This window comes from Trachurus trachurus, assembly GCF_905171665.1.
Source record: "Trachurus trachurus genome assembly, chromosome: 23".
NCBI lineage: Eukaryota > Metazoa > Chordata > Actinopteri > Carangiformes > Carangidae > Trachurus > Trachurus trachurus.
The window spans coordinates 20,197,109-20,323,624 of NC_139912.1; the positions used below are offsets into that span (position 1 = coordinate 20,197,109).

Sequence of the window (126,516 nt, forward strand, 5' to 3'; positions counted from 1 at the left end):
AAACGTTACGAGACAGAGTTTTTGAGCTAAATTCATGCAAAACCGGTGATGCGTGTTTCCGTTGGGGGCAGTTTTTCGGCAAGCAGTCTCTGCATTTGCCTCGAAAACAAATCTGTCTCGTAACGTTGTTTTATTATCTCATAGCGTGGTGAATGTGCAGGTCACAACTTGTCCACCAGAGCGTTTTGGAGTGATTGGATTGTGTATTTGATGAGTTTGATGCGGGAAACCAAGAAATCCCATTAGCCTCCGTAGTGTAGCTCTGAGCAGCTCGTGGCTCTGCTCCGCTGTTCTAAAAACAACTTGCACCGACAATTAAAGATAACAAACCTACTCCTAAAACTATAGGGATTATGGCAATTTGCCAAAATGTTGAACTATCCCTTTAAGACACCTGTGAACTATTTTAATTTGTGGAAAAGGGGCAGAATACGTCTCCTTTAAGAGATGATACACTCTGACTGTATGAACATCCATCAGCCACTGGTAGAGCTGACACTTCTACTGATGATGGTTTATAAAGAGTCTAATCAGCTCCTCTGAAGGTGCCAAGAACAGACAGACTGATGATTGATTGATTGGTAGCAGCATCTCCCATCTGCTGACTCAGCACAGATCCAGATCCAGATCCATCGGACCAGGTCTTCAACACTCCTCTGCAGCCTCAGAAAATGGAACCTGACTTGGTCCATCCACCTCAAGGTCAGACGACGGACGTGTTGTTCACTCAAAAGCTTTCTTGCTCACTCCAGCAGAGAGTGGTTCCCCATCTGTCAGCTCCAACCAGTCTGTCCAGTTCTGCTGTTGTGTGGGAAAATCAGGAGATCAGCAGTTTGAGAAAGACGATCAACACTCACGTCACCGATGATCAGCTCTAATGTGGATTAACACTGTGTGATGCACAGACGCCGGTATGATCCTTGTAAACCTGCTGAGTCATGTGTGAATCTAGTCTCTACATCCAAAGGAAACGATTCCAATCTCTCTCCTCTTTGCTTTAGGAGGAAAATCACAACATAGAAACATCCAGAGAACTGATAACTACCATGTTATGTTAGAGGCGAGCTGAGTCGACAATAAACAGACGTCACAGATGAACATTTAAACCCACGGTTTTTATTTGGATTCTAAAAACTATATTGACATGATTGACAACATAACCCGGCTCAGAATGTCATTTCTAATTAAAAAAACAAAAAAAACAAAAACAAAAAAACCCAAAATAAATAAAAAAGGATTATGTCATATTGCTGTGGTTAATTTAGCCGTCGACTGTTGTAGAGTTACCATGGAGATGAGTAAACTAGAGTGAGAAGAGGAGCTGGGTCTGACTGGATGTGGAACACAGTCTGAACGCCACACAGGGAGCTCCTGCTCTGAGGGGGGGGGGGGTTTGACCTTCAGTTTGACAGAAGGTCAAACTGATGTGGGATCAGACTGTGGAGACGGATGATGTCATGTTTTAATTTAGTTATAAAACTGCAGCTTTAAATGTTCATCATTTTTAAATTTAAATAATCAATTCTCATCAATTTAAATCGTTTCTTCAATTTGAAGAATTGATGAAACTAGTTGATTGACAGGTGAGTGATGTTAGCGACATTAGAAGTATGACATCACGGGTGGGCGGGGCTTTAGGATTTTGAACGATTTATTTCTAAATATCTCTACATTTCAACATCTGGATCCGAGCAGCCGTTCCACATGTGAGCGTTCAGATTTGTGTGATCCACAGCCACACACACACCCATCGCCGTGGGTGACCAACACAGTCAAAAAATCCAACCAGCCTTTAAAAAAAAAAAAAAAAACCACCCCAGAGGCTTTTTTTTTTCTTCTTCTTTTTGTTTTACTCTTCCACTAACACACCACTTCCACTCGTGCATTAACGGTTGGTGTTGAGTAAGGACAACTGTGTTCAGAGAGAAAAAAAAAAAAAGAATACACTGAGGGTTTACTTGTACATTTTCTTCCAAAAAAAAACAAAAAAGAAAACATAACAAAACCCATTAGTCACATTAATACAGAAATAAACAAATGGCACATTGAATTCCTAATTTTTTAAAAATAAAGTGGTGGAACTTTCTTACGGAGGAGACAAGTTAAATAAATTACTACCATAAACGTTACATACAAATCTGGAGTAGTATATACAAAGGAGTTATTAGACAAAAAAAATCTACAATTTCAAATTTTTATGTTCAAGGAGACAGCAGTAGAACCATATTTTACATAGCAGGGTTTGTGTTAACACGTGTGGGTCTCGAGTGGTTTCTCTTTTTCTGGAGGAAGAGGAGGAGGAGGGTGAGTACAGGTGGAGGTGGAGGTGGTGGGGGGGCGGTAGGGGTGGGGGTGCAGTCTGACAAACCATTTAAAAAAATAAAAGAGAGAAAGAGGATGTTAGAAAGCTTCCAGCTACACGTCCAGTTTCTCTACCACTCTACAGAGAGGACCAGTCTGAGTCCACGCCGACCGACGCCCCCCCTCGGCCCTCGCTGCTCCGCGTCTCTCTGGGACAACGATATGTGACGTCTCCAGCTGTGATGGAGACATTTATGGAAACTTTTCGCCAAGAATCGTCTCACATTCGTCTCCAGGTCCAGACTTTGCTGCTGAATCAGCTGCTGTAGCTCAAGTCGATCAAAATCTAGTGCATGTTAGGTTTGTTAATGTGTGTGTGTGTGTTTTTTAACTGGAATCTTGTTAGAGATGAACTGAAAAGTGACGGATGTTTCTTCCTACAGATGAATAATAATAATAAAGTGTGTGTTGGTGATGAAGCAGCAGGAGCTGGAGACGAGTGTTTGAAACGGCTTCATGTCCAATTAACCGTGCGACAGTGAACGCAGCATCACCCAGAGACACGCGGACGCAGCTACGGGAGCGAGACCGAGGTGGAAACACGCCGGCAAGCCTGTCTGAAACATCCCATAATATATCACCTGCTCCTCTTTAAATTCCCTTCCACATCATCACTACAAAACAAACCCGTCCTCCTTCAGCTTCCCTTCAACATGTGAGTATGAGCACTGGTTGGTTAGGAGAGGGGAGGGGGGCGGGGTCACAGGTGGGGAGGGGGGCGGGGTCACAGGTCACAGGTGTGTGTAGCTTAGTGAGGGAGGTTTAGTCTTTGTAAACACTCTCAGTGAAAGTTCACCGACACTCAATACCTGACAGATTCTAATCTCCCACTGGCTCCTCCTGCTTTGATCTCTACGACTGATTCATGGCTTTCACAGTATGTCATCACCATCATCATCACCATCATCATCACCATCATCATCACCGACATCCTCTTCGTCCTCGTCCTCGGCTGAGGAGGTGATGAGCGTTGATCGCTGTCTGGTACAAATTAAGAGATTTTTAGAAAAGAAAAGAAAAGAAAAGAAAAAGGAAATCCTTCATGAGCCGCTGAGGAGCCCCTCCCCCCTCCTCCTCCCCCTCCTCTCCTCCTACACAGTCCACCTGTCTGAGTCTTCTTCTAGTCACAGGGGCCCCCGGGGGCCCGACCGGGGCTCCACCGAGCTCCACCGGGGCAGTGAGAGGCAAAGAGAGCGCGGCGCTCCGTCCTCGGGGTCGTTTTTTTGGTCCGTCAACCCGTCAGTCAGTCACTTAGATCCGTCTCAGCCTCGGTGTGTGTGTGTGTGTGTGTGGCGGCTGCTCCTCTCTGGAGTGTTTTACAGGGCGAGCGAGGTGAGTTAGTAGGAAGGAGAGCGAGTGTTGCTGGGTTACAACAGGCGGAGGAGGGTTCTTCATGCCGAGCCGGCGAGATGCAGCGAGGGGCTGGAGCGGGCATCGATCCTGTGCACACGGAGCGCTCAGCTCACGCTGCCAAGTGGTTCTTCAGGGACACAGTTGTTGTTGTTCTGTTTTTTGTTTTGTTTGTTTGTTTGGTTTTTTTTGTCTTTTACGGGATTTTTTTTATAACAAAAACACTGAAACGTGACGCGGGGGGTTATTAGTTCAACACTAGCCGACAGAACAGAGCTGTAAGTGGTGAAAGGCCCCTTCCCCTCCCCGTTCCCCCTCCCCTCCCCTCCCCTGGCTTCGCTGGGATTGGCTGGCAGAGGTGTCCGTCGGGGGGGAGGGGGTGGGGAGGGCAGTCGCCCGCGGCACCGCTCGGTCCTTTCCTGTTTTTTTATTTTGTGTTTTCCCGCGCGGCTCCGTACAGAGTCCCGCCTCCTCTAGGCGTCTGACAGGCAGCTCTGGACGCTGTCCATCCACAGCTGAGCGTTCAGGCTGTCCTGGGCACAGAAGTTATACACTCGTTTGGTCGTCTTGAGCTGAGGAGACAGAGAGGGACACGTCAGACATGTACACACACACACACACACACACACACACACACACACACTGGGAACAGGTAACATCACATGAATCACCTCACTCTGAATGGAACTTGTGGACTTTGGGCACGATGTGTTCAAGGACCTCATGGAGACATTAACTTACTGTGTCTGTGTACTTTACTGCCGTGTGTGTTGTTTTATTTCAAACTAAAGGTGCTGCAGCTCAGAGCCTGAAGAACAACATGTGGAACTGTTCTCTCTCTGGGTGATGCTGCATTCACATGGAATCTGGCGGACGGCAAACCGGATGTCACTTTACAGTAGTGGACAAGAGAAGGACGGTCAACCTGGACGAGGCCGGCAGAGACGGCAAGGATAAACGGCAATGACGTCCAAAGTTAAAATATTTTAACTTTTTACCGTCCACCGCCACGGAATTCACCACATGTGAGGTATACACACAGGGAATTTAAAGAAGAACTATTCAAGTCCGGTCACTTTTCCTCTGTTTTGCTAACCCTCCACCTGGACATGTGCATTTGTTTTTAACAAAGTTGGCGGAAAATCAATCCATGGAGCGGTAGATAACGTTATATAACATAAACAATGTTACGACGTGTATATCTGTGTAGTCTTAACTGTCATAAACAGAAGATTACGGGTTACGGAGCGTGTTTGTGTCGCGGCGCAGAGAGACGAGAGCTCGCAGCAGCCAGGTACTACACTGATGTTGCAAGGTTGGTTTTCAGCCATGAGACGCCAGGTGAAGGCAGAGAGCCTCCGTTCTCACTAACAAGTCACAAGTCAAGTAGTTAACATCACAATTACTCCGGAGCTGTTTAATGAAGGTAAAAATGTAGCATAGCCACGGGAGAAATCTTGCTTAGTTCCTCTTTAACATAAGTTTGCGATAAGCCTGTGCATATTCTCATTTGTCCAGGTCATAGTATCTCAAAGGAATTTTTAAGTTTGCGATGCAGTATCATCAGTATACATTAGAATTTTATAGCCATATAGCTATGATAATAACATAAAATAATACATGAGAATTTGTTGTAAACAATACGGCATCGACATAGCAACATATTGTCAGGTGTGTATTGTTTTGCCATCATGCCGTTCTGTCGGACCGCTTGTCTTTGTAGTCCATCTGCCAGATTCCATGTGAATGCAGCATCAGCCCGGACTGGAAGTTAAAAAACATTTACAACTAAGAATCCTTTTTGTCCAGAGGAAACTCTCCACATCTGTCAGCGTCCTCCTGCACCACTGTGTTAGGGAGTTGTGTTCTAGTTTGTTAAAACCAGAGCAGAACTTGTTCTAACAGCAGAGACGTCACTGGTCGGTGCTGAGCTGATGCTTTGGGTCGTGACTGAAGCAACAGACCGACCGGTCGGTGGATCAGGTGACATGTGATCAGGCTGCTTCCTGTTACCTGGGTTACCTGGCTCCACTTGTTACCCAGCTGCTACAAACACAATGAAGGAGTTCGTTTGAATTCTCCTCTTCTCATGTGTTGTGACGTCACCGTGCTGGAGTTGTGCGTGGTGTTGTTCTCTCTGTGCTGACAGGACGTGAACACGGTGACACACACACACAGACACACACACACCGCGGCTCAGTGACTCACATCAAAGAAGGCTTTCTCCTCGATGTTTTTGGGCGCTCCCATGGTCGGTGTTCCCGGGGTGACCGACTCCACGTCAGCCAGCTCGATGACGCCTTTACAGTCCTTATCCTGCCTGCTCTCGTAGTATCTCAGCTGCGCACACACACACACACACGGTGTTAGACACACACAGTCTCATCAGTCTGTAACTTCACGGTCACTTAAGTTCATCTGGACTCCCTCTCACCTGATGTTTGGTCTTGTCCAGCACAAACCACCGAGGTTTCCATGGTTTCAACAATGCCCCTTTCTTGAACAAGATGCCTTCAAAACTCCTGTTGGAAAAAGGTGAAACACTTTATTACACACTTGACCCCAGTGATGGAGGGTCAACACTCGGCTTTGGGCTGCAGCAAAGTTTCCATGGGGACTTGAGAGCGAGCTGTTGCGTGTTAATCAGAGATGTTATATGTAGGGGTGGTGAATAAAAGTGTATCATTAAATTCCCCAAAATCGATTATTTTTTGCTTTTTTTTCATTGTTTTTTTTTTTTTACTTTTTTGTTCTCTTGTAGAACAGATGAGTTACTATTATATTTTCTCCATCCATAACGTCCTGTCAGCTTTAGCTTTAGGACCGATGACTTGTGACTAATGTTGATGAATGATGATTTTATTGTGTACAATTTTTAAAGTTCCAAAGCTGCATATTCTGTAGGAAAACACTCAAACTTATGGACTTTTATTTGCAAGTGTGGACACTGGCTGTTGTTGTTTTTTTGACTGTGAAAAAAAATCTACACTAGACAAATTGAAGGCACAGTGAAGTCTAACTCAATAAAAGAGAAGTTAAGTAATTCAGCAGCTGACTGTATTTTAATGGTGTATTTTGGTTTACTGTTGCTGTCCAATGGAAAATCAATAATCGGCAATAATCGAAAATCGGTTGGTAAAAGAGACCTCAATAATCGTAATCGAAACCCCTAGTTATATATATTATCAACTTAACTTTAAAGGGATATTTTGGCAAATTGGCCCATTGCCATAATCCCTATAGTTTTAGGAGTAGGTCGTTACCTTTAATTGTCGGTGCAAAATGTTTTTAGAACGGCGGAGCAGAGCCGCAAGCTGCTCAGAGCTACGCTACGGAGGCTAATGGGATTTCTTGGTTTCCCTCATCAAATACATCAAATCCAACAAAAAGCAGCTAAAAACATATTTAAAAAGTAGGAAGTAAATCAGGCTGTGGCTCATAAATACAGTTAGAGAACGTGTGTGTGGGGTCGGGCTGGATCTCTGAGTCCCAGTCTCAGCTCCGGTACGGACCTGTTCTCGCTCTCGGTGCTCTGGAACTGGCTGTAGAGGGTGCTGGTGCTGGGCCGGCCGGCGACGGGCGTGGAGGTGGCGCTGGCCTCGCAGTCCAGGGCTAGGTTGATGGAGGAGCCCGCGCCGCTCTCCTGCAGGTACACGCCCTGAGAACGCCGCTGGTGGCTCAGGTTGGACGACATGAGTAGAGAGCTGGAGAACGACGGCTGTGGAGGAGGACAGGAGACGGAGAGGAGCATCGGTGAGAACACACATCAACTTCAACAACTCAGATTTCAGTCATTTTAATAATAAAATGTAAAAAACTAACACTGATGAAGGTTCATTTGAGCTGAAACGCATTGATCCTTGTTTTTTAACCTTTTACATTTGTACCTGGTGATGATTATAAAGGCATTTTAATTTTTATCTCAAAACGGAGCTGCCTTGGAATCTTTCAAATCACTTTGCTTTTGGAAAGAGAGTTTATATCTTTAAAACCAGTGTCTGGTCTTTTAAGCTGCATTCTACTGTGCCACCTGAAGAGGTCAGCACAACCCACCAGCCTCCACTTGCCTCCATCACTCCCTGTGTTTGTATCAGTGTAGGCTGACAGGGCTGAGGTCACTGTGGAGGTTCGTTAGTCGTCACTCAGCTCATTTAGTAACAACTTCTAGTTTCTGCTGTGTGATAGTTGGAGTTCAGAGGACGTGTGCTGACAGCTGACAGCAGGAGATCACAGAGCTCAGTGTAGCACCGTGTTGTACATAATGACCAGGGAGGTTTTACACCAGGAACACACTGCACTGGTGTGTGTGTGTGTGTGTGTGTGTGGCAGCCGACGTCACTGAAACGTCACCAGTGTTGCAGACTCCAGCTGCTGGAACACAGGAGTTCTTTTCAATATGAATTGAATTCTTTTTTTTTTTAAAACACAAATATAATATTGTTGCATGTTGTCGTGACGTCAATATGACATCAACAGGTGTTTTTGTCTGGATGTTTTTTTTTTTCAAATGATATTTTTGGGGCATTATTTTGATAGAGAGTTGTTACATCCCTTCTTCATTCATCATTGTTCTTTTATTATCCCACCTTCTGTCTGTCTTTAGTTAGTTTTGTTTCTTTTTTACAAACATGCAAATATATACTTTGCAGGTTTTGTTTTCAGCACTTTTTTTTAACATTACATATTATAGTACTGTTTTTTTTTTCTTGACAATAACTGTGAACCAAGTAATCAATCTTTATGTCTCCTGTGTCCCTGTTTTTATGTATTCTGATCCTTGTGTCCCTGTTGGCTTTTTAACATCTTACCAGAGGACTGCAGTTGAAAACTAGCCTCTGGTTAACACTGGCACTTTCACAGAAATGTTAATTAATGTGCACTGTCCTCTCCAAAAAAAAAAAAAAAAAAAAAGTTTATTATTCTGTGAGAATAATAATAAAGAAAAAATTGCAAAAAAGAAAGAAAAAAGGCGAGAGAATGTTTAGATCACCGCAGCATGAGACACGTGTCGTGTAGACAGTGTGTTCTACTGTGTTGCTGAATAGAATAGAGGAACTTTCCCAGCCGACTGCACCTGAATGCAGCACCTGACTGTTTCCTGTGTAGCTGTGAGTTAAATCGAACCTCCCCCTCCGCCTCACCTTGCTCTCCAGTTTGGTCTCAGTCCTCTGCGTGGTCTTGATCTTGTCCCACGTGTCCTTCCACTTCTCCGACGTCTGTCCCAGCTCCGCCTCCAGACTCTGCAGGTCCTGCAGCAGCTTGGTGATGGCGTCGGGCACCGCCTTGCTCAGGCTGTCGTAGCACGGCCACACGATCTTCCGATGGGACTTGGGCCCGGTGTCGGGCTTCTCCGCCGTCTCCTCGGCAACGCGCTCCTGCCGGCCCCTCGTCTCCCAGTCGTAGGACGGCCCCTCGGACAGCGTCTCCTCCATGTAGAAGTCCCACACCTTCAGGTTGGAGATGAAGGTGTACGGCCGCAGAACCTGAATGACACAGTTACTCACTTTTTAATTCTTTCCTTTGAGACGTTATTTCCACATTTGAATGTTTCTGGGCTCAGCGTCACGTATCCCATCATGCCGTTGGGCAGCGTGTGCAGCAGCGGCGGCTTACCTCGTCATCCTCAGGAGCAAACATGTAGTTGTAGAAGACGGGCGTCTTCTTGTTGAGTCTGTCGATGTAGTCCCACACAGACTTACACACCTGAGGGCTCTTCCTCTCGCCTTTCTCCTCGTACAGCACTCCTACACACACACACACACGGGTCATCAGAACAACATAATCTAATCTATCTAAATAAATAATATTTTGGAAAATGGAAAGAATTACATATAGAATCAGAAATCAAGAACCAAAATGTCTGAAAAGGTGGAATAAGTGGATTGACTATATAAATAAATAAAACTGAAGAGTCCAGCTCTGAAGACATGTTTAGTAGATCTCTGAAGAGAATGTACTGGACATACAGCTCTGGAAAAAATTAAGAGACCACTTCAAAATGATCAGTTCCTCTGGTTTTACTATTCATAGCTACTGTATGTGTTTAAGTAAAATGAACACTTTTGTTTCATTCTATAACCTACTGACAAAATGTATCCCAAATTGGAAATAAAAATATTGTCATTTAGAGCATTTATTTGCAGAAAATGGCAACAGGTCAAAATAACAAAAAAATTGTGTTGTTTTCAGACCTTGTATAATGCAAAGAAAACTGGTTCATATTCATTTTAAAACAACACAACACTACTTTTTAAACTTAGGAAGGGTTTAGAAATCAACATTGGTGGATTAATCCCAATCTTTAATCACAGCAGTGTGTTTTTAATTTATTTAGAATCGTTCTTCTTCATTAAATATGATTTGGTTCAGGTGATCAGCTCAGTAGAATGAGGTGCTTGTGTTGTTGTTCAATAGACACTGGAATTGATGGCTGCCAAACATGTAGAGAAGCTGATTTATTAAGAACATTTTGGAGTGTTGTATATTTTTGTTTATCTTATGCTTATTTCTTTATTTTATTGTCTTTGTCCCACCTTTCTTTTTCTTTTCCTTTATTATTATTACAGGTGTTCCTTTTTTTGATTTTTTTTTCTCTGTTACCATGAACTTTTTCATTTTCTTTGATTTTTTTCACTACAAAATACATTTTGTGGGATCGCTCCAATGGCTAAAAGATGTGTAATGGAACAATGAATCAACAACTTGATCAATCCTGCAATAAAGTAAAAAAAAACCCAACAACAACAGAATGTGTATCTGACGTGTCCTCACCCAGCTCGATGCGCTCGTAGTCCGAGTCCAGCAGGAAGGTGCGGAAGCGGTTAGACACGTAGTGGTACGCCAAGAACTTCAGGTAGTACTGACTGAACTCAAACTCCATGGGGAACTGGAGGTGGATCTGAGGGACAGAGACGCGGGGGGGGAGGGGGGACGGGGGGTTACATCATCTCACTGTGGTTTGTTTTAGAAACGTCGCTCACAGTTTATTCAACCTGAGATCTGATAAAGACGTTTACACGGCGTCTGATTTCACTCTGTGACTTCAGCTGCACCTGAGTCACTTTTATCTTCAGCTCCTCTGTTGTTACACAGTCACAGTGGAGCAACAGCAGCATCAACATCTCTAATTAAAGCCCCGAGCTGCCAGACAGAATATTAACAAGTGTGTCAGACAGCGAGGTCGACAACGTGTAAAGAAACCACACATCCTGTGTGTGAGGAGGACGACGATGATGAGCCCACGTCACTCAGCAACACAGGAAATAGAGACATAGAGACACACACACACACAGCGTTATCAACATATATGGTAAGAGGAAGAAGAAGTTAATTCCTCTTCTGGTCACTCTGCAGAAAACCTGCTGCTCTTTGTTTCTTCTTCTTTATTAACATTTATCGGTAACACTTTATAATAAGTACACACTATTAAGCGTTAGTTAAGCATTAATAAATACTGAATTCTTCATTTATAACACATGAATATTCATTAGTATGTAGTGTGTACTTATTATAAAGTGTTACCCATTTATCTTATTGTTGCCCTTTTTCTATTGACACCAACCTGCTAGTTGGACTGGAGCCTCAGCTACAATCTCATGTATATTTACATGGAAATGTTCATCAGTGCGTCCCATGTATGTAACTTATTTAGCTTTTTATTAGCAAAAATCAAATATGTCTTTCATAAATCCGTATTTCACTGAAGTGGAATCACACCCACATACAAATGAAAGCTTTCTGGTACCTTAGAATGAGTTGTTACAAGTTGTTGCAAATACATAAGTGGGTGACGCACCGAACCGAGGCGGCCATGTTGCATCGCCATTTTTTACGTTCAGTGGCAGCGTGACCGTAGGTAACCACGGAAACTCAGCGGAGCTCTGCCTGTTAAAACTGTCACCACTGTGTAGTGTGAGGAAGGACGGAGGCACCGATGTTGCATTCAGGTGCAGTCAGGCAGACGGCCGTCGGCAAACCAACCGGAGACGGTAAAACGTGGGTCAGGTAAACAATACGACATCACCATGACAACATATTGTCACGACTGTATTGTTTTGCCTCATGGCGGACCACTTGTTTACATAGAGGCTTGTTTATCCTGTCACATGCAGCGTCTGTTGTCTGTCTGACGTCTGCCCGATTTCACGTGAATGCAACATCAAGAATACGTTCCGGTATGCAACCGCACCGCTAGATGGGGGGGATTCCTACACATTATACCTTTAAAAAAAACAAACTTAAATCTGAAATCCCAGGACACAGTAAGAGGACGTGTTCACCTGGTGCACACAGTCGAGGAACTGCAGGAAGACGGGCGTGAAGCCGCTGCTCTGGCTGTTGAGCGTCTGAGCTCCTCGGTGGCTGAACCTGTGGCCGAACGACAGCCACTCCTTCTCCACCAGCAGCCGGAAGCCGTCGAAGGTCCTGTAGTAGGGATCAGACAGCAGCTGCACCAGAGACACCACCTGCACACACACACACACACACAGAGAGGAGAGGAGTGTGTGTTAACGCTGAGCCTCACTCAGACAGTCCACAGCAGCTCGTTGTCTGGGCACCGGGTCCAACCTGCGTGGTGACGTCCCAGCCGTCCTCCAGGCTGACCATGACCGACGAGCCGGCTTCCAGGAGCTCCACCACCAGGACCGACACCTGCAGCACCCTGTGCAGCTGGACACACACACACACACACAAGCAGGGTCAGAATGAACGGCGCAACAAGAACGCTGTGTTGAGCGGAGACGGGGAAGCGGCGCCACTGACCAGAGCCATCCACTCAGAGTCCTCCAGGCAGCGCAGGAAGCTCATGTTGGGGTCGGAGAGCTGGGAGCTGGGCACGCAGGCCTTCATCAGCTTCTTGAAGCTGTTCTTCACCTGCCGCACGTCACACACCTCGATGGGAACCACCTCCCACTGCTGGAACGAGTCCTGCTTCCCTCCCTGAACACAACACAACACAACACAAGACTGAGTCAACGACCTGAACCTCTACAGCTCTTTACCTTTATAGTGTCGGCCATTTAAAGAGGAACTATGTCTGGTCTCTTCTCCTCTGTGTTGCTAACCCTCCTCCAGGCCATGTGCATTCGTTTTTAACGAAGCCTGCGAGAAATCAATCCATGGAGCGGTGGGTAACGTTATATATCACATATACGTTACAGCATGTATATTTGTGTAGTCTTATCTGCAGTGTTGGGCACGTTACTTTAAAAAAAAGTAATTAGTTATAGTTACTTTCCCAAAAAAGTTACTATATTATAAGCAGGGTTTCTACACATTTGAAATTTCAAAATTCCACACTTTTTCCAGACCCTAATTTCCAGACTTTTTGGTAAAAAATTCAAATAATTTATGACATTTGAGTAATTAGATGTGTATCATGTAAATAAATAGTGCAATTAATTTTTATTTATTAATTTTAATTATTCTGAATTTGTATGCCAATATGTCATCAAATTGTAGCTAGGTACAATAGCGCATACAAAATAATTAACCCAAATAACCAAACCCAGATAAGTATTAAGATAAATATATTTCCATACAATAGTTTCATTGTACAATAGGTTCATTTTCAGGTCTGGAAATGTATAAAATTAAAATTCCATAATACTCCATACTTTCCATAATTGCGTTGGAACCCTTTATAAAAGTAACTATTGCGTTTCTTTTTTTTCAAATGTGTAACATGCACTTAAGCAGGTAACTTTTAAGTGAGCAACAGCAGATTTTATTGTCATTAACAGCAACGGCAAAACAGTAACTTTTTTGATTACTTGTTACTTAAAAATGTAGCGCCGTTTATTTATAACTGTATTGTTCCCATCACTGCTCATCTGTCATAAACAAGAGATTATGGGTTTCGGGGTGCAGTGCTGCAGAGACGAGAGCTGGGACACCGGGTCGGAGGCTCTGATTTTACAAGGTTGGATTTCCATCAAGAGACGGTAGGTGGAGCCTCCATCCTCCCTGGAACAAGTTACAAGTCATTTATTTAACCATCACAATTACTTGGAGGCTATTTAATTAAGGTAAAAATCCTGCATAGTTCCTCTTTAAAGCCCAGAGACACACTCCTAAATCCACTCTGTGTTTGACCACCTTGAGCTGGGCCTTGTCTCCTATGATGTAGAGGTAGGCCTTCTGCGGGCGGAGGAACAGAGCCTCACTCGGTCCTCCGTTGGGCTGTGGAGACTCTTTTCCAGCCAGACGTGTCCCCACATCTGGATTGTAGGCACTTAGACGCCCGCTGCCTCGGATACTGCCCCATTTACCTGCAACGTGCACACACACACACACACAGACAGACACACACACAGACAGAGAAGGAGTTTACTTTCCAGAGGAATCGTAACACGCTGACTGAATCATCTCCAGACTTAATCAGCCATTAAAGCATCATTCCACCTTAAGGAGCTGGAATGATGCTTTAAAACACACGGTGTGTTGTGTTGTGTTGTGTCGTGTTGTGTTGTGTTGAACGTCCACAGCTTAGTAACGGCCATGCTGCTAAACACAGGCAGAGATGGTTGAGAACTACTGAGTCCAGTCTGCTACATGGAGCCCAGCCACAGCTACAGGACGCCGACACTCTGATCGTTGTCCACATTCAACAGAGAAAAGAATCAAACGGCAAACAGACAGTCAGAGCTGCGGCGGCAGCGTCATGCACACACACACACACAAACCCCCCCCCACACACACACACAAACCCACATACAGCAGCTCTCTGATGAACACAAGCAGGAACAACAGACCATTAGTCTGCAGAGACAGCACACTACCAGGGACGACGCCAGACACACTCAGTCGGTGCTACTGTTAAAGAGATCTGATTGGTTAGACAGGAGGGAAGGGGGAGAGGTGTGGGAGGGAGGGAGGGAGGGAGGGAGGGAGGGAGGGAGGGAGGAGGAGGAGGGGGCGTGGCCTACTGTACCTCTAGGAGGGTTCCTGGCCTTGCCAGACACTTTGGGCTGAGAGAGGGAGATGACTTTGGCCCTTTGACCCAGAGCTGAGGTCAAATGACAGAGATGACCCGTTAACCAACAACGCCACACAATGGAGGATGGTTACAGGCACACACACACACACACACTCTCAGATCCTACAGTGGGTGGATCGCCTCATTCACCATCCTCCTGGTCCAGTCCCAGTTTTAGTAACAACTTTCAGACTTAAAGGGATATTTCAATATTTTGGGCAAATTCGCCTATTGCACAAACCCCTATAGTCTTATGGGTAGGTCCATAACCTTTAATTATCGGCGCATGTTGTTTTGAGATCGGCGGGGCAGAGACGTGGGCTCTACACGTGGTGCGGTATTTCCGGCTTTCCCTCATCAAACTCATCAAATACACAATCCAACAACTCCAAAACGCTCTGGTGGACAAATTGTGACCTGCACATTCACCACGCTTTGATAATGTAACATTGGAGTTGTTTTCGAGGCAACATTCCAGACACGGCTGCTTGGCAGAGTGACTTCAAAAGTGCAAGAAGTTCCAAGTATTTGCTTCATGTGTCGTAATGTTACATAATTATACGTTATTATCTCATAGTGTGGTGAATGTGCAGGTCACAACTTGTCCACCAGAGCGTTTTGGAGTTGTTGGATTATGTATTGCCGTTTGATGAGGCAAACGTGGAAATCCCATTAGCCTCCATAGCGTAGCTCTGAGCAGCTTGCGTCTCTGCTCCGCCGTTCTAAAAACAGCTTGCACCGACAATTAAAGGTAACAAACCTACTCCTAAAACTATAGGGATTACGGCAATAGGCGAATTTGCCAAAATGTTGAAATATCCCTTTAAAACACAATTCTTCAGGACTTTGATGGAGCACATGATGCGAACAGAACCAACAGCAGCCACACTCACGTCTCTCACCTCTGCTGAAGGTTCCAGGAACGTCCTCCTTGGTTCCCATCACCTGCTTCATCAGAGCGCCGATCTTGGGCTGCCGCAGTTTATCTGACGAGTCTGTGAACACAAGACACCAACAACTTTGTCACCCACGCGCGTTAAAGACGGGGAGTCCCCGTGTCGCCGAGTGAACGGCGTGTGCGTCCAACCCACCAGAGGTGCTCATGTGAGTGGAGGTGAAGCCGCTGAGTGTGTTCCTGCCGCTGCTTTCACTGTAGGAAGGCATGGAGCTGATGATGGCCTGCAGGTACTTCTCCTGCTCCAGACTGGTGGAGTCTGCCTGGGAGGGCACTGCAGCCAGAGGAGACACGTGTTTAGTTTAAGGCGAACCGATTAATCATATTTTCATCGTCATCGCAATATGAACATGCATGATAAACACCATCTGTTTAACTGATTGATTATTCATGTGCAATTTGTTCAATAAAAGTATGCTCAAATATTTTTTTCTATTATTCTATTCAGTGTTTCAGTACCTATTAAAGACAAAGACACAGGAACTGTATAGTTAATATGCACACAAGTCATGTGTCATCGCAATATTGAACAGTGTCATCGCACATCGAACATTTTGCTGATATCAGACATGCAGGCCTAATTGGATAAATTCTAAATTGTGGCAAAAGTGGCATATGGCAGTAACACAGGAAAATGCACATTATTTAATTCATACAGGTGCATATCAATAAATTAGAATATCATGGAAAAGTTTATTTATGTTAGTAATTCAATTTAAAAAGTGACACTAACACATTATATAGATCCATCCATGAAACATTTTGTCTTTTTAATTTCTCTTAATTGTAATGATTATGGCTTACATTTAATGAAGACCTTAAAATTCAGTATCACAAAAAATAAATAAAAAAAAGAAAAAGAAAAAGAATATTACAAAAGACAAAATAAAAAAAAACATTTTTAATATGGAAATAATGGCCCTTTGAACAGTATGTCCATCTATATGCACTCAAAACTTGGTTGGGGCTATTTGACTTGAACTACTGGAAATGAACCTCTCCATGATATTCTAATTTATTGAGATGCATCATTTCCACCAGGGGGAGGGGCTGTGAGTGTCTTTAAGGACCGGTGAAGACATGAGCAGACACCAATCAGGACTCATCCAAAAAATATCTAAGCAGCAGCAGCATCGTCAGCTGGATGCAGAGAGTAGAGTAGAGTGTTTTACCTGAAGAGGGGGCGTTGGGGGACTTGAAGAAGCCCACCACCCCCTTAGCGTGGAGGCCTGCGGAGCGCAGCAGGACGGCCTTGGTTCTTGAATTCCTCCAGCAAACCACAGGGAAGCGGTTCTGCCGGTAGCAGCGGCAGATTCTATGGATGGTGGAGTCCGGGATGCTCTGAGGCACTATCAGCAGGCCGGGGTAGCTGTGACACACACAAACACACACACAGTGAATGAAGCGCTGTGGAGATACACACCGCGTACGCAGCCAGCCCACCTCCTGCCCCTCGTGGCCCCGCGGCCCCCTGCGGTGTCTTACCTCCGGCAGACGGTGTACATGCGGTTGGCGGTGGAAATCCTGAAGGGCTCGTTCTTGGAGCGTGTCAGGCTGTTACTGAGCGTGCCCAGACCCAGGCGCTGGTAGTCGCGACAACAGGCCCGCTCCACCACGTTGCCCATGGTCTGTCTGTCCGATGAGCGGATGGTGGAGGAGAGGGTGAGGGAGCTCTGGTCCACCTCCTCTGAGACTGGGAGGACACACAACACGTTTCACTGCACAGTCCTCTTTTTATTTCACACTCAGGAGGACATATTTGTAGTTGTAAAACCCAAGAATCATCTCAGTGTAGTTTTACATTTCCTCTCTCAGGCTTCTCTGAGTGATTTAATTATAAATAAGCTACTATATAATAATATAATACATATTTTAGAAACACACAAGAGAAACCAAATCCTGCCAAGTGTGCAAGGTCTGAGTCACAGTGGAGAGTGGTGACTGTTTTGTTGTGACATCACAAAGTCACAGGAAGTCCTGACAGCTGGTTTTTAAGGCTCAGTTTCTGAATACAGGCTGTGTGTATTACTCTGTGGACTGAGACTTTGATACTTTCACAGTGTTAATATAGAAACAAGAGCTGATTTATAACCCAAAAACAACAAGGAGAACTTCCTTTATACTAAGCAGGACCTTTAAAAAATAAGGTAAATTTCCCACTTAGTATAAGGGTAGTTTTCACTATCAATAAAAAACATGGCTGCTGCAAAGATTCTGTTACATTTCTGAGTAAAATGTATTTGACCTCGACCCCTCACAGAAGACCGAGATTCTTAATGTTTGGTATGAAGGCAAGACTTCCTATTTATGTATGTGCGCTAAGACTGAAGCAGATGAAATGTAAGTTTAATGGCTGTCAAAGTCAAATACTGACAGAAGCTGACAGGCATGATAATTAAATGGAAGTGATGAGAGAAGCTGAGGTGTCAATTAAGTGTCTAAAGTGTGTGTGTCCTGGATGAAGTGTCAGTTACAATGTTCTCCCTGACAGCTGATGAACTCTCTATTGAGTTGGTTCAAACTAAAAAGGAAAGCAGTGGAAGTTTGAATTCTGAAAACAATTAAACTGTCATTTGAATAATATTGTATCATATGAATTGGCTTTATGTATAAGTGGTTAAACCAGAGTTTTTCAACCTTGGGGTTGGGACCCCACGTGGGGTCGCCTGGAATTCAAATGGGGTCGCCAGAAATTGATTTAAAAAAATGACTGATAAAAATATATTTTATGATTTAAAACATCACAGACAATCTCAAACAACTGTATTCTATACTTTCACTTTCTCAAATATAAATCGAGTTCAAATAAAATGCAGCATATAAAAATATCTGAGCTGGCGCATCTTGATTGACGGGTCGCCAGAAATTTGTGATGTCATAATGGGGTCACGAGCCAAAAAAGGTTGGGAACCACTGGGTTAAACTGAAATTTCAGCAGTTTAAGCTTTGAGGTGGACTGAGGGGTATAATCTGAACCATGTCAGTGAAAGCGACATATAAACAATGTGAAAAACGCTCCACTGTCATCACCTGAGATCTCATCCTCGTCCATCTCTGACTGGAAGCTGCTCCTGTTCTCCCAGGTGGGCGGAGAATACTTCTTCTTGGTCACGTACTGCCGACCTATGGTCCGTTTGGCACTCTTCACCAGGTTCTTGGAAAGAGTCCTGAAAAAAAAAAGATGAGACGGGACAGAGATGAGCTGGACGTTTCAAACACATGGCGGAGCTGATTCAGCTGCACGTCCCGTCCACTTTGACGTGCGCTTCCTGTCCAGTGTTTCTGCACACAAACGTGCATTTAGATCTGCAGCAGTCTGCAGCTCCGGCTCACAATGAGCCGATTCGACTCAGTGTTCGTCTCTGCGCATAATCGAATTCAATGGGCTGTTGCTGGTTTGGCGTGCCACAGGGCCAGAGTCACAACTAATGTCTGAATGGAGGTTTTTAGCAATCACACACACATACACACATACACACAGAGACACACACACACTTTCCCCTGTTTCTGTTCTGGAGAATGAAAGGAGCATGAGAGAAGCCTTTGAATAATTCATCAGTGGAAAAATGTGGCAGCTGGTTTATCAGCCCTGTTGTTTCCATCTCTGCATGGTGTGTGTGTGTGTGTGAGAGTGTGTGTGTGTGTGTGTGGCCCAGGAGCAGGAGGGGACTTAGAGTTGGGTGTTAGGACTTTATAATTTGTTTCATCTTTTTACAAAGAGCACCAATAGGAAACTGACCTGTATAAGTTAAGATGTAAATTAGTTACAGATGCGACAGGAAGTGAAAACTCAATATCTCATTCTGGATCTAACAAGACATAGATCTACAAATGAATATCCACATCAAAAAACTAGATCCTAAATGAGATGACCAAAGGATTTCTCAGGGTTACAGTGGTGTTGTTTTGATGCATCATGCTGATGAACTCTCAGAGTGAGGTCACAGGTGATGGGATGCAGCCAGCTGAACTAAAAGCTGTTTCCACTCAGACTCCGCAGACCTGAGCTCACGTTTTCACACTAAAGGCCTGGAGCCCTGAGCTGTGACTGAGGTGAAAACAGCCATGCATATGCATAATATAAAGTACAATGTTTTAGAACAAAAGCTGCTCCTGATTCAGACCTGCCTCCTGACCTGCATGAAGTTAAAAACCTAAGACAAAGGAGCAGAGGACGGGTCTAAGTGGTTGTTGTAGATGTTCTGGCTCCTCTCTTAGGATTGTATTATAAATGGCTGAATGTTTTCTTCTTATGATCTTTAATTGGCCTCAACTAGACAATAGAAACTGAGAAAAAGGTGATTGGACTGTTAACATGACAACAAATCTGTAGATTCAATATGATGCCAGATGGATTATTTTAGCACAGTGGTTGGAAACAGCTCACTGCTCTGTCCATGTTATAAGTCATTTGTTTTATCTATTCACGCACCAGAATGGAAAAGGTTACAAATGTTAATGTTTTCTTTTTTTTCTCTGATATTTAATAATTTCTTTACTACTATATATTTAAATACTGTATATTTGTTTTTTATATTGTAAGAATGCTGGGTAGCTTAATTTGGTATGTAGGACAGACATTAATATGCATTATGCTTCTGCCTCTGCCTTTTCAGTCACTACCTTGTTGATAATGTTTGTAGCCTTTATGTGATGCGACTGAATAAAGAATTTTATCATCTAACAGGTGGTTCCTGGAGGTCAGCTGTTCTTTTACAGGAATAAAAACACACATTTTTCACATGTTTTCTGTGTGTTTCAGGAGGCTGTCACACACATACAGGTCAGGCTCTGAATCAACAGTTGTGTAAGTCGTGTAGAAGCAGAAGCCTGGTAGTCAGCAACAAGGATGTAAACACTCAAATGAATAACATTTAAATTTCAACTCTGAGGATGTTTTACGAGGAGGAAAAATACACTCAACATGTTTGTTAGACCTCAAGGATATGTACACTGAGCACCACTGAATGCTAATAAAGTTTTGTTTGTTTACAAGAGAAATCCTCCTGCTTCTCTTCGTATGTGTCTGTAAATGTAGAGGATGTTTGAGCTGTCACTCTGCCCACAACAACATCAACTTCATTTTTTCAAAAAGTCAACTTCAAGCTGTGAGACCCCACCAGTCCCTCTCTATATCGTGTTACGACTGACTTTACAGAAACAACATTTGGCTCCTTAAACAGAAAGATTTGCATTTTGACGTTGTTTTCTTGGAGCTTTTTCTCTGTATTTCTATTTAACTGCACAGATCAGATGAACAGAACTGGACTTGACTTTTCCAGTCCCACTTTGTTGGTGTCTTGTTGGAGCTTACACAACGCGCTGTAACTTCATACGACCTTTCCCCCGGCTCAAACACCAGGTGAAAATTCTTCAGCCTGAGGTGCAAATTAGTGACTCGGGTAAGTAGGGCAAACATGAGCCCAACATCTGGAGCCTGCTGTAAATATAGCAGATATTACAGATGTGAAGTATCATCTAGGGAATGAGCGCTCCGTGCCCACAGGATGTGATGGGGACTAAGGTCGGGAGTGATTTAACAGCCTGTCAGCTCCCTCTCTGTGTCACACTGATGGATGGACTCTCAGAGGTGAACGAGAACCTTTTTCACTTTTTTTTTTTTTGTTTTCTTACTTGAGCGACTGGTTCTTGTCCTTGGTCTTGTGCTCCACCACCATCTTCCCGCACTGACCCACGGTGAAGGCGAAGGTGCCCTGGACGTGCTGAGGATAACGCAGCTTGTGCATGTGTTTCCTGAAAACCTCGGCCAGGTCTGACGCAACCTCCTCGTCGAACGCGATCTTCATGAGCTGCAGTCGGACAGAGAGATGGTGAAAGTCAGAGAAAGGAGCGGAGGAATTAACATTCTTATTTGTGATGAAGAGGAACAATGGGCCTCATTCACAAATATCTTTGTATTTTCTTAAATTCATTCTTCACATTTTGGCAAATTAGCCCATTGTCATAATCCCTTTAGTTTTAGCAGTAGGTTCGTTACCTTTAATTTTCAGTGCAAGCTGTTTTTGTAACGGCGGAGCAGAGCCGCGAGCTGCTCAAAGCTACGCTACGGAGGCTAATGGGATTTCTTGGTTTCCCACATCAAACTCATCAAATACACAATCCAACAACTCCAAAACGCTCTGGTGGACAAGTTGTGACCTGCACATTCACCACGCTATGAGATAATAACGGAACGTTACCAGACAGAGTTGTTTTAGAGGTAAATTCATGCAAAACCGCTGATGCGCGTTACCGTTGGGGGCAGTTTCTCGGCAAGCAGTCTCTGCATTTACCTCGAAAACAACTCTGTCTCATAACGTTCTGTTATTATCTCTAGCGTGGTGAATGTGCAGGTCACAACTTGTCCGCAAGAGCGTTGTGGAGTTGTTGGATTGTGTATTTGATGAGTTTGATGAGGGAAACCAAGAAATCCCATTAGCCTCTGTAGCGTAGCTCTGAGCAGCTCGTGGCTCTGCTCCGCCGTTCTAAAAACATCTTGCACTGACAATTAAAGGTAACAAACCTAATCCTAAAACTATAGGGATTATGGCAATGGGGAATTTAGCCAAAATGTTGAACCATCCCTTTAAGAATGGTTCGTGAATGAGGGCCGATGTGGGAGTACGGTACCTGGAAGGTGCAGGATCGTAGCTGCAGCCCCTCCTGGACAAACTGGTCCATGGGTAAAGTGACTGAGATCCTCTTCTCCTTGGTCAGAGAGGCTATCGGGAACGAGCGGGTGACCACCTGCTCCCCCACTGCAGACAAAGACACGGGTTCAGAGGACTGACAGATCAGATTCATACTGACAAATGTAATATGTGTGTGTGTGTCATGTCTCACCTAGAGGGTCCGTGGGCGTGCCCTTGAAGATGAGTCTGTAGGTGGTGAGGAAGATGGCTCCCTCAGCGGGGAGCAGGGGCGGGCCTCCCATCGCCCCCGTGGCCTCCTCGCGGCCGTCGGGGATCAGGTGGACCCGCATGCCGTCCATCACCAGCTCCTCACCTGGCAACAATGTCGGCGTCAGCAGCTTCGGCTGCGAGGAGACAAAGACAACAAGCGGGGGTGTTAATGGTGCAGCGGTGGAAGGAAAAGGAATGAAAACAGAGTGAAAATGGAAGAATCCCACTGATGGAGAATTTCACTATAGAACTTCAGTTTCTGCATCTTAAGATATGAGACCATCGGCCATGTTTCAACTCTTTGTGAAGCACCAGTTTTGTGGAAGACCAAAGATTTACAGTATATCAACCCAATCTCCACTCATCATGCAGAGTTACTGGTTAAATCACCGGCACTGATCAAATCACTGTAGTTGTTGCACAACAAGCAGGTCGGTCACATCAGCACAGGTCATGTTGCAGACAAGACAATAAATACACAGCAAAAACATAACTGATGCCGTCTCTATATGAATATTCATGAGGCTGCTTCTTCATTTCATGTATCTTTAAAGGGATAGTTAACTATTTTGGCAAATTGGCCCATAGTAGGTTTGTTACCTTTAATTGTTGGTGCAAGCTACTTTTAGAACGGCAAAGCAGAGCCGCGAGCTGCTCAGAGCTATGCTATGGAGGTTAAAGCCTGCCACACACATAAAGACAATCTGTCTGATTTTGCCCCGATTTTCCCGCTTCCGACTAAGGACAAAAATCGCCCGATTATCTTAGGCTCTTTAGATTATCTCATAGCGTGGTGAATGTGCAGGACACAACTTGTCCACCAGAGCGTTTTGGAGTTGTTGGATTGTGTATTTGATGAGGGAAACCAAGAAATCCCATTAGCCTCCATAGCGTAGCTCTGAGCAGCTTGCGGCTCTGCTCCGCCGTTCTAAAAACAGCTTGCACCGACAATTAAAGGTAACGAACCTACTGCTATGACTATAGGGATTATGGCAATGGGCCAATTTGCCAAAATGTTGAACTATCCCTTTAAAAATGAAAAGCACTGTTGTGTTATGAGGAGTCTTCCTCCCTCACTCCTCACTGTGCTGTGAGCTTTTCTAAATATGAGCGGATTGAAATATGAAGCCGGCTTTGTCCTCTGCTCCCTTACATCACTTCCTGCCTCCCCCGCCTCCCCCACCCCCCCCCTCCACCCCCAGTCAGGCCCCCGGCAGCTTCCTAAGGAACTCGGCCTGTGATAGGAAATGAATTACAACCTTGGTAACCTGTTTCATAATGTGTTGCACAACACCTCATGCCACACAGACACAGGGGGGAGTTTCCTCTGGACCATCGCTGAGCTTCAACTCGGGGCCTGATCCTTAATGCTCAGGATGTTTATTATGTGTGTGTTACAAACGCTGACAGCCGCACACACACCCCCCCACCCCCCCCTCTCTTGGACACACTGCACCCTTCACACAGAAGGCAAACTCAGGGTCTGCGTCTCCACCGAGCCACACAGACCGGGACAGCACGACAAGGGACAGGAATCACCCAGCATGCACTGCTCAGGCGTGCTTGCGAGTTACACGGTTTACCTGTCGGGATTCTGTGTGCCTGAGCTGTTGGGATTGGTGGAGAGGGGAGTGGGCGGGGCAGGCTGGGGCTCAGCGCGGCTCTATCCAGTGGGACGTAAAATAAGGAATTGGTTACCTTTTGGATCGGAGGCAGTCTCTTACTCTCCCTGTGGACTGCGTCTAACGTCTCGATGTGCATCTGAACGATATCTGCGGGGACAAAGGAGGGCGGAGGTGAGGTGTCGTGGGTGACGGATCACAGGATTTCACGGTGACGTCTTGGCCGTGATGCGTCGGCGCTGCCTTACCTGGTATCATGGTGTGGAGCGCCTTCAGGTGCTCGTTGGTCACGCCGCTCTCGTTACACACTTTGTCTACGAAGCGGTTGATGAAGCGCACCACGGAGTTGGCCACGTCCGAGCTCTCGGCGTCTTCGAAGCCGCTCTCCGTGTCGTAGCTCTCCGCCATGCTGCCTGCAATACTGGGAAACAAACACAACCTGGTTTCAAATTCTGACCATCCACCATTGGCTGTTTTTGAAAACTTGCCTTTATATACCACATAAAAAAATCTTGACCATACCCATGTTTTGGTATGACCAACACATCTTTTCCCTGTGTTGTATCATTTTTCCACAGCTGTATCGCTTTACTCTAATTACAGGGAAGGATATTTAATGGCGCCTCCATTAATAACCATTGTAAAGTCTGAGGAAGAGCCTCTAGGCTTGAAATGTTACACACTGATTAATACATGTCTAAAATGAGAGCTCAATGGTGTTCAGATCCCTTTGTTGTTGATTTGCTGGTATCTTTTTTCCATCATAACTTCACCTATATGATCTGACAATTATTTTTTCACTTAATTATTATATAATATTTTTATTAACATATTCGGCCCCAAAATACACAAAAATCATCAAATCCAAAATCCAGTAATTCGATAACTTTTTGTAAAATGAGAAAAAATGAAGAACATATCGAAATCAATGCAACATCTGCCCATCCCATCCCACTTTTACGCCTCTTTACACCTCTAAAGAAAGACCGCAAATACAGAAGACACACAATGTAACACTTTGGCCACAACCTGTGTGCAACAATGGTTCAAATGATTACAATAACACTTTCACAAATGTTTCATTCAACAGAATCTGTTGTTTGTTTCTTAGGATTTGACTTTGAAAAAATGTAATCTACAAAAACAAATGGATATTATACATACTGATATTTCCTACAATGACTACAGACAGTAATTGTCCGATCGCAATTATTTGAGCTGACTACATAATTTTGCATAATTGTCAGTATATCGCGAGGCGCTTCATTTTTAATACTCGACGACCACATTTCAATGAGAATCCATCATGGATTTAGTTGCAAAATTTAAAGTCAAACAGAAATGCAGTTTTTATTCACACGTTTGCATCATTAATGCCAATAAAAGGCTCTTTTTCAACATAAGGTGTATGTGTATTATTAAACCATGTTTAGGCTTATGCCATAATAGTGGCATAAAATGATCAGAAAAAGACAATTAAATCTTTATCGCAGTTATTTGTACAGCAATTAATTGCAACTAAAAAAGATTGTGGCAGCCCTACTTGATCATTATGACAACATTCTAGTTACAGACTGATAATTGGACTTTTAAATGCATGGATGAGCACTGCAGACAGTGTGACTCCATGAAGGTCTCTGTACCTGTTTGTGACGTAGCTGTTGCTCACGCTCTCCACGTCTCCGAGGCCCGAGCTCCTGAGCAGCCGGTTCTTGCTGGTGTCGAGCGGCAGCAGCAGGTAGCTCATCCTGTTGGCGTAGTGGATGGCCTGACTGAACACCGTGCTCTCCTCCTTCTGCACGCGCTCCGTCTGCATCTCCTTGCTGAGCGTGGGCCACAGCCTGTTCTGCTCCGACGCCAGCTCCAAGGCGCTGATTTCCCTCGCGCCGCCCGAGCCGTCCTGCTGCTCCTGGAGGACACGGCAGAGGAAGGTCAGGGATGATATGAGACAAAGAAAACACCGGACTTGTGATCAACTTTCAACAAAATAATAGAGGTGCGCCAAAAAATCGATTCACATAAGAATCGCAATTCTCATTTAATACGATTCAGAATCGATATGAAATGTCCCAAAATCGATTTTAAAGAATAAAAAAATGAAACAAATTTTTTTTTAAATAAAGAGGCACTTTTAATTTTGTTACTTAAAGCAGAAGTAAGTGATATATTTGTGTTAATATAAGTCTTAAATAGTTATATCTTCCGACAGCAATCACTTACATAGAGTGTTTGGACTGAAACACGGGTCTGTCAGTCCCTCTGCTCTGCTCTGAGTCGAGGAGAAAACATTTATCGTATCCTACAGTTTTTATCCAATGAGGAGAGAGAACGGCATGCAGGGCTGTGTGTGCAGCCAAGGAACGCCGTGAATGTGGTGACGTAGCGACGAGGACTGTTATGGTGCGTTCAAGGAAACTCGTATTTTTCCGACCGTGAAGTCGTACCAGTTCGATCTGGTAAGAGTTCACCGGTCGGAAGTTACGAGTGGCCGTTATAGTGACTTTCACAGGTAAAACAGGTCGCAAAAACACGAGTGGGTTGCCTGGAACGCTACAAAGTCGTAAGTTGTGACTTGAAGCTGTAATTTACGATTTCAAAAGCCTGCCTGGAACGCAGCATTAGCGAAAACGACCGGACCACTTACTTCTGCTTTAAAGGGATAGTTCACCCAAAATTCAAATTTCACTCATTATCTACTCACCCTCATGTCGACTAAGGGCTGGGAGAATTTTCAGAGTCCTTTGTGCCTTCTCTGAGTTACAGGGGGGGGTCCGCACAGCAGTATTTGTCCATATAATGATTGTCAATGGTGCTCAGTTTTCTTCGTCCAAAAAGACACACCAAAAAACATCCAAATACCTCCATACTGCTCGTCTGTAATGTCCCTCTGGTATTGAAGCCCCGACATGAGAAATTGTTTTCCGAAAAAAATTAAATAAGTCTATATTTTAAGCTTGTTTGTAGCAGAAGCTCCCATTGTCTCAGTTCACTGCTCTTCCTGCAAATCACACGAGATTTGCACTGACCGGCGGAACAATTTCTCATGTCGGGGCTTCAATACAAGAGGGACATTACAGACGAGCAGTATGGAGGTATTAGATGTTTTTTGTTGTGTCTTTTTGGACGAAGAAAAGTGGTATCCATTCACAACCATTATATGGACAAATACTGCTGTGTGGAACTATCCCTTTAAGCAATGTGATATTGCTTTTATGCAACAGTTTCAACAATTCCATCTAAGCATGGATAAATGTTTAAAACTCAATAAATGTGAAAAAGACACTTTAGTCATTCTGTCTTGCAAAGCAGACTGGAGTAGATCATGAGGATCCTTTACACACCGATAGACTGAAGCAGAAATCATTAGGAATCAAATCGTTTTGAATCGAAAATCGATTTTGAATCAAATCGTAGCCCCAAAAATCAGAATTGAATTGAATCGTGAGATAGTAGAAGATTCCCACCCCTACAAAGTAAGGTGCAGGATTATATCTGACCGAGTTCTTCTGCTGCTCTCCGTCGTCCGTCTCCAGGTACAGAGCCCTGATGTGGCTCTGGACGTCGCTGTAGAACATGGCCTCCCAGAACTGCATGTTGGTCCACACCGTGTGCTCCTGTACGCAGCTGTAGGCGAACTGAGTGATGCCGGCGCCCAGTTTCTGCCAGAGACAGGGAGAGGGAGATTTTTAGAGCTGAATGCTGAATGACACATGAAATGACTGACGCTGATGCTTGGTCATGAACTCACTCTGCAGAAGGCTGTGACCAGCGGGAGCAGAGCCGCTGCAATGCCGTGTTCATCCATATGAGAACAGTCCTGAACAGAAAACAGAAAGAAACACATGATCACACCAGAGCCGGGACGCTTCCCATGATACGGCATCAACGACAAAAAAACAGAAATGCATACAAGATAGAAGAAGAAATGGAATAAGGGTAGGCAAAATAAGCTGATGCTTCAGCCTACACCTTTCGGTCAAAGTGCATTGTATTGCTTTGTTGTGTTTTGTTTTGTGTCTATACTTTTAAACTTTGTCTATTGTACTTGTTTTTACAAGACCGAAACAAACCCACTAAATAAAAATGTTTTTAAAAAGAGAATCTATGAATAATATGACAGACCTCCTTCACTGCCCACACAGTCATTCTCAAAAAGTTGTTTTTAATGTGAAAAGAACAAGTTGTTGCAGATGACTCTGCATGTTTGACTGAGACATAATAACACTGCAAATAAATGTTATCATTATCGATTGCTAACCATCACCACCAAATGTAAATATTGCTCACAGTCAAAAGATTTAATCAGTTGTCTTTATAGAGAAGTAAAATGACAAAACAGAAACTCTTTCTCAAGTTTGTCCCTTTATGATACTGATTTAAGACATGGAGTTTACAGAACACATCTGTTTGATGAAGCAGAAAAAAATTGTTAATAAAATAGTTGATCATTTAATTTGTATTTGAACTATTTAATTTGAGTAGTTGGCACCAGCATTTTAAAGCTGCAGTGAAAATGATTAAGTTCATTTCTTGGTTATTAAATAAAGTGATATAGTTTTGTGGGTCAAGCAGGATGTTGGGGTCGGCCATGTTTCCTCCAGATTTTTACTTTGGTTGATACAGAAAATAAACTATGAAAACAACAGATTATGATACTGATACATTTGTTGTGCTGTTGTTTTTTGGTCAGTATAATTTTAGCTTGTGTTAAACACAAACCTGATTTGAGTGATCTAACAAAAAACCCTCTGAACAAACCATCAGCACCAGAGGAGCTGAAATGTTAAATTATTCCTGGGCTGTGTGACTCACTCCCACGGCAGCTCCATCAGTGTGCAGTTTACATGCAGTGTGGAAGTGGGACGCAGCATATGCTTCACTGCCATGATTCAATCTCCCATGAAAATTTAATGAAGTGCAGGTCATGGTACGTGCTACCAGCTCTCTGAGCTGAGCTGAGCTCCTGTTGTTCAGGAGTATTTTACCTGTAAGGTGCAGTTCATCATGCGGACGATGTAGTCGAACTGCTGGTCGTCCAGCACCGCTCGGTTCTGCAGCACGTGCTGGTTGAGCTCCTGGGTCAAACAAACTCGAGCTGCACGACCCTTCAGAGCCCGCAGGACGGCCGGCATCAGCTGGGGACAGGAGATACAACAACACAAAACATCACATACACAGCAAAGAATCTAAGAATTAAACACCAAAACATACAACTCTGGAAAAAAATCAAAATGATAAGTTTCTCCGGTCTTACTTATTATAGGTATATGTTTGAGTAAAATTAACATTTAGTTGTATTCTCATAACTACTGACAACATTTCTCCCAAATTTGAAATAATAATATTGTCATGTGGAGCATTTATTTGCAGAAAATGACTGGTTAAAATAACAAAGAAGTTCCAGTGTCTTCAGACCTCGAAAGACGCAAAAGAAAACAAGTTCATCATCATTTTTAAACAAAACAACATTAAGTTTTTCACTTAGGAAGAGATCAGAATCAACATTGATGGAATAACCCCAATTTTTTTTTTATCGCAGCAGTGGTTTTTGTAATCTTAATTAAATATAATTTGATATCAGTGCCTCATTAAGTAGAGTGAGATGAGCTTGTATTGGAATTCAATAGAAATAGAATAGAGAGAAACAATAATAGAATCAAATGGCTGCCAATCATGTAGAGAAGCTGATTTATTTAGAACATTTTGGAGTGGTCTCTTATTTTTTTTTTCCAGAGTTGTAGATTAAATATTTTAGGGAAAATATATTTAAAGGTCAGAGCGAGCTACTGGAGAGTGGGTCATCTCTTTGGCAACAATCCTCACATCTTAGCAGCATCACAATAACTAGGGAATGGATAAAAATACTGAAAACAATAAAAAGAAATACCAAAACACACTAAATCCAACGAGAAGAGAAGCTAAAAACCATAAAGTGTCTTTAAGCAGCATTTTGTGACAGGATTCACTCAACAGAGTGAAGCTCCTCTCTCCCTGCAGAGCGGCACCACGCTCACCTTCTTTGCCTCCAGCATCTTGTTCTCAAAGATGTACGTGATGCAGTTCCTGACCACCTCCAGCCTGCGGGCGCTGTTGGCCATCACGTTACCGTTCCTGTCCACGAAGTCTCCTGCGGGGACGAGCAGAGGGAGGAAATCAGACGCTCATTCATCACTGTAGCACCCAACTCAACCCCATTAGACTCACCCTGTGAGACAGATTGTTGAAGTCAAAAGTTCACACAGGAAGTTTGAGGTGGAAGAGAGTGAGATGAACTTGGTGTAACAGTTTTTTAAGTTTTACCCACGCAGCCATGGAACCCAGCACCCGCAGGAAATACGATTTTAGAAAGTGTTTGCCACTCTGTTTCACCAACACCGACATCAGAGTAAATCTTTATGATTTTACTGAATCTAATACCTAGGATTTTACTGACTGTCTCCTTTAAAGGGGTAGTTCAACATTTTGGCAAATTGCCCCATTGCCATAATCCCTATAGTTTTACGAGTAGGTTCGTTACCTTTAATTCTGTCAGGACCAATAATATTTATTTACTTGCACAGTTTAATTTGGCAGTATGGTACTGTTCTGGGACCCCCTGCTCTTCCACGCGCTTGCATGGAAAGCCTGAGGCAGGAAGAGCACCTCCCTGCCCTTCACGAGCCATCATGAACGGCATAAGCAGGGAGCGCAGCAGCAAAGAAAACCCAGACAGAGCAGAGCAACCAACAAGATACAATGACAGGAGGAGCTGGGCTGGAGGTGGGTTGCAAAAAAGCCGGCAGAGGAAGCAGCAGCAAGGGAGGTGACGTCGGACTAGAGCAGTTTAAATAGCGCGCTCTGAATGCAGTTCCCCAATAGGAAGCAGCCACGGGGAGTCAGCTGAGCCATCAGCTGATCTGCACAGGTGAAGACAGTTACGCTGTGCTGATTAAGAGCTTGACGTCATGGCCTGCCAGAACTAACGCTACGCTTAATTTGTCGGTGCAAGAAATCTTTAGAACAGCGGAGCAGAGTGGCGAGCTGCTCAGAGCTACGCTATGGAGGCTAATGCAATTTCTTAGTTTCTCTCATCGAACTCATCAAATACACAATCCAACAACTCCAAAACGCTTTGGTGGACAAGTTGTGACCTGCACATTCACCACGCTATGAGATATTAACAGAACGTTACCACACAGAGTTGTTTTAGAGTCAAATGCAGAGACTGCTTGCCGATAAATTGTCCCCGACGGGAACGCGCATCAGTGGTTTTGCATGAATTTACCTCTAAAACAACTCTGTCTGGTAACGTTCTGTTATTATCTCATATCGTGGTGAATGTGCAGGTCACAACTTGTCCACCAAAGCGTTTTGGAGTTGTTGGATTGTGTATTTGATGAGTTTGATGAGGGAAACCGAGAAATCCCATTAGCCTCCGTAGCGTAGCTCTGAGCATCTCGCGGCTCTGCTCCGCCGTTCTAAAAATAGCTTGCACCGACAAATAAAGGTAACAGACCTACTCCTAAAACTATAGGGATTATGGCAATTTGCCAAAATGTTGAACTATCCCTTTAACTGCTTCACAACAGTGCTAGAAACAGTTTCAGCCCCCCAGCTCACCCAGAGGGGGCCCAGATGGCACCATGCCCTTGGCCTCCGCCTTGACCACAGGAGGCGCCGTCTTGAGCTTGGAGGTGGCGTGGTCGATGAAGAGCTGCACCCCCACGTCGTCCAGCGCGGGGAAGGGCGTTTGAATCTGCGCAGCGCTCTGGCTGTTTTCTGACGGCCGCTGGACCTTGTGCATCGCCACGGCGGGGTAGGGGTTCTCCTGGACGACGGGGAAACAAACAACAGTCATTAACTGATATGAGGAGGAACAAAGAAACCGGACAAAGTAGTGAGAGAGGAAGAGAAACTGTTCTAGCGTACGTTTTTGAAGAGCTGCTCAGCCAGCTCCTTCACGTGGCTCATCACTTTCTGCGGACACGTTTCCTCTGATCGTATCCGCTCCACCTCATTGGCCACCAGCTGTGACAACAGGACAGAGAAGCTCAAATGTCGGCATCGATTTCTGTTTCATTCAGCTGCAGCCAGATCAACAGTCACACAGACAAACACATTAAGGCACCTGCTGTAGATAAGGCTGAAGAAGAGTGTATGAGAACAAACTTTCTGTGGTGGTTAAGTGGTAGAAACCAGCAACGCAATGCTAAAATAATGTGATTGTTAGGAAACATGGATGCAAACAAAGCAAATTTTAGGATACTCAAAATTTTACAAATGTTTAATAACTGGTTTATCATATTATTAGGATTTTTAAATAAATGATCACAAGTCTTTGTAAAGCCTACATGTTTCTTAATAATTGATGTGGTAAAGCAGCCAAACGCTAGTGAATGCTAGAGTAAATGATACTCATGGTTTACATACTAATCGGATCATGAAGCGTACAATTACTCAATGGCTCCTATTTAGCCATCAGCTTTTAAATTCAGCCTGAGTTGTTTAGACAGCTGAGGGTTTTACTGTCCGGTAATCAAATATGAAAAGGAGGCTGAAAATCACAGGACATGTCTGTTCTGTTGATACAAGTCAGTCGTCTTGAAATGTGTGTTTCTCTTCTAGAATACACATTCTACATCTCGGATGAGATGTCTTTCCACATCCAGGGTTTCCTTCACCTTTCAGCAGAGCTCCATGGGGATCAGTAGGGGAGACACAGCCCGAGGGGGAACCCGGATATGACACAACACCGAAGGGAGAAGCAGGTCCAAGGAGCAACTAATTGTCGACTATTGAATTCATTGGCGACTCATTTTGCGACTCAGTTGTTATTGTTATTATTTGTTATATTTTTGTCGACTACGTCAATTAATCGTCACACCCCTTGTTTCAACTATGAGACACTGGTTGGTGCGAGAAAAAGCCAGTCTCACTCACAATGACATTTATCAAGTGTAAATAGGCTTTACTTTGAAAGTCATGACAGAATAAGAGTGGTGCAGTGACAAACTCACCTCATCGAACAGGTCGGTGGCTCTGTACGGAGGCCCCCGCTCCGACACGAAGCCTGCAAACGCCATGCCGTCCAACACCTTCATGAGGAAGTCGTCCTCCGACAGCGCCCTCTGACCCAGGAAGGCGGCCTGTGGAAACACACAGTCGCTGAGCCGAGCTGATCTGATCTGACCACACACACACACACAGCTCCTACAGTACAGTACGACTGAGAGCCGGGTTTTCTCCCCGTACCTTATGGAAGCGGATCACTGGTTCGGGGTGGATGCGAATGATGTGTAAACACCAGCGATAGCCCTGGAAGAGGCGAGCGAACAGCCACAGGAAGACGCCCCGGATCTCCTTATCCTGAAACAACAACACACACACAGCAGCTGAGTTAAAGGTCCCGTATTTTAGAGAGCCTCCTCTCCTCTGATTGGCTTATAGACTCCAGAGAGAGATATAAAACCATACTGAGATGGCCATTTGTCTTCAGTTGGCATAAAATTGGACATGCATTTTTAAGTTAAGGTCAAAAATGTGTTTTGTAAGGTCACAGTGACATTTGACCTTTAAATAACCAAATCAAAACCAGTTCATTCACAACTCCAAAGTGATTTTTTTGCACAAAATTTGAAGATCTTTGTTAATGTGTTTCTCTTACCTGGATCTTTAGTGCAGAGGGCTGTGTGGACACTGGGGGGAAGGCGTGATCAGCAATTTCCAGCTCTGGATCCAAAACCTACAACAACAGGAAGCCAAACACCGTCAAACACCACGGACTACATCTCCCTGCTCCTCTGCTGCTGTTGTCTCTGCTTTGGTCAATGGAGTCGGCACCTGAGAAAATCAACAGGAAACTCTGTCGTTGCCTTGGCAACTTGATGATACCACTGCAGCAAGTTGGATTGCTGTATTATTTCTGCGCTGCACCTTCTATGGTAATGATAATTATCATGTTCTCTTACAATAATACAGGGACCAACCAAATTTATTAGGAACATCTGCTGATTCATACAATTATAATCACTTTAAAATATGTGAAATGTCTTTTTAAGTTGCCGTTGCTGCTTATTCCTTTTGTAAAGAGGAGGAAACAGCCGGAATAATCGCAGTTATTTCTAGCTTTAAAGGTCCAATGTGTAATATTTGTCAAGGTTTATTGGCAAAATCTGAATATGTATAGTGCGCACTAAACATGTGTGAAAACACCCTTATTTAATAGATAAATAATAGAATCGGAATGCTAGATGTCACTGTTTTCCCTTCATTTTACACACTGAACCTTTAACCCTTTATAGAGCCTCATTTAAATACTTGAAAATTCAAAATTTTACTTTGATAAATTCTTCTTTTTTCACTGCAAATCAAGGTCAGTGAAGTTTCCATATATGGGTCTTCACCTTTGATGAAGTAAAAAGAAATTGTATATAAAAACATAAAGATATAGTTAAAGGAACATTTATTAAACCATAAAAAGATGTTAAAAATACAATAAGAAATATTTATTCTAAACTTAAGCACTTAGCATAAACTTAAATAACTTTATTTATTTGTTACTGAATGTGGTTACTTGTCTGATAAAGGGTTAAGTAAAATAAAATAATTCCGATCCTCTGTTATGAGACAGAAACAGAAACAGAGGCAGTAGTAACATATCCAGGCCTAAATAAATACTATCTGTGGTAAACAGCCTCTGGACACTGGCTAATTACATGAACATCCATTCAGCTGAGTGTAAGAGGAGCGGAGCAGCTAAGCCCCGGCCGGTCCCTGGTTGCTGCCCAACAATCTACAGCATCTTCGTTCCCACAGCCCTCACTCACACCAGCTCCTGCCTCTGTCCCTACCATCTCTTGTCTACATCCACAGTTATCTGCTGCTGTGTCTGGTTTCAGTGACGGAGGTCAGTCAGTCTGATCACACTGCCTGATACTTTTGAGTGAGTCCAGCAGGTCATTAGTCCTCCACCCAGGTCTGACGGTGGAACCAGGTACAGATCAGTGCTGTTGACAGACGCTGCTGTGCTGGCTCTGGACTCAGACCCTTCACCCAGTGAACTTCTCTCTGACTCATTTCCAGTTTGACTTCCATCATCAACACGGAGCAATGACCACAACACAGAAGAGTCTCTAGGTTAGAAGTCACAATACAAAACTCTAAACCACCAGAGAGGGTGGTCGTTCGCTTTCACAATTACCTCTTTTATTAGACCTGAGGTTTGTTTTGGATGGTGTTTTTTTTTTCGTTTGTTTGTTTTTAGCTTTGTGCTCTTGGCTGATGCAGTAAGTAAGTCACAGTTCAGTCACAGTTCATTTCAGGAAACGGTAGCCTAACTCGTGTCTGTTCAAACACAGCAGCTGTTGTCAGGACTGTAGAAAGTAACACATTTTGTTACAGTTTTAGTGGGACAGCAGCTCTAAACCTTCAGAAGATCATGTAGAGAACAGGCAGGAATGTGTATCCAGCTATAATATCATTACAACCGGATGGACATGGGAAAATGATGAATGAAAAGAGAGTAGCATTTGTTTTAACTTGAATATGTGAGTCTGATGCACATTAGAACTAATGAACAAGTTTATGATATGAAATAGGGACCTTTCAATTAATGAAGTAGTTGTTCATACTTTTTCAAAACTCCTCTGTTATTAGTTATTACTGATAACAGCTGTCACTTTCCTTGAAATGCTAAATGTGCTATCTAATAACTATATTGTTATTTTGTATTAATTAAAACATTTGACAAGTTAATTCATTCTACATGTTCCTTTTTATATAATTTTACACAATACCATCTTATATCACAATTATTATTATTACTATGTGTATTCTCCACAGACTACAGACCAAGATGTGTATATATATTTAGATTTCTTATTATTTATTATTTTGTCTTAATCATAATCTTAATCATACTCTATTGCTATCTGCTATTTATTATCTGCCCTGTAGTGTCTTTGCTGTTGTCTGCTGCTCCAACCTTGTAAATTTCCTCACTGTGGGACAAATAAAGGATTATCTCATCTTATTTTATCTAATCTTATTTTATGATGTTGATGTTAAGTAACATTACAGTCAGTGATGCTCTGTCCTCCTCTCCATCATCTCTGGTTTCCGGGCCAGTCTGTCAGGGCGTCCCAGAGCTCTTGAATAATGTATTTTTACAACATGAACAGTCAGTTTAAATTAACACTGTACTTTTTCATTTTATGTTAACCACCCTCCCACGCCCTAAGATAATTAACCATGAGAGAAACTAACCGTGCAGCCCTGCTGAGCATATTAAAATGTAATATTAGGATTTATTGTGGTTCTGCTGCTGAAGACATGACTCTATCTACTGTTCAAGAAGCAAAATCAGGACAATGCAAAGCAGGATTAGAGAAGATCTCAGTATCAAATATTATAAATACTGCAAGAGTTCGTGGGAAGAGCGCGTCCAGTTTCGAAATCCCGGGCAGGATCCAAACACGCTGGGCATCCCAGAGCCGAGACGGAGAAGGGAACGCCAACCCCGGCCTCTCCCAAATAAACACATGCTGACCTCTGCCTCAGTGACATCACAGCTGCAGAGGAAAACCCAGCCAAGCTCTCAGCAGACACTCAGTCATTTATACACAACAATAACCTAATAAAATGAATCATGTTTTACACGTGACTGCAATCACAACAACGGCAAACGGAACAGACTCCGGAGGGCATGACTGACTGGCTGAGGCATCGGAGAAGAAGAATTTTCCCACAAGTGACCTTGAGTAATCAAAGAAAGGATTGATGATGTTTTTCCTGAGTTAATTTTTATCTTAATTTGCCATCGGAAGCTTTAATTTGGTTTGTGATCTGTGCAGCTCTGGATTTCTGCTACGGCTTTTAATCCTGCTGGGAAATAACTGTTCAGTTGCAGCTAAACAGTGTCATAACATCTTTATTATCCAGTAAAGGAGTAAAATTAAAGATGGTGAATTATTTTTATCTGTATATAGCTGTAATAAAGACTTGAAGTCTCTTATAAACAGTGTCATCACTGCCAGTTGTTTGTCTTAGAGTGAGTATACAGAGTCAGCTCCCACCATTCAGCAGATGTCATTCAATAAACTCCCACCAGACTCCTGACAAGCCCAGTATTGTAATTATTCCCTTGAAGGTGACTGTAATCATAATATTTTATTGTGCCTCCAGTGAATTATGAGAATTATGGGACAATTTCCTCCAACAGTTCTGTTTTAATCTTCATAAACACCATATTCAATGAAGTGACTAACAAGAAAGTCCCGCTGTTTAAATGTATCCCATCCCATAATTGTAATAAAACACATGTGCAGTAAACAGTGCCCACGGGAAGGGAGGCGTGTCAGAAAATCAGTGCGTAGATCAATGGGATAATAAGGAAGTTGGAAAAATCATTTGTTTACACAGTCAAACAGATAAAAGTGTTTCTGAGAACGGGCTGAAGCTGCAGGAACAGCCCCGTGTTTGATGAGAGGCGGCGCTGGTTCAAGTGCGTGATAGGAGCAGAACAAGGACGTTCTCTACTGTTCAGGGTGATGTGGTTGGTGCGACAAGAGAATCAACGATAAAACTTGTTTTAGCCCAGAAAGAGTTAATTTTATCTACTGGATTATTTCACTACATTATGTGATGTCAACTATATTCTTATTCCTGCGCACAAGTAGGAACAGAAGGATTTAGGCACCTCTGGTCAACATTTGATGAAATGATCTCCAAAAGGCATAAAGTTAAACATGAAACACTCTTTTGCAATATTTTAAGCAATATCAGTGTATTATTTTTGTTTTCTACAGTTTTAGACTGAAAAAGGGAAACAAAGCAGCAGCCTGTAAAAGAATGGGAAACCCAGGAGACTGCAGCTCTCAGATAACTTTGACCAAGGAATCAGACAAGATATTTACTATTTACACACTGTGACAGTTTCCAAAGGCGGGGCTACTAGCTACTAAATATGCAGGATGGTCAAACCCTTGCTGCAGGCCCTTTTCCTTTTCTGTCATTTTGAAAATGTAAAAGATGAAAATAAAAAATATATATATATTGTTTAAAATGTAAAGTGTGTCATCTGTAACTTTCTGCCTTTTGGAGATAATTTCATCTTCCACTTGCTGAACTGTTCACATTAACAGAACTGTTGACCAGTGGTGCCCAAACTTGTGCATACCACTGTACATGGCACACAGGTCAGACAGAGGAGCTGAAGGACTAAATACAGTCGTGCAACAGATGCAAATTCAAAAGAAATGAAAAGTCCAGTTTGAGGACAACATAGAGTATAAATACTCAAAATGAACCACTTTAACCGAGACTAACCTTTCTCTGCCAGTGTGTTACCTCACACGACCTCACATCCCATAACCCAGACTGTCACTTTAAAGTGGATAATGAATCAAATGTTTACAGGAATGATTAAAAAATAAAAAAGAGAGTGGTTTTCCACCTCAAAGTTTTGTCTCTAGTGCCTCCTGGAATCTCAACCCATTATCCACCACTGAGGATTTTATTGGTTGGTAGAAGAAATAAAACCCACAGTGGAAGTTAATGAGATTTCCCAGCACTCAGTGGCAGTGTGTGTACTGTGTGTGTACTGTGGGTGTGTTTTGGTGCGTTCAGATTCCAGCTCTTACCATGGAGAGCGCCGTCTGGATCTGCTGGAGCAGCGGTTCAGGCAGCAGGGAGATGTGCACGCACTCGGGGATGGTCACCGTGCCCCCGTCCAGGTCGGCGATGATCACGTCCAACTGCACAAAACACACACACACACACACAGAGAAACACACTTTTTTTTTTAGACGGTTGATAAAAGCGCATGACATGAGCAAGACAAACACGGAGACGGACGGAGGACAGACGGAGGGGACAGTGGTCTCTGTCAACAGCTGCTCATCACATTACGCTCCAACAACAGAACACACATTCATGTCTGACTGCAGACGGCAGGAAAAGGCTGCCCACACCGTAACCTCCCAACTCTAACCCCGACCGCTGCTCGTACACTGATGAGGGGTGTGTGTGTGCGTGTGTGTGTGTGTGTGTGACTACTGTACAAAACACAGCATCTCCTTGTTGTATCAAACAATGGCTCCGTCAGAAGTGTGCAGCAGCAGAATACGCCCAGAGTCTTCATTACACAACTCATCGGACTCTAATCAGATAGCAGCAAATTATTTTCTTTGATCAGAGGATCTGGACACTAATTATTGTGGTTTATGTTGGTTTAATTTATCTTGACGGAGCTGAATCAGAACATACAGGGGCAAACGGGTATCAGATGATACCAGACGGCAGCAGGGGCAGCTTTAATAAAAGACGGATGAACCGTTGCTTAATGGGTCACTAAGAGTTTACATGAAACATAGTCCAGACTGTAATCACCACTCTGATCCACTGCACAACGCTATGTACTGTATGTATGTAAGTTTATGATAGAACAGAGCGTCTTCATAGAAATACTATGGAACAATGTTTTCAACATTTAAAACTAAAATAAAAAATAAAAAGCACCACATTTCTTTCCTGCAGATGGAAACTCACAGTAGGTGTTTAATTGAGTCCATCCTCCACACAGTGCATGCTGGGAGTTTTAAATTGTATTGCTAGTTTGTGGTTGACATGATCCAATGTGTTGTTAGTCATCTATGGAGATACATTTGTGTCTTTATTATTCAATCAAAAAAAAAGGGTTTGAATGCAACAAAATATTTGAGATCCAAAAAATTGCATTTGAGCACTTGATTGAAAAGGTTTCTTTTTGATTGAGACAAGTTATAATTTGATTTAAAATATTTTTTTGGATTCAAGTAATCTTTTTTCTTTTTTGTATTTGGGCCTATTATGGGTAGGATATTTGTGTCTTTATTATTCAATCAAAAAAAAAGTTGATTTAAACAAAACAGATATTTTCAATCAAATAACAACTCACCTTTCAATCAAAGAAAAAAAGGGTTCAAATGCAATTTTTTGGCTCTAAAATACTTTTTTTGCATTCAAACTCTTTTTTTTTTGATTGAAAAGGTTTTTTTGATTGAAGTAAGTTTATTTTGATTGAAAATATCTTTTCAATATCAAACGGGTCAGGACCAAAAAAGAAAGGAGGGGGGGTGCTCACCATTAACAAATGATTACATTACAATATCATGGAAGCATGTCGCGTCTACATTGGAGGTGAACAGGTAGGCTGTTATCAGTATAGGCTAATCAGAGACAACCATGAATGAGTTCGCCTCAGTTTCACGTGATTGTCATGGTCAGCCTGTTAGAAAAACATTTTACTGACCCGAGCTGAGACGCTGAGACGCTGAGACCCCCCCCCCCCCCCCCCCCAAAAAAAAAAAAAAAAACTCTTCGGATCTGAACGATTCACACAAGTCACCTAATTGGTCATGAAAAAAGCGAGTTTCGCTTTTCGGCGCGCTGTTTGCATCCCTGAATAAAGACACAAATGTATCTCCATAGTCGTCTACCTGGCGACCCATTTCCTTGAATACTAATTATTTGGTACTGGCCCTGAAAAAAACTCTATCAGTCGACCCCTCGTCGCAGCGTCCTGGTCATTTTCTGCTCAAAGCTTTTTCATTGTGTCTTTGCCTGATGTTCCTAATAAAGTGCTCAATGAGCGTAACTGTTCAATAATTGACCAATTACAGATGAGCATGCGTAATACCGGGTACATGTTTGATGCTAATTCAGAGAGAGACAAAGACTCTCTGTCTCCACAATAATAATTCATAGCTGATGGTTCTTTGTTGCTACGGTGATGTACTTGTCACTCTGGTCTATCTACAGCTTAGCGATGAGGACCCACCAGTTCTTGTGTCTCAGAGCGGAAGAAGGAGTTGACACCGATGATGAAGGGAGTGGGAGTGCTCAGGACCTCTAGTAGTTTTCCCGGCAGAATGGGAACGTAGGTGAAGCTGAAAGAGACACACACACATCAACACAACTAGTTATCAAGTATCTTGTGAAAATACACAATAAGAGAAGAATGGAGTGGGGCGGAGAGGAGAGGAGACCGACCTGTATTTGAGGGGGAACATGATGGCCAGCAGTCCTCGGCAGGCGTCCGTCAGCCTCTGGTAGCTGCTGGACAGGAACAGGATCTTATGTTCCGTCAGCGCCGCGCAGAACAGATACAAGACGTTGATGATACCTGAGGGAGGAGAGAGAACAGACAGGAACATCACAGACGGTCCAGGAGGTAGAACCCTATACATCCTTCACATCCTCATGGGTGAAAGGTTCACTGTCTATTTTAATACAGACCTCCTCTGCCATCTGTGTTCACTTTTATATTATTATTATTATTTTATATTTCTTTAACCTTTTTCTTTTTATTCCTACACTATTCCAGAGCCATTGCAACATAATTTCGTTCTGATGCTCATTGTGTTGTGTACAATCTGAATGACAATAAAGACTGAGTCCTACCTACAGTACTATATTTATAAGTTTAGAGGGATAGTTCAACATTTTGGCAAATTGGCCCATTGCCATAATCGCTATAGTCATAGCAGTAGGTTTGTTACCTTTGGTGCAAGCTATTTTTAGAATGGCGGAGCAGAGCTGCGAGCTGCTCAGAGCTACGCTACGGAGGCTAATGGGATTTCTTGGTTTCCCTCATCACACTCATCAAATACACAATCCAACAACTCCAAAACGAGATAAACATAACGAGACAGAGTTGTTTTAGAGGGAAATTCATGCAAAACCGCTGATGTGTGTTCCCGTCGGAAGCAGTTTTTCAGCAAGCAGTCTCTGCATTTACCTCTAAAACAACTCGTCTCGTAACGTTGTGTTATTATCTCATAGCGTGGTGAATGTGCAGGTCACAACTTGTCCACCAGAGTGTTTTGGAGTTGTTGGATTGTGTATTTGATGGGTTTGATAAGGGAAACCAAGAAATCCCATTAGCCTCCGTAGCGTAGCTCTGAGCTGCTCACCGCTCGGCTCGGCCGTTCTAAAAATAGTTTGCACCAACAAATAAAGGTAACGAACTTACTCCTAAAACTCTAGGGATTATGGCAATGGACCAATTTACCAAAATGTTGAACTATCCCTTTAAGTAATAAACAACATGTTTATTTTGGAGATTTTAGTTAGGGAAGGAAGTACTGATAATATCATATTATTAGTAATATTCTGTCTCCTATATGTTTATAAATGAGGTGGTCAAAGCTGTTGTTGTGGATTGAATCAGACTGCACAGAAGCAACAGGAGCTTGTAAAGTACACACTAAATTTAATGACCTCACAAATTTACATAGAATCCATTGAGGAAATATTGAGCTATCTGCATGACTGGACACATTTCAACACAGATCTGAAACTCTGGAAACATGAAACCTAACCCTAACTGAGAAAATATAATACTTATTATTGTTGGAAATGTTGAATAACTCTGACTGTCATCATATTCACCACTAATAACTTTTAAATTGGACTCTGGAAAACACCATTTAGAAAGGGGACAGGTGTTGAAATCCCATATAACGGTTGTCCGTACCAAGCTGTCTGAAGAGCTGGGCCACGCTGCTGCCGCTGACAGGAAGCGAGTCATTGATGGGAGTCTGGATAACTTGCCGGTCGCCAGCGCCTAATGTTATAGTCCTCTATAGATGGAGAGAGAGAGAGAAAGAGGGGGGAGAGGAAAGACAAGATTAAAAACAGGCAGGTGAGAAAATCAGAGGAGGAGTGTCGTTTCTCAGAAAAAAACCGGGGTTTGATAATCACAGCTGTGCGTCAGAGCAGCGTTACTCGGCGACAGAGAGAGATGGAGAATCCCAGAAGCTTAGCAGGTACATGACAATTAAGGCACAAGCCATTCTCAACTCCATGCCAACAACCTTACTGCAAAACAACAACAGCAGCAGCAGCAACAGCAGCAGTGCCAGATCAATGAGCCTTTGTGGGGAAACTGGAACCCCGGTGACATGGCAGGTGTCATGCGCAGGTGATTTTCCACTGCAGGGCGGTAGTCAGGGCGACTGTACGGACGAGTCACACTGTGTACGGTCTGAACTGAGCTGATGTGTCTTCCTTAAAGGTACATTGTGTAGGAATTACTCCTATCTAGCGTTGCGGTTGTATATCGCAAGCAACTCAGTCGTATTTTTCATGCTGCATTCACCTGAAATTGGGCAGTGGTCCGTCAGCACGAGGCGAAACAATACACGTGACAATATGTTGTCATGGCGATGTGGTATCGTTTTACCGTCTTTCTCTGGACTTCTGTGACTAAAATGACATCTGGTTTGTTACCGACGGACGTCTGCCCGACTGCAGGTGAATGCAGCATCAGTGTAACGCTCCATTCCTCCTCACTGCGTTACCGCGGTGACTTTTCACAGACGCCACCTCCACCTGAGCCGACAGCTCCGGTGTCTCCGCTGAGTTTCCGTGGTTTCCTACCATCACGCTGCCACTGAACGTAAAAACATGGCGACACCACATGGCAGCCAGCACCGAGCTTACCCGCTCCATGTAGATATGAATGATATGAACGGCTAATTCAGAGCTGAAAGGAACACTTCACTTTGTTGATGGGGGGGATTACTGATTAATGAAAAACATACGAAAAAAACGAAATAATCGATTTTCGTGATAAGATAACAGGAGAAGTTACACAATGTCCCTTTAAAAAACATACAACACCTCACCCTGAACACTGTGTGTGTGATCTGAACTTATTTCTAACTGGATATGTACTGTGCTGCAGAGAGAAGCCGATAAATATCGACCTGTGTGTGGTGTAGATAATAGAGATGATTTAAACCGATCTATACAGTACAGCTACAATCATGGAGTTAACACAGTGTACCACAGCTACTGAACACCGCAGAGCTCGGGGACACGATCTCTGCTCCTGTGGTGATCACTGATAATGTGACGTCCTGCTAATTAGAGAAGACTTCATCAAACAAAAATCAGTGTAGGTTCATTTTCATCTCGCCGCAGGGGTCACAGACAGTGTGACTGGATGAGCGATTTGTTTCTGTGGTTCACAGTTACCCGGTCTGTTTGGCTGTGGGAGGACTAGGTTAGCTGGGGAGGGAAGGAGGGGGGGGGGGGGGGGGGGCAGCATTGTTTCATGCTCTCTGCAGCAGCTATAGCGTCAGCAACAGGAGGCGAGCTGTTAGCAATTCAATACTGTGACTCAACATCTGATCATCCCATGTGTTTGAGGCTGTTTGAGATTTGATATTAGGACGCAGTTGCATGGACCAGGTGTTTTGGTGTCAATAACATGGCTGGAGAGAATAACCAGCTCTGATAGGAAGGGAGTCTCTGTTATTTAAATGAAAGGGATAGTTCAACATTTTGACAAATTCGCCTATTGCCATAATCCCTATAGTCTTAGAGGTAGGTTCATTACCTTTAATTATCGGTGCAAGCTGTTTTTAGATCGGCGGGGCAGAGCCGCCAGCTGCTCAGCTAACGCAACAAAGGCGAATGGTACTTTCGCCTCTCTCTCATCAAACTCATCAAATACACAATCCAACATAAACAAAACTTGGGGTTTTGAAATCACTCTGCCCAGCAGCCGTGTCTGGAGTGTAGTTCCGGCTGTGCATTCGCCTCAAAGGCTACAGGTTCTGTTTTGATGGACCAATGTGACATGGTGGCTAATTTATGCTAAGATAGAGAACTAACAGAGGGCTGGATATAGTTGAGTTTTAATATATTAGTCTTAAAAACTGTTCTATACACAGATATGAGTCAAATAACAACATAAAACATCTTTATAGTTAGAGTTAGGGATAGGCTGACTTGTCCGACATACAGCTCAATTATATTGTCATAAGCTCTTTATTAAAGATTCATCATATAAACTCTAGAAAGTGTGATTTAAGAAAGTATTTTATAAGCATAATAGGATAAATTAGGTATCCAGTACGCTTGGCTTTCTCCTTCAGGTTTTATCACTGACTCACAGTTTTAAATCACAGTTTAAAAATGTCTTAATCCCTACAATCCCTCTGTAAAACTTCTTTTGCACCTGAAGAGGAGCCAATTCACCTCAAGGCAGTTACTCTTTTTCACAGGGAGGTGACACAAATCAGACCACAGAGGTTGTTTTATGAATGTGAAAGTGAAAATCAAGTATTCTCTTTTTTGTTTGGAAGCCCCCAAGGACCCACTCGAGGACCCCTGAGGGTTTGAGAACCACTGCTTTGTTGAGAGACAGATGTTTCCCTAATGACTGACTTTAATGTTGGCAACACCATAACCAACTTTTAAGCTACTTTAACTTTTTGAGGCGGCTGCATTAGAGCCGTGTGGTTATTAGAATAACAGACTCTGTGGGTCAGGGAACAAAGGCAGGTGTTACACTGTTGTTCTTGGCAGAGGTTAGTCATGGATCTCATTGTGCAGCACAGGTTGATGGGATTACCCTTTACCTCAACATCTATTTAAAACTAGCTGAATGACTCCCCCCCCCCCCCCCCCCCTTCTCCTCACTACACCTCAGTCAGGAAATGCATCTTGAATCCTGCCATTCACAGAGCATTCATCTGAAAGTGAAGGGTGGAATCTTAACTTTATCACTTTATGTAGTAGGGGTGGGAGAAAAAATTGATTCACATAAGTATCGCAATATTTTTTTTGACTATTTTTAAATCGATTTTCTTTTTCAAAAATTGACTTTTTTTTTTAGAATTCTTATTTTTTTTTTTTTTTTTTTAAATATTGTGCAATGTGCATTTGTTCGCCTTTTTTACATACAGAGAGTCCAGGTTTTGAAAAGGGTTTAAGTTCACTTTATAATGGAGTTTGTTAATTTATAGGCTCCTACAGTATTTTTGTGCAGATAAATGTTAAAATGTAGCAGTTTACCTAAGTCTATATCTCATTTTGTCAGAAAGGTTTCAGAAACCTGTTTTTTCTATACTCTTTTATTTTTGCCTCTTTTATACAGTCCGGGCTTTTGAAAATTGAGTAAACATATTGATGCTGCTGAATAAATCTTTATCTAAACCGTATTTTTTTGGGAAATATGGTTCCTGGAATAGTCTGTAGACAATCACAATCATTCAACTGTTTCACTGGTGTTAAAAATGCAAACTAAAAATCGAGAAAATCGGAAATATTGTAGAATCGCAATTTAAATCGAATCGGCATCCAAAAAATCGTAGAAGAATCGAATCGGGAGAAAAGCATATCGTCCCAGCCCTGTTATGTAGTTTCAGTTTCTGTTTCATAAAATAGCTCCAAATTTCATTTTCTAACTCTCAAGCAGCTGAGAGGCTCAGGCTTGTATCAGGGATGCTGTTTTTGTCTTGTATGCAAGAAGAAATGATCAGTTGTTGGTCACACATTGAGTCTGTATCAAAGCGTTATGACTGGTTCTCCTGCCACGAGCAGCGTGTGCAGGTAGAGGTGGATTGGCTGCGGGGGAATGGGTGGAAGAAAAAAGGAAGCAAGGAAAAGCTCAGAGCTGAGGGGAGAATGAAGTCCGGATGGCGTACCAATCTCTCCTCTCTCTCCTCTTGGCCCGGCTACACAAGCATCCAGCAGAAAGAGAGAGACACACAAACACACACACACCGCAGAACAAGAGCCAGGTTAGAAACAACAGGAGGGAGGGCACTCAACGCCCCGATTTGACAACAATGTGACAGTTACGTGTCGGCACGGCAGAACAACAAAGCTGCACAGATACTGGCGTTGTAAGAAAAAAAAAAAAACTGCAGGATGAGGAGCCAGGTCAAAACATAAGGATGAGTGGGACACTGACTGGACGCGTGCAAAACAAAGTGAAGCCATCGTTTGGCATTCAGGAGCAGCAGCAACAGATGATTCCTTGCGTCGTTTTATTCCTCAAGAAACACACAGAGCCACAGCAGCACAAGCAATGGTACATTCATTTTGTCGTATAGAAATAATATAACAACAGACAGTAGTAGGGATAGACCGATTATCGGCATGGACAATAATATCAGCTGATATTCGGTATTAGCCATTTTTTCATTGATAACTGAGAACATTTATTTATTTTAAAGGGACAGTTCAACATTTTGGCAAATTGGCCCATTGACATAATCCCTATAGTCTTAGCAGTAGGTTCGTTACCTTTAATTGTCGGTGCAAGCTATGTCTAGAACGGCGGAGCAGAGCCGCGAGCTGCTCAGAGCTGCGCTTTGAGGATAATGGGATTTCTTGGTTTCCCTCATCAAAATCATCAAATACACAATCCAACAACTTCAAAACGCTCTGGTGAACAAGTTGTGACCTGCACATTCACCACGCTATGAGATAATAACAGAACGTTACAAGTCAGAGTCGTTTTCAAGGTAAATTCATGTAAAAACACTGATGCACGTTCCTGTCGGGGGCAGTTTTTCGGCAAGCAGTCTCTGCATTTGCCTTGAAAACAACTCTGTCTCGTAACGTTCTGTTATTATTTCATAGCGTGGTGAATGTGCAGGTCACAGCTTGTCCACCAGAGCGTTTTGGAGTTGTTGGATTGTGTATCTGATGAGGGAAATCAAGAAATCCCATTAGCCTCCGTAGCGTAGGTCTGAGAAGCTTGCGGCTCTGCTCCGCCATTCTAAAAACAGCTTGCACCGACAATTAAAGGTAACGAACCTACTGCTAAGACTTTAGGGATTATGGCAATGGGCCAATTTGCCAAAATGTTGAACTATCCCTTTAACAGTCAGTCCTTTGGCTCTGATGCAGTCGCCACTGAACCAAGGTTTGTGTTGGAGTTTCTGTTATTCTACAAAAATGGAAGGTCTTTTTTATCACAGTATGCTGTAATCTGTCTATTCCCAGGTGTGTTAGTCAAAATTTTGACACCAAAGTTTTTCATTTTTACTGCAAATAAATATCGGTTATCAGTTTCCTTGAAAAAACCATATCGGTCGATCCCTTAACAGTAGTGTGGTTCAAAGGAGTTCACATTCACCCTACAGAGGAACAGAGGAGGAGCTGCAGTGACAACAGTGATTAGTTTTGTCTAATGGGAATTAAATAAAATTAAATGGGGATCTATTAAATGACCTCCTATGCTGACAAGCTTCTGAAAACACACTGTGACAGTGAGGGAGTTTCATTTTCAAAACTGTAAAAACACCTGACCACAGTTTATAGCCTCACCGGCACCATGTGACTGCTGTTAAACCGTAACAGGTACTAAAACTGATACTGGTTACAGCCGAGTTCCTGCACTGAAGTCACGATAAGAGCTAAGAGGAATTAGTCGAGTCCACGCCACGGGCTACGTGCCGCGTCCAGGACGAGCGTGTGTCCTCCTGACAGAAAGAGCCAATGACCTCCGGCGGTACAATCCGCACGGCGTTTTCTCTTTCTTTCAGTCATAGCCTCTTCCTCCCTCTGAAACACACTTGGCAGCGTGACAGGCAGTGTCCAGAAACTGGGATTGAAATTTCCTGTCATATTAATTAATCATAGACCCAACAAGCCATTGGGGGGGAAAAAAAGCACTTGGCTGTCTTCCATATTAAATAAAAAAGTCGTCCCACACACTACAGGGAAATCCGACGTTGCCACATGCACATGTACTCAAACAAACACAGGTCGGAGGTCAGTGTTTGTCGGGATTCACCACGTTGCACCATGATGCCTTTAAAACCCAGTGGTCTGTGTCCTCTCTGCTGATCACAGAGCAGTCACACCGCTCCGCTTTCTCACACCGGGCCGACAGCCTCCAGTTCACTTTTCATCAAGACTTGTGTAAACTACTCAGATACATATCTGCTGTTGTAACGTCCTGTGGTCAACCTGTCAAACACTTGTAGGCAATTGGTTATTTCACAAGCTGTACAGCCGCTCCGCCTGGAACTGGAACTGTTACAGGACCTCAGACACCTTTTAGCCTTGCAGAAGTATTCATACCTCTTGGACTTTTCCACATTTTGTCACATTACAACCGAAAACTTAAATGTGTTTTATTGGGATTTTATGTGATAGACCAACACAAAGTAGCACATCATTGTGAAGTGGAAAGAAAATGATACAAGATTTTTTTACAAATAAAAATCTGAAAAGTGTAGCGTGCACTGCATTCAGCCCCCCTAAGTCAATACTGTGTTGAACCTTTCACTGCAGTTACAGCTGCAAGTCTTTTGGGGTATGTCTCTACCAGCTTTGCACATCTACACTGCAATTTTTGCCCATTCTTCTTTGCAAAATAACTCCTGTTGAGTCAGATTGGATGGAGAGCGTCTGTGAACAGCAGTTATCAAGAGCTGACACAGATGCTCAACAGGATTTAGGTCTGGACTTTGACTGGGCCGTTCTAACACATGGATATTCTTTGATGTAAACCAGTCCATTGTAGCTCTGGCTGTGTGTTTAGGATGGTTGTCCTGCTGGAAGTTGAACTTCCATCCCAGTCTCATGTCTTTTCCTCCAGCATTGTCCTGTATTTATCTCCATCCATCTTCCCATCAACTCTGAGCAGCTTCCCTGTCCCTGCTGAGGAAGAGCCTCCCCACCATGTTTCACAGTGGAGATGGTGTGTTCAGGTCCATGTGCAGGTTTCTGCCACAAATTGCAGTGCTTTGCATGTCGGCCAAAAAGTTACATTTTGGTGTTTGACATGAACACCATGTACAATGTATCATTTTCCTTCTACTTAACAATTATGTGCTACTTTATATTGGTCTATCACATAAAATCCCAATAAAATACATTTAAGTTTGTGGTTCTAATGTGACAAAATGTGTGAATACTTTTGTAAGGCAAAATATGCATACATATATATATCAAGCTCTCCAATCTCTCTGAGTAAATATGCTTTTACATTTACAGTGATAACAGGGAATGACTAAGCAAAGTGTATAACCAAGGTAGCCACATCTTAAACTTCCCTAAAGTCCAACACAGCAGCACAGGGCTGCTAACATTAGCCTACATTCAGCATTTTGATGTAGCAACATCCTGGATTAGGTTACTACACAGTGAATGCAGAATAAAATATGAGTTGGCCTCGGAGGTAAAGCTACGTCATGTGTTTGAATTATGTTAACAAACACAGAGATAATTGTTCGAAGTGTTCCAACTGTAACTCTAGCTATTCTTTGGAGGATATATTTACATAGAGTCCTCTGTGAGCCGTTGGAAGGCCCGACCATCACCGGTGCCAGAAGCTGTTTTGATGTGCGACAGCGTTGCCAAGACGATACGTCTAATGGCCGAGACAATTTGTTGTGTGTTTTCGAGGGCAGAGGTTGGCATGAACAGACAGCCTCGGAGGTAATGACAGACATTTAGTGAAGCTGAGAGTCCCGTGTGATTAAAGAGTGACTGGAATGTGTGTAAGTGTGTGTTGCTCTTTATAAAGTGGCCTGTCCTCCTCTGGAGTCACAGGAACAGGACTGTTTGTACTTGGGGGCTCTCGAGGAGCTGTGTGCATTTACTGCTACACGGCTGCTCAGAGACACACAAACTGGAAGACTGTGTTTGTCTTCTATTTTGCATATCGTTAAGTCAGAAAGAATCTGGTGTATGTTGGAGAATGATTGAGGGAATAAGCTTTACTGTACATTTGACCTGCGCACTGATGAGTGTTTGCGTTTTCAGATTTGTGTTAGTGTGCTGTTTCGGTCTGTGTGTGTGTGTGTGTGTGTGTTAATACTGATTAGATCTGAGTCTCTCATTCAGACGTTGTTGTCCAGGAGGAGGCCATCTGCTGTCCCATATGGCCTCCCAGCAACTCATCTGCAACCTGCACAGCTTCTGAAGGGTGTGCATGCATGTGTGTGTGTGTGTGTGTGTGTGTGTGTGTGTGTGTGTGTGTGTGTGTGTGTGTGTGTGTGTTTGTTTGTACTGTAAATCATTAAATCTTAACGATGAAGACATGTTTCAAGGTTAGTAGTGCATGGGTAAGGGCTAGATTAAAGGTCCCATAGTGTAAAGATTTTCATGTGTGTTTTTTTTTTTTATTAAAATGGTAAATTCCGCTATATTAACACCAAGAACGTCTCAAAGCCTCAGTCCACAGAGAAATGCACACAGCTCATTTTCAGACACTGAGACTTAAAACCAACTATAAGGATTTCTGTAACTTTGTGATGTCACAACAAAGTAGTCACCACTCTAAGCCACGGCCCAAGCTCCTCCCACTTGGTCCTGCCATCCAACTAGCTAAACAAGGCTGTTAGCCTCTAATCTGATTGGTTCACTGAACTCACTGAACTATAGCTAGAGGAGATGTAACACTACAATAAAATGGGGTATTGTCCATTAAAAACCACACATATATCTTCTTATGAATCAACAGTTAAAATAAAACTATAGAAATGGGACCTTTACATTTTAAGGTAATGACATGTTTTGAACTCAGGGTTAGGATTAGGGTTAGTATGTGTAGTACTTATGATTATGGTTAGAGGAAGTCAGGAATTTAATTGAAGACAACATGATATCATATACATGTCCATCTGTGTGTGTGAGTGAGGAAACAATTTGACAGCAATCTGTGTTTTAAAATGCTCATTAATAGATGCAACAAATCAAGTTTGTGACAAATGCAAGAGAGGGAGAAAAAAAAAAAGAAACAGGATGTTTCAAATGATTAACATGATTCGGTGAAAACTGTTTGATCACAAAACACCACAATGCAGGTCAAAAATAGCTGAAGCACCATCAATCACGCATGATTTGAAATGGCTGCAGGAAGGAACACATTCCTTAAAAGAAAAGAACACAACATGGGAAACAACTCTTTTCTGCTCGATCAACAGAATCAAGAACATCAAGCCGGTTGTTGATTGGTGAAGCTTGCAGAACGGTAAAAGTTACCTGGAGACAGGCCAGCAGCCAGTCACAGGCCAGGGCCTGAGGAACCTTGTCTAAACTACAAACTGGGGACTCATCTATCTGTAACACAGAGGAACCAGTGTACAGTAGGGTGCACAGGAGTGACACACATGGGTTACAACATCTGGAAACCAAAGTGGAAGAGTCAGCTGAGTGGATTCAGACAGAACAGACACTTCCTACTGTTCGTGCACCATGAGCACGGGTCAGGAAAACAGGAAGACGTCAATATATTTTAGAGGCGAAATAACAATTTCACAATTATTTAAAGATATATTAAAAAAAAGAAAAGTTAATGATGGAGAGAAAATGGCAAATAAAGACAGAGAGAGATGAGAAATAAATGTTACATGACATAAATCAAGTTGATTTTAACTGAAATGTTCTCCCACAATGTTGGACCTGCTGCTGCCTGTTACACATCTATGCATTTGAGAAATAAAACGCCAAAAACAAGAACATTCATTCATCTGATGGAGTTGTTGACTCATATTAGAGCAGAGTTTCAGTGCGATGAGTTATCTACAGAGTCTACACTTGTGTCAAAACAAGCAGAGGCCTGGGTGCAAGTAATGTGTCTCGTTCATGGTGCGTTTTCCTGCTCATAAATGGTAGGGCGCGCTGCATGCTTTCCCCCCATGGCCGACACTGCATGTAAAAAAATCTGATGATCTGCTCTCTATCTGTTTAAGTGGCACAGATGAAAATATCTACACTTGTGTTTACAGGACGGCTGGCTGAGCCCGACATGACACTGCCCCTCAGGGCCGGAGCTGTGCAGCACAACCAGCTGTATGACAGAGATTAGTGACATTTTAAACCTCATTACTCAGTAAACAGTAATCCATCAATTATTGAATTACGCATGCACAAAGAAAAGTGCGGGCACATTACAAGCACTTATGCATAATCGAAAGTGTCAGGAACCAAACCTCTTTTTTTTTTAAATCTTTTATCTTATCTCGTGGCAACAACATAACAAAACTGAAAGTAAAGCGATGGCAGCAGTGAGTGCTCGGTGTCCCAGGCGTCCAACCGGCTGGCTGCGCCAAGCTCTGCTATCTGACTAAGCATGGGGTCACATGAGGAGCACGTAGCACCCTGCAAAGCTCAACAGCATCAAATAAAAAATAAAAAATGAGACAGAGAAATGTTGGCACAGTTTCTTAGCCCAGGTGTTTGTCTTTTGCCTTTATGGGATGGTGTTTGTGTGAGAGAGACATGAGCAGCCTGTGAGTTCTACCTGGGAGCCTCCAGCGATGGGGATGACACAAGTGAGGAGATTTCCGACCACCGTTTCCAAGGGGACAGTCAGGCTGTCTACGTGGATGGTGTAGATCAGACCCAGGCAGTTCTGTTCAAAGAGGGAGGAGGAAAATGCAGTTGACTGGATGTGTACCACACCGGCTATTATAATAACACACTGGAGGGAGAAACATAATTTACATAATGTATGGCTATTGTATCTGCTATTGCACAAAAAGTTCAGTTCAGCTTTACTCCAATATGTGATAATAACAAACAAAATAAAAAATAAGTAGTCATGAACAAATGAAACATACTGTAGGCCAGAAAGAAAGCTATATACATGTATACACACGCACACACACACACGTTTATGTACATAAAATGGACCAGAAAGAAAGCTCTCTCTATATACAGTATATATATATATAGCTTTTTATATATACAGTATAAATATAAATATATAAATATAAAGGTCTCTCTCTCTATATGTATATATATATATATATATATATATATATATATATATATATAGTTTCCTATATATACATTTGTGGTTTATATATTAAATAAATTCACACTTCTTCCCACTATTCAAAAGGAGTGGGAAGAAGTGTGAATTTATTTAATCCCACCCCCTGATTACAATACCGCTTTAAATGTATTGCTTCAGATTCTATAACTTATTATATCAAGTACATTTATAACTTAGGTACATACATACATGTACACATAGACATACCAACAAATAGCCACACATTTCATATGATAAATGACTAAAGTAAAAAGCTGAACAGTTAAAAAGTAACAAGTTTTGGTCCAATGTTGTGTCATTCAGAAAAAAGAAAATTGGGTGTGTAGATAATAAGATATTCCAAAGGCCACAACAGAACTAGATACAGGTTATAGAGAATAACAGCTCCTGTGTGTCGTACCCTGAACACCTCGGTGTAGTCCAGGCGGGACACCAGCACCAGGCTCTTGGGGCCGTAGACCTTCGCCGGTTGGACCAGGGCCAGGTCCTCGTCCACTTCATCCACCTCGCTGGCCGGGGGCTTCTGCAGCTGAACACAGAGCAGAGCAGAGCAGAGCAGAGCGCACGCAGCTGCAGTCACACCGGGGGGGATTACAGTACCAGTGGAGATCACAAGAAGAAAACGGGCGCACGGCAACCACAACACAGGCACAGGTTCTGTCCCCGACTCCCCGGCCTGAGTGCTCATGTGACACGTGTTTCAACAAAGGCGACTGGGAACGCTCACAGGTGGGAAGCATTAAATGGAAGTAGTAAACTGCTCTCCCAGCAGATACGACACCAAGTCTCCCCCACTTCCTACAGCGGTTGTTCATGATGTGTGACTGCCCACACACAGGATTCAGATCGGCTTTAGATGTGAAAATGTGTCAAGTTGCCATTAAAAACATAATTAAAAATGTTTCTACGTATGTGGCCCCAGGGTGTCACATGACTAATCAACATCCCTTGTTCTTTTTTTAGTTTTTCAGTATGTTTTTATTTGAACTTGTATTAGAAGTATTTTAAACCATTTATTGCACTTTCTTTTTTTCTCTTTTCTTTTTTGGATATGTGTGCCATTGTTACTACTGTAGTGTATGTATTGTGTATGTATGTATTGCAAGCACAAAGCAGCTGTTTCGACGCCACTTGCCCAAGACAAATTTCCCTTCCGGGACAAATAAAGTTTATATGATTTGATTGATGACTACTATGCCATAGCAGCATGGCAAAGCATGATGCTGTTGTGGCGTCCGTCTCACCTGCGGGTTGTCCAGGCCCTCCCAGAAGGTGAAGCAGGCACAGTAGTGACGCTCTGAGTTGATGTCAGTCAAAACCGCTACGAAGAAGGAGGCAGGCTGCCGCTCAGGAACCAGCTGCCAACCGCTGGGCTGACAGAACTGGAGGAGGAGGAGGAGGAGGAGGAGGAGGAGGAGGAGGAGGAGGAGGAGGAGGAAGAGGGTGATAGGAAGAAAACAGGACAGACAAAAATAAAGATTAGGCAACTTGGCTGACATATCAGACAGCGCTGGGTCTTTCAGCACCTGGGTGATTCATCTGGGGCTGGGCTATCATTAACGCAGCTCAACAGGTTCTGAAAACTTTCCATCTATCAGCTTCAGAAATACGACAAAGCCTCCGATGTACTGAATGACGGGAAGACGGAAGTAAACTTCTCTCGTTTCTGATCGGATTGAATTGGCTTGAAAATGGGGACAGTTTGGAATTTTCAAATATTTACTCAAAAAACAAGAAATGTTAATGGACGAATCAAAACAGAGTCAATATTAGCTGTGTTTTTAGTTAAGACGTGTTAAGACTTTATTATATTATGGTCATTATTCAGAGGGCTGCCTCAATGACTTGACCTGACGTTGGCCTGTAACTGGTATGTGTAAACATGTCACACACGCTGTTGGCTGGTTCCTTTTATCTTCAATCAATCCACATTGAGACCAATTCTGAAGGATTTTTTTTTCTCAAGTTTGATTCAGTGAGCTCAGCAGACCTCACAACTGACCCAAACTCAGGCCCAGAACTGATCTGATACCAGTGCTCATACTTTCTGATAACCCTTCATTTTACAGATTGCAGATTTTACAGATTTTACAGAAGCTGAATTGCACTTTTTATTGATGGTGTTGCTTTATTAGATGTTTATTGTGTGTATTGTGTGTGTTGTGCATGCAGCTGACCCTCTTTCCAAGAAAAACTTCTCCCAAGGGAGACCAGTAAAGAAACTTTGACTTTGATCTGAAGTTAGTACAAGTGCCAGTTCTATACAAACAGTTTGGATGTGTGAAACTCTAACTGATGGATGTCATCACAGAAACACCCTGATAACTATAGGCAGCCATTCAAATTAAACAAACCTTCTTCTATCCTAAATCCCTTTAAATCCCCATTAGACAGTGTATTTATATTGGTTTCTTCCAATCAAACTGTTTATATCACCCAGGCTTAAGTCTAGAGCCACTGCAGATGGGAAGTACTTAACATCATCAAAACCAGTATTCATCCTTAGAGGACTGTGTATTTCCATACCAAACACCATGCGGTTTGGATAGCTGTTGTTAGTGGTAGCCTTTTTGCTCTTGACTTCTATTCCATTCATCCACATGCTGGTTTGACATTTAAAGGGATAGTTCAACATTTTGGCAAATTGGCCCATTACCTATACCTATAGTTTTAGGAGTAGGTTTGTTACCTTTAATTGTCGGTGCAAGCTATTTTTAGAACGGCGGAGCAGAGCCGTGAGCTGCTCAGAGCTATGCTACGGAGGCTAATGGAATTTATTGGTTTCCCTCATCAAACTCATCAAATACACAATCCAACAACTCCAAAACACTCTCATGGACAAGTTGTGACCTGCACATTCACCACGCTATGAGATAATAACGGAAAGTTACGAGACGGAGTTGTTTGGCCAAAATGTTGAACTATCCCTTTAAATGTCAAACCAGCATGTGAATGAATGGACCGACTGATGGAGAATTCCCTGCATCAACACCTGCCACAAAAAATACCTCTGATCTGGGGCAGCGTGATGAAACCACAGCTTCTCACTATACATTTTCTCACAGCGGTAACACAGTTGCGCCTAGCGACCGAGCTGGCCCACAGGATTTATACGGGCGGTCCCCGACAGGGTTAAGTGTCTCGTACTGGCCACGGAGCTACAAAGGAACATGTCAGCGTGTGTTGACTTACCAGCTCTATGCCTTGTGGGAATGGGCTGTCCTCCCAGTCTTTCTCAGGAAACCGCTGGAGAATGCGACCTTGACCTTCGCCCTCCACCACTGCAGAGAAACAGAGAGACACATACAGAGTTCATTCCCTTTTCATTAAGACTGTTTGTTGTCTGTTTATTTCTGCTAATATTGCTTTTTTAAATCACATCAGCACACTGTCAGTTTTTGTTGCTGTGTCTTATCTTTTGTATGTTCTTGTTCAAATAATCATATTGTTAAAATAAAACGTATGTCTCGCTGCACCAGGCCAAACATAATTCTGCTGGTTTGGGACACTGGGGTACAGTCAGAGAAATGCACATGTCCCCTGTTAGCATCTGACCCGACGTCACAGTGTAGGCCTCAGTTTTGTTTTTCAGATAGAAAAAGTGGCTGTGAACAGGATGCTACATGCAGTGAGATGGTAAATCTGAATATCACAGGACTAAAACAACAAGTTTGTCTGTCTGGCACCAAACTGTCTCAGTCTTCCTGATGCAAACCCATCTTGGTCTGTGATCTGAAGATGTGTCTGTGGAAAAACACAGCGACCTGCAGTGATGATCAGTTCACACATTCAGGGAATCTCAATACTGCTATTGATAAGTTATTTCCTAATTATTAACTTTAACAATTAATTGATTGATTATTCGTTATTTCAAACATATTAACAAAAAAAGAGAAGAGAAAAAATATAAATAACATGTGTTATAATGTCCCAAAAAACAAGACCAATATTCAAAGTAAAAAACTTTCAGGACAGCAACTTACATGCATAAGCTTCCTGCTCATTTATACACATGAACCACTACAGTATATGATGATCACCATGAACTTGATCAATGTGCTGTTGACCTAGTTGCATTTATGTGGTGCAGTCATTTATAGTTAAAAGATACAAAAACAATGGAGCCTGCCTGGGGTGATTTAGATTTACATCTCCTCTCTCAGGCTTCTCTCCGGTGGCAACAGGTCAACCAGCCAATCAGAAGAGAGGAGGCTCTGAGCCTGATTGGCTGTTTTCTGAGCAATCCAATTAAAATATAGCACATTTAAGGTCAAATCTCTGAAAACCTTGCAAATGTATGTCCAGGTGGGCGGGGCTTCGTTGTGTCATCACAAAGTTCTAAAAGTCAGCACAGTGCATTTTGCTCATAGAAGACAAGCTGTGTGTGTTTCTCTGTGGACTGAGGTTTTGACACGTTCACAGTACTAATATAGACCCTAGACCTGATTTATTCTGAAAAAAGACATGGGCACCTACCATGATACAATATGGGACCTTTAACGTTGAAGCCAATTTCAATAATTGAGAGGTAAAAAACCATCTGACAATGATAAAACTAAAGCAAAACAACATAAATGCAAGAAGAACCAATCTGTGCTCCATGCATCCCAAAACTATCTAAAATAACTGTTGGTAATGGATATTTGTTACAATAGCCATACATATTCATTTATCTAGTTTGTGTTCATCAATAGATTTGTTTTCTATCTCTCCAATAGCAGCTACAGGGAAACATGTCTCCAACATGTCTCTATTGCAAAATATGTCATTTTTAATGATACAGTAAAGTCAGCAAACACTGCTGCAGAAACAAGAGAAACTAGAATTACAGCCTGACAGTTGTTACGCCTCCACCAACAAGTCAAGTCACAGCTCAAATCCATATTATCTATCCAGACTCCTGTCATATACGTATGGTGTTCAGACTCTGAGAGGATTTAGCAAAACTTTTCAAGTGTATTTGTAGATATCAGATGATGTCACGGTGACGATGACCCATTACAAAACGTCAGCACTCCATCATTTCATCCTATGATTACACATAAACAAACATTTTGTGAATGTTTGTCATACTTCGTGTATGGTTTTCTTTAGGGTGTGGTCACAAACACGTTCTCTAAGCTCCAAAACCTACTCAGTTCATCTTTTAGTCCTATTGAATGTTTGTGACAAATTGCACCTCGTCTGTTCTCCTCTCTTCTATGACTCTAGACGATCTACGTCATGGTGCAAAAGTGACTTATTCAGTCTGCAGCGACTAAGACACAGTGCAACCGCTTTCAACCACTGTGTTGAAGAGATAAAGAGTTAACCACACATTCACATGGTTAACATGATCAAGTTAACAAGATCATAAATGCTGCTTGAGATGATACATACTGTAATAAACAGAGAATATTTTCCAAAAGACAAGCACCAACAACACCACCGACATTACAGCTAATCATCAACTTAGTGCATATCTATAAATCTAATGATTCCACATTGTTTTACCCACATGTTTTACACTACAAGATTGTTCCTTTAATTTTTCTGATCGATTTATCAGTGAGACAAAGACACACAAACACAGGTTGTCACTTGTTGGTCGCCACCTGTGCCAAAAGTCTGATGTAACTGCAATGCAGACTGGCAGGGTTATGATGTAGAGACACTGACTGGTCATATGACAAAGACTTTGACATTTCTTCTTCTTCTTTATTTTCTTTGAGAACTAAAACCGTTTCAAAACTGAACCACAAATATCAAGGACAGGGCCGTTGCTAGGAATTCTGGGCCCCCTGAAAAAATACTAAAGTGGGCCCCTGACTTTTCCACTTAGACTACGTATGTATTATCATTTTTTATTTAGCCTACAGTACTTTGTTTTGATGCTAATGCAGCATTACTATGAGTATCAGTCAGGGTCTTATGCAGAATAATTCAGTCATACAAAGATTAGACTACTGGGGTTTTTGTGGGCCCTATGGGCGCTGGGCCCCTAGAGTTATCATCACCTTTCTCCCATATACAACGGCCCTGATCAAGGACGTCGGTGGCCTATCGGGACTCTATAGTCTACTACTCTTACTCCTGCAGTCAGCTGAGGACAAAACTCACAATGGTGACACTGTTAAAAAAAAAAATTAAAGCACCTCTATTTAACTTTCCATCACCAATATATCTGCAATTAGAATCGATCATGATGATGATTAAAATCAGTCCACCAACATATCAGTCGTGCTTTTGTTTGCTGCTGTGGTCATTAAAGCTAAAGCACACCATTTTAAAAGGGATGATAATGAAAAGCATGTGGGCAACTATTTAATTACCAGACACATCTGTCAGTTACATCAGAGTTTTAAAATATGTAAACGCTCAGATTAGTCTTTTAAGTGAGTCGGTATCTGCCGGTTACACAGTGGCGATGTGTTCAAAATGCTTGTTTGTTGTTTTGCTGCTTAATGAGGCCATTTTCACTGTTGGCCGGGACCAGACTCATCGCGGCGGCACAATGACATGACAAATGCCGACTTATGTAACCAACACAAGCCCCTTTCAGCCTCGTCTCATCCGCGGCCCCGCAGGTTGCTTATTTAGCATTTATCTGCACACAGAGGATGCGCTTTATTCTCCCCAGCACAAATCATGTAAATGTAGCATAAAACAGTACAGTCCTTTATTTGGTGAGCTAAATAAAGGAGAGGTTTTTTTTGGGGTTTTTTTTTTACCAGCGTTCAGCCCAAAACCTGGATGTTTTGTACTGAGATCTGTCTGGGAGAGAAAAACAGAGCCTGTGGGTCTTTACCAAGGGAACTAAAACAGAAGCACGGACACACAGAGACAATACACAAACAGAAAGTAGGCCAGCTCCCAAAACACACAGCAAAACAACTAAAAAGTCATCCCCTCTCCCTGGTGAGCCAGTGCACACTTGCGCAAGTGGGTGCTTCGGGAATCGAGTCGGCAAAGTCACAAGGTTCATTTAATTTCAGTTTCATGATGATTGTTGCTAATTCCTGAGCCCTGACCCGCAGAGACTGTTATTTTATATGGGAATTTTTAGCCGTCAAAATACCTACATGTTCATATTTTTGCATCAGTACATGTTTGCTACAGTATATGTTTCTGTTTTGAGTTTCATACTGTTTGTTTTATCTATTTTTTTTTTTTTTTTTGCATTTTGCATTTTGAATAAATACTTGTGACGAATGACAACCAAAAAAGAATCTAAAAAAAAAAAAAAAAAATCCTACACATTTAAAGGTCCAGTGTGTAAAATAGGTATTAGTATTTCAGGAGCATGGAGCGATGAGGTGAAGATCTAAACCATATTACGATATGTCTTCTGTTTCCTACTCCTCCTTCGTTGGTTTATTTATGAACGTGAAACTTGCAAAACCTGCTCTCTGGCTGGTTGGATTGATCCATTCGGGCTGCCGTACAAACATGGCGGCGCAAGATGGCAAAACTCTCTAAAGCAAAACCCTTGCGATATGTATAAATAAAAGAATTATAATGCTACGAAAACCAAACAAATTTTATTTTATAGCGATTATACACTTATACTAATATATACTTATGGGTAGTATATTCAGATTTTGCAAATAAACCTAGCTGATTATTACACACTGGACCTTTAATGCCACATTAGTATGGGGTTAAACAGTATCCCTGTATGGGGTCAAGATCAACCTTTGAGCTCAGGCTCTAGCATAAATCAAATATGGTCTATACACAAAATCAAACCACAATTGAGTGTGTTTGTGGTCACAGTACATGTAATGTACACAATACATACAATACAGTACATTTCATTTATCAGCAGTGTCATATATTCTGCAAGTAGTAAATGACATCTGGATAAAAAATGAAGTGCATTTACACAATGGACTTGTAAAATACATGAGTCAGCTGGTCAACAGCACTTAACTCTGACTTTATAGAAGGTGATTCAGACAATCCCATCGACACACAGGGATGAATCATCCAGAGTTGCACATGTCACCTGCTACAGTCTTACGCTATGTAGGTGTGTCAGGCACACACACACACACACATATATAAACAAACAATGAGGAATCATACACACACACACACACGGTGAAAATCAAGGCTGGTACACTATCAGCCAATAGCGGCGCAGGGTGGGAGGGGATTATTCAGCCGGTTAAAGCAGGACATCCTGCAGCCGAGGGAGGAGTGTATGAATGAGCCAGAAAATGAGTCTGTTGGGAGTGACACGCAGGCCTCCAGACCACAGACACTAGAGAGAGGCAGACACACACACACACACACACACACAACCACACACAACCACACACAGGAATCTGTGGGCCCAGCTTTGGGCTCCTTCCTTACAATGGGAGAGTCTCTTTAGCAAACTGCACGGTGTCTCCACGACATTCTGATTTTCACCCTAATCTAATGACGTCAAGAATGCGTGGATGTACACAAATGGAATCTATGGAATGTCAACAAGAACTTAAAGGCTTCCGACCGACTTCAAAAAGGCAGCAATTACCCCGAAATGAAATGAGAGGGCGCAGAGCGAGACGGTCCTCTGTGCCAGAGGAACAGCAAATAACAACCGCTGCACATTTCAGCTGCAGCACAACTTTCTACAGTAAATATCAAAGTTAGGGAAAGAGAAAAAACTAGAGGAAAAAGGACAAAGATCGTCTCATTTGTACTTGTGGGGCCTTTTTTTTGTTGTTGTTTAACCTGTTGTTTCAGTCAGGACTTCACTGTACTGTAGCCACAGTCCGAGCTATTGTGTGTGTGTGTGTGTGTGTGTGTGTGTGTGTGTGTGTTTTTTATTGTGATGTGCCAGACCGGCTCCTCCCCTCCGTGCTATGGTCTGGTGCCTTTGAGGTTCCCTGAGGCCGTCAGCGAGCTGCAGGGAGCGGTCCTGCTCCGGGACCGTCCACTCACAAAGGTTGAACACAACCTCCAAGAGTTAGAAAAGACGGATACAGAGGCTGAGCGTTAAATCAACTTTAAAAAAAAGTTTCAGAAAATGTTCTCAGCTTTTTCATGAAGAAGAAGAAGCTGGTGACAGGTATTCATATCATTCATATCTGAATGCTGTTAGCACAACTCAGGCGTACAGCTGTTGTTCAATACAGGCGCAGCAAGTTTGGACAGTCTTCTCAATTAGAGCCACTCACAACTGGAATAGTCTACCCACTGATTTAAGAGTGAGTAGTCTTTGTCATACCATCAACTTTGGTGCTGCCTCTACACCCACACACATGCACACATACTGTTTCCATATATGTTATTTCCGTATTGGAGTTATACAGTACGACGGAGTATTAGGGCCACATTGAAAAAAAAAAACATAGACTTCGAGAATAAAGTCATAAATTTACAAGAATAAAGTTGTAAATTTACGAGAATAAAGTCGTACATTTCCTATGAGAAAAAAGCCGATGGAGTTAGCAGTCCCCGCCCTCGTCATGGATCTATTGGTCCTCGTCCCTACGTCACCACATTCACGCGCATCCCTTGGCTGCACACACAGAGAGGACCGCCCCTTTATGTCGTTCTCTCTCCGTCCTCATTGGATAAAGGTTGTAGGATACAAGGAAAGTTTTCTCCTCGGCTTACAGCAGAGCAGAGTGACTGACAGACCCGTGTTTCAGACCAAACACTCTATGTAAGTGATTGCCGTTGGAAGATATAACTATTTAAGACTTATATTAACACAAACATTCCGCTTACTTCTGCTTTAACTGTTGTATGATGTTAACTTTTACCAACCCGCCCCAGGGACAACAGATGACTACATTGAAAACTATGGAAACGCGCGCGCAAAAGACGCTCCATGTGAATCGGCCCTAAATGTGCAAGTTAAAATTTAACATAGCTGCGTACGTGTGAGTGCATGATGATCTTAGGCTGTTTTGAGCACAGATGCCATCGCTGAAATTCAAAGTAGGACTTTTTTTTCTCTTTTCTTTTTTTCTAGACTGGCCCAGTCGGTCGCTGCCTACGTTTCATCATCAGTGTGTGTGCTGATGAAAAAAGGACAAAGGGCCTGGTGGAGGGAGAGCCAACCAGAGGTCCAGACACAACTGACAGTGAGAGAGCAGACTGCAGGGAGAGCTGTGTGTATTTATTACTGTTGCTGAACTGTTTTGCACATGCAGGCCTTAAATAATATACTCAGATCATGTTTTATTTGTTCAGCCAAATAAAATAAATCTTCAGTCCAAAAATATATACCTGCTGAAGAAGTTTCCACCTCAACCTAAAATATCTACAGTTTCATATTTAAAAAAAATGGTTGCTCACTTACTGAAGGTAGAGGACATACTACCTCCCTGATAAATGAAAAGAAAGTTAATCTGATGTCTGAACTAAATTGAATTGAGTTGATTCTGGGCTCTGTGAGTGGTGATGATTCATATAGGAAGAGGGAGTACTGATTATCCCGCCCTGTTGCCGGCCAGCCCATAAAACAGAAATAAAATTAGAAACCTGCACCACTCACTCACAGCCTCTCTGCAGCCCACCACGCCACAAAAATGAAACAAATGAAGCAACCATGTGCAGTTGTAACCCTTTCGGCAGAGAGCAGAGGAAGGTGCACACAGCAGGATGTCAACTCTAGTGTTACCTGCCTGCACCACAGCTGACGTCACACTAATGCCACATCTGGATTGATCCAAAATTCAAACAATGCAGCAGCCATTAGGGTTGGACGATAACACGTTACTAAGGTATACCGCGGTATCTTAAAATAGCAACGGTATCAGTTTCATTACAATCATTAAAAATAAAATTGTAGTGCACTCATATGGGGGCCTGATATAATATCTACTAAATAATGAGTGTATGTCCAGCGCCTACATGTGTGTGGTTGAGTTTTCAATTTTACTCCAGTAGTAGAATGTTTTCCTATCGGGGATGTTTGATAAAGATGATGGACAGCTCAGAGAAGAGAGAGAGGAAAAGACGGTAAATTGCGTATATTGGTCCTCAAGAAAAACACAAATTCTGCAAAAACCTTGCTAGATTTGAAGCACCATGTTGCCATAGTTATCATGTGTGACTTGTAGACTTGTGCATTTTTTTTTAGCAGCGCCATCCACATTTTGTTATATAAGTTATTTGTTATTAAAGCGTCCCAGAGGAGTTTGCTTTTGGTTATAAAAGAGTCTCATATTAATGTGGATGAATCTACATTACCCACTTGTTAATGGGTCCATTTTTGATAAAGATATCATTTTGTCTTTATAGTTATTTTGATATTATTAGTTAGTGTTCGACTCGCCCAGCATTTCCTGGTTTCGGTTTCGCGGGGCACCACCGAATCGTTGGAACTACGACGGTATCTGATCCTCTTCGAACCTCCGACTTTCGTTCTTGATTAATGAAAACATTCTTGGCAAATGTTTTCGCTCGTGGGAAATGTAGTGTGAAAACACTTCACTTTCCAAAACTCCTCATAGTCCCTTTAATAAAAGTTGTTAATGTTGGTAATGTACATGTTTTAATATTGTTTTAGTATTTTTATGTGGTGTTTGGTAGCTGTTCCCTTTCTGAACAACATTTTGGTGACTCCGTCTGAGCTGTGTCATGATAATACCGTATACCGGGATAAAATGAGGGAGGTTTAACGGTAACAACAATTGGATACCGCCCAGCCCTAGCAGCTATGTTGCAAATGTTTCCATGGCAGTAACAGTGACAGTGACCCTTTGAATAGGTGAGTGTTTGCCGAGTGGCTAATTTGAAAAGCGCAAATTTCCACGAATAAAGAAAAAAATTGCATGACATGTCTGACTGAAAGCTGGGATAACAGAGTTTGGTGACAGATAATATGGGATGTTATCGCATAAATCATGAGCCGTGAGAGCTCTTTGAGTCAAAACACAATTATCCTGATAAAAATTCCCAAATCCCATTAACTGCATCATCATAGCGGCTCAGAGGTCACGGTGCCAATCCAGTGGATGGTAAAGTGAAACTAAGCAGGTTACGGCTTCTCTCACACTGTCAGGGATTTTTACTGGAACTAAATAAGGTCAGTTTAGCTCTGACATCGTCTTATGTCATTTTCCAACATATTTTATGCAGTGAGCTATTTACAGCCATGTTTATACTGCACCAGGTAAATCTTATAATCTGCTTTTCTCATACAGGATTAACTGTAATGATGCTATAAAAAAAGAAATATGTAATTAATGGTAATACCGTTACTGCCAGCAGTGCTATGATGGAGTTGTAAAGTGTAGTGGAAATCATCAGAGTGTTTCTACAGATGAGAAACAGCTAATGTTCTGATTTCAGATGCAGTGATGCTTTAGGAGAAACTCATGTGTTTCAGGCAACAACAAAAACACATTCCGTCACATCCCAGACGTCATGCGGTCACTCAATCTGTTCCAACATGCCAACTTTAAAAACACATAGGCCTACATCTATCCCTGCTTTGATTTCAGATATGGAAGCGTTGCTGTCAAAGTTTCCCCACTGCAGCTCCTGTCTGAACTGTCTCCTGTCGTACGTGGACATGCAAACATCCTGAATCAAAAGTGAGATCTGTATCAACAGCTCCGACTGTTGTGCTTCACGGATGCGTAGCTGGAATGCGTCTTGGATCAAACCGAGTAACTAAATCGACTTTTTTCCATCTCCCTCAGTCGCTCTGTTGTGTGTCACTGACTGGACTGATCAGAGCGCAGCGTTGTGTCTGTTTCACAGCAGGTTCCGCACAAAAACTCTGATGGCAAATGCAGAAACACTGAGAGGAATGAGATTTGTCCTGGATATTTTTTGTTTTATAAAGCCTGTACCTTTTGACAAAAATTGAACTTCCGTCAACCCTGCAGATGAATCTTGGTCACAGAGATCTATATCAAGATGTGTTAAAAAACAAACTCTGAAGCAAAAAGATCACGGTAGAGTCTGGAGTTTTGTTCGTTGCAGTTTGTAAACAAAATATTTTGTCGGAAGAAACGTCCCCGTGCATAACAAAACAGAGCAAAAGACCAAAATACAGGCGGGGGGAGGGGGCGCTGGCAGACACAGCCACCACCACACAGGACTAGAAGCCCATAGGTGATGATTAATTAGGATTTCATTTGTATAAGTCTAGCGTTTATTTTGGGGCAAAAACTCCAGACTCTACCTTTAAATCACTAAATCACACAAAAAAAAAAATCCTAAAGAATAATATTTTGGTTGGGGCATAAAAAATACAGCAGAACCCAATAGGGCTGACCTGATTATCATATATGTACCTGGTACAGTGAATATAGGGAGCACACCCATGTCAGTACAAGTAGATAAAGGCAGCACAGCCGGTGCACAGGTTAACTGTAACTAATGCATGACTGATGATAATGAAATAACAAAAGCTGTGACAGAACAAACACCACTCCATTGTTTGTAGGTGATTCTGCAGCCTCACACTGGGAGAGATAAGCTGCATTTCAAAGGGGGCCTGTGCAGTAAAGCCACAAGTACTTACAGAACTGCTAAACATGACGGGAAATCATTCACATATCTGTACTCAAAATGATACAGTATCACACAATGCTGTGATAACTTTTGATAATATACCTCTCATGACAGTCTGATAGGATCACTGCTTTTACACTGAAAGACACACTAACTATCGTTTTGTCAGGAATAGGGTTGCAAAATTCCGGGAATTTTCAAAGTTGGAAACTTTCCATGGGAATTAACGGGAATATATGGGAATAAATTTCATTTAAAGGGACAATGAGTAGTTTCACACTACATTTCCCATGAGCCTCCATGCGCACTGTGAAATAATTGGACCGGCGTAAGATGAAAACAGCGAAAACATTTGCCAAAAATGTTTTCATTGATCAAGAATGAAAGTCGGAGGTTGGAAGACGATCAGATACCGTCGTAGTTCCGACCATAAACCGCGATTCGGCGGCGTTATTCCCATGACCCACAGGGCAGCATCCGCAAAACCGAAACTAGGAAATGCTGGGTGAGCTGACCACTAAATAATAATAATAATAATAACAGTATGTAGTTCATCCACAATAATATGAGACTTTTTTATAACCAAATAAAAACTCCTCGTTGTCCCTTTAACATTTTGAAAGGGATTTTTATTTTTTTGGGGGGGGGGAATATTTCCAAAATTCCCCAGCTTAACTTCCCATGGAAAGTTTCCGGAAAGTTTCCGGAAATTTACCGGAAATTTTCCGCCCCTTTGCAACCCTAGTCAGGAATCGTTCACTGGCTCCGCTCCGATCGGCAGTAACAATATGGAAAATCTGACATCTTGGTTATAGTGATCAATTTATCACGGTTTCAGTGAAAGTTTAAAGTAACACTTAACTACCTTTAAAACTAATTGAAAACATCACAATAAAACATTAAAAATACAATTTCTTAAGCACTTTTGCCCCTCTCTCAGAGAACAGACACTGTAAACCAGTGTTATTCAACCTTGGGGTCGGGACCCCATGTGGGGTCGGCTGGAATTCAAATGCGGTCGCCTAAAATGTCTAGTAATTGAAAAAAAAAATACTGATTTTTTTTTTTAACTAATTATTATTCTTTTTAAAATTGTGATTAATTACATCACCCAATCTTAAACAACTGTATACTATACTTTCACTTTCTCAAATATAAATCGAGTTCAAATAAAGTGCAGCATATAAAAATATCTGAGCTGACGCATCTTCATTGACGGCCGTGATCGTGGGGTTGCCAGAAATGTGTGATGTCAAACTGGGGTCATGAGCCAAAAAAGGTTGGAAACCACTGCTGTAAACAGACCTGTCACCTTCCCTGCACAGTACACAAACCATTAACAGTACAACTACCGGCACATTGTGCTTCTGCAGCCCAGGAACAAGGTTTAACAACGCACAATTTCCACGTGAAGTGTATCACAGACAGGAGCACCAACCCAGGGATGAGATACGATGGATTCATATGACAAGTAGTCATTCACTCTTCCTGCCCTGCTTCTGTGTGTGGGAACTGTAGCTGTAAATCCTCTCTGGCGGTATATATAATATACTTAAAATACTGCTGCTTATTTCAGTGAAAAAGGTCACATTTTGTAAGGGAAACTTCCAAACTCAAGGTCTCATTAGTGAAGCACAGAGGTGTGACTGCATGTTCTCAGGCTAGACACATTAAATGCAAAGGTCAGGCAGCCTAGATAGTAACTGCACCTGTGGCACAATGACAGGAGCTGAATCAGGCTTAACTCTCATTTGACACGGAGCCTCGTCCATCAGACACCCACTGCCTCCCACTCACATCCAGCAGGCATATGCACAGATCACACACACTCATACTGTTTGGTGGGGATTTTACTTTGAAAGGTTTTCTGTAGGTCTGAATTTCAAACTTTTTTACTAATGCTTAGCCATGACAAGCAAAGGACCGCCGAGAAACCCTTAGAAAAAAAATGAGTGGTACTGGTCCTCAATGACACTTACTTTGTATTTGAAATGAAGCCATCAAATGGAGTTTAGACCTGAGCTCTAATTCAAAGGGTTTAATAAATAAAGAATACATTTTTTACATTATCACTCACTCAAAGCAAATGCAGAACCTCATGTTAAAGGTATACTTCAACATTTTGGCAAATTCGCCCATTGCCATAATCCCTATAGTCACAGCAGTAAGTTCATTTAAACACTGCACTGCTGCCACATGATTGGCTGATTAGATAGCCGTACAAACAGGCAGGTATAAAGGTTGAGTGTCCCTAATGAATTGCTCTGTGAGTTTGTTTTAGACAGGCATAACGTGGTGAATGTGCAGGTCACAACTTGTCCACCAGAGCATTTTGGAGTTGTTGGATTGTGTATTCAATGAGTTTTGAGGGACAGGGGACCTGTACCATTCAATTCCATTGTGTTCACTGAGAAGCTCACGTCTCTGCCCCGCTGATCTCAAAACAACATGCACCAATAATCAAAAGTAATGAACCTATTGCTATGACTCTAGGGATTATGGCTATAGGCAAAAATGTTGTACTATTCCTTTAATCTGGCACTATTTTTTTCCCACTGTATGGATAAAGAGATCACACAAAACAGCACTAGTCTTAGATGTCAAAAGTGCAGAGAGAATTTGTTTCTCTTACCACAAAAAATTATCTCAATTAAAGTAAAGTAATTACCTCTTAACCACGATCATACAGCCTGGGGGTGAATGAAAGAAAAAGTTGGCACACATCCTCTCTGGGTGTGTGTGTGTGTATGTGTGTGTGCAAGCAGCAAGAGAAAAAAAAACACAGCTCAGCAAAGAGCGCTGCTGTTCAGAAAGTAGTGACAGTCAGGAGGCATGACTACATAACAGAGCTGCTGATGATGTAAGACAACAGCTTCCACAGACTCACAATGAGCGTGGTGCGGCGTGAGAGGAATGTGAAGCGAGTGGAGCAGGGGCCGTTCAAGAGCCGTGAGCCCCCGGGCCTGATGGGTAAACGGCAGGCTGGAAGGCCGTCTATCGGTTTCCTTCACAGGCTTTTCCTTACGCATGGGATATCGATGATTATCGTGTTTGTGCACAATGTCTTGTTGACAGCGGATTGTCTTTGCATCCTCTTCCTGATTTCCACGATTTCCTCCCTCAGTATACAGTATATCCTTGAGTCAGGACTCAGGATATGAGCTCGGCCTCTAAGTTTAGCCTCTAGTATCAGTTAATCTCGCTTTTTATTCTCTCCAGAGCAGACACATGCATGACGGCTGTTTATGTTTTTACTCCAACCTGAGTAAAAACTCTCGGGACTGTTTGTGTGTGAAAATCAAGAAGCTTCAGAAACCATTAAAGGGATAGTTCAACATTTTGGCAAATTGGCCCATTGCCATAATCCTTAGCAGTAGGTTCGTTACCTTTATTTGTGGGTGCAAGCTGTTTTAGAACGGCAGAGCAGAGCCGTGAGCTGTTCAGAGCTACGCTACGGAGGCTAATGGGATTTCTTGGTTTCCCTCATCAAACTCACATCAAATACACAATCCAACAACTCCAAAACGCTCTGGTGGACAAGTTGTGACCTGCACATCGACCACGCTATGAGATAATAACGCAACGTTACCAGACAGAGTTGTTTTCGAGGCAAATGCAGATACTGCTTGCTGAAAAACTGCCCCCTAATCAGCTGTTTTGCATGAATTTACCTCGAAAACAACTCTGTCTCGTAACGTTCTGTTATTATCTCATAGCGTGGTGAATGTGCAGGTCACAACTTGTCCACCAGAGCGTTTTGGAGTTGTTGGATTGTGTATTCGATGAGTTTGATGAGGGAAACCAAGAAATCCCATTAGCCTCCGTAGCGTAGCTCTGAGCAGCTCACGGCTCTGCTCCGCCGTTCTAAAAACAGCTTGCACCGACAATTAAAGGTAACAAACCTACTCCTAAGACTACAGATATTATGGCAATGGGCCAATTTGCCAAAATGTTGAACTATTCCTTTAAGCTGCCGACAAAGTCACAAAGATCACCTACTCTCCACATCATGTCTACAGGATTTTAAGCACTGCACTGCTGCCACATGATTTGCTGATCAGATAACAGTGGGAACAGTCAGGCAGGTATGAAGGTCGAGTGTTCCTAATGAATTGCTCTGAGTTTGTTTTAGACAGGCATCTGTGTGTGTAAGGTCCCGCAGTTCAAAGCCGTCACATGACAGACAGAGTGCAGGCAACCTGAGGCCGAGGCTGAAGCCAACAGGCCAGACAACAGAGGACAGGGTTCAGGACCAGTCTGACTGTCCTTAAGTGGCCTCCGACTGATACCTCACATCTGCAGAGAGCTGAAGGCTCTGGACCAGCAGGGAACAATGCGACAAAAACTGCCCAAATCCAGGTTTAACACTGATCCAAGATGAGTCAGATCTGTAGCTGCTGCCAAAGGGGCTTCTACAGATTACTGAAGTGGAAATAACAGCTTTGATTTTCAATTAGGAGTTTTTATGATGCCACTAGAAGGTACTGAGAGTAGACTGGTGGGCAGAATATGACTAATTTATCTTTTTTTATAATTCAATGTTAAAAAATAACCATAGAAATATACGACATATAAAAAAAATATCACAGGGATAAACCACGCCACAGGCCACACTGATTGGAAGCCAAACTACAAACACAACAGTCTTAAAATTCAACTGATCTGATTTAACACCTCTGATGTCAGACAGGGTAGAGAGCGTTCTGACATCAAATGAAAAGTAACACCAGTGTCAATGTGTTGATGTTTAGACCCCTGAGTGCTCAGAGCTCATTGGTCTGATCACACCAGCCTTTAAAGAGGAACTATGCAGGATTTGTAGCTTCACTATGCTGCATTTTGACCTTAATTAAACAGCTTTGGAGTAATTGTGATGGTTAAATAAAGGACTTGTAACTAGTTCCAGGGAGAATGGAGGCTCTCTGCCTTCCACCTAACGTCTCTTGGCTGAAAACCAACATTGCAAGATCAGTGGCGTAACCCATAATCTCTTGTTTATGACAGATAAGACTACACAAATATACACGTTGTAACATCGTATATGATATCCACCGCTCCATGGATTCATTTCTCACCGGCTTCGTTGAAAACAAATGCACATGGCCAGGAGGAGGGTTAGCAACACAGAGGAAAAGTGATCGGACTTGCATAGTTCCCCTTTAAACTGGGCATTCACTGTGATGTCAGCTGCTCACCTGTAAAGTTTTATGACTGTATCTCACACAGCTGCAACACCATAACACTGATGAAAAAACTGTCCACACACACACACACACACACACACACGTACACAGACACACTTTAATACCTGGCAACGCTCTGCTGCAGCTGGTGTCTCCGAGACACACAGCTCAGGATCCACACACACACACACACACACACAAGGTGAAATAATAGCAGCTATTAGTAGGGCCCTATAAAATCTGTTTTATTCTTTCCCAAATTCCGTCTTTTCCATTCTAATTTTGGGGAATTCTGTTTTTTTTTTTACCTTTTCCTCTTATTTTCCTACCAAAAAGAGTGTGTTTTTAATGTTAATGACTAAAGTGTACACAAATTAAATAGAAATTACTCTAAATGTATTGAGGTAACAAACAAACAGCACTTTTCCTCCATAACAAATACTGCATGATGCAACATAAAACTGCACTATAAGGACTTCGAGTACCAACAAAATATTAATACTTGAGCTGTAAACTGTTTCCAGTAAAATGCATATATTAGTTTAAAAAATAATTTCTTTGTTTTTCACATGGCTTTTGGACAATAGCTGGTCATTGCATGTATTTTTTAGTGGAAATCATAGGGCCCTATATTAGCTGGTGTAAAAACACTAACAACTGCTGTATAGGGCAACCGCAGTGCCTTGCCCAGTGTGAGTTAATCTGTTCACTGTGTGAACTGGAGGCGGTGCCACGGCAGCTGTGTCTTCGCAGTGTTAGCAACACAATCAGCACATCACAATTCGTGCATTCAGTTCCTATAGTGCTGAGCAACCACAGACTCAGTGTTGTGAACAGGCTCTTCCTGATGAACTGTCTCGAAGCAGCAGCCGCACTTCCTGATTTAACAACCGCAACCAGTTTGCTCAAATAGTAGAGTGCGAGATTAAATAATCTAAATAAGCCATTAGTTCAGTCAACCAACACGTAGAAAATGATTATGACACTCATACAACACTTATAAAATGAGAACAAGCTGGATTACAAAGAGGATTGTAGAAGCAAACACCACTTGTAAGCATATTAGCACACACCTTTATCTGTGCATGTGCATGTTTCTGGTCTGTATCATTCTAGAGATTTTGATTATGAGTACCAAGCCCTGATTCTTCAACAACTACAATATGTTTGAAATGGTTTAATATAGACCAATACGACAATAACACAACCACAGCCTCACACTGGACAGGACAGAGCAACTGATACGGCTCATAGTCTGAACTTACTGCAGGATGGGAGAACCAAAAAGGAAGGTTTCAAAAAAAAAAAAAACATGAAATGGAAAAAAGAGAGAAAGAGAGAGAGCTGTGGAGTAAGAGAGGCAATGTGGGTCATATATATAGTGGTTGTGTAGCTGGGGATGACTACAGCGGCGGTGATGCTCTCTGACACAGGGTGGAAGGAGAGCGTCTGGCCATGTGATCACTGACTGATGGCAGAGTTGAAATGAGTGTGTAGTTCAGTGTGTGTGTGTGTGTGTGTGTCATGCTCTTGGTGCTGAACCAGGCCGCAGCTTCTCGTTTGCAGGCTGCCAAACCACAGTGACACGACATCAGGCAGTTTCCACGGCGACTGCAGCAGGCAGGACAAAAGAGTTCTGACAGAGCCCTCTTCTCTCTCCTCCCTCCCTCTTCTCTCTCTCTCTCTGTGCAGATTTTGCAGAAGATTGTACAGAAACGAAGGTTCACCGTGGGTTCCGGGGTGAGCTCACTCCTGCACACCCCGTCGAGGTCGAAGGTCGACTTTCTACGACAAAAACAACCCCTCGCCGAGGCGCTTTTGAACGCTTTTTCCCCTTTATAATGCTACATAACAATCATGTGCTTACATTTAATGATACAACTGCATCATTAGTGCAATCCCCAAATTGGAAGCAGCAGAAATGCATTGTGTTCAGATAACATCACCTTTGGCTGAAGTCATAAAACACTATGACATCATCATATTGAAGCTCCACACGCCCTGACGGTGCTCTCTCTCCACTCTGCTGTCCACCCAGCCTGCTCTTACACACACATTCATTTACACATGAATACACAGGCACTCACTTGTGCACTCTCTGATACACACATACACACACGTGGGACAGTCTCGTTGAGCAAGTTTGAGGCACTCTGAACTACGAGCAGCTCTGCAGCTACAGGCTGAGGCCCCAGATCAGAGGCAGCAGCACTGTATGGACTCATGGCATAGACTCAGATCAGCTCATCACGTCGATAGTTAAAGGAGACATATGATGCCACTTTTACACAAATTAAAATAGTTCCCAGGTGTCTCAAAGACATGTCTGTGACATGCTTTGGTCAAAATACCCCAAGGATCAAACATCACAGCTCTTTTCATCCTCTCCAAACAGCTTCAGAACGGCTGGTTTCAGAGCCTGTCCCTTTACCACTGCTTGCCCCGCCCCTTGTACCAGCAGGTAGGGGTGGGGTTATGCAAATTCAAAACATAGGGAGGGAACAGCTCGTAAAACCACGTGGATTTCAACCTATAGGGAGGCTGAAAATTACAAAAGTTAAAAGAAAAAAGAAAATTACAAAAACAAACACCCAAATATATGTTAAAGAGCCTTCAAAAAGTGATGTTTCCATAGTAGGTCCCCTTTAACACTCTGGTGTCAGATGAGGAAAAAGGTGGGAACTAGTGCTGCACGATTAATCTAATCGCAATCGCAATCGCGATGTCACGCCGTGCGATTACGTAATCGCACGAAAGAGTGCGATTGGCGATTTAAAGTCTACATAAATGTGCGACCGCGTGAGCCTGTAAACGGGACTTTATCTCCTGTGGTGTGTGGAGGAGCCGCTAATGTGTGCAGCATAGCAGACTCCGTCAGTAGTCATGTGACCAGCAGGTCTGATCACGTGACTACCCAGCTGGCAGACAGCGCTCCGTGTGCTGCAGGACCGTCTCCCCGTGATTACAGCAGGTGTGGAGCTTTAGCGTCACGGAGCGAACTTTCCTCCGCAACATGTGCAGTGCGTTTAAAAAACGAGGAGGTATATGCCCGTTGGGGCGAACGACCAGAAAGCTCCGGTGTTTGGTTTTGTTTTAACTGTCTTTTTTATTTATTTTTTATTTTTATTTTACGGTAACAGCCACACTCATTTGCCGTCTCCTCTCGTCCGTTGTGTGTGTGTGTGCGCGTGCGTGCATGCGTGTGTCTGTCTGTCTGTCTCTGTGTTACCTGTGTACCTGTGTACTGTGAGAGGAGGGAGGGGGGAGAAAGGCATAATGATGGCATCGCAGTAGACTATGAAACTGCACAAAAAGTTACCTATTTTTATTTAATACAAATACTGTAAGGAAACACTTATTATTTGAGAAATACACTCCTAAAATATGGTTATTTCCTGTGCTGTGCTTGATAATCAAGCAAATAGACTCCTTACAGCATTAATTTACAATATCGTAATCGCAATCGCAAATCGCAATATTTTCCACCATAATCGCAATCGCACATTTTTATCAAATCGTGCAGCACTAGTGGGAACCCTTCTTGAAAAAAATAAAAAACTGTGCAAAACTGACTGGCTGATCAAAGCTGCCGTTCAGAGACCAAACAGAAGTTGAAAAAGAAAAAAAAAAAAAGCTCCATCACCGTGGAGACAATGTGGGGCATTTTCTTTGGGCAAAAGCTCTTCAGTAAACTCACATCCTTCCTGTAAAACTAATCCCCCCCCTCGCCCACCACCACCACCACCACCACCCCCCAAAACAAAAAGGAAAAGCTTTTCAGGAGAGGGAACGGCCTGAGAGGAGAAAGGCACCGGCTGCTTCACACCGTACAGGCATTGAAACTGTGCTGATGATTAATACCACGAGCTTTATCTCTTTTCACTTCTCTTTTTGGGCCCGGGCAGCGACAGGTGGCTGTGTTTCTCAATCAAGAAACTGTAGCCAATCATAGATATACTACATAAGTTTGTCTGTAATTGCACCACATGGATCAAAAATAGTAGTATAACCTAAAACAACCACTATGGCAGTGTTTGTAGTACTATTTCAGACTATTTTAAGTTATTATAAGCCACAGAAGTTATCAATTTAGATAAAGCTGCAGTCATTCATTCATTTCATTAGAAAAACCACAATCAGTTGATCTGCATGTAGGGTAATGAACTCTGACACACAAATCCACGGCAGTGACTGACGGCCGGCTGTTTCGACACCGCTGACATTTACAGGGAACGAAGAACCGCAGAGTCCAGAATACAGGAAGCAATCATGAGTTATTAACAAAGACCTCCTGCCTATTTGGACTCAACTTCCTTTATCAGAGTATTAAGTGTCCTAATGCAGAGGAGTGATCTGCAATACTTTACATAACAGGGGCGTATCCACTTTTGTGGCTTTTTTTACAGCCACACAGACATGTGGAGTTGGCTCCAGAGAAGGGTGTGCCGCGCCAGTAAGGTTAACACTTTGATAATTGATTCATAAAAATGAACAGAAGGTCACGTCTCTAACTGCAGCTGCCACAGTTCACTCTGATGGGAAGTGGGGGGGGGGCTCAATCATGTTGTTTGTCAGTTTCCCCAAGACTTGGGGACATAACAGGCTAAACAAGTCCCAGTCTGGGTACAGGTGGTCCGAACAGCCCCCAAACCCCCCCGGGTGGGGCTTGAGGTTTGATTTTTGCTGATTGGACATAGTCAAAGCTGGATGCGATGCCAACAGAGAGCCCAAAAACTTGCTGCATTTTTAAAACCCAGCAGCATTAGAAATCATCTACACTGCCGGAAAAACAAGAGCAGTAAAAGAAAAACTGTCGCACAATTGGTGATGTCACGATTACAGATTTTCTTGGTACGGTTACTGTCAGAGAAATAATCACGGTATTACAATTATCACGATCATTATGCATTCATTAATTTCCCATCACTATGAATGTGAAAAATCAAATATATTCAAAAACATTACTAATTATTTACACAAAATATTTGAAGTATCTATTAACATAGGACCAATTATTATTCCCCCAGGGGAAATATTCAAGTCATAAATTGTCATCCACAACAAATGTTTAAGTTTATTTTAATCGTTTTCTACCAATTCAGTGTTACGTTAGGTAAATGGACCAGTATCTTTTCCTTTTTTCTTTTTTTTTTTTACTTTGGCGCACATCTGTCGATATGGTTCCGACATAATCTATTTTGGAAAGTGACGGTATTTAGGAATCTTTACGATAAATTAATTGTGGCGTTTAATACAGCGATTAATTGTTAAAACAAGTAGACCAGGGGCTTCCTTCGGTGGAAATGCGGCTAAACAGAGCTGTTAGCTGTTAGCCTGCTACCTGTCAGTCAGGGGCCTGGTGAGCTGTTGTACAAACATGGCTGTCACCTGCTGCTCTTGAAAATACTGGGGTTTCACACTCTGGTTTTGTGTAAGACCGTATAACACGCGGCCCGGTCGAGAGTAGAGTGCTTGTTACTCTGGGGAGTGCTGTTTTGCATTGATTTGATTGGCTATCAGAAACCGTAGCGCTGCCACGGCGACGCTGTTACCACTGAGGTCACTTCGTCCCCTCACATCTACACCGCCGGTCAAAGGGCAGCATCTATTAACAGCCACAGGATTTCCAACTCGTGTTGTGATCACCCACTGCCCCCCCCTCCCCTCCCCCCAGCACCCACAGGAGTCACAATGACCAGCACAGTGAATTAACACAGAGGCTGACAGTCCTAACCAAGCACCAGCTCAGCACAGTTTCAGCCCAGAACAGACACTCCTCACTTCTTTCTCTCATTATAGGAGACACTGTCTCATCAGAAACCGCAGCCAGATCCTCTAGAAACGTCTTTAACACGGTTTATGAAACATTAGGGGCCATTAGTACAATGAGAATTCACCAGGCTCACTGTGGTAAACCGATAAATGACTGGCTGCATCCATGAAGCTTTTAGTGAAATAACAAGATGTCACCAAAGAGTCAGGGAGAAGTGGGCTAGGTCATCTTCTATGAAGTACGCATGATTGCCCCATGTGCGGGGGTGCTGCCACCGAGGTTGGTGTGACACCCAGGAGTGATGGGATCAGGGTGACACACACCAAGGTCTCATCGGTGCATGACAGTCACATGATGTTGGAGGCACATGGCCTGCAGGCTGACATGATGCTGTCACACATCAGGTCCCGCCTCGTGGCTTCAAGTGGACGAGGGGATAAGGATGCTGCCAGAGCAACATATGGGTCTTGTTTGTTATATTAAATACTTCATTTTGTACGTATGTTAACTGCATCTTAAAGGGATAGTTCAACATTTTGGCAAAGTGGCCCATTGCCATAATCCCTATAGTTTTAGGAGTAGGCTTGTTACCTTTAATTGTCGGTGCAAGCTATTTTTAGAACGGCAGAGCAGAGCCGCGAGCTGCTCAGAGCTACGCTACGGAGGCTAACGGGATTTCTTGGTTTCCCTCATCAAACTCATCAAATACACAATTCAACAACTCCAAAACGCTCTGGTGGACAAGTTGTGACCTGCACATTCACCACGCTATGAGATAATAGCGGAACGTTATCATACAGAGTTGTTTTCGAGGTAAATTCGTGCAAAAATGCTAATGCGCGTGCCTGTCGAGGGCAGTTTTTCAGCAAGCAGTCTCTGCATTTCCCTCGAAAACAAATCTGTCTCGTAACGCTCCGTTATTATCTCATAGCGTGGTGAATGTGCAGGTCACAACTTGTCCACCAGAGCGTTTTGGAGTTGTTGGATTGTGTATTTGATGAGTTTGATGAGGGAAACCAAGAAATCCCATAAGCCTCCGTAGCGTAACATATCAACAAAAAACTCTTCTTGTAATTTGTATGGCTGTACTTTGTATATTGTCGCTGTTTCCTCTGTCACTGTCTTTCTTGTTACGCTATTTCACCAATAAAAGCAAAAAATAAATAAATAATTTATTTGTTTAACAGAAAAATCCTGTATTACAGAATTTGATTAAGTTAGCAATCAATTTTAATGATTGTAGGGTTAAGTGTGTTTTATATCTAATGCAAACAGGAGTGTTGGTAACTGTACTCCTGTCTTGTCTTGTCTTGTCGAGCAGCGTATGGAAAAAACAAAAACTCTGGAAATACATGTTGTGTCAGTGTGTACCAGAAGGAAAAGGATGACATCATTCAATAATCCTGATCACGCTGTAGCTGCAACACACACATGCAGTTTCTATCCGAAGGCGAAGGGGCTGATCAGGAGGAGGACGGCCAGAGTAAAAACAAAAGGATACGGCCATATTCATGAATCTGGTAATCTACTACAGACACAATGAAATGCAGGAAATATGGCATGATTGCAGCAGTTTCTCGAGAACAAGATGCAAACAAGACTTCCGTGTGCTACCCCCAGAATACTGCAACAGGAAACATGAGAGCTGTGGGCTCAACTCCACTGCACTTTATCTCCTGTCACACAGACTTTTGGCTTCACTCAGCAGCAACGCAACCTTTACATCCTGATCGAGCAGTTTGGTTGAGGTGGTGATGATGATGATGATGTGAGTCACTACAGTAGTTCCTGATTTAAGTTGCAAATAAACCCTGAAACCCTCTGTGCTCTACCTCAGCAATCACCCACACAGCCCGGAAATGACATCTTCTAACTTGGGAAACCAATGGCCATCATACGTGTGTCTCTAACCAAACAGGAACCAGTAATACAGTGTAGGCAGACAGTAAAACTGGGCCTGAACCTCCACTCAACTGACTGAAACTACACTCCAACTCCACGCTGTTTAAGAAATTCAAAAATAATCTGAGTTAATTCCTCAAAACCAGACTTAGTTCCTCATGTTGGAATCCTTTCTGCTCTATGTTAAAGGGATAGTTCAACATTTTTGAAAAATTCCCCTATAGATTTAGGAGTAGGTTTGTTACCTTTAATTGTCGGTGCAAGGTGACGTGAGCTCTGTACAGCGCATGGTATTTTCACCTTTTCCTCATCAAACTCATCTAATACACAATCCAACAACTCCAAAAGCTCTGGTGAACAAGTTGTGACCTGCACATTCACCACGCTATGAGATAATCATGTAACATTACGAGACAGAGTTGTTTTCAAGGCTAATGCGTAGCCGGAACTACATTCCAGACATGACTGCTCAGCAGAGTGACTTCAAAAGCGCAAGTAGTTCAGAGTATTTGCTTCATGTGTCATAATGTTACATAATTATAGTTTCATAGTGTGGTGAATGTGCAAGTCACAACTGTTTTCGAGTTGTGTATTTAGTTTGATGAGGGAAACGTGAAAGTAGCATGCAGCTCGTGTCTCTGCCCCACTGATCTAAAAATAGCTTGCACTGACAATTAAAGGTAAGGAACCTACTTCCTTGAACTATCCCTTTCCCGGTTTTTGGTGCAGATTTGTCAGCTGCAGATTCATTCAGCTAATCTCCTGCTCCTCCGCATCACAAAGGTGTTCCTCTGGGTTCAGATCTGGGGTCTGTGCCGTCTCCGCTGCAAACCTAATACTTAAAGCAGACGTGCAGCGATGACAGGACTGTGCTTAAAATGAAAATAAGCCATCTTCACGAATCACTCCCAGCAACTACAGCCAGTTAAGTCAGCATTAAAATCAACATTCACCGAGTTTGAAGCAAAGTGAATACATCTGTATTAGTGCACGTGTCCACAGCTTCTTCATATTGTAAATAAAAGTCTCTCTGTCAGACCACTGAGGCTCTGCAGTCACCTGAAGGCAGCTGGACATGTGCTGGATGTTTATAACTCTGCACCATCTGATTTTAAAAAGTGCACACACTTCATCAATGTCAACCTTTCAAATCGCATGCAAACGGCACTAGGCTGCTGCAGAGCAACAACACAACACACAGCAAACCGCTCCAATACGACCTGAAATCTATTGTTTCAGATGTCACATTAATTCTGTGCTAAAAAAACAGAGCAAAAAATGGTGGTCAATGGATGATGCATTAGGGGTGGGAATCATCGGAGGCCCTGCCATACGATATTATCACAATACTTGTGTCTCTATACGATATTATCGCAATATTAAAATAAAAATATTGCAATATGCTGCGATATATTCCATTTTATTCGCTTATTTCAACTGCAAAAGAAAACTTTTTCTTTTTCCAACAAGATAAACTCCTCATATTCGTATATCGATACAATATTTCCATGCAAAATATCGCAATACTACGCTGTATCGATTTTTTCCCCCACTCCTCCTCCTATGATGCAAAGGTGTAGGCTAATAGCTGCAAAATGACTATTTTCACATGGGTGCAAACAGTCTCTGTGATATATTAATAACCACACTGTGTGATTTATATGCCACCTCGTCTTGCACAGATGGTCCTAGTGAACCTAAGTATCACGTGGAACTGGAGATGCTGAGATCCACTCCCTGCGGCAAGACCCATCCCTTTGAAATCATTTTTACGTCACTCATTTATATCAACAAAATCTCACTTTATAACTACTATTTCTCACTACAGCATGGTATAACACATGGGTCTTATCTCCCAGTTTGACAGGAAGGAGTGTGCCATGTATTTAAAGACCTGGGCTGCAGCAGTAATCTAAACAACCTTTCACTCAGACCTATTTCTGATGTGCCATAAATACCGTCCTGGTATCAAGGCAGGCAGGCAGGTCTGGACCACTGACTCTCCTTTAATCTGCACATTCAACCCAATCTCAGGTTATACATGAGATTAGAGGCGGCCCAGCGGGAGGCCTGGGGGCAGATTTCCTTTACTTTTCTGAAAGACAGATTTGACCTAGAGGCCGTCTGAATAAAGATGAGACTTAATCTTCCACCAGCAGTCACCCCCCCCCCCCCCCCCCCAGTCAGTGCAGGTCTGATACGTTTATTTAGACACCACACAGAGAGTTAGTGGAAACCCTTAAGCAAGTAATCACTTTAAAGCAAAAAAAAAAAGGGGATAAAGTGTGAATAAGGAACTGAATATTTATACTTAAATGAAAAAGAAAATAGGAGAATAAAATAACATCACATTCGTGTACAGCGACATCCGTAAACAGTCGACAGCTCTCTTCTCCAGCAGCTACGTGGTGACCACAGCAGCCAACCAGCTTCTTCTAACTCTACTAATCCCAACAAACCCCCCGTCCTCAGATCAAAACGGTTCCGGACACGCTGGAATCACCCCTGGGGGATTTGAACGATTGCTCCCCGGAGCACCTACGGGCTGCCTGAGAGGGGCACTGACTCAGCCTTTGTCCTGAGAGGGGACAGAGAAATTCTCCGAATTCCGGGGAAACCATCAAAGCACCACGGAGGAGGGCATCCCTTACACCCCCACACACACAAACACATTCATACACACACACACACTAACATGCATTTACAATGTTGACATGAATGTTTCGGGGGGGGGGGTCCTTTAATTATCTTCAACAAAAAAAACTTCTTTTTTTTTCAGTTCTAAACACCAATAACCAATATGTTTAAATGTACAGTAAATCTGCATTAAAGAGTGTCCCAAATCTAGGGCACAAGACCCCCCCCTCCACCTCCCTCTCAGATGCAGATCATATTTACTAACCACCAGAAACAAGAGGAACAGATGTAAAGTGGGCCACGTTACGTTTTGCCTATATGGTATCTGACAGAGGAACAAGTGTCTGCTGACAGGAGAGATCTACACGCTCTGTTTAAAGAAAAAGTGTGTACATTGGCATAATGCATCTGCATCCCTGCCCCCAGCACACACACACACACACACTCACGCACGCACAGACACTCTCCTCTGTATCTGTGTAGTAGGAATGAGGGAATGGGGGCAGCTTTGGGGCCCCGGGGCCGTCGGCTCCCTCATGAATAACAGGCATTCAGCGCGGCAGACGGACTGCTGTAATACAGACACATGCACACACGCGCACGCTCACGTGCACCAGGGCTGGTGTCACATCGCAGCAGAGAGAGATGCCATGACCAGCTGTCTGTTAAAACTGCACAATTGAATCGCATAATTAGGACAAATACTTCTTTTTTATGTTTTTCTGCCATAACAGAGCTAATGCTAGATGTTAAAATTACTTTTTCAACTAGTGCTTCTTCCTTTAGTGGAGGGCATGAGTATCTGAAGGCTGTCATCAGGTCTGGAGAACTTTAAAGGGATAGTTCAACATTTTGGCAAATCCCTATAGTTTTAGGAGTAGGTTTGTTACCTTTAATTGTCGGTGCAAGCTATTTTTAGAACGGCGGAGCAGAGCCGTGAGCTGCTCAGAGCTACGCTACGGAGGCTAATGGGATTTCTTGGTTTCCCTCATCAAACTCATCAAATACACAATCCAACAACTCCAAAATGCTCTGGTGGATGAGTTGTGAGCTGCACATTCACCACACTATGAGATAATAACGTAATGTTACGAGACTGAGTTGTTTTTAGGTAAATTCATGCAAAACTGCTGAGTGTTCCTGTCAGGGTCAGTTTTTCGGCAAGCAGTCTCTATATTTACCTTGAAAACAACTCTGTCTCATAACGTTCCGTTATTATCTCATAGCGTGGTGAATGTGCAGGTCACAACTTGTCCACCAGAGCGTTTTTGAGTTGTTGGATTGTGTATTTGATGAGTTTGATGAGGGAAACCAAGAAATCCCATTAGCCTCCATAGCGTAGCTCTGAGCAGCTCATGGCTCTGCTCTGCCAATCTAAAAATAGCTTGCACTGACAATTAAAGGTAACAAACCTACTGCTAAAACTATAGGGATTATGGCAATGGGCAAATTTGCCAAAATGTTAAACTACCCCTTTAATGAAATTCATGAAAATACATCTGATGCAGGATATATATCTTCTACATCAGACTCAAGATAATGACAACATACAATGGAACAAAACACAAATATACTGTTAAAAACCTCAACAATCACATAATATCCCTTAAATACATAACAAAATAATCCCAAAATAATCTCCCAACATTACCTCAAGAAAAAAAAAAGTCTGCAAAAGTCATAAACTTGCTTTATAATTATATAAAAAGTCCTTATTTGACCAGAATGTATCTGGTCTATATTTAAAAGAATTCTCTGACTTAAGCCAAGTTTAGTTATGAAAAGGATTCAAACAACTTCATATAAATACAAAACATTAACCACAGTTCACTCCAGCCCAAAGATAAAAGTGTGAGCAGAGTGGTCAACATGCTCATCACAGCCCGCAGCCCACAGCAGGGGGGGGGTGGGGGTAGGGGGGGCAAACATTGCCGTGGTAACGCGGCAAACACAAAGAAAGAGACAGCCACAAACATCGGGGGCGGCCATCTGAGTGGCGGTCGGTGGAGGCAGGTCACGCCAACACACAGGCCTCAGTCGCTCTGCTGCGCCCCCCCCCCCTCTCTGAAAGGCAGATTGTGAGGGGGCTATTTCTGGAGGGGCTGAAAGGAGGAGGACTGCAGCCCCGCTTCTGCAGCCACGGAGGAAGTGGCTGCCCGCAAGCAGGCACTGCTGGCAGCATCACACACACACACTCTCTTCTCTCTCTCTCCTCGGACTCACTCACTCTCTTTCTCTTCATGGTGCTTTCAGTTCAGAGAGGACTGACTCTAGTAGCCCCCCCCCCCCCCCCCCCCCCCCCCCCCCCCTCCAGCCCTATGGCTTTGTGTGGCCCTTTGCTTTTGTTCACACTCACAGTATGGAGCGCACCCACGTAGTTTAGTCACAGATGTGTCATGGTGAGGGAAATCCCCACTTCAGTGCCGCAGAAATAGTCTATGCTAAATATCTTATGGTCATACTTTTCAAGAAGTGCATCCTGCGTCATGACGCCTTGCCGGCCTCTGGTCTAAGGCACCGGCTGCAAATCACAATGACATTTATTATTGCTTGCATGTGGCCCATCACTCTATATGTCCTCCCATCTCAAATACTGTCAACACATGGCTCCAGACTAACATTTTATAGTGCACAGTTAAGTTAAAGGAGAACTATGCAAGTCTGGTCGCTTTTCTGCTGTTTTGCTAACCTTCCTCCTGGCCATGTGCGTGTTTAAGACGAGAGCTGGGACACCGGGGTGGCGGGCAAGTATTACGCTGATGTTGCAAGGTTGGTTTTCAGCCGTGAGACGGCAGGTGAAGGCAGAGAGCCTCCGTTCTCACTCATACAAGTCACAAGTCATGTAGTTAACTATCACAATTACTCTGGAGCTTTTTAATAAAGGTGTAAAAAAAATTTGGCAGAGCCACGGGAGAAATCCTGCTTAGTTCGTCTTTAACTTAAAATTTTAGGGGCGCACAACAAAAAAATCGACTCGCAAAGCAAATATTCACATTTCCTTTTCATTCATGATCCTCACACACATTGGCCTGACACCTTGTAATGACAGATTACAGATTCTTTGAGTCGCCCCTTCAATGTTTACCCAGTGTTAAAAAAAGAGGCAAATTTACTTGCATTGTCTCAAATTTAGGGGCAAAATGAAATGCCCCTCACATTTTGCTTCATGACGCCTTGGTGGCCTCGAGTTTTAAGGCACCTGCTGCAAATCACAACGTGATCTGTCACCGCTGCATGTGGCCTATCACTCCATATGTCCTCCCATCTCTTTACTGTCAACTCTAAGAAGAAGACCTGAAGGTAAATACTACAAAACCTGCAGCCTGCTTCATTACATCTAAGATAAAACCCTCTATCATGCTGGGATAAAACGACATATATGTGCATCATCAGTAGCGATATGGAAATAGATTGAAAGTCTGACAGTTTCACAGATGCATGAGCAAACCCCGAGCTTGTTTCCCCTCATGTTCATAAACAGCCAATCACATGCCATGACAGCGGTTGTGCAATCCAGTGGCACCAACGACAACACAGGTGCACGAGGTGGGAGAACAGGAGCGGCCGGTGGAGGAGCAGGAGGTTGTGTGTGGTTCACATGAGGACAGGTGGGCCGGCCGCCCTGTCTGCAACACCACAGTGTGTGTCAACTGAGCAGGAATACAACACAGTCTAGTCACGACCGTCCTCTGCTACAGCTGAAGAAACAACCCACAGACAGACGGAGACACACCATGAGTGGTGCAAAGACATAACAACATCGGTAGCAATCTGATTTATTTTCTCCTGTCTACATTTAAAGCAGAAGTAAGCGATATTTTTGTGTTAATATAAGTCTTAAATAGTTATATCTTCCGACAGCAATCACTTACATAGAGTGTTTGGACCGAAACACGGGTCTGTCAGTCACTCTGCTCTGCTCTGAGCTGAGGAGAAAACTTTTCTCGTATCCTACAAGTTTTATCCAATGAGGAGAGAGAACAGCATGAAGGGCTGTGTGTGCAGCCAAGGGATGCGCGTGAATGTGGTGACGTAGGGACGAGGACCAATAGATCCATGACGAGGGCGGGGGCTGCTAACTCCATCGGCTGACAAGAAGTTATGGTGCGTTCAAGGCAACCCGTAACTCGTGTTTTTCCGACCTGTGAAGTCGTACCAGTTTGATCTGGTACGAGTTCACGGGTCGGAAGTTACGAGTGGCCGTTATAGTGACTTTCACAGGCAACAGGTCAGAGAAATGCGAGTTGCGGGTTGCCTGGAACGATACAAAGTCGTAAGTCGTGACTTGAAGCTGTAATTTACGGTTTCAAAAGCCTGCCTGGAACGCAGCATTAGCCAAAACGACCGGATCGCTTACTTCTGCTTTAAATATGATGATAATTATTATGAGAGTGATGTGACATCTTTTGGTCTTGACTAATCAAACGACTTCCTCACACTGGCACCGAAAACCTACCAACAGCCGATGGTGCTCACTGATTTCCAACTCTGCAAACGAACACCTAATGCACAGAATCATCAATTAACATACAGTATACACACAGTATGTAGTAGTAGCTGTTCCGTATATAAATGGCACACGCAGAGGAACAGAGAAAACTCAACTTTCAGTCCTACTCTGTCACTATAATGGGATTTTTCAACAGTGGAGCCAATTCCAGTTTCAATAAAGACATAAAGACAAACGCTGTTTTCAATCACTACAGGGAGTTTTCTCACAAACCTCAGTATGCAAATGTTGAACAGTGTCAAACTGAGAACGCTGGCAGTAAAACCGGCGGAAGAAGTGAAATATGAAACTGGTTTTTCAAATGCGAGTTGACAACCGACTGACACAACAACAACCGTCGTCCTGTTAACAAACAGCTCCCAGACTTTTTGGCTTTTGTTTTCCCGTGGTCTTACGCATGGTTAGCAAATCCTGATGTTACACCTGATGTATCATCATGACGACACCATTAGTAACAGAGACGACTTGAGTTTTGTAAACACTACCGGCCCACACATGTGTGAGCCAGCCAGCACCTCTGTGTGTCCTCGCCGGCCTCTGATTGTTGTGAATGGTCCCGGCTCGACTGCAAGCAAGCTGTAGGGATGTGTGTGTGTTTGTGTTTGTGTGTAGAAGAGGCAGGGCTCCAGTGGAGAGGATGTGTATGCCAGAGCTGTCACTCCAGCCTGAAAACAACCACCCTGCATTCTGTTTAGGGCCCGCCGCAGCAGTGACCAACACCCTCAGACTGCAGGGCCCGGGGCAAACAGATGGAGCTACAATAGAGCCTGTATGCTTGCTAGCGTCTGTGTTCTTGTTTGTGTGTGTGTGTGTGTGTGTGTGTCTGCCAGTGACGAGAATAACCGCGGTACAAAATAACGCCGTTATTAACGGCACTACTTTTTCAGTAACAAGTAATCAAAAAAGTGACTGTTTTCCCTGTTCCGTCACAAAATAATACACCCCCGTTTAAGTGTACCCTATACACTTTGATTTTTCAGTCCATCAACTAGTCGGAAAAAAAGATGTTTATCTGGAACTAACCAACTCACTTGGTATCCCTCCGCATAGGCAGGCTCCTGCCTGTGCGGAGGGATACCAACGCAATAGTTACTTTTGCTTCTATAACGTAGTAATTCAGTTACTAACTCAGTTACTTTTTTGGGAAAGTAACTAGTAACTATAACTAATTACTTTTTTAAAGTAACACAGGAGTCTACACTAACTTTTTTTTACTTGGAGCACAGTGGCCCCCTAATTTAAAGTTACAGGGGTGCAAGCAGAAAATTTAGGGGTGCAAACCATAGTTCGACTTACATTTCACCTTGTTACTGATAAATACTTTGATGATGATGATCCCCATGATCCTCTAAATCAGGATTTGCCTCTGGTACACTAGGGTTGCCAGGGAGAAAGTATGCATCCATTGTTCGCTTAGCCAACATCAAAATCACTGGTTGCACATGTGTAAGTAGGTGAAAAATCTAAATCAAAAAGTTTGCAAAATACTTGCAATGGTAGCACATCTAAATTAGTAAATTTGGGGACAAAATACTCACTTTTCACATGATTGAATGAATTAATTTACTAATTAAGATGTGCTACCATTGCAAGTTTTTTGCAAACTTTTTGATTCAGCACTCTGATTTGAATGAACCTTTTTATTGAAGCGCCAACTCTTTTTGTGAGGTGAAAAATGTACTTGTACTGTCTCAAATTTTAAGGGAGGAATGCCCCATTTCGGGGCAGACTGGAGCCCTGTAACGAGCCCAACGCTGGTGTCTGCACTGTCTTGAATGAGACCGCCTTGCACAGATGCAAACAAAAACCAAACAAGCCCCCCACCTCCGCCCCTTTCCTGGTTTTCAGACACTCACAAGTGACCAAACTGATTCTCGCACTACAACTCCATCTCCCTTCGGATCCCTCCGCTGCTTCCTGTTCGGGCCTGGCACTGTGGATCTGATTGGCCACCGGGGTCTTGGGCCCGAGCGGCGGCGGAGGAACCGCTGTCAAAACACAGTGACATGCTGTGACTGTGTCTCTCAGGAGACGCCCCCCCCCCACCCCCCACCCTTCGCTATGGGGACCGCACCCCACCCAGCAACTACAGGGCTCTTCCCCCTACATGCAAGGCGGCCATCTTGGCTCCAAGTCCCAAGATCCGGGGCAAAGTTAGCGTCCAGGCTGAGCACAATGTGAGCAACCCGACACCTCGGAGACAATGTGAGAGCAAGTGAATGGAGGATTCGAGGCCTTGCCCCTCGGGGGGGGGGGGGGGGGGGGGGGGGGGGGGGGGGGGGGTTGTGTCTTTTTTGGACAAGTCAAACCGCTGTTGGCTGCTTTAACATCCCAGAGCAGCAGACAGGACACGGCTCTCTGCCTGCAGGATGTTCTGTTTGTAAACACACCGCCAGGTTTATTCTGACGGTGGTGATGGTGGCGGTGGCGGCGCTCTGACAGGCAGATGCGCGGCGAGTCCCCGAGAACCTGTCAGTTGCCCACGCTTGCGAAAACATTCCACTGACTGTGTGGCAGAGCCTCACACACATCACATACAAACACACACACACACACACACACGTAGACAGGATGCATGAGATATTTAGACACAAGAGGAAACTCCACTGTGCTGCAGAATTCCTGGTATTCTTATGATTGAGGACCGTTCATTCTTGACTCCCAGCCAAGTGTTTGCTTTTACAGTTACTCGCTGCCAGCAGCACCACAGCTGGAGAAATGAAAATACGAGCAAAAAGCGATCACGCACATGCACAGACGTAAACTGAACTGAAAATTAGTCCAATTACATCCCATCCTTTCATATCTTCTTGCAGAAATTGATTATTGATTGGTGGGAAGGGGAGTGCAAACGCATAAGCAGTGTTGTATATCTCTTTTTGGAGTTTAGCAATGATGTCAGAGGAACCAAACAAACCTATATGAGCAAGAGAGCAAAGGCTACTGATCGAACTGCAGAGGCTGCTCTAGGAAGTTAGTAATGGCAGTGATGATAAAGACGGGGGAGTAACGTGATAGCAGCGGCCACAACAACACTTCCACTTCCAGGAGCATGGAATAAAGTTACAGTAAGGCAAGCAACAGTGGGACTCAAACCAGCAATCATCATCACCCTTAAATGTTTGGCTTTACAAGGCACGGGCGCCTTGATCCATTAAAGCCACTGTGGCTTTATTGTCTGGTTCCCAGATGCTTTTTACAGGCCTGTTCTGCTCTGCGTTGCATTCAGGCAGGGTAGAACAGGAAGGAGAGTTTCTGCAGAGTTTGCAGTGTCCACGTTATAACATCCTGTATTCAGCCCCCCCTTCTGAAAAAAATACAAAAAATAAAAAAACACAAGATGCAATAAGTGCATTCATGCAATTAGAAATGTGATGTCGGTTTGCCCAGGCATCATCGAGATAAAAGCTGGTTCTCCGGCTGCTTTTAGCCACACTGGGCTTGTCATGTTACAATTTGCCTCTTCTGAATAAATCATAGGCAAAAAAAAAATCCACTCTAAATAAAAGGCTGTAGCAATGTTACAAGCTGCATGCTTCCATCGGATAGGCAGGATGAATATTTCATGATTAAACGGGCCATTATACTGCACAGATCTAGGCCAAGGCTCAGGGTGAGAGGGAGGGAGAGGGAGAGGAGGGAGGTGGAGGTGGGGGCTCAGATAACGGTCCAAACCCCCGTCCCAACAACACACAAGAGAACAGAGCTCCGGTCCAAGGGGGTGTTCAAGGGAGGGGCAAAGCCCATCTGGGTTAATCCACACAAAAAAAAAACACACAAACAAAGAAAACAATCAGCAAACTCCTAACGCCGAGAAGCATCGATTTCCAGTTCTGGAAAAAGCTTTTTCAATCAAGTCCAAGCGGAAATCTGTGCAGAGTGGGGTTTTCGTGGACTGACTGACTGACTGACTGTCCCAAGTTGTGTGCTGAGCAGCCTGCAGCAGCTCGTGCACTGACAGCTACAGCTCCTAGCATCTTTAAAGACCCATGTTGAACTAAACACGACAGCAGCGCCGGTAACTCTGCTAAAAAAGAGAGACACAGACAACAACTCAGACTGAAACGGGTGAATAAATCCGACTTAAGGTCACAGCCGACCAAACAGACCCCCCCTCCCCCCCCCCCCCCCCCCCCCATCACCACCCCCCCCCCCCCCCCCCCGAGCCTGTCCGGCTACCGTTAGCCTCCTAGCCGGTCCGCTGCTGTCAACACACTCAAACCGTTTGTTTAGCTCGAGCTACGAAAACGTGTCGGGGAGTTGCGCTGCTGCTCGCGGGGCTGTGCTGCTCCGTGTGCTCCCCCCGCCTCCCGGTCGGAAATGCGGGACACCGCCTGTCAGCCGAGCATTTAAGTAGACTAATCCCGTGAGGCCTGCGTGTCCCCGGCCTACAGTCGGCGGCTAACGTCGAGCTGACAGCGCCTATGGTCGGTCAGCTGTGCTCGGCGGCCGGCCCGTCCCCGCCTCCTCCCTGCTTAGCCTCCAGCTCACCCACGGCTAATCATCCGCCGCTGCTGCTGCTGCTTAGCATCGCGGGCTAACTAACTCAAGCACCCACCTCGCTTGTCGAGGTCGTAGCCGACAACTAAAAAGTAGTCGGCGAGCCTGGCCATCTTCGGAGCTCAAGGCGTCGGGCCTTTCTCGCTGAATCCTCTGCTCGTTTTGCCGTCAATTGTCCATTCACGTCCTGCCGGCGAGAGACACATCACGGGCGACAGTAGCATCCTTCCAGCTGCACCCCGCCGCCATACTGTCAGACTGCCGTGCCCTGACAGCGGAGCCACGAGTCTGCGCACTGAGGGACCCGCAGGGAGGGGCCGCCCGCCCGGCGCACAGTGGCCCGTGTGAGGAGCCGGGACAACTCTGGGGCCACAAGTCTCAGCAAAATCTATTAAAATATAAATACTGAAGCTTCAATTGTGTCATTTTATCTCACAGTTTTACGCTCAATTTTACTTTTACGCCTTCTTCTATTTTAACTCTTTCATCCAATCTTTTCTCATCTTATCTAGGCTATCTAATCTTATCTCATTTTATTATGTTAGATGAAAAAAAAAGGGGGGGGGGGGGGGGTACTTTTATTTATTTTATCTAATTAACTGCATTCTGCATTTTAATATGATTCCTCTCAATTTGTTGTTGGGATCTTGTACCTATTGCCTGTGCTTGGGCGGTCCATCTCCTATGGCTTGTGACATTTGTGGTCTTTATGCTTTTGTCAAGCACTTTGTAAACTTGTGTTTTGAAAGTTGCTACGGTATATAAATAATGTATTATTATTTTTGTATTATTCCATAGGAGGTGGTGAATCCAAGACCCCTGAACCAAAGTGGACCAATAAAAACCTGGTGGAGCTGCCTTGTTAAAGTGGATCTGCTCCATCTGAAGCAGAGATACTTTTTACATCTCAGATTCCCATTAGAGAACATTGAAGTGGAATATTAGGCAATTACACCACAGAGAAAGCCTTTCTACATTAGTCCATGTCATAGCATTTCATAGCACCCTGAGTGAACTATGCTGCCTTTTAAACTCCCACCACTTAGCCTACTTAAGAAGAGATGAACATTTGACGTTATGTTAACCAGACAAAAAGAGACCAAAGAATTAGTCACCAGACAGAAATGAATCTGTAAACATTTTGATAATTGATGAACTGTTGCTTTAAAAGAAAAAATGCAAGGCTTCCTTGGCACCAGTTTTTACATTAGAAGTCTCTTGTTAGTGAACTAAATACATTTTTGGTTTTGTTTTACTGTAGCATTCTTACTTTGTGTGACAGCAATATGATGAAATGTGACAAACTGTTTAAAAAAAAGATTAGCGAAAGATCCATCAGTATTAAAATAATCATTAATCTCTATCTTATAACCCTTTAAAGTGGGTCATAAAGTGGAGCAGGATCTAAATATGACCTTCCATGTCACAGATTGTGTATAGCCTAATTCAACAAAGAGTGATGTTTCCTTATCAGTCCCCCTCATTTAGATGCTTAAATACACGACAGTCCTCCATATCACACCAAATAAGCACGAGAAAAGTCATAAAACTATCACTACTGTATAGCAATTGTTTGCCAGGTTTAGACTCATCTGCACCCCCTGCCCCTATAGCATGGAAGGTCACACACAGTCACAGTTATAGACAACTCACTCTTCCTCAACCACAAGGATGACTGAAAATGGCACCTGTTGAGGTTCAGTTTGCACCTCTTTTGTCTTGGCTAACCACTGTGGCCAAATGCAAGAGTGAAGTGTACAGTAGTATAAGGTTAGAGCATCAATATGGCTATGGAGCTGTTACATAAGTTCATTGTTTATGATTGACATGCCATAAGCACTGCAGTAGGATGGCTGTAGAAAAGATACCCTCATCCCTGTGCAGAGGTGAATGGTATATTCCAGTGCCAGTTCCCCTTGCGAGGCTCAGCCCCCTCCCTGCCCCCCACACTGACCTATCGTCCATCATCTCTTCTTCTCAACCTCTGCTCCTGAAATTGTGTAAGCCTGTAACACAGGACCTAAGCCAGTCATAGATTGATTTGCCTGAATTGTTTGAGTTTTTTTGAATGTGTTTACTTTGAAAAGAATGCGGTCGGGTTCATTCGACTCTGTAAAAGTTCATCTGTATAATATTATGTTTGTTCTGCATCCAGGAATGTAATTAAATCATTTTTTTTGGTTGGGCATTAGTAGACTGAGCGATGTGTTGGAAATATGAAGTCATCGAAAGGGACACTTCTGGCCGAAATTAAAATTCAGTCATTAATTGAGTCATCAGTCTTTGGGGGTTTTATAAAAGTCCAGCGCTCAGCCGCAGTTCCCTCCTCCTTGCCAGACCACTTTAGTTAACTGAAACATCCTTTTATAGCTTCAAGAAACATAAAATGCCACTGAGATATATTTCACCAAACTGCATGTGCAGCATTAACCCTAGTTTCTGTAGCCAAAACCATTCCCCAACCTCCAACATCGCTCTCTTTTATCTCATATAATCCCCCTCTGACGCTCCTCATCCTGGCTGCAGTCTCTGGCAGCAGGCAAAGCTAATCAGTAAGGAAAATATAAATATGAAATATGAAAAATGTCTGCGGAACAACTCCTGCTATAGAAAAATACCGGCACTCTCAATTTGAATGAGCAGATAACATGTCAGTGGGATGTCCTTGGCTGTCACCACTGTAACAGCCTTGAGAGAATTCCAACACTTCCTGTGCTGTGACCTTTGACCCAAAGCGCTTATCACTCCCTGGTTGAAAACAAACCCCGAGCACGAGATGTCACATTTTTCTTCAAGTGCTTTGTTTTGCCAACACTCAGCAACAACTCCCCTCCTACTTTTTCTCACAAAGTTATCAGAGGCTCAGAGCCGGGCCGATTTTGGACGTTAGAGCTGCTCAAACCTCCGACAGCCGAAGCTTTGTTACAGCAGGGAGGGAGATAACGTGGATCTCTCGGGCCTGGTTTGGGAGTTCTGTTTTCAGGGAGTCACAGTGCGGTCACCGGTAGTTTTGGTTCCTACAGTTGCATCCTGACCTTGAACCCCACTTGACAAGTTGCCAGAGAGATATGCAGCTGGTTAGAAAGACAAAGACGAGAGGAGCTCAGCGTCTCTCAGGCTCTTCCCCCAGGACCGAGAAACACAGGCATGAGGTTGTCTTGAACTCTGCAACTGTTAAACTCTGTGTTTAATTATTATGATGTATTCTTTGACTTGAATAAAACAGGTCGTGCATTCAATTAGTTTGACACACAGTTGCTTTTTCTTGCAGTTCTGCCTTTGTCAGCAAAGAAGATTCACTGAGATATTTTTGCAGTTTTAGGAGTAAACTAAAGGCTCAGCCAAAACACAGACCACATCTGTGGAGGACCAGGGATGTTACAGCAGGTAATAAAGCAAAGTTTTATATTATTTTTCATGAATTGGTAAATGTATTCATAATTTTTTTTATTTGGTAAGAGTTTTTTTGTTATTGTTTTTATAAATTCAGTTTTAAATCTTATGGAGCCTACTGACTAATACTTTCATATTTTAATGCCTATTGAAATATGAAATTAAGGAAATGCTTCAGTGCTTCTCTTGTGACATCGCTGGTCTACCATACATACCCACTTCCTCAAGTAGAGTAAGATAGATATTGAAACCACTCTCATGTCCATACATTAAATATGAAGCAGCGAGCAGCAGCTGCTTAGCTTAGTTTAGCTTAGCTTAGCACAAAGATCAGACACAGCGACACAGCTAGTCAGCCTCAAATGGCATTGAAGAAGGGGTTGTCCCCTCTAGATCTATGACTCACTTCAAGACTTGTGAAGACTTGGAAGCCCACAGGTGCACAACAAGTTTGGGGAAACTGAGGGCAGAAAGAGTCAGGGACGCACCACTCATGTGCAGGTGCACAAACAGGAGAGGCCAAGAGGGTAAATGTTTTGGGCACCTAAGGGAAGAAGGGCCCCCCACGGCCCCCTCATATTGGCACATTAAAGCCTCCCATAAAGATATTATGCAGCATTTCCCTACATCATGTGTACTGTAGCTAGCATCTATCTATTGTCTGCATATGAGGTGTTTAGGGAACATCTGTAAATTCTAGACTCAGCCAACAGAGTGCAGTGAGGCTTTTAGAGGGGGGATCTGTAACTTGTGGTCTCTGCCAATCGTCTCCATGTGGTTTCTTCTTCTTTGCCTGGGCCTCCTCCCCCCCGAGAGTTGAAGTTGATCTCCATTGCACTCATGTCTCTCTCTCGGCTTCCTTGCAGACTCTCAGTGAAATCACAGTGAACTACTTTGGACCAGACACCCTCTTTTGTTGCCATCCAGAATGACTAAAGGTTTGGCTGACACTTGTACTTTGTCTGACTGATGAAATGTGATCCCTCTACACAACCTCTATCATAGATGATGAACAAAAGCATTGAATCATCTCACAGGTAAAACATGAGACTGATGGGAGTTACCTGTGGGACAGGTGAGCTGAACTGACCCTCACTGGACAGTGGAGTGAATCATATCTATAGGAGTCTTCTGCAAAAACCCTGATGCTGGGACAGCTCTAGTGACAACATCCAACAATCAAAAGCATGTGTGGATCTTTTTATTGTACACTGTATATATTCAAAGCACAGACATTTACAGTCCAGCATGTGGCCAGATGAGAAAATCTGCATCCCTGGAAAAAATCCTGGAAACACACAGCTGCAGAAAGTACAAATTACGCTCACTAATTAACGTGTCATATCTCTGCTGGTTGCCTGGCAACCTCATCTGGCTTTTAACCTAAAAATATTCACTTGCGGTTTGGCTCTTGGACCTCCACAGTGTTCTTCACTGAGCCTCAAGTGTCAAAAATACTCATTTTAGAAACTGAGCTCACTCACAGTCTTCACACACCACACCTATGGGTTTGTATTGTGTGGTTGCGCGCTGTGGAGGTGTAATGTGTAAGGTGACCTCACCGGACCTAAACTGCACTCACAAGTAGACTTTTATAGGTGTATTGCAGGATTGCTATTTTCATACTATTTTGCCACCTTTTATTTAAGATTTCAGGAGAAGAAGACGAAGCTGGCTTTGCACCCGTCACTGATTCTCTATGATTCAAACATGCAGCCCAATCAGAGCTCGCAGCCACTCTCTGCAGGATGCAACAGCCATGTGACTTCCTGCAGACTAACCAGCAGACAGGAAGTGGTTTGAAGGCCTCTTGCACATCATTGCTGTTCAGTGGGCTATTCCAGCAGATCACTTCCCCACAGCTCAGGTGAAGCATGGCGCGTGAAAATGCTTCGCTGAGCAGCCACTTGCCCTCGTTCATTTGAATTCCCCCTGAGCTCTGACAGATGGCTGCAGGCAGACAGGCATGTTTTCACTTTCCTCCCTGCTGTAACTGGAAACCCTGTATTTTTGCACAAGCAAAGGAAATGTGGCAAAAGTCTGTGTATAGTAAACTGCTGTAAATCTGGATCTGTAGCTACTGTGTTTTGACCTATAACAGCCTGTGAAGATGATCACAGATAGAAACACATGTCAGAGTCACATTCTTGTTAAAGGTGTACAGAAAAGAAAATTGAATTTGAGCCCACTTTGGGTCATAAAATTAATGTGATAACTCATCTTTCAGACGTTGTAGGCCAAACTTTGTGCAAAATTCTATTTTTGAGTAAATCCGGGATGAAAGTGTGTATTTTTTTTTTCGCATTGGATAATGCAGGCGCACGGATTATACGTCAGCCTGTACACGATTCACCAGCCACTGGTATTGGATCCGTAATCCGTCATTCAAACGTCTGAGACACGCACACACACACGGAGCTCGGGCTCGCCCCAAGCTTTGAATATCCCGCCCGCTCGATAACGACCAATCAAATTCGTTTTCCTTACTCGGGTAAACTCGTGTTGCAGCTCGTGACAACTCGGCGCGACAAACAGGACAAACGGCCATTTCTGTACACCTTTAAGACTCCTGTGCTATGTAATAATAAAAAGTGTATTTTATGATTTAAATTCACTTTCATTTATTTAAGGACTTGACAGAAACTGAAGACATCAGAAACTAAAGATGAAGGAGATACACCATGCACATTTGAAGCTTGGTAAACTTCACTACACTTCCCATAATGCAGCTCAACAGCAACTTCTCTTTGACATCTCCTAACACAAAAGGCTAAGGCCAGTCATCTTGACAGTGCCACGTAACGCAAACCTTTTGTTATAAATGTGTAATCTCTAACCACAACCCGAGATAATGCTGATGACATCACTGTGACATCATCAGGGTTTTTTTGTCTCAGGCTGTAGATGTAGATAGCATCGCTATCGACTGTTTACACAGGCTACGTATTACTTCTGTGACTACTTCACTGACCTTTATGGTAAATGGTAAATTGTGTTTTAACTTGCATTTATATAGTGCTTTTCTAGTCACTTGGACCACTCAAAGCGCTTTACACTGTATTGTCACATTCACCCTTTCACACACACATTCATGCAGCTCTGTACGCAGACAGGCTTGGAGGCTAATCATTCACACACATTCATACATCTGACGACACATCGGAGGGGAAGTGTGGGTTCAGTTCGACATGTGGACTGGGGGAGCCGGGAATCGAGCCTCCAACCTTCTGGTTGGTGAGCCACAGCCTGAGCTTTATGTATTTCAAACAACACACCACTAATTTCAAAATTCAGTTAACAACCGTTGGTCCCTTCAAACACTCTGAGCATTGGTCTTTGAATCTTTCAACTGGTGAGAAGAGAACAGGAAGTTCTGTCAGTATGTTGGACACAATCAGTCATGACATCAGACAAGATGATGATTAAGAAAATCTAATGAGGTTTCAGGAAGTTAAAATCATGAATCAGTTGTTACATTCAGAAAAAAGATAGCATAAAAGTTAATGTGAGTTTGGGGGGATGAATAATATATATATGTTTTTAATCAACATAACACACTGAGAGATGTGGGTGAGAGGTTGTAGCCACTCATTTCTATATGATCTCTCTGGAGAACACAGAGTTCACAGAGGCAGGAAAGATGATGATAGTGTTGGGGGGGATTCCAACCTGACAGCTATTCTGGTATAAATGCATGCATGCATGCAATGAGGCATGAGCAGGGATGACATGCACACTCTAATGAATGCATGGCACATTACCCTTCTCATTTTTTATTGATGTGGTAATCATATGTATCTTTTTTAATTACTATATATTTTTTAAACCTTGTGTCGAGAGGCATCCAGTCTGCTGACCTGTCACTGAATTTTACAACATGGCCAAATGTTTATGAAAATCTAGGCTGTAGAGGGTTTATCCCACTGATTCACAAATCTATTGATATTCCAGTTCATGCCAAAGGTATTGGACTGGTCTGAGATCACGGTCTGTGCAGCTGAGTCAGGCTCCTCCACATCAGTCTGGGAAATCCCTGTCCTTCTGGATCTGACTCTGTGTGCCAGGGCAGTATGAACTTAAAATAAAAAATAAAAAAAATAAAAAATTCTCATCAGGTGCTGTGATTATGGGAGCTCCTCTGTTTTCAGCAGATTCTGTCCTACACCATCATGTTTCCCACACTGAAATCCAATCCCTTGGTTTGTGCACGGAGCTGGCGCAGGCACCGTCCTGGTAGCTGCCGCCCTCCTCCCACACAACGCCGCACTGGTAAGCAGCCATTCCAAACAAACTGGACTGTGAGTGTTCAGACAGAGACAACAAGGCTTTCAAACAAACCCCGTTGTACACCATCTCAAACAAACACACACACAAGTGTAAATAAAGCTCGCTGAAGCAGCCAAGTGGATGCTATAACCACAACACTTGGGAATTCATCTCCAAACTCACAGGGATTCGTGCAGCTTTGCGCAGAGAATTATTTTGCAATCCAAGACAGAGCCCGAGAACCTGGGTTTGTTTTCACTGTCCAGATATACTGGTAAATGATATTTGTTTTGCATCGGGGAGGTTAAGTCAGACTGGTCCATCATAACAGCTTCACTCAGCAGGAGCTGCTGTTCTGCTGATGTGACAGGAGGTTCACTAGGGGGCAGCAATCATTAGACTACCGACTACTGGAATAAACCTGACTACGAGGCTGAGGAGAGAAGTTAGAGGATCAGCTCTATCTAAGAATACCCAGAGAATAAAACACACTTATTGACAAAGATCTCACAGTCACAACATAGAGGATGCATTTTGCAGGCCTGTGTGGCCTCTGGCTGTGTCAATTATTTGCTCAAGGAGGTGTTTCCTAAGGTGTGGTGTCTATTGCTGGAAACATGACTAAAGGAAGTGGGAATGAGGAGGAAAAAAAATCTTTGAATGACTGATATACAGTAAAAGGATATAAAACAGATTAAAGATAAACGCTATAAAGCTCTGTAAAGATGTAGTATCCCTGTCCACGTGTTGCTTAACTGGAGACGTGTCAGTTTTCAGCGAGGAAGTAAAAACATTCCCCACGTGCTGTTGTTTATGAGCCGCAGGTTTCCTCACAAACTGGAGGAACTGGACCACGTGTCCTAGACGGGGGGCCAGGACTCCTACTCAGACCTGCAGGTGGTTTGTGTTTGTATATGAAATACCTTCACCTCAGACACTTCACATGATGGATATTAATTTGTTTTCTATCATCAGCACCAGGACACTTGAGCATCAGTCTGTTTGTTCCTTTTCACAGCAACACCCTTAACACTGTTACAACACAGATGTTTGCACATGCTGATGTGGTTTACTGTAAAAATGAAAGAGTTGCTTCACTCTGATCGGAAAAAATAAATAAATAAATTTTAAAAAAAGTTGTCTTGGGGCAGAGTTTTGGTTTCATTTCTCCTGGTTTTGATATTGAATTGAGATTAAAGATTAAATGGAAGCAAATTGAGTTGAAGAGACTCACTGTTTTCAACTATATCCATCTTGCATGGTCGGTGAAGTTTCCTAACCAACAGTCGTCATGCAACATATTCCAGGTTAAGCACATTACATGTCCCATATTTGCAAGATCTGCTTCGGTCTGCTGCGGAAGACCAAGTGAAAGTGAGTTAAGATTGATTTGGTTTCATTTTGCTTAAAAAAAGCCAGTAGTTGAAGTCACGAAGTATTGATCCATAACATGACATATCTGTTGTTTTAAGAACCATAAACAATCTCAATGCATTGCTGAGGGCGGTGACTGCTCTGTTGTGACATCATAAAGTTACAGAAGTACTGAGGGCTCGTTTTTAAGACTCAGTTTCTAAGTAGGCTATGCTATTTTTACATTTATCCATGAACATTATCTTTAATACTTTCATAGTGTTAATATACAATGTAGACCAACTTTATGTGGGAGGACAAAGGAGGGCCCCGGCGGGGTTTGAACCCTAGACTCCTGGGTAAGAGTCCTGTGCACTTGCCATTCGACCAATAGCAAGTGCACATTGGTCAAATGGCAAGTAGCCAGGGCACATGATCAATTGGAGGCATATTGACAGGACCCTCAACTATCACATTTAGAATCAAATAAGACATTTTATTTACACACAATATGGGACCTTTAAAAAGCTGTTTCTACCACCAAGTCTATAGTTTGGGGAAAAATAACTATATTTCATTCACCTCTGTTGTACAAATATCCTCCCTCCTTCTCAATCTACACATCGAGATGAGACAACTTTCTCCTGACTGCTGACCAGCTGCATGAACATGAATGAGCTTTGACACAAGAGACAGTTTGCTTCACTGTGATCACTGTTTGCTTTTTATCGCGCCTAACCGGACAACACTGGCTATTTGTCCTGTTTACACAACCTTTAAAACAGGCGGTGGCCCGCTCTCACCCATTCAAATATTCGCTCTGACAAAAACAAGACAGAAAAGACAATCAAGCGAAGGTCCCCCCTGCTCTTTGATCAGTCGACTACATCCCAACCTTTCCCTTTTTCAGGCGGGTTTTCAAAGCCTGACGGATGGAGGCTCGTCTAAAAATGGAGTACGTCTCTCTCATGTTCGCTAATTGCCGCGAAAAACAAAAGTAAAGCCAGTCCACGACTGAGAGATCAAACCGGTCCTGTGCTCAGAGCTCGGGCCAGATTCATCGCCTCTTGTCACATGGCTGATGAGGACTGTTACATAAATGGACCAGAATCAGCATGGAAGTGACCTGTTTCCACGGCCAAGTCGCTGTGATAAATGAGCCGCTATCAGCTGTCTGTGTCGGGAACTTTTTCATTCTGCCATAGCTGCCAGCTCAGTGGGCACCATGTTGAGTGTGGGAGAAGGTCAGAAAGAATAAAATGAAATATTCAATACGAGTGAATCAGCGCTAAACCAAAAGTCAAAGGTCAAAGGTCAAAGATGGGACCCCCCCACGCGCTGACAACACTGCTGTGAGTGTTTACAGTTTTAGAATATAAAAAATGAATATGAATTTGGGAACATGATCCATATCAGCTTGTGAAAAATGAATCCAAAGCAGTCAAGGGCCTTTTAAAAAAAATTCATCCAAAACCTGGATTAGTGTGTCATTGTCAGGTCACAATGTGACACTCGCTCTGATGGTATTAAAACTACTGTAAAACTACGTTTGAAGCTGATAGAGAGGATCAAAGAAAGGTTCGAGCGGAGCTGAGCTGTAAGACGATATCGGCGAGGGTGAGAAGTTGGCAGCCACCGGCACCGAATCTGTCCGAGCGAATATCGCTCACGCAACGCTTCACATCGCACACAAGGCAGGGATCACGTAGCATACCCAAGCTAGAAAAATCCCAGGTTGGCAATAACAGAATCGTGAGGAGCTTGTGATGTTTCAGATTACTTCCAGCATGTTCTCACTGTTACTCATAATTGATCTGTGAGGTTTACTGCTTTCCAGGAGATGATCCTTTTTTTCCCCCTTTTTTCTTTTGCTCTACTTACTCAGCTTGAAGCTCAATCCGTGGATTTAGAAAAAGGCTTTGTGTATTTGTTTTGATGGATTCCCTCTTGTTGACTGTTGCAAAAGTTTGAAGGTGCAAAGTTTCACATCTGATAATTATGGTTTGGATATATATGACACCATGTTTTAATAAATATAGTATAAATATATCACACTTCAGGTAAAACATTTAGAGAAACCAAATAAATCAAGGTTGGGTGGTGGGTCCAGGTGGGCGGGGCTTGGTGAGTGCTTTGTTGTGACATCACAAAGTCACAGGAAGACCTGATGGCTGGTTTCTGAATACAGCCTGAGTGCATTTCTCTGTGGACTGAGGCTTTTATACTTTCACTGTATTAACAGAGAACTTGGAACTTAGCTGATTTATAATCACAGTTTACATGGCCATGTTATTCAATATGCGACTAATTATCACATGGTTATATTACATTCATATTTGGCAGGTTACAAAGGAATAAGATCTGACCACATCTGAGGCAAAGACATGAGGAATTAATTTCCTAAAAAAAATAAAGTTGATGGAATTTGACAAAACTTTTCCTGATGGCATCTCCAGATTCAGCAAAACCCTAACCATGATGTCTTTTTATCCGATTCCCAGCTGCGGCTGTTTTCCTATTTTTGCCAGACTGTTAAACCACACATAGAAATACGTAAATGAGAATGCCTGTCAGAAAATGCATCATTTGGAAAATGTGATCAACATAACCCAAGTTGTGGTGAACCCCAAGGGAGTTCAACATTTTTTCTGCATGTGTTTTACAGGAACAAGCTTAATTTCTGTTTCTATTGTACACCAGACAGATCATTTTAGATCCAGACAGTTACTGTAAAGGAGTTGTTGAGAAATTTTCTTAAGAACAAGTATATTTATTTTTCAGAAAACTAGTTGCATAGCTCTGTGACTCAAGTGCAACACAGAAAAATGAAGCAAGTGGGGTTATTTCTGTCCAAAACTTAAAATTATGCCTTTACATATACTACAAGTGCAGTGGAAGGGATACCCATGTTTATTTAGATGAAGAAGACTACATCGGCTGAAGAGACGAATAACAAACATGACATCGCTGCAGAGGCTCTGTTTTGCTTGTCCTGTTCCTCTTCTACATGGATGTGCAGCTTCATTCTCATACCAGGAAAGGAGTCCACTCCACTGGTGACAACCTGCTTGACTTCTGGGAACTGGATGTTGCGTAACCACATTTGAGGCAAAAAAAAAAAAAATCAGGTGTATGTGCCACTAGTGTGTCTGTGCATTAGTCGAATCAAAAGGAAGGAGGGGACTTGGACTTAGTACAAAAATCCTCACTAATAGGCTGAAACATGCAGCAGGATTCATCTGAGTCACTGCAGAGTTGTAAGACACAAGTGGAGACATGTCTGTCTTTTATCTGCTGTAAAAGATTTCGAATGTGTCCGATGATGATTCAGTAAATTACACACTAGTAACAGCCTGTTTACAACCCACAATTTCTGAGTAAAGTGATGATAACGGCAACAAACTGTGCACGGGAAAACATCCAGCGCCATAGGAAAAATGTATCAATGATGCTGCCTCATGGTGAAACTGTAGGTGTGACTTTACAGCAAAGTTCTGGGGATCCTGTGCAGATTCCTGCATCTCTTTCTATCTGTGTGAAACACATGGCTCACAATGATGATAAGAGACAGAGAGAGGGGTTTGGTCCGGAAGACAAACTGCCCGAGAAATTCATGAAAATGTGGGTCACTCACTTTCCTGAGTAGGCGCATGCCTCTTGATGATAGTATAAAGTGCTGAGTCTACTGAGTTCAGAATTACAGGTATCCTGAGCATCCTCACGTGGTTTTTTGATGCTGTATCACTGTCATAATATTCCTATAGGGACATCCTGTTGTGCTATTCAATAAACATGTGTTTATGGTGTTTTATGTTGTATTATGAGTCACTACAATATTCCTGGGAGCTTGTTGTGTTCAGTGTCCAGTTAATAGTAAACTTAACCAAACATTTTTGCTCTGTTCTGTTAATCATTTTTCCATATGAGTTTTAAATGACTCTGTGTATAGGTGTATGTTGCCTCAAACTAAATCCTTCTCTTTTCGTTTCACTTTTAATGGCATTGTGTTGTAGTTCCCCCTCCTCACATCAAAACAGCAGATTCCGAGCATGAGACAAGATTAGTCCTCTGCACCTTTTGCCTGTCAAATTGCCCACCGGCGCTTAAACTCCGCCCACTCACTATTTAAACCCACAATGTCACCCGGCACTCAGCTTCTCACTAGAGAACTTGATCTTGACCAACACGTTTGGATTCGTGGTGGGAAAAAAAACTTAACAGCCAAACCTCGGAGTCTGAGTCATAAAACCTGAAAGGGTAAGAATGATCTTCAATCTTTTTTTTTTTTTTTTTTTACTCCTCATTCATAACTATTTGCAAATTGATTTGCATGGTAAATTTAAGATGCACAGATGAATGTGAACTTTTTTATCCGATGCATGAGTTTAATAGGACTTTATAATGAAGGAGCCAGTTGTTTTAGTGCAGATGTGTGAGTTTTTAAAAGATCCCCATGAAGTTTCAGCTCCACATAAAAGAAATGGATGAAGTCTGCTCTTTCTGCTTTCTGTTATTATTACTTATGAGCAACAGGTTAATTAACCCATGATCACCTCTGCTTCCACCCACAGTCTCTTGGATATCTCAACCCGGCCGGCATCTGCATTTTTTGGGGGACATCTCTCTTTTTTTTCTTCTTCCTCCCCCCCCTCCTCATCCCACTCTCGGGATTTAACCTTGTCCCAGTCCGGTGTGGTCTCCCGCTCCTTCCCGGAGAGGGTGTAAAGTTGACGTCGGACCAGAGATGCGGTGCCTTCTCCCGCTCACTGTGTATTGCATCAGCCTGGTTTCCCTCCAGCGGCTGCAGGCTCTACCGGTCGAGGAGCGTCCCAACAGCAACAGGTAGGACCCGCTGCCTCACGCGCTCACACACGCCGCTTTATCGCTCGTGAAGACCCGCTGCTCTGCTCTGATTGGCTGCTCCGATCATATAGAAACTCACCTGTGGCCGCGTTACACTTTATTTAAGTATTAATGCGCCACTTGTAGCTCAGATGAACAAGATTTTTTTTTTTTTTTTTACATCAATTAGTTCAAGATTATCTTCTATAATGTATCTAGATATTAAATTATGCATGATTAATGAATCATTCCAAACAAAATGCCTTCAGATAACTTGCTCTAAAGACTTTAGTTAAGTTTTTTCCTCAAATTATTTACTTTTTTATTGAAGTTTGGCATTGATGCGTTACACATAGCCAATAAAGGCTCTGGTGATCCTCTTTATTTTACTTTACTGAGTCATAACTTGTGTAATAAATCACACCAGGGTTACTGTTACTGTGCTGTGTTGTTGTGTCGGCGAGATAGTGGATAAATACAGGCTGCAAGGTCAAAGGCTGAGCCATGATACAGTCAAACACTTTCTATCTCCTTGAGATAGTGCCAGCTGTGGAGTGAGTGACAGTGTTGGACACTGTTACCTCATATTTAAAGACACACTTATCACTGTTTAAAACTTTATAAAAGAGCCAATCAAATAGATATCTATATTATTTTGTATGATATTGTTTGAAAAAAAAGAAGCCTGACGCTGTGATCTGATCACAGTGGAGGGTTGATGCTGAAAAGTAGGCTGAGTTGGAGTGAAAAACTGTCTGAATTACAGCAGGTTTAATACATGTGGCCCAGACAGAGCTGCAAATGACATCTGAATTGTAGTCAAATCAGTTTTCTGTGAAAAAGATCACGTTTTTTCCCCTGCTCCCGATTGTGATCCTTTGTTTTCTGCCCCGTCTTCTTCCTCCACCTCTCAGTCCCAAAGGTTGTCACATGAGTAACTATTTATAAAGGTTTTGTTTGGTTCAATCACCTTGTGATTCTCTATGGAAAAAAAAAATCATTTCCAAGGTTGGAAAACCAGTTTGTGCCCATGAATAGCCCGGGCTAGAAAATACCAGTGTGGACCATTGTAAAGGATCTTGTTAGGCTTTGAGTGGCACCTGTACTTTTCCACCACTCGAGTGACTAGAGCTTTTCATTACAAAAGCCCTGAGTAAGACATTAGACAGCAGCCAGTGTTATTCCTAATAGTCTACTACACATATGTGTGAGGGAGGGCTGCCAGCGATGCAATACGTGTGTGTGGTTGCAATGTTGAGGCGCAGTGAGGAATGTGGATGAGTCAGTGTGTGTGTGCCCTCTTCTGGTGGATGTTGGATCCACAGCCTCTGGCTCAGTGTCAGTGATGTGATACGGCAGCTCCTCTGAGCAGGGCCAGGCATGAAGGTCTCCCTCATGCTTTTATACAGTCCATTTATGCTCTAGGCTATATTTACCTTTTAGTCATGACTGAGCAAAGCCAAGGACCGTGTGGTATTATCACACCTCACTGAGAAATCCTGATACTGCAGTAGCACTGATAAGTGAAAGCAGCAACATTAACACCTTCGGGGGGATTTTTAATCTTTATTTAATAATGTGTGTTAGAGATAGTGATGAGAATGAGGAAAAGAAATGGATTTGTGCCAGGAACATGTTCCCTCTTGTGGTAATTTTACACTACATCATACTTGCATGTCATTTGTGAAACAGGAACTAGTCTCATTTGTGTCCTGTACGCAAATCGCTCTTTAATGTTGGTTTTACTGCTTACAGTAGAAGTCATTAATGCGAGCAACAGGTCGTGATCCCTCACTGATTTCCCACAGTGGTGCTCCATGGGCACAAATTCAAGTCAAGAACCAACCCTAGGCTTTTTTCTCTTTTTCCTATTCTTAGTGCTTTAATTTCAAAAAGTAGGATATGTTATCAGTAGCTTGGAAACACCTTAAAGTTCAACATTTTGGCAAATTGGCCCCATTGCCATAATCCTTATAGTTTTAGGAGTCGGTTTGTTACCTTTAATTGTCGGTGCAAGCTATTTTTAGAACGGCGGAGCAGAGCCGTGAGCTGCTCAGAGCTACGCTACGGAGGCTAATGGGATTTCTTGGTTTCCTTCATCAAACTCATCAAATACACAATCCAACAACTCCAAAACGCTCTCATGAGCCTCCGTAGCGTAGCTCTGAGCAGCTCACGGCTCTGCTCCGCCGTTCTAAAAATAGCTTGCACCGACAATTAAAGAACATGCCCCTAAAACTATAGGGATTATGGTAATGGACCAATTTGCCAAAATGTTGAACTATCCCTTTAATATATAACAAATACATTATTACTTAAGTGATGTATCGAGTCCCACAGGCAGGAGAAACAAGAAAGCCCTTAAAGTTTAATACAGATAATGTAACAGTGGAATTTTCCTCCAGGTGGGCGAGCACGCACGTGGTCATCTCCTGCATGTGTGTGTGTGTGTGAGTGACCGGCCGTGTGTGTGTGTTCAGACAGCGAACACCTGGTGCTGTAACCCAACAGAGACAACAGGAAGCCAGGCTCCTGTATCCACTGTCTGTTTGCGTTGCCCAGGCCTCCTCTGCCACACCTGCCCGGCTCTGTAATCCCCCCCCCACCCCCCACCCCCCACCCCCTTCGTTCCCATTTCTGTTTAGAAGTGTCGGGTGCATTAGGAGCATGTGCTTCATCCCCGTGGTTTCACTCAGTCTGAGAGAAACTGATGCAGCAGCAGAGAAGGGCCTGTTAGGAAGAAACGTCTTAAACAGCTCATGTTGTTGTAATCCTCTGTATGTTTCCTATTGGTCACATTATTGTGATATGTGCAGATATTGCCATTGCGATGTCATATTCAAACATGAAATTGAGGATGAGATTTTTTTTCTGGGTCTTGTACCCAACACACATCATGTCCCTTCATGTTGTTGTCGAGGACGTCTCTGTAGCAACACAATAGTTATAGTGCTAACAATGCACAACAATGTGGGACAGCTTTATTAAAGAAATGCTGTGATCTGGATGTTACACTTGGGCATGGAGTCATCTCATTTACATTGTGATTGATTGTGCAGCCCTATTGTCTTTCTTTCACTTTAAATGCTCACTCAGCAATGCTGGAAATCACTGACGTTGCTTTATCTTGTTAAAATCATAAAGAGGTAATTTTAAATTAGTTCACCCCCCCCCCCCCCCCCCCCCCCCCAATGTGGCCCTTGTTCCTTTTAAAGGGATAGTTCATCATTTTTGGCAAATTATAATTATATAATCCCTATAGTCATAGGTTTGTTACCTTTAATTGTCGGTGCAAACTATTTTTAGAACGGCGGAGCAGAGTTGCGAGCTGCTCAGAGCTACGCTACGGAGGCTAATGAAATTTCTTGGTTTCTCTCATCAAACTCATTAAATACACAATCCAACAACTCCAAAACGCTCTTGTGGACAAGTTGTGACGTGCACATTCACCACACTATTAACAGAACGTTACAAGACGGGGTTGTTTTTAAGGCAAATGCAGAGACTGCTTGCTGAAAAGCTGCCCCTGACGGTAACATGCATCAGCGGTTTTGCATGAATTTACCTCGTAACATTCTGTTATTATCTCATAGCGTGGTGAATGTGCAGCTTGTCCACGAGAGCGTTTTGGAGTTGTTGGGTTGTGTATTTGATAAGTTTGATGAGTTTGATGAGGGAAACCAAGAAATCCCATTAGCCTCCGTAGCGTAGCTCTGAGCAGCTTGCGGCTCTGCTCCGCCGTTCTAAAAATAACTTGCGCCGACAATTAAAGGTAACAAACCTACTCCTAAGACTATTGGGATAATGGCAATGGGCCAATTTGCCAAAATGTTGAGCTGTCCCTTTAACTGTGCCCTTTGGGACGCACGGATGACCTCAACCAAACCTTAGGAAACACCACCCACTACAAGGCACTAATGCAGCAACAAGTTCATGATCCCTCACTGGCTTCCCACCATGAGCATAACTGTCTTTTTGGGGCACCCATCCACGTGACGTAACCTATCCACCTTCCTCTCTAGAGCCAACTGGACGCTCTTATTTCAGGAGTCTGATTCTTGCTGTAAATACTCTGTAGTTGGGTAGTGTCATCTTTAACACCTGGATCTATTCCCAGAGAGAGATTTCCCCCGCCCTGACGCTCCCTCTGAGTCACGGGCCTCCACGTTTCTCATCCCCACACCTCATGTAAAATGTTCTGCGGTTTTAATCAGGACAGCAAATTCTCCTTTTTTCTTAACACCACAGGGCACATCCCGTTCTGTTACCGCCGTGGGCTGACTGCATGACGCTGAGTGTGTCTGAGCTCAGATGTCTGTCATTCCTTTCCCTGCTCTGTGTTTATGTCCACGCTGTCCCTATGTGTCCTGATAAGGTCACTGCAAACACAAAGAGGCCGTTAACAATGCCTGACGGGGCGCTTTCCAAACAAGGAGAAATTGCATGTTCCTTGGATCGCACGCAACACATACCCTTAATTGTCGCTTTACATAACATCTTGAGGTTTTTCTTTCGTAAAGGAAAATAGCCCGAGGTCCGCGGCCAAACAACAAGTTAAATATGGCTTTAAGCAGTGAAGCGGCTTTACAATAGGAATTCCTGAAATGGGAAGAGGCTCTTTGCTTCGAGACCGGAGGAGATGTAGAGCCGATTTGCGGTCGTGTTTGCTCTGTCTGGACCAGGAACGATGATGATGATGGCTGAGGCTAGAAATACAATTTTTATTTGCCTAAATCATTAAGTGCGTCTGGATTTCAACAACGTCTGGTCAGATGTTCATGTAGATACTCTCGACATAATATTTACCTCTGAATTTCATTTCACACAGCGTGGTTTCCTGCGTTGTTGATGTTGCCGAGCCACCCTGAAGATGCAATTGGCTTTAGGTCCGTCCTTCTGATGTGTTATCTCGATTCTGACATATTTACACCTTATCGAGGAACAACAAGAACATCGCTCCCTCTCCATCCCGTATACCTCCTCAGAAAAGCACTCGTGCTCGCAGAATGATTGAAAACAGCTCTGTCTCCTCTGTAAATCATCTCAAGAGAGGCCTCTTTTCATACGTCTTCTTTCTGGCTGTGGCCTGCTCGGATATGTATTTACGGCATAAACAGTTGTTCGGCTCAGTCGGGGTCACTTTGACCGAACCCAGGCAGGCTGGAGGCTGAGGAGGGTAAAAAGCTGCGACCAAGGAGGCAGGGAATTCCACTGTGGATTAATGGCTAAGACCTAAATTCCAGCCTCCACGTCTTTTAAGAGCAGGTTTCCGCTCCACGCAGAGAGCCGGGGCGCTGCGGAGGCACAAATGCACATGTATCCTACTATATATGTGCATAAGAGGGGCAGCTTACAGTACATTGGAAGTGTAGATTAGAAGCTTTGAGGGAAACAAATGTGACTTTGAGGGGAGAGAAAACCTGTCTGCCGGTTGACGCAAGTGTTGTGTCTATACTCGCATCGGACTGATGTGGTTTTAGAGCAGACATGGTTCCTAACGTGGCGTTCTGTCTGTCCGTGTAATTTACTGGCTCTGCTATAAGTATGCTCAATGGCCAGCTTTGCTCGCACAAAGTAAATCACATCTCACTGAGGAGGTTATGAAAGCAGAACTACTCTTGAACAATTAGCGCCAGTGTTTCATGGGAAATAAATAAAGGAAAAACAATCCTCTATTTTGGTCCAACAATCTCCCCACTGTTACCTAGAGGAAGATTACATGAAATGCAATGACTGTGCTACTGCTACTGCTGCTGCTGATTAAGGCTGCTTCAGCCTCTTTGGTAATCATGAAGTGTATCAGCAGCATGGGGAGGTACTGTAGGACTTACTCCGCAGGGTTAGGATACGGCAGCTGAACTGTGCCGATTCAGAAGTAAAAAAAAAACCAAACAAGGCAACACGAGAGGATTGTTTCTGCTTTTTATTGGACTGTAAAATCTTTTGAAATCTTCCCCCAGTCAAATTGAATATTTCGTCAAAGCCTTTAAGCTACTGCACGACTGTGAGAGGTGTCAAAACTTGGATGTCTTTGATCATTTGCCAATCTGCCAGATCTGCATTACTCTGGAGTTATGGGATAAGGTGGATAACGGCGAAATTTGCTCATCTGGTGAAAACGTTATCTACCCCCCTTTTTAATCCTGAACTCTTCCAAGAAGTATTCTTCTTTGTAATTGCTGTTGTAGTACAGTCATGTGGTTCTTGCCTGCAAGCCAGTCCGGATGTTCTTACCAGCCAGTTTGAGACCTGCAAAATCCCACCCTTTGTGAGGATTGTGTATAATTAGCAAAGAGCGCCATATTTAGCAGGGATTCAGGGTGATACCGGCTTAAACTCATTGGGATAACCCACTTTTAAAGGTCCCATATTATATAAAATTACATGTCCATGTCTTTTTTGATTATAAAGTAGGTCTGTGTTCTGTGAAAATATCAAAGCCTCAGTCACAAGAGAAATGAAACTGAGCCTTAAAATCAGCCGTTGGGACTTCTGTAACTTTGTGATGTCACAACAAAACAATCACTGCTCTCAGCCCCGCCCACCTGGACCCATCAAACTTTGCAGAACTTTGTTTCTCAGAATGCTTACTAAAAAAAACTGTTATATTTTTATTGAATGACCCAGAAAACAGTCAGCCAATCAGAAAAGAGGAGACTCTGAGCCTCTTTTCTGATTGGCTGACTGTTTTCTGAGTCATTCAGAAATGGCACTGACTTGTTCTCACCAGAGCTCCAGATAGAAGCCTGAGAGAAGACATGTAAAACCACACGGAGATGATTTTTGGCTCTTTGACCACAAGGAGAAGTTAAAAAGATGAGACATTTAAAGCAATTTAAAAACAGTGAGAACTATAACAATAAATATACAAGTATTTACTCAAAATAAACATGTGATTGGTCTGGAAACATAAATAGGACAATACGATGCAGGGCCACCACTGCTGTGAGGAGTTTTCCTCTGCAGCCAAATATAACCTTCACAGCAGACCAGGTGGGTGTAACTTGGTGATGTGGCAGCAGGGCACCGAGGCCTGTCCTGGAAATAGTGCTGGCCTCTGTCTGTGGCCTGGCATTACACAGCTTTATTCAGCCACTGCCACTGTTGGACAGCAGGTCGTCCCAGACAGGCTCCCAAACCTGCCAGTGCTTAGTCTGCAGCCGAAACTGCCCGAGTAAAGCAAAAAGCGTTGCATTTCAGAGAGGACTCAGAACCAGAACCATAGTGGCATAGACAGTGAGTGTCTGCTGCGATGTCTCACGTCTCAGCCCCTCAGTCACAGTAAAGGTTTCAGTGTTCATGATAAAATAACATAAGTCAGCATTTTACAAATGGAACACACTTGATATAATTAGATCAGCTGTGGCTTCTGCCTCCAAGAACATGGGAAATGGTGCCAAACCTGCCACTGTGAAAGAATTTTTTCCCTTGACTCAGAAGAACCCAAAACAAACATGTTGGATATATTTGCCCTCATGCTGTATTTAAACCTCTTTGCACAAGCAGAGGCCATTGTTAACATTTAACATTTTCATCCTATTAATCCAGTGGCTGCCAGGGGCAACAGCACTTTTTACTGTTTACTTCTCCTGACCCTCAGCAGTGCTTGAGTCCCACTGTGCTGTACAAACACAGCGGTGACAGTCCAGTGAGGAGCTGCAGGGTCACGTTGTGAGCAGCGACTGTCTTTGTCAAACAATGAACAGATGGCGAGTCATTTGCCGGGGTGTTTGCTGAACGGGCCGTACCCGCTGGTCCACAGCACTGCAGAGCATGTTCATCTTAACAGCTCATTTACTGTAGGCTGATGAGGAGTCTCAGAAACCCAGTTTCTGGAAAAGGGTCTGTTTACCCCAACCTTTTTTTTTCTTCTTTTCGCTCAACTCTTCTTACAGTAGATCTACAAAGGTAGATCTAGATGGAACATTACCTTCAGTAGATTCTATTCAATGGATCCCGCATTCCAATTTAGGAGAGCATGTTTTGCTGTGCAATAGGTGCTGAGGTAAAAAGAAAAAAAAAATCAACCCAAACGATCCCTCTACTGTAGGTCATAGCTTTATCTCTGTCTTTGAGATTCATGCTTCTTCTCCAATTCAGTTTCGGTAAACTGAATTTTGCTTGTTACCTAGACTGATAGTTTGGGTTATTGATGTGAGGTTGTATGAAGCACTTATCTATGATCAGCGAATTTCCTGCAGTAGATCCAGATCAGCTTAGAGAAGCAGCAGGAGCACCGGTACAGAAGCTGCTGTGGACGAGGTCATCCACTTAAAAAAAATGGCCACAGAAAAAAGTACAAATGTACTTTGGAAGTAGATATTTGAGCCTTTAAACTACTGTGTAACAGGGCTTAGGAAATAAATTGATTACCATTAGAACTAATCTGACTCCACTGCTGAGATTTGAATGTTCTCCTGTGGAGACCATCAGCACCTCTTAGCCCAGAGTGGCTGAAGCTCAGCTGGCCATTAAAAAGCACAGAGGTGCGGGGCTTGATTGTATAATGTAATAAGTGAGATAACGTCAGCGTACGTGTCCACATGTGGAAAACCATTAAAGGATGAACCGTAGTGTCCACGTGAACGGGTGAGCGTGCACGGAGCCACTCTGTGTTTAGACAACAGGCAAAAATGATTCGCTTATCAAAGCTGCTTTGTAGCGCTAATCAGATTTCTGCAGAATTACCAGTGCTCTTACAACATTAGCTGTTATACTAACAATGCTGGCAGGGACATTTTCTACACCTGTTCTGTTGTTAAGTGCAACAATAATTCTTATTTTGACTGGTGTCCCCAGGCAGGAATTACCGTGCTGGCTGACATTTGTTGTTTTGATGTGAAAGGATTTAACTTAAGTCTTGAAAGTAGAATAACCACTCATATCTGCCAAAAAAAATGCTTTGGCAATTCTGCTACAAAATAGTGTTTAAGATATGCAAGGTTACTTCTTTCAAAAACTGCAGTACCTTTAATGACCACTAGGGTCAGATTTAGTAAATCGGTCCCCATAGACTCCCATGTTAAAATGTCAAACTTCACATGTTTACAGCCTGATACAAAAAACTGCCTAACCCTAACCTTCATGACGACTGTACAGGTTTTTATTTTTAATATATATATATATATATATATATATATATATATATATATATATATATATATATATATATATATATATATATATATATATATATATATATATATATATATATATATATTTAAAAAAATAAAAAATAAAACTCACCTGTTTGCATTATATTGTGCACATACAAGCCAAGATAACCTGGCCAGAGTGTAAAAATGTGTGGCAATGTGTTGTAATTTGTGTGTGTTTGTATGTGTCTGGTGAAACAAAACGAAATGTAAATGGTCATATGAAAAAGAATTTCCCTAGGCCTAGAGGGACAATAAATGTCTAAAGTCTAAAGTCTAGTCTATATGTCCTCTTTGCCCATTCTCTTTGGTGTCACAGATTTTCTACTCAGGATTTCCTCAGCATCTCACCCATTTGTATTTTCTCCTCAGGTTGGACCTCCTCAACGAACTCTTTGACCTGAAAGAAGATACGGCCACGGCGTCGGAAAGCCAGCCCAGCGCTGCCACCAGCACTCCTGCTCCCAGCCCATCCCCAAAATGGCTGCCCGGTTTCCTCGGACACCCTCCGGCCTCAGGGGCGAGGACGCCTTCCCCCGGCCCGGGACGACTCGCCGAAGCGCTGCGGATCGAGAGGAGAGCGCTGAGAGTCCGTCGTCACGCCCACTCAGGTTCTCGAGGGGGTCACCACTACCCTCATCACGCCCAGCTGATGAGGGTGGGCTGCGTCCTGGGAACCTGCCAAGTGCAGAACCTCAGCCACCGGCTCTATCAGCTCATTGGTCAGAGCGGCAGAGAGGACTCGTCCCCCATTAACCCCAGAAGCCCCCATAGTTACGGATGAGTTAGACACCTCCAAACAGCCACAGCGAGTCTATCTATATCTCCAGTTATTTATCTCTTAATGTATTACTGTTAGTCTTTGCATTAGAGTTTGATGTAGTACATAACTTGTGTTAATCCATCTCAAAATGACAATTATACTCCTCTTAAATGACTCAACATCACGCCTCGCTACTTTTTGGGCTGATTGATGGATGTGAAGATTCAAATTCCAAATCACAACTGTCCTTTTCGTTTTTTTGTGTTTTTTTTTTTTTGAAACCCCCTAATTTGAGATCTCCCACCATCCTGAGAACATTTGAAAGACATTGAAGTCCTTCTCAATTCCCCGTCCTGAGGAGAGTCCAGCAGGCCTCGGTTTGACATTTTAATCCTGTTAATGTAAGAATGAGGGCTTGTCTTCAACACCATCCAGTGGCCTGGTCCTGTCTGCCAACTGACCTCCCCAGCGGTGGTTATCCCACGGCTCATTGATCAAACACTTAAGCCCCTAATGTGGATTTCAACCTGCACTCTGAGCTGGAGCCCTGTCAAAACCAATGTATTCCCAAAGACCTCTTAAATGACCCAATGAACCCTTTTACCTCTTTTTTTTGTGCCACCCCCACCCCTCCTTCCTGCTTTTGGTGAACTGAGGAACACCAAGGTCATTTCACAGCCACAGATTTCAATATGAACACTGACATCCCTGGAACAGTCCAACGGCTTTCATACGGACTGGGAATTCATCACTCAGCGGGACTTTGTGTTTCAGGCCACAGTTTACATTTGAGAGCAGCCACAGCTCTTGGTTTAAGAGCATTCTGAGTCAGGACGTAACCACATGAACTCCATGCCGAAAAAGAAAAAGATGAAGGTCCAGAATCCACTGCTCTGGATGGAGCCCGAGTGCCCGAAGGATCAGTTTCTGTGTTGCATTATAGCGGGCGGTTGGTTGACACAGGAGGTGGCAAAGTAAACCTTGGAACCGTGGATCAGCACTTTGTGATCTGCTGGCATTTTCCCTGCCAGAGGCCAAGTCTGAAACACTATAGCCCTTTCACGTGATTTATAAGTTCCCCCCGCAAGTCAGGACTTTGGGTTGACAGCAGTTTAATAAACCTGGTTTAATTACTTCAGTCATATGTACCGCCACAGCAGGGGAGGGAGGGGGGCCCGACCCTCCCACGGTCACACACTCAACAATAACACATAAATATCGAGGCGTACGGCTTCAGTGCACGTGTAGCCTGGAAGGGTCAGTTCACCAAAAACCAACACTTTTTCACTCTCTTTTGTTTTTTTTTTTACGCAGTGACACAGATTCTTATTTGGGAAACCAATAAATCTTTCAAATGTCTATATTCACACACCGCAAACAAAATTCCATTCCTTCTCCATTGTGTTGAGATATTTCAAAACTTGGCCAAATAAAAGCCACAAGAACTTTGTATTGGTACATTTGGTTGAACTGACCCTTTAAACGCTTCTGCACTGCAAACATTACAATCCACTTACTGAGCTGATGCTTCATAGCAGGGGACCAATTAAGTAAAGTAGACTTAGGGAACAGATAAATACCCTCAAATGCATCTCATAGTGTATTTTCCTCTTACGGCCATGTGTTCAGTTGGAGGGTGTACAGTGAAACATGTAGAGCTGAAGGTCATAAAGAGGCCAATAAGTCGTCCAATCTTCTAAAAGCCTTTGTATATGGTGGATTAGCATCGTTTTAAATTATAATACATAAGAAAAGGACTTGTACAATGTAGAAAATAGTGTTGGAAGCAACAGGCGCCACAGGCAGTAGGCTATGTTAGGGTGTAGAGCGGCCCGGGAGGCGGCGGCGGCTTCAAGCTGCACTGTTACAATGCGGGTTTTCTAATGAGGGACCACACTGACCAAAAATGTTAGGCGTCAGAAAGCCCAGATTTCAAATGTGTATGCAAAATAGCGCAGCGCCATCAAAAATACATGCCCTGACATTTCCCTTTTTTTCTTTCTCTATTTACGTCCCACTTTGAAATGGTGGGCGGAGGACGGACTGAGAATAACTGAGGTTGGGCTCTCCTCGCAGTTGCATGCTAAAATTTGACAGGCCTTAAAAAAAAAAAGAAAAAAAAAAACATGCAACCAGAGCTACTAAACCCATATTTTTGGTGAGAAACCTGTTTATGTTACATATTATTTAACATTCTTCTGAGACTTTATGGCAGCCTGATCTTGAGTTGTCAAGTGTTTGATAGTAGGAAGGCCGTTGGCACGCTTTCAGGTTTATGTGCGCGGTCGTTTTAGTCGTATAGAGGTACCTTTAGCTTTTTGTTATTTTGCATACAAGTTCACAAACAGCATACAACTCACCAAAAACCTGGCAATACTTGACATCATACATTAATGTGCTCTTTTACATATTTGTCGGGGTGTCTTCTCTTCTTCTTCATCACCAGCTTCTTTATTATACTCAGCTTTGCAGTCTCGTCCTGCCTCTCTTCCCCTCTCTCATCTGTAATCACTGGAGCCTGGAGGTCACAGGGTAATATTCATTGGTTCCTTTTAGCCCTAAATCTAATCTGTTCAAAGGCTTGCTGAGGTGAAACATGCCAGTCTCTCAGCTGTAATGGAGCTAATCAATGTCTCGTGACGAATCATTAAAAGGCTTTTCAAAACGCTGAAAAACCCTGGTGGATCTCTCTTCTTTTAAAAAAAAAAAAAAAAAAAAAAAAAGTGTACCTTTTCACACGCTTCTGTGTGCGTATGTGTTTTGAGGCTCAAGCATGCGGCCCTATCAGGCCGTTTATCTCCCGTGTTTGATCTCTGCTCCCAGGCTTTTTGCGTAGTTTGTTTGTATGACATCAGAACATTGCGTCTTGTGGAGTTGTGTAAGCAAACTGTGCACGACCGCTAATACCTCCCTCCCCCCCATGTAGAAACACGCAGGGCTCCCACGGCTCCTGACCGCGAAGACACACAAGAGTAGGAACGAGTATGAGAGGTAGCCGGCTGAAAATGTTTATTGTCAGTTCTGTAGCGATGTAGGAAGATCTGCGTAGGTTTTTTTTTTTTTTTTGCTTTTTGCTTATGTTCCAATTGAAAGTCACATGATCGCCTTAGGGTCACAGGAAAGCACTTTATTGCAAGCATGTGTATCGATAGTCTCTCACAGCTTGGATTTCACTCACTGTAATGAACTTGTGAACGCTGAACGAGGTTCCTCTTGTAAATGTTGCATTTGAGATTGACTGTGTTTGAAGATGTCAGTGCACTACATGTGGCATCAGGATGACTGTGAATGTATACTTATTATCTATGTATATATAAGTATACCTTTAAATATATGTGTGTGGGTGAGTGTGAGTGCGTGCGTGTGTGTGTATTCCGCCAAACTATTTAAAGAAAGTTGTGTATTTAAGTTATCTTTGTAAGTTAATATCTATTCTGTATGTCACCAAAGACTATTTATCTCATCTTTTCCACTGCTCCTTAAACGTGACCTTATGGTAGGACAGGAAGTCTTAAACTGTAGTTCAAATGTTACTGTTTGACAATGTCCTTCTCTCTGTAAAATAAAGAACTATACTGTAGCGTGATGGAGTATAGCGTATGATTTAAGCGTATGTGTGTGTGCGTTCATTCGTAAAGAAAATAAATACATACACTACAGAATCATAAAAATCTCTAAATTCGAGATACATGACTCAGCGTATTTCTTTCGAGTCATTTCCACCCTCCTCCATGTTACCATGTCCTTCACCAAGCTGTTGTGACCTAACGTCAAAGAAGTCAATCATTACATGACAAAACTATGTAATGTGGGACAAGGGACAATGTCAATCGAACATGGAGGGACGTATGATCAGGGTATGATGCGACAGCACTGCAACTACGTTAGCAGCGAAGGTCGTACGACTCAGCGGAGTTAATGAGTGACCGGGGCTGTGGTCAGCAGCAGAGCAGCCCATTGGATCGTTCAGCATCCGGAACAGGACAGGAGACAGGAGAGAGGAGAGAGGAGAGAGGAAAGGGAACTACAGGATTTCAGATATTTCACATTTTTTCCAGTTGCTCATTTTATGACCTACATTACACAGCAAATTATTAACAAGCAGACGGCTGAGTTGACCATTTGAACCTAAATGTTCCACTCGTTTCCACTTTACCTCATCCTCCTTGAGAGATTTCAACATTTAAATCAGCTAACCCACTTTTTCCAAGCTGTTTGAGTTCTTCCTCACATCTTTGTCCCAGGACTTCACTAGTGACACATGAAACTGCACAAGAACCCAGACCGGCCTCAGTGCTCCTTCTCAGAGATTCTATAAACTCTTCTGTTGGGACAGACAGGTTGCTCTTGCATCATTTTCATCTGCTATTCAGTGGTTCCATGTGCCCTGAAGGCCCTATGCATTCCATCACTTATTTACTACATATTTAATACAGAATAAACACGATACTTTCATCTAAGGTAACTCAAGTTAACCTGCAGCTCAAATTTATGATGATATGGTGTTTTACAAACTCAGAGTTCCTGGCTCGAATGTAAAATAAAGTCCTGTGGGTTTGGTTTGCATTATGAAACTAAAAAAGATGAAACTTCAGAGATTGGGCCAAAACTACAACAATATTATTTGTTTGATAGTAATTACTGTTTTCATCCACCTCTTAGGACAGCTCTGTCAAAGGTGACTTTAAAGGTCCTATAATGAAACGCTCATGTGTTGTTTGATCATAAATCAGTTATAGGTTCTATATTAATACTTTGAAAGTATCAAAGCTTCACTTCACAGAGAGATGCACACAGTCTGTATTCAGGAACTGAGCCTTAAAACCAGCCGTCAGGACTTCTGTGACTTTGTGATGTCACAACAAAGCAGTCACTGCAATCACTCAGCCAATCAGAAGAGAGCCTTTTAGCCTCTCTGTTTAATAGAAGTTGGTTCGTTAAAATAACTGTAAAAAGAACCCACTTAATCAGATGCATTATGGGAAATGTAGGCTTCAGCATTGTTGGCGGTCTTGTAAGTATACCCATACTTTGTGAAAATATTTAACCAAAGGGTTTTATCTGAAGGGCAATTTTGGCTTTTTCACCCTCTATGTGGTTTTAAAAAGCCATTCTTCATTCATTCACACTTATCTACACAAATTAGAAATACACATTCCTTGTCTGTGTTTGTGTTTGGCCCTCGTGCCTCAGTGTTATCACTTTGCTCCTATGTTTTATCACTATGTAAATAACAAATACCTGAGCGTCCAGCAGCACAACTTATGTCATATCGTCCTGCCTGCAGCTGATGTATGTCAGCCCGCAGAATCTGTGTCACATATCAGACTCTCGGTTTTGCCCTCCACAGTCGAGGAGTCATGTGCACATAATAAGAGACTGAAGAATTCTTGTCATTTTCCAGACCAGAAAAAATACCCAGCATCCTCCCTGTGTGCAAACTGAGAACCACCGAGTGAACCTCTGGTCAGGTCAAGTGACTGGAGATAAATAACTTATTGCAGTGATTTCTAACCTTGTGGAAACTCACATGAGGCAGGATCTGGTTCCTGCTGCCTAATGGAAGAAATGGAAAAACACCAACAGTGTTTAAACATAGCAGGTGATGGTAAAACAGTCTGGCCTTCATTTTACTGCACTGGAAGTTCAGTGCAGTAAAATGAAGGCCAGACTAATGCACTGTGATGGTTTTTAACCTAATTTACAAGACAGGAATGCACTTTGCCATTTTAAATGACCAGAAAAGGGATTCTCTATGTATGACTCTCTAAAGATCACAGTATCCAACAGAACAAAAAAAAAATACAACTTGCTAGATGACTATGATTATGAAATGATTATTATATTTTGATTATATTGTGTCTAAGCTTTTATCAAACAACAAAGATTTATATTTCATATGAATAAAAGCAAAGCAAAACACTGTGTGAAATATCAAATGTGTCAGTCACAGTAAAGAACCCACTGAGGATTAACACCAGATATATCAGATTTATGTAGGATTTGTCCTGTGATACTTTGGTTCACTTTCACTGCTCTGATCTGCAAGGGCGGGTCCAGAGTATTTTCTGGTGGGGGGCACAGGGGGGTAATAACAGTGGGGGGGGCAGCCTTCAAGTAACAAAAATGAAGGCTGCCACTGATCACTCTCTTCAATATACATTACATATACATTTACACACTGTTTACAGTATGTCTTCATCTTGCTTTTATTGGCAGCACTAATGCTACGCCTATGATGCCTATGATCTTTTCATTTTCCACTGTCAGTGTCAACATTAAGATTATAATCAATCAATCATCAACTCTATGTTATAAACAAAAAGCAGAATAAGCAACAATTAACAGCAATATCTTATACTCTTACCCAGTGGTTACAGTAGCTCTGTATAATAAACATCTCAGTGTTTTGTGTAACAGTCAATGTACAGTATACAGAATAACCAGGTCGGAACCAGGTCGGAATTACTTTATTACTAAAGCAATACAGTAATAACCAGAACAAGCATTACTCAAATGGTGAAATTGAGAACAATAACAATCTTACACCATTTTCTTTATTTATTAGACAAAAAACTGTGATGTTTGCTGTACAGAGTTGACTAAGAGCCTTAGTCAGAAGTTAGTGCTTATAGCTTTTTACAGTGAACATAGGAGTGGTTAAGAGCTTTTCACGATGATTGACATTACCATAACTCAATGACCATTGGGGGGGCACACAGGGTGGCCAAATAGATTTCAGGGGGGTCGGGTGCCCCCCCGTACCACCATGGAAGACCCGCCCCTGCTGATCTGAACTCCAAACACATGTTGGAAGTCACTCGGGAGTTGGTATAAAAGTGGAATGGAGCTTAAAATAAAGATCTAATATTGGACTTAAAGAGGAACTATGCAAGATTTTTACCTTAATTGAACAGTTTTGGATGAAATGACTCGTTACAGGGAGAATGGAGGCTCTCTGCCTTCCACCTGGCATCTCGGCTGAAAACCAACCTTGCAAGATCAGCGCCTCAGACCTGGTGTCCCAGATCTCGTCTCACAAGAAACATGGACTGCTTTACGGTACTACGACACAAACACACCCTGTAATCTGTAATCTATATGACATAATAATGTTACCCACCTCAGTAGACATTGCTCCATGGATTGCCTTCTCACCATTTTTGTTGAAAAATAATGCACATGGGGAGGGAGGAGAATAAGCTGTGAGTTTTTTTTTTTTGGATATTGAAAATATGCACTCCAAAACAATAGGGGGAGCTCCTTAGAGGAAAAAAAGCAACCAAAACAGCAAAAAAGTGACCGACTTGCATAGTTATCCTTTACATTTGTCAGATGGATGAAAACACAACTGCAAATGATTTTACTCCAACTATTCTCAACAGACAAGTGTCAGTTTATGTTCATTGGGACAGTTTAAGAGGATGCTCAAAGTTGTGTTACCAATTTGTTGCCATACAAGGTCTGATTCATCACAACTTGATGCTGACTATAAATGTAATATGACTTAATGAAGCTGTTTTGGCCTGTTTAGACATTCAGCAAACATGGAGCAGAAGCATCATCAGCACAGACTTTTAGTTCAGTGAAACATGATGTTTTGTTCTCGTGTTTGATCTAATTTGTCTCCCACCAATTTGCCAAAATCTTTTTTTTTATCTGATTAGTTGCTGGATGCTTCATGTTCTCCAGATAGCGAGATGGATCAAAAGCTGAAAACTGCTCCTGGTGGAGATGAGAGCAGAATTTGCAGAGTAACTGAATTAATGAGAAAAAAGATGACAAGTTGGGTTGTGATTCTGTGGCTTCTTTTAATGCTGTGTGTTTAACTCTGGGTCACCGCAGATATACTGTGTGTGTACATTCTTATCTAGAACAGCTAATCAGCTCCAAATAGACAAGTAGGCCCAGAGGAGATCTAGATCAGATGGTGGAAAAGTTTTTTCCTGATTAGCCTCAGTCCGTGTGGTTCAGACACAGACACTTACACCTGTCCACGGAGGCCTCTGGATCCACGCTGTCATAACATTTACATTCCAACACACGACACGACTCAGGTCCGACCTTTATGTAACAGTTGGGCTCATTGTCCAGCACACGCCCAGACACATACTTACACACAGAAACACCTGTAAGACTCAACTGCACATATATGCACTTCTGACATCGTTGGAATGTAGATCGTGTCCATATTGAGAGAAGCAGATTGCATGTCGACCACACTAGGAATGCACTGAACTCCATCATGTTTAAAGGGGTAGTTCAGGTATTTTGACGTGGGGCCGTGTGCGGTAGTCATATACAGACCATACATGCTCCATGTTAGGAGACCAGACCAGGAACACTAGCAGACAAGCTGAGTTACAGTACAGTATGTGCTGTTGTGCACAAATGCCACAAAAAACCTTTAAACACTTAGAAAAAAAAAGCCCACGAAAATTATCCAATATCTGTTGAGATGTTTGTGTCTTATAGAAGTTTACTTACATTTTTCAATCACACACAAGTTCACCCATGGACTGCACTGTCTTATGCTTCTGTTTGCACAGCCGACCTGTAGCTGAGGTGTTAACGCAGGTGCACCTTTAATGGATACTACTGGATTGTTCTGATGGCTCTACTAACCTCCCAGTGTTCCCAGTTACGGAAGCCCTAAAGGGTCATACATACATTTTATTTCCTCCATTTTCTTGTGATAACAAGATATTTTTCCTCAGTTTTCCCGAGATAACGAGATAATTAATTTGAGAGATAATGAATGAAACGTGATAGGCCTCAGATTTCCATCACACGTGTCATGCTGACTGACATCTCATTGAACGCCAATGTAGGTAACGTTAAGCCTAGCTCTCTGTTTGTGTTTTGTGCAAGGAATTAAAGCAGAAGTAAGTGATATATTTGTGTTAATATAAGTCTTAAATAGTTATATCTTCCGACAGCAATCACTTACATAGAGTGTTTGGACCGAAACACGGGTCTGTCAGTCACTCTGCTCTGCTCTGAGCCGAGGAGAAAACATTTATCGTATCCTACAGTTTTTATCCAATGAGGAGAGAGAACGGCATGCAGGGCTGTGTGTGCAGCCAAGGGACGCCGTGAATGTGGTGACGTAGGGACGAGGACTGTTATGGTGCGTTCAAGGCAACTCGTAACTCGTGTTTTTCCGACCTGTGAAGTCATACCAGTTCGATCTGGTACGAGTTCACGGGTCGGAAGTTACGAGTGGCAGTTATAGTGACTTTCACAGGTAAAACAGGTCGGAAAAACACGAGTGGGTTGCCTGGAAGGCTACAAAGTCGTAAGTTGTGACTTGAAGCTGTAATTTACGGTTTCAAAAGCCTGCCTGGAACGCAGCATTAGCCAAAACGACCGGATCGCTTACTTCTGCTTTAATTAATGTTACAACAGCTGTTTGTCAGCTCACTTGATGGCTCGCTAGTGAGAGAACTAGGCTTATCGTTACCTACATTGGTGTTCAAGGAGACGTCAGTCAGCATGACATGTCACGTGTGATGGAAATCTCAGGCCAATATGACGTTTCATTCATTATCTCTCAAATTAATCATCTCAAGAAATGGAGGAAAATATATCTCTATAAAATATCTCGTTATCACAAGAAAATGTATGACCCTTTAGGGCTTCCATGCCCAGTGCACCATGTGCGTTTTAACATTTTAACAGATGGAAGTGTTGAGGTTGGATGAATGGATATGGCACAGATGGGTGAAGAAGGAGGAAGGTTGATGTCTGCTCTGCCGGTCTGGGAGGATGTAGTGAAGACCGGCGGAGGCAGACTGAGACTCAGAATGGTGGTTCTGTCTCAGAGCGGTTCCACCCGAGCTGGACAAATGCCCCCCAAATAGTACCTGGAATGAGACATGGAAGGGCATGCACTGGTTGAATAGAGAAGGGAGGGGGAGGGAGGGAAGGAAGGATGAGAGTAGGGAATAGGGATGACGGAGCAGAGAGAGGGTTGTGGTTAGAAGGAGACGGAGGAATTAGAGGTGTGGTTGAGGTGTGACCCCGCTCCTGAACCTAGGTTAACCAGTTAACGTCATTTGTGTGACTCTACATCTCACAACATTTTTTGGTTGGTTCCTTTTGTCATGATCAGGGTGTTCAGCAGGGCCGAGAATGCAGCAGATTCAGGAAACAGGTAGAGAGGAACAAAGAAATGATGTATTAATATACAGGGAACACAAAAGAAACACAGGACATAAGGGAACAAGGGACAAACCACAACAACCATAGCGATCTCTACACTCTTATCCAGTTTATTCTTTAAAGGGATACTTCACCCAAAATCGATAATTCACCAATTTTCTACTCACCATCATGCCAAGGAAGGGTTTGGAGAACTTTCGGCGTTATCAAAACGACAACAGATTTTCATATAATGGCAACGGATAAAAGTTCACTTTTGAATCGTCCAAAACACACACTATGAAACACCCAGATACCTCCATACTGCTCGTCCGTACTGACACAAGTGTCCTGAAGCCGCCACATGAAAAAGTTGTTCGGAAAAATTTGAATTTGATCTCTGTTTTTAGCCTTGTTGTAGTAGTAGCTCCAGTGGTTCTGCTGATGTTTGTGCGCATGCACAAGATTTGCTTTGAGATGTTGTTCCGTGTTTACGTCATACATCCAATGGTTTATGACGATGAACGAACATCTTGCAGCAAATCTCGTGAAATCTCGCACATGTCCAGTCCAAGTTCTCCAAACCCTTCCTTGGCATGACGGTGAGTAGAAAATTGGTGAAATATCGATTTTGGGTGAAGTATCCCTTTAAAGATGCACTGGCTCTCCTGTAAATAAACAAAACTATCATTGTTACTGTTTCTGTATTAAATGTATCCTCTGTGAAATATCTATTTCCTACTTTGTACAATATTGTTACGCATGTTCAGAAACTCTGCTCTTTGCATTTGCAACATGATGGGTGTCCTCCAGGACAAAAAAAATAACAATACATTTCTGAATTACATCATGCCTCCCCCGCTCTATGACGGGTGTAGCTGTTCTGACAATTGATTTAACGCTGGTTTTCTGTGAAATA

At 43.0% G+C, this 126,516-nt stretch overlaps 2 protein-coding genes across 8 annotated transcripts; one reads left to right on the forward strand and one right to left on the reverse strand.

Moving 5' to 3' along the window:
* Positions 1-3,889: 3,889 nt before the first annotated feature.
* sbf1 (SET binding factor 1) lies at positions 3,890-91,938 on the reverse strand. 7 transcript variants are annotated; one of them, XM_083999092.1, is made up of 43 exons: positions 91,741-91,938; positions 56,918-57,006; positions 54,970-55,107; positions 54,126-54,248; positions 53,189-53,299; positions 51,928-52,005; positions 46,626-46,655; positions 42,662-42,767; positions 41,176-41,308; positions 40,964-41,072; positions 38,787-38,900; positions 33,812-33,889; positions 33,400-33,513; positions 33,165-33,293; positions 32,077-32,175; positions 31,768-31,975; positions 30,183-30,295; positions 29,154-29,303; positions 27,917-27,985; positions 27,666-27,827; positions 25,812-26,077; positions 24,417-24,589; positions 24,245-24,318; positions 22,488-22,680; positions 22,275-22,402; positions 21,279-21,454; positions 18,675-18,811; positions 17,130-17,337; positions 16,817-17,013; positions 15,781-15,918; positions 15,583-15,684; positions 14,645-14,719; positions 13,810-13,982; positions 12,475-12,651; positions 12,280-12,381; positions 11,991-12,176; positions 10,483-10,609; positions 9,325-9,455; positions 8,853-9,194; positions 7,224-7,429; positions 6,146-6,233; positions 5,920-6,051; positions 3,890-4,283 (listed from the first exon to the last, which is right to left on the reverse strand). In XM_083999092.1, the coding sequence occupies exons 1-43, from the start codon at positions 91,793-91,795 to the stop codon at positions 4,185-4,187; spliced, it is 5,838 nt and encodes a 1,945-aa protein (XP_083855218.1). In that variant the 5' UTR covers positions 91,796-91,938; the 3' UTR covers positions 3,890-4,184. The 7 variants fall into 7 exon arrangements, with proteins under 7 accessions (XP_083855218.1, XP_083855219.1, XP_083855217.1 ...); XM_083999093.1 differs by having other exon boundaries at positions 15,592-15,684; positions 54,126-54,254; XM_083999091.1 differs by having other exon boundaries at positions 54,126-54,254.
* A 12,730-nt stretch (positions 91,939-104,668) lies between these two features.
* Positions 104,669-119,034, forward strand: adm2a (adrenomedullin 2a). The gene is made up of 3 exons (XM_083999117.1): positions 104,669-104,951; positions 105,266-105,536; positions 115,064-119,034. The coding sequence occupies exons 2-3, from the start codon at positions 105,439-105,441 to the stop codon at positions 115,473-115,475; spliced, it is 510 nt and encodes a 169-aa protein (XP_083855243.1). The 5' UTR covers positions 104,669-104,951; positions 105,266-105,438; the 3' UTR covers positions 115,476-119,034.
* Positions 119,035-126,516: the final 7,482 nt, after the last annotated feature.

Excerpts from the sequence above, each read along its gene's own strand:
- adm2a (XM_083999117.1), top strand. The coding sequence starts at position 105,439 with ATGCGGTGCCTTCTCCCGCTCACTGTGTATTGCATCAGCCTGGTTTCC. Across the intron at positions 105,537-115,063 it reads GAGCGTCCCAACAGCAACAG|GTTGGACCTCCTCAACGAAC; the intron begins GTAGGACCCGCT and ends TTTTCTCCTCAG.
- sbf1 (XM_083999091.1), bottom strand. The coding sequence starts at position 91,795 with ATGGCCAGGCTCGCCGACTACTTTTTAGTTGTCGGCTACGACCTCGAC. Across the intron at positions 13,983-14,644 it reads GGCCAGGAACCCTCCTAGAG|GTAAATGGGGCAGTATCCGA; the intron begins GTACAGTAGGCC and ends TGCACGTTGCAG. Across the intron at positions 10,610-11,990 it reads TCCTCGACTGTGTGCACCAG|ATCCACCTCCAGTTCCCCAT; the intron begins GTGAACACGTCC and ends TCTGTCCCTCAG.